The 144179-nt window shown below is 45.5% G+C and overlaps 2 protein-coding genes and 1 non-coding gene across 3 annotated transcripts; all 3 read right to left on the bottom strand.

Moving 5' to 3' along the window:
• Positions 1-25181: 25181 nt before the first annotated feature.
• On the bottom strand, positions 25182-50371 carry RPL13 (ribosomal protein L13). The gene is made up of 6 exons (XM_030204608.1): positions 50268-50371; positions 48318-48435; positions 46583-46724; positions 42554-42727; positions 37174-37230; positions 25182-25385 (listed from the first exon to the last, which is right to left on the bottom strand). The coding sequence occupies exons 2-6, from the start codon at positions 48419-48421 to the stop codon at positions 25227-25229; spliced, it is 636 nt and encodes a 211-aa protein (XP_030060468.1). The 5' UTR covers positions 48422-48435; positions 50268-50371; the 3' UTR covers positions 25182-25226.
• On the bottom strand, positions 48614-48693 carry LOC115471468. Its single transcript, XR_003942353.1, has one exon. It is a non-coding gene; the product is annotated as a small nucleolar RNA MBII-202 (small nucleolar RNA).
• A 5985-nt stretch (positions 50372-56356) lies between the features above and the next one.
• Positions 56357-132235, bottom strand: SPG7 (SPG7 matrix AAA peptidase subunit, paraplegin). The gene is made up of 17 exons (XM_030204607.1): positions 132010-132235; positions 118766-118868; positions 115829-115918; positions 103473-103714; positions 99229-99368; positions 97305-97407; positions 95117-95242; positions 90263-90425; positions 89914-90087; positions 89537-89661; positions 88394-88496; positions 87653-87763; positions 85141-85256; positions 79564-79720; positions 58754-58917; positions 57742-57819; positions 56357-57206 (listed from the first exon to the last, which is right to left on the bottom strand). Exons 1-17 carry the CDS (start codon positions 132100-132102, stop codon positions 56997-56999), a joined length of 2298 nt encoding a protein of 765 aa, XP_030060467.1. The 5' UTR covers positions 132103-132235; the 3' UTR covers positions 56357-56996.
• Positions 132236-144179: the final 11944 nt, after the last annotated feature.

Raw genomic sequence — 144179 nt, 5'->3', positions numbered from 1 at the left:
TTCTGAAGGTTGCACGTTGGTAACAAGCTTCTCACATCCTAGTTGCCAGGACCACAGCGCCCTCTCCTGGCCACAACTCCCACTCACTATATTCCTGGACAAAGTTTGTTTTGTGAGCTGCTAAAGACTCTGCTCCATGTCTAACTGCATTTCATAACAAGTCATTTGCCATTTGCTGGGCTCGATGGACCTTTGGTCTTTCCCAGTATGGCAATACTTATGTACTATCACACCAATTCTCCCCCTCCCCACCCACACAAACTGGGAGACCTCCCCCCCCTTTGTATATCTGGCCCACTTTTGAACTTCTTGGAAGCATAAAGCCACATGCTGATAGACGCAGGGGTGTAGCCAGACCTGTCATTTTGGGTGGGCCTTCCAACCCCACCCCCTTTTGTCTTGCATTTATCTCCCTCTCCTCTGCCCCCAGATCCAGCACTTCACCCCCCACCCCCGCAGCCTAGCAATACCTCCCTCTCTGGAAAAAAAAACATACCTTAATACTTTCAACAGCAGCAACAGCAGTGATGTACATCCACTGCCTGCACCAACCCTGCAGGCTTCCCTCTGCCACATCATGCAAGAGAGGAAACAGGAAGTGACATTGAGGGCGGGATGCGGCAAAGGGAAGACTGCATTGCTGCTGCAGCTTCTGCTGGGAAAGGTGCTAAGTTAGAACAAGAAGGGGGAGTGTTGCTGAGCTGTGGGCGGGGGGGAAATGCCTAGGGTGGAGGAGAGGGAGAGGGGAGTGAGGCAGCTGTTGCTGAACTGTTTTGGAGGCCAGTCAGCCAAGAATGGGTGGCCCTCTGCCCACCCAGGTCCACCTGTAGCTACGCCACTGACGTCTAAGAAGCAGACATAGCTTCAGGATTGCAATTACACCCATTAAAGTCCTTCTCACACGTCATGTCAGAGGTAGATTCCACCTACACACAATATGAAAATGTTGTTCATTGGTTAACAATCACGTAATATATCACCTGAACTTGTGAATGCACAAGGAGGTTTACATACTAATTAAATAAAAGAAAGGAACACCAGCATTCAGTAAGACTGAACCCAAAATAAAGAACTAAAATAGAAAAGAAAAACTAAAAGTGGAGGAGTGGCCTAGTGGTTAGGGTGGTGGACTTTGGTCCTGAGGAACTGAGTTGGATTCCCACTTCAGGCACAGGCAGCTCCTTGTGACTCTGGGCAAGTCACTTAACCCTCCATTGCCCCATGTAAGCCGCATTGAGCCTGCCATGAGTGGGAAAGCGCAGGGTACAAATGTAACAAAAATAAAATAGATACTATTGGAGATTCTACATGGAATGTTGCTACTATTGGAGATTCTACATGGAATGTTGCTATTCCACTAGCAACATTCCATGTAGAAGGCTGCGCAGGCTTCTGTTTCTGTGAGTCTGACGTCCTGCACGTATGTGCAAGACGTCAAACTCACAGAAGCAGAAGCCTGCGCGGCCACATTGGTGATCTGCAAGGGCCGACTTCTACATGGAATGTTGCTAGTGGAATAGCAACATTCCATGTAGAATCTCAAATAGTAGCAACAGTGGAGGAGTGGCCTAGTGGTTAGGGTGGTGGACTTTGGTCCTGAGGAACTGAGTTGGATTCCCACTTCAGGCACAGGCAGCCCATTGTGACTCTGGGCAAGTCACTTAACCCTCCATTGACCCATGTAAGCCGCATTGAGCCTGCCATGAGTGGGAAAGCGCAGGGTACAAATGTAACAAAAATAAAATAGATACTATTGGAGATTCTACATGGAATGTTGCTACTATTGGAGATTCTACATGGAATGTTGCTATTCCACTAGCAACATTCCATGCAGAAGCCTGCGCGGCCACATTGGTGATCTGCAAGGGCCGACTTCTACATGGAATGTTGCTAGTGGAATAGCAACATTCCATGTAGAATCTCAAATAGTAGCAACAGTGGAGGAGTGGCCTAGTGGTTAGGGTGGTGGACTTTGGTCCTGGGGAACTGAGTTTGATTCCCACTTCAGGCACAGGCAGCTCCTTGTGACTCTGGGCAAGTCACTTAACCCTCCATTGCCCCATGTAAGCCGCATTGAGCCTGCCATGAGTGGGAAAGCGCAGGGTACCAATGTAACAAAAATAAAATAGATACTATTGGAGATTCTACATGGAATGTTGCTATTCCACTAGCAACATTCCATGTAGAAGGCTGCGCAGGCTTCTGTTTCTGTGAGTCTGACGTGCAGGACGTCAGCAGAAGCCTGCGCGGCCACATTGGTGATCTGCAAGGGCCGACTTCTACATGGAATGTTGCTAGTGGAATAGTAGAATCTCAAATAGTAGCAACAGTGGAGGAGTGGCCTAGTGGTTAGGGTGGTGGACTTTGGACCTGGGGAACTGAGGAACTGAGTTCAATTCCCACTTCAGGCACAGGCAGCTCCTTGTGACTCTGGGCAAGTCACTTAACCCTCCATTGCCCCATGTAAGCCGCATTGAGCCTGTCATGAGTGGGAAAGCGCAGGGTACAAATGTAACAAAAATAAAATAGATACTATTGGAGATTCTACATGGAATGTTGCTACTATTGGAGATTCTACATGGAATGTTGCTATTCCACTAGCAACATTCCATGTAGAAGCCTGCGCGGCCACATTGGTGATCTGCAAAGGGCCGACTTCTAGTGGAATAGCAACATTCCATGTAGAATCTCAAGTAGTAGCAACAGTGGAGGAGTGGCCTAGTGGTTAGGGTGGTGGACTTTGGTCCTGGGGAATTGAGTTCGATTACCACTTCAGGCACAGGCAGCTCCTTGTGACTCTGGGCAAGTCACTTAACCCTCCATTGCCCCATGTAAGCCGCATTGAGCCTGCCATGAGTGGGAAAGCGCGGGGTACAAATGTAACAAAAATAAAATAGATACTATTGGAGGTTCTACATGGAATGTTGCTATTCCACTAGCAACATTCCATGTAGAAGGCTGCGCAGGCTTCTGTTTGTGTGAGTCTGACATCCTGCACGTATGTGCAGGACGTCAGACTCACAGAAGCAGAAGCCTGCACGGCCATATTGGTGATCTGCAAGGGCCGACTTCTACATGGAATGTTGCTAGTGGAATAGCAACATTCCATGTAGAATCTCAAATAGTAGCAACAGTGGAGGAGTGGCCTAGGTTAGGGTGGTGGACTTTGGTCCTGAGGAACTGAGTTCGATTCCCACTTCAGGCACAGGCAGCTCCTTGTGACTCTGGGCAAGTCACTTAACCCTCCATTGCCCCATGTAAGCCGCATTAAGCCTGCCATGAGTGGGAAAGCGCAGGGTACAAATGTAACAAAAATAAAATAGATACTATTGGAGATTCTACATGGAATGTTGCTACTATTGGAGATTCTACATGGAATGCTGCTATTCCACTAGCAACATTCCATGTAGAAGCCTGTGCGGCCACATTGGTGATCTGCAAGGGCCGACTTCTAGATGGAATGTTGCCACTATTGAGATTCTGTTGCTACTATTGGAGATTCTACATGGAATGTTGCTACTATTGAAGATTCTACATGGAATGTTGCTATTCCACTAGCAACATTCCATGTAGAAGCCTGTGCGGCCACATTGGTGATCTGCAAGGGCCGACTTCTACATGGAATAGCAACATTCCATGTAGAATCTCCAATAGTAGCAACAGTGGAGGAGTGGCCTAGTGGTTAGGGTGGTGGACTTTGGTCCTGAGGAACTGAGTTCAATTCCCACTTCAGGCACAGGCAGCTCCTTGTGACTCTGGGCAAGTCACTTAACCCTCCATTGCCCCATGTAAGCCGCATTGAGCCTGCCATGAGTGGGAAAGCGCGGGGTACAAATGTAACAAAAATAAAATAGATACTATTGGAGGTTCTACATGGAATGTTGCTATTCCACTAGCAACATTCCATGTAGAAGGCTGCGCAGGCTTCTGTTTGTGTGAGTCTGACATCCTGCACGTATGTGCAGGACGTCAGACTCACAGAAGCAGAAGCCTGCGCGGCCATATTGGTGATCTGCAAGGGCTGACTTCTACATGGAATGTTGCTAGTGGAATAGCAACATTCCATGTAGAATCTCAAATAGTAGCAACAGTGGAGGAGTGGCCTAGGTTAGGGTGGTGGACTTTGGTCCTGAGGAACTGAGTTCGATTCCCACTTCAGGCACAGGCAGCTCCTTGTGACTCTGGGCAAGTCACTTAACCCTCCATTGCCCCATGTAAGCCGCATTAAGCCTGCCATGAGTGGGAAAGCGCAGGGTACAAATGTAACAAAAATAAAATAGATACTATTGGAGATTCTACATGGAATGTTGCTACTATTGGAGATTCTACATGGAATGCTGCTATTCCACTAGCAACATTCCATGTAGAAGCCTGTGCGGCCACATTGGTGATCTGCAAGGGCCGACTTCTAGATGGAATGTTGCCACTATTGAGATTCTGTTGCTACTATTGGAGATTCTACATGGAATGTTGCTACTATTGAAGATTCTACATGGAATGTTGCTATTCCACTAGCAACATTCCATGTAGAAGCCTGTGCGGCCACATTGGTGATCTGCAAGGGCCGACTTCTACATGGAATAGCAACATTCCATGTAGAATCTCCAATAGTAGCAACAGTGGAGGAGTGGCCTAGTGGTTAGGGTGGTGGACTTTGGTCCTGAGGAACTGAGTTCAATTCCCACTTCAGGCACAGGCAGCTCCTTGTGACTCTGGGCAAGTCACTTAACCCTCCATTGCCCCATGTAAGCCGCATTGAGCCTGCTGTGAGTGGGAAAGCGCAGGGTACAAATGGAACAAAAATAAAATAGAATAGGGAAGATGAGAAAACTGACCCAGTTCAAGTGGCCCAGATCCAAAGCTTAACGTAGACCGAGGCTCCATAAACCTTTTGGAACAATGTTCAGAGGGAAGCATTGAGAAGGAATAGAATTATTTTGATAACCTGAGGGACAGAGAGATTAAAGTGACTCCCAGAGTCATACAGGCATTCAGTGAATGATAGGCTGGTTCCTGAGGTGATGCAGAGTCAATGACTGAGGTACAAAATACAGAGTGACTCCCCTAGGACTTACCCATTTGAACTTGGGTCCTCTCTTAGCTTAAAAGTCTGGTCAGTGCACCAAGAACAAGAGGGGTTAAGGGTTTTCTCTCATTTTGTGCCTGTGTGGGAAATACATTGTACGTATGACCCTACTAGCTTCCAAATTTCCCCTCATTCTCCTAGGACAAGCAGGATGCGTCAGCCACATGTAGGTGATGTCATCTGATGTCTCCCAATGGCTGGAGTACTCTCCTTTTTTTTAAGGTCTCTCTGAGCATGTGTATCTAGTACCCTTGCAAGGTAAGCCCAGGCATCCCAACTTCCTGTTTCAGTCTATTCTTTCCGCCATCTCAGGCACACGGATTTCTTTAATTTCCTGTATTTTACAACATTTTTTTTTTTGTAGCCTCTTAATTAAACTCTGGAATTCGTTGCCAGAGAATGTGGTGAAAGCAGTTAGCTTAACAGGGTTTTAAAAAGGTTTGGATAGCTTCCTGAGAGAAAAGTCCATAAACCATTATTATTTATTTATTAGGATTTATTTACCGCCTTTTTCAAGGAATTCACTCGAGGCAGTGTACAGTAAGAATAGATCAAACATGAGCAATAGGCAATTACAGCACTAAAAATATTCAAATAGCAATAAAAAGTATGGCATGGTATACTACTTACAATGTCAACACAATACATAATACAACATTTTAGAAGAGTTAGAAAGTAAGATGATTAATTTAAAGAAAGTTGCACATTTATTTATTTATTTTATTTATTGCATTTGTATCCCACATGTTCCCACCTATTTGCAGGCTCAATGTGGCTTACATAGTTTTATTATCATTGTCGTTCTAGGGTATCAGATACAGTTAGTATTGTGCCGAGATTAAGTAGGGAAGAGAGAAGAGGAAGGGAGTGATTAGGGTAGTTATAGAAGGTGGGTTTTCATAACTGAGTAGGTTGGTGAGGTGGATTAGTGAGGTTATCGGTTCTCGTTGTAGGCTTTGTTGAAGAGGTATGTCTTCAGGGCCTTGCGAAAGATGGTTATTTTGTTGATTGTTTTCAGGTCTGTAGGTAGTGCGTTCCATAACTGCGTGCTCATGTAAGAGAAGGTGGTGGCATGCATCAGCTTGTATTTGAGTCTTTTACAGCTGGGGAAGTGCAGGTCGAGAAATTTGCGGGATGAGCTTGTGGCGTTTCTGGGAGGTAGGTCCACGAGGTTTAGCACGTATATTGGGGCGTCTGCGTGAATGATTTTGTGTACAATCGTGCAGATCTTGAATGCAATTCGTTCCTTAAGTGGGAGCCAGTGAAGTTTCTCTCTTAAGGGTTTTGCACTTTCATATTTGGTTTTTCCAAATATGAGTCTGGCGGCAGTATTCTGGGCAGTTTGGAGTTTTTTGATAGTCTGTTCTTTGCAGCCAGCGTACAGTGCGTTGCAGTAGTCCAGATGACTTATTACCATTGACTGTACCAGGGTGCGGAAGATGTATCTCGGGAAGAACGGTTTTACTCTTTTGAGTTTCCTCATGGAGTAGAACATCTTTTTCATCGTGTTTTTCATGTGGGCATCAAGAGTGAGATTTCGATCAATGGTGACTCCAAGAATTTTCAAGTTTTGTGAGACAGGAAGAGAACAGTATGGTGTGATTATGGTGGAGACATTTTTTGTGTTATATTGTGAGGTGAGCACAAGACATTGTGTTTTTTCTGCCTTGAGTTTTAGTTGGAATGCATCTGCCCATATGTGCATTGTTTGGAGGCATTGGTTGACATGAGGTCAGAGATGGTTTAATATTATCTCAGCTAGGGTCGGAGTGGATAAACATGTCCTGCTGCAGTATGTGCAGCCCAAGTCACTCTTGTGTGTGAGAGTGAGACTAACAAGTTAGTTACTTATTAAAATGACTTGGGGAAAATCCACTGCTTATTTCTAGGATAAGCAGTATAAAATGTTTTGTACTTTTTTGGGATCTTGCCAGGTACTTGTGACCTGGATTGGAAACAGGATGCTGGGCTTGATGGATCTTCAGTCTGTCCCAGTATGGCACTGAAGACTGGAGGGTGGTAAGTACTACTGCTCTGACCGTGGGACTATCTCTACCCTGTTTCCCCAAAAGTAAGACATCTCCCGAAAATAAGACCTAGTAGAGATTTTCCTGAATTGGTAGATATAAGCCCTCCCCCGAAAGTAAGACCTAGCAAATTTTTGTTTGAAAGCAGGGCCGCCGAAAGCCGGACAAGGCCACCCCCGGGCCGCCCCCCCCCCCCCCCCACCCAAGGTCGCCAGGCCTCCCTCCACCCACCCTCCGTCACTCCCAGAACTAACCTTGAACGCCTTCTTTCACCTTCGCAGCAAGCAGCAGCAGGGCAGACCTCTCCTTCCTTCCGTGCCCCGCCCTCACGGACGTTACGTCAGGCGAGGGCGGGACACGGAAGGAAGGAGTGGCCTGCCCTGCTGCTGCTTGCTGCGAAGGTGAAAGGATGTGTTTAAGGTTAGTTCCGGGAGCGACAGAGGGCGGGCGGGCCAACCCCGATCCAACCCCGATGTTTCCCCGAAAAATAATACAGTCACAAAAAAGAGGGAAAACAGCATACAAAAGCAACCAAACAAACAGACAAAGTAAACACTGGGCCTTCAGGAATGAGAAAAATGCCCTATGACTGGTGCTGGGAGGTTGGATTTGGAAACAAAGCACAGTTCCCTGGTATGCAAAGAACAATAGTAGGAATATAACCTGATTGTTTATCATCTTTATCAACTAGCTAATTAGCTGACCTAGAAGAGCTCTTTGACCCCTGATGCAGGCGTTTGTACGCCGAAACACGGCCCGTGTCGGGTTTTCATCATAAATAAAGGACTGCATTTTTCTCATTCCTGAAGGCCCAGTGTTTACTTTGTCTGTTTGTTCCCCGAAAAATAAGACAGCCCCTGAAAATAAGACCTAGCACATTTTTGGGGGCAAAAATTAATATAAGACAGTGTCTTATTTTCGGGGAAACACGGTAGCCTCTCAGTGTGCCCAGTTGCACGCCAGCCATGGCTTATTGACACTTAAGAATGCTCTGTTTGCAGACTTCGGTTTACGGTTCAGTATCCCCTGTTGCAATTTTGGGTTAACCCCTCTCCTTGTTATCTATAGCCACCCCCATCTGTCTTACTATACTATGCTCTTATTGCATCCCAATCAAGTTGCAATCTGAGAGATCCTCTGTACCAAACTAGTTTGACACGGCTTCACTGATCCTTTCCAGTTCAATAAATCCCTTTCAGGATTACACCTGCTTCAGACCATGCCTGTTTTCTTTTTCTCCTACAACTATTGGGTCTCGTTCATCCTACCATATCACACTACGGGATGTAAAGATTGCCTAAGCACCATTGCTCCCGTTTCCTTTACATCCCTTGGCTCAGGAGTCACATACATGTGGCTAATGCATCCTGCTTGTCCTAGGAGAAAGCAAAGTTACTTACCTGTAACGGGAGTTCTCCATGAAAAGCAGGATAAATCAGCCACAAAACTCTCCTGCCTCCCCATGCGGCTAAACTGGGCCAAGCTCGGGACTGACTGAAGCAGGAAGTGGGGATGCCTAGGCTTGCCTTGCAAGGGTACTAGGTACACATGCTCAGAGGGACCTTTAAAAAAAAAAGGGTATTCTGAGTTACTGGAGAGTACTCCGTCCATTGGAAGCTGTCGGATGATGTCACCTACTTATCCTGACTTATCCTGCTGTCCACAGAGAACTTGCGTTACAAGTAAGTAACTTTGCTTTTTTTTCCTGACAAATTAAAACACCAAATTCCTGAACTGTCTGTTCTAGTACTTGGCAAACAGATTCCATCCTCTTTATCACAGAAGCTGGGGATGAGCCATACTATAATGAGCAATTAAATGGATTTTCAACACAGCTTGAAGCCCAGTTCCAAAAGCTTATTATTAACATGGCCAGGGAGGGTAAGGAGCCTTCACTGCTCTGAACCTGTGATACACTACTGCCACCTAATGGCTCTTGGTATATGGGCTTCATATGGTAATAAAGAACAAAATTACAGAGCATGTACATAAAAATGGATTAATGAGACATAGCCAACATGGATTTAGTGAAGGGAAATCTTGCCTCAGCAATCTACTACATTTCATTGAAGGGGTGAACAAACATGTGGATAAAGGTGAGCCAGTCGATATTGTGTATCTGGATTTTCAAAAGGCATTTGATAAAGTACCTCCTGATAGACTCCAGAAGAAATTGGAAAGTCGTAAGATAGGAGGTAGGGTTCTATTGTGTGCAGTGGCAGCTAAGAAAGCAAATAGAAGTATTAGGAAAAGAATGGAAAACAAAAATGAGAATGTTACAATGCCTTTGTATTGCTCCATGGTGCGACTGCACCTCAAATATTGTGTTCAATTCTGGTCACCGCACCTCAAAAAAAGATATAGTGGAATTAGAAAAGGTACAGAGAAGGACAACAAAAATGATAAAAGGGATGGGACAACTTCCTTATAAGGAAAAGCTAAAGCAGCCTGGAAAAGAAATGACTGAGGGGAGATACAATAGAGGTCTATAAAATGAGTGGAATGGAATGCGTGGATTTGTGAATCGCTTGTTTACTCTTTCCAAAAATACTAGGACTATGAGGGCATGCAATTAAGCTATTAAGTAGTAAATCTAAAACAAATGAGAGAAAATGTTGCTTCATGCAACTCTGGATTTGTTGCCAGAGAATGTGGTAAAAGCAGTTAGCTTAGCAGGGTTTAAAAAGATTTGGATAACTTCCTAAAAGAAAAGTACATAAGCCATTATTAAGATGAACTGGGGGGGGTGGGGGGGGGGAAAATCCGCTGCTTATTTCTAGGATAAGCAGCATAAAATGTATTGTACTGTTTTGGGATCTTGCCAGGTGCTTGTAACCTGGATTGACCATTGTTTGAAACAGGATACTGTGCTTGATGGACCTTCAGTCTGTCCCAGTATGGCAACACTTTCTCTTTTCTCTGTTCCTCTCAAGCTCCCCCTTCAGCCTCTTTTCTGTTTTCCGCAAGCTCCCTCTTCCAGCCTCTCTCCTCTCCTCTCTGTGCCCCTCAAATTCCCCAGCCTCTCTTCTTTTCCCTGCTTCTCTCAAGCTCCCACTTCCAACCTCTTTTCTCTGTTTTTTCTTGTATCATCCAATCTGTCTTCACCAGGCTGGAGCCAGTCTTAGGCTGCAGCCATTACACCTAACCCAAGCAGCAAAAGCTCATGGCCACTGCATCTCTTTCCTCACCACACCAGCTCCTGTCTCAGTTTTCTAATTTAGTAATTCCATTTGCTGCTTCTTCCTCCTATAACCTAGCACTGGAGTGCAACCAGCCCCAGGCTTCAGGAGGTGGTGGTATTACAGCTTTCGGCTATAAATTAGAAAACCAAGATCAAAAGGCTCTGACATGTAATTCCTCTCCTGCCATCATTGTCCTTCAGAGATCCTTCTTCCGTTGTTCTGTCACTGCCTTCCATCTTGATTCGCAAGAAGAAGCAGACAGATTCTATCATCAGAGATCCTTGAGGTAGGAATATTTTCATGGAGTTTCAGTCTAACCAAAAATCCAATTGCTCAACTGGGGCAGTTTATTGAGAGTTTTCAGTTACGATTATTGCTGTTGTTTATTAGGTTTGTGACATAGAGTTTATGGTTATGATTTCTTCTCTCTTAATATACGGTGTTTCCTGCAGGCAGAGCAAGGCAATGTACATTATAAATACAATAAAAAAGAAATGGAATACCAAATAAAACAGGAAAGTAATCAAGAAATGTTAAGAAGTCTCTTTTAAAAAAAAACTGCCTTTTTGTGGTACACAACCAAAACAGTTGATTGTCTGTTCTGGTGGTTTATGTGCTTTACTATCATTTTATTGACGTTCCTTTTCCTTTTTATTTTCTTTGTATCTTTTATTGTAAACCACCTTGATTAAACTACACACGAAGTCTGCATTTTCTCTATCCCTAGTGAGCTCACACTCTTAAGTTTTGCCCCTGGGTCTATGGAGGGTTAAGTGACTTGAAAGAAACAGCGAAGGTGGTCAAAGGAAAGAAGAATTGCCCAAATTGTCACCAACCAATGTTTATTGAGAAAAGACCCAACTTGCCCAAGGTGCATTTCAGTACCTCCAGCTATAACCTGCATCTACAATCATCACCACAAAAGTATCCTTCAGCTGTTTTATTGAAGATTAAATTACCTCTGATGCAGACAGATGCCGAAACTTGGCCAAGTTGGGTCTTCTCTCAGTAAACATTGATTAGTAATGATTTGGGCAGCTCTTCTTTCCTTTGACCATCTTCACTAGTTTTGTCCATTCACAGTCTGTGGAGGTTTATTCCTTCTTCTCTTGTTTGGGTTAAGTGACTTGCCCAGATCATAAGGAGCCACAGTGAGAATGAACCCAGTTCCCCCAATTCTCAGCCCACTGCAGGAACCATTAGGCTACTTTTCCATGCCACAAACAAAAATCAGAAACTTGAACAACAGTCATAAGAGCTGTTACACTTTTGCTGGCCAGAGTGCATTAAAAACTTCTGCCTCAATCATACATTATTTTGTTGGAATTTCATATACTATTGGGCTCATTTTTGAAAGAGAAGGGCGTCCATCTTTCGACATAAATCGTAAGATGGATGTCCTTCTCCCAGGGAAGTCTAAACCAGTATAATCGAAACCCAATTTAGAACGTCCCCAACTGCACTCCATCACAAGGAAGGCCAAAGTTCAAGGGGGCATGTCGGAGGCATAGCGAAGGCAGGACTTGGGCATGCCTGGATGTCCTCAACCCATAATCGAAAAAAACAAGGCCATCCCTGACGAGCACTTGGACATTTTCACCCGGACCTGTTTTTCTTACCACTAAGGGAAAGGGAAATGGGACTTGATATACCGCCTTTCTGAGGTTTTTGCAACTAACATTCAAAGCAGTTTACATATATTCAGGTACTTAGTTTGTACCAGGGGCAATGGAGGGTTAAGTGACTTGCCCTCTGTCATGACCGTGGGTTATCTGCTGGACAGAGATATACATACGGTTGGCGATTGGTTCATAATCTTCTTAGGATATTTTAGTGGTGTAATCATATATTTTTATTTATATATCTCTTGGTAATAATCAGTATTTTTGGTAGTACAAGTTGCATTTGCCATATTATATCTATAATTAATAATATATTTCCATTTGTGGCATTCTTCCTTTCATTGGTGGAGCCTGTCAACAGAGCCTAAGGGCCAATTAGGTACTTTCATATCCCTGAGCAAATGAGTCTAGAATAATTGCTATTTTGTGATTAGCTGATATAGAAGTACCTACAATACCCTATTGAATCACAACTAAAAATATTAGGAATTATGCTTGCTAAACACCTATCACGCACTGCCGCACAACCTGAGAAAGATCTACAAACTAACAAACTTCCGAATATCATTGAAGACCCATCTTTTTAACAAAGCATACCACAAAGAACGACAAATATAAACGCATGCGTCTCCTTTACCTTTACACAGACCTATTTTTATAATATCTGCTTGTTTTAAACTTCTACTATGTTACTCTAATTCTCCATGTAACAATAAGCAACTATGTTCCAATCCAATACCACCAAGAACGATACATTGTAAGCCACTTTGAGCCTGCAAAGAGGTGGGAAAATGTGGGATACAAATGCAATAAATAAATAAAAATCAGGTCTCAGCAATAACATCAAAGAGCTTCAAAACTCTATGGAAACTGAGAAGGATCAGCGACTATTTTTCCAATCATTCCTTCTTATAGTACAATCTTTGATATTGCCATAATTAGACTATTGTTACGCAGCATACGTAGGCTGCAAAGAAAACATGCTAAAATCACTGCAGCAAAACTAATGTTGAAAAAGCCAAAATATCATAGTGTAACATTACAAGCTCTGGAGTTACTGTGACTCCCAATCAAGGCTAGATTATTCTTTAAAACTAGCACTGTAATTTTCAAAAGACTATTTGGCATGTCTCCCGCTTACAAGCTAGACTTGATTGAATTATCACCAAGAAATGCAAATCCAGGAACCAGGAGTTTCCATTACTCCACTTGCAGAAACATCACCTATAAATCCATCTACACGGCTAGCTTTAGCTATCTGGGTTCCAAATGATGGAACTCAATTCCCAAGGTCATAAGAAGCATCAATAACTCCAGTTCAAAAAAGAACTATGGAATGCCCTGCCGACTGCCATCAAAACAATACACGACATAACAAACTTCCGAAAGTTATTAAATACCAGACAACGAAACCCATACCAGAACGGGACAAAACCGAACTCTCGACACTGGATTGCTTAACTGTACTTTGGCACTAATGAACTTTATCGTTATACCACTCTACTACTCATTCCAGTAATGAATTCTCTACACTTGATTGCTTAACTTTCCCTGTCACTCATGAACTCTATAGCGATACCACTCTATTTCTTATGCCAGAAATGAACTCGCTACACTTGATCGCTTAATCTACTCTGTCACTTAAGAACCATTTTGTATTTCTCAATCCGGAAATGGCAATCGCCATTACGGCATTATGTAAGCCCCATTGAGCCTGCAAATAGGTAGGAAAATGTGGGATACAAATGCAATAAATAAATAAACTAAAAACATATCTTTTCAAGCAAGTTTTATGGTTAATCATACATGCCACTAATGTTCCATACCACTTGAAATCAAATAACACTGTCATTTCTCCTGTCAATTGTAATGTTCCATACCGCTTGGAATCGAGAACCTTTTCTGGCTGTGTTTTGGTCACGCTATTCTTATAAAAAAAAACTCAGGCTACGTTAAAAAAGAAAAGGAATCTTTATTTCTCACTAGCAACAGCACAAGAAATATTATTGGCTCTTGGCATTAGTAGTTTCACAGAACAGAGTCTAACAATAGGAAGGAAAGTTTTATTCCTCGCTGTCATACAAAGGTCACAGAACAGAGAGAAAGAAGAAAAAGCAAGAAAGAAAAAGAATGAATGAATGAAAGAAAGATTCTTAGCTGTAAAGAATTAGTTCTTACAAGGGGGGAGGGGGGCCAGAACAACTCCCTGGAAATAGACTGTGGCAAGGATATGAAACTCTCCTGCCAGCTGGGCTATTTCAGAGTCTCTTCATCAATGCATCATACATCCAATTAGGATCTCCCATCCCCCATAATTCCACATTACTCATACATTTACTCATAGAAATATGTACACCATGTGCCTTTGTGTCTTAACACTGCCCTTAAGCTTCCCTTTGTCTCCTCCCAAAGTCTCAATGTTGATGTCCCATTGTAATATTCCTAATGATAATTCGATTATCTCGCATACCTTGTTCAATATAACCCATAACCAGGTTGTAACAAATGTATTTTCATTATTCTTATCTTATTGTAAGCCACACTGAGCCCGCAAAGAGGTGGGAAAATGTGGGATACAAATGCAAACAATAAATAAAATAAATAAATATACCCTTCCCACCACAAAGGACCACCTCATAACATAACATAACATAGTAGATGACGGCAGAAAAAGACCTGCATGGTCCATCCAGTCTGCCCAACAAGATAAATTCATATATCACCCAATCAGCAATCCTGCAAGTACATAAGAGACCTGTGATAGGGCCTTAGTGTCCTTGCCACACCTCTGCTCAGTAACAAACAGTTGGGATGTCATGACAATGGGGTGTCTTGTCAGTGTGTTTGTAACGACAGTTGGTTGGGATGTCATGGCAATGGTTTTGTCAGTTTGTGGTCAGCCAGAAATTCCTGTCTTGTAAACAGGGGCGTAGCCAGACTTCAGCGGGAGGGGGGTTCAGAGCCCGAGAGGGGGTGCATTTTAGCCCCCCCCCCCCCCGGCCATTGCTAAACCCCCACCACCAACAACAACTTTGACCCTTCCCCTGCCAACAACCCTCTCGACCCCCCTTCCCGCCGCCAACCCGCCAACCTTTGCTGGCGGGGGACCTCAACCCCCCGCCAGCCGAGTCGAGGTCCTCTTCTTCCCAATCCCGCGCAAGGCTTCGTTCTAGTCTGACGTCCTGCACGGGATTGGGAAGAAGAGGACCTCAGCTGGTGGGGGTTGGGGATTGGGAAGAAGAGGACCTCGGCTGGTGGGGGTTGGGGTCCCCCGCCAGCAAAGGTAGGCGATGGCGGGTTGGCAGCGGGAGGGGGGGGGGTCGAGAGGATCATCGGCAGGGGGGTCCAGGGGCAAATCTATGGGGGCCCAGGCCCCCGTGGCCCCATACTGGCTACACCACTGCTTGTGGAAACTCACAGAAACACACAGAAATAAGCAGACCCAAAAGTTAAGGCCAGAAAATTCCAGAACAAACTGAACTTTGTCTTCGGATATTAAATGAATGAACCAAACTTTGTTTTTGGATAATAAATGAATAAATAAATGAATACATACATCCAAATTGGTATTTTCAAAACTTGTATTGTAGATCCTTTCCTCTGCTGCATTCTACCCACAGGAAGTTGCAGAGAGGCAAGATGCAACAGAGGAAAGGCTCCGCCGGCCATCTCTCAGCACTCTGTCTTGATCTGATGCAGCATGTAGAGGGCTCAGCCAGGATGTAGGGGGGGGGGGGGGGATGAAGAGATACCAAACTGGCCAGTGGAAGGGGGGACAGAAAGAGCACATGATACCTACAACAAAGGCAGGAAGAAGAGAGAGGGCAAATGGTGGAACCAGGCTGCAGGAAGCAGAGGGAAAAGATAGAGAGAGTGGACCAGAGGAGAGAAGGGAACAGATGATGGACCAACAGAGGGAGTTTCTCTGTTCTGCAGAGAGGTACATGAATTGAGGTTGCAGGGTGGTAGACTTAGAAGTAATGTCAGGAAATTCTTTTTCAAAGAGAGAGTGGTTGATGTCTGGAATGCCCTCCTACGGAAGGAGGTGGGAAAAAAAGGCGACAGCATTTTAAAAAGGTGTGGGATGAACATAGAGGATCTCTAATTAGAAAATGAATGATATTAAAAACAGAAAAAAAGTGAATGGTTGCATGTGTGTTAAGATGGTAACTCCGGCTGTGAAGAACTAAGGCTGGTGCTCGGCAAGATTGTACAGTCGGGGTCCCGTCAGGGCCACCAAGAGGGTGGCAGGGGGAGCAAAACGCCCCAGGTCCAGCTTTCAAGTGGGGCCTGGTACCAGTGTCTGTCTCTCTCCTGCTCCTGTCGGGACCCTGGTGATCGTGTTAACAAGGTCCTGACACACAGGAGCTAGACAGAGACAGACCCTGGTGCTAGGCCCCCCCCTTGGAGGCCAAAGAAGAGCAGATGCACTGACACCGTGGGCAGCCACTGCACTGGCTGACATTAAACGTGATCTGCCTTTTGGATGCCCTGTCTTTTAAGGTCCTCTTGCAATTTTTCACAATCTTCTTGAAATTTAACAACTTTGAATAACTTTGAGTCATCAGCAAATGTAAATACCTCACTAGTTATTCCCATCTCTAGATCACTTACATTTAAAAGCAGTGGTCCCAGCACAGAACCCTAGGGAGCCCCACCATCTACCCTTTTCCATTGAGAATACTGACCATTTAACCCTAAGAGCAAATACTAAGAAGACTTCAAACAGCCCAGAACACTGCAGCCAGACTCATCTTCGGAAAACCAAAATACGAAAGTGCTAAACCCTTACGAGAGAAGCTGCACTGGCTCCCACTCAAGGAACGCATTACCTTTAAGATATGCACATTAGTCCACAAAATTATCCACGGTGAAGCTCCAGCCTACATGTCCGACTTAATAGACCTACCACCCAGGAACGCTAAAAGATCATCTCAAACTTTTCTTAACCTCCACTTCCCTAACTGCAAAGGCATAAAATACAAGACGCTGCACGCATCAACCTTTTCTTATTTAAGCACGCAATTCTGGAACATACTACCACGCAACTTGAAAACAATCCACGAACTAACCAACTTGCGCAAACTACTGAAGACTCATCTCTTCGATAAAATTTACTGCAAGGAGCAATACACATGAAGTCCACACTCACTATTCCAGAAATACACCAATACATTCTTTTCTGAACTCTCATCCCCCGTAATCTCATCACACTTAAACCTTCACTCACAGAAAATGTTATACCGAATGTTCTTTTGCTAAGGTTTTATCACCCTACCGATTTCCAGTTGTCTCTTTCCATTGTTCTTTTCCTTGACCTATTCCCTAATGACACCTTGACTTTGTCTCGCTTAACTTCTCACAATGGAATCCATAACTGATTGTAACAAACTGCATTTCCATTATTTACAATGTATTGTAAACCACACTGAGCCCGCAAATAGGTGGGAAAATGTGGGATACAAATGCAATAAAATAAATAAATAATCTCTGTTTTCTATCTTTTAACCAATTTTTAATCCACAATAGAACACTCTGATTTTCTCAGCAGCCTTTCCTATCAACCGGCTCACCTTTATCCCCATGTTTGTTCACCACTTCAAAGAAATGTAGTAGATTGGTGAGGCAAGATTTCCCTTCACTGAATCCATGTTGACTTTGTCTCATTAATCCACGTTTATGTATATGCTCTGTAATTTTGTTCTTGATAATAGTCTCTACCATTATTCCCGGCACCAACGTCAGACTCACCGGTCTATAATTTCTCAGATCATCTCTGGAACCTTTGTAAAAAAATTGGCATTACATTGGATACCCTCCGATCTTCCAGTACCATGCTTGATTTTAAAGATAAATTACATGTTACTAACAATAGCTCTGCAAGTTCATTTTTCAATTCTATCAGTACTCTGGTCCAGGCGATTTGCTACTCTTCAGTTTGTCAATTTGCCCCATTACATCTTCCAGGTTTATTTCAGATTCATCAGCATCAAATACCATTTCTGGCACCGGTGTCTCTCCCACATCATCCTCAGTGAAAACCAAAGCCAAGAATTAATTTAATCTCTTCGCTATGGCCTTGTCTTCCCTGAGATCCCCTTTTACCCCTCAATCATCTAGCAGTCCAACCGATTCTTTTACCGGCTTACTTCTAATATACATTTAAAAAAAAGATTTTGCTATGTTTTTTCCTCCAACGCAATCTTCTTTTCAAAGTCTCTCTTTGCCTTCCTGATCAGCGCTTTGCATTTGACTTGCCATTCCTTCTGCTGTTTATATTTTCAGTCAGATCCTTCTTCCATATTCTGAAGGTTTTTCTTTTAGCTCTAATAGCTTCCTTAAGCTCACTTTTTAATCATGCCACCTGTCGTTTGGCCTTCCTTCCTCCTGGTATTTTTGAATAGCATCCGTGTTCTATGCAAATTTTTGACCTTTGCAGCTGCTCCTCTTAAGTTTGTTTTTGACAATTCTCATTTTATCAGTCTCCTTTTTGTAAGTTAAATGCTAACATATTGGATTTCCTATGTGTATTTACTCCAGAGCCTGTATCAAATCTGATCATGTTACGATCAGTTATCAATTGCCCCCAGCATCAGATCATATACTCCACTAAGGACTAGGTCTAGAACTGTTCCCCCTCTTGATAGCTCCTGAATCAGCTGCTCCGTAAGGCAGTCCTTGATTTCAAGGAATATTACCTCCCTAGCATGCCGTTACAATTGCCCAGTCACTACTGAAATCACCCATTATTATTGGGTTCCCCATCTGTCTGTTCTCCCTGGCCAGGTGGACAGTAGTACAGTCCGATGGCTATCCTTTTCCCCTTTACACATGGAATTTATATACATAGGATTCCAAGATGTGTTTTGTGTCGTGCAAAATTTTTAGTCTACTCGATTCAAGGCCTTAATATATAATGCTACTTGGTATGGAAGTGTCCCAGTGGTTATCTTCCTTCCACCAGCTCTGATGCCTTTTCTATATATCTTGTCATTCAGTGAAACATATTCTAAATGCTCCCATTTTTAGGTCTTAGGCTTCTGGCATTTGCATACAGACATTTCAAACAATATTTGTTAATATTTACAACTTGTTCAGCAGTTGACAGTGATAATTTGCAATCTTGAAAATCTGTCTGCTCTCTACTTAAACACAGGGGGCTCATTTTCAAAACACTTCAAGTTACATAGTAATCTATTTAACTTTGTAAGTCTAAGTGCTTTGAAAATACACTGTTTGGTGGGTGGGGCGCATCGGCGATCCGCCCTGGGTGTCAGCCCCCCTAGGAACGCCACTGAGTAAGTCTAGCCCCGTCTTTGGCTGTTTTCAAGTCCAAGCTAAAAGCCCACCTCTTTGACGCTACTTTTGAGTCCTAACCACTGCTCACTTGCCTGTACCTTTTATCCCCTCCTCTTTAATTCCCCTTACCTCTTAGTTGGTCTGTCTGTTACCTGTCTTATTTAGATTGTAAGCTCTTTGAGCAGGGACAGTCTTTATGTGTATGGTGTACAGCGCTGCGTATGCCTTGTAGCGCTATAGAAATGATAAGTAGTAGTAATGAAACCTATCAGCATGCCTCATTCTTACCTGTTTTGGTAATATCTTTTATACACTCGTTCCAAACCATGCACTGTTGAGCGACTGTCAGCCTTCTCTGTTTAACGTGGAGCCCATCTTTGTGGAACAGACTTTTCCCCAGAATGTTGCCCAGTTCCTAACAAATCTAAAACCCTCCTCCCTGCACCATCGCCTCATCCACACATTGAGGCTTGAGCTCTTCCTATCTTTTGGGTCCTGTGTGTGGCACAGGGAACACTTCTGAAAATGCTACCCTATAGGTTCTAGATTTGAGCTTTCTACCCAAGAGCCTAAATTTGGCTTCCAGAACCTCCTTCCCACATTTTTCTGTCATTGGTACCCACATGTACCAAGACTAGCTCCACCCCCCCCCCCCCCCAGCACTGTCTAAAATCTTATCTAGGTGCCACACAAGGTCACCACCTTCCCACCACGGAGACAAGTGACAAAGCAATCCTCATGTCCACCAGCCACCCAGCAATCTACATGACCAATGATCAAATCTCCACCTACAACAGTCATCCTGCTTCCCTCAAATGCAGAAGCCCCAGAGACATCCTCAGTGCAAGAGAATTATTACCTCCTCTGGAGGGCAGGTCCTGGCTACAGGCTCAGTTCCTGTCTCTCCAGTGATACTCTTCATTCAGACCATTCTCCATAGCAGCTGAAGTTGCCAAACTGAAGCCCCCCCTCCCCCCCACTAACAAATACTAGGGGACATCAACTATATTATTGCCCTTTATTTGAGCTACAACTGGGATAGGTTGTCTGCACTGTTTTTATGCTAGGGATAGCTTCTTGGGGGGGGGGGGGGGGGGTGAGGGCTCTTCAGACCAAGATTCCCACTGGCACAGTTACCGTATTTTTCAGACTATAAGACGCACCTAGGTTTTAGAGGAGGTAAATAAGGAAAAAAAAAATTTTCCTTTTTCCCTCCTCTAAAACCTAGGTGCTCCCGTGCGTCTTGTCCGAATCCCTCCCTCCGAGTTCGGGATCGCCATCAGGGTTACCTACCCACCCCCCCCCCCCCCCCGGCCCTGTCATCACTTCTCCCCTTACTCATGCGATCTTCCCTGGTGGTCTAGTGACGTCGGGGGAGAAAAGAGCTCCCTCTTTCCTGCCCAGCGCGCTGCTCTCCATCCTCCTGTATGCATTGCTGCCTGACAGTCTCGGCGAGATTCAAAATGGCCACTGAGAATTGAAGTCTCGGCGGCCATTTTGAATCTTGCCGAGACCATCAGGCTGCATACAGGAGGATGGAGAGCAGCGCGCTGGGCAGGAAAGAGGGGGCTCTTTCCTGCCCCGACGTCACTAGACCACCAGGGAAGATCGCGTGAGTAGGGAGAAGTGGTGACAGGGCCGGGGGGGTGGGGGGAGGAGGTAACCCTAACGGCGATCCCGAACTCGGAGGGCGGGCGGCCTGCCAGCCAAATCTACCTTCGAACTATAAGACACCCCCCCCATTTTCCTCCCAAATTTGGGGGGAAAGTGCGTCTTATAGTCCGAAAAATACAGTACTTTTTTTTTTTTTTATAACAATGATCGACTCCTTTAATCAATGTGGTATGCAGATAATGTACATCACAGCACTGTGGCAGGACAGTTAAGAATAGCAACAGAGCACTGTTATGTTAACAGCAATCTAACCAACATTTAGGCATCCAAGCCAATGTTGCTATTCAAGGATATAGAGGATTGGTGTCAGCTAGTACAATAGATCAAATGTAGCAGCAATCACCAACCAGTCAAGAGAAAGGGATGAAGGGCCACAAAGCTTAAGCCAGAAGCAAATTAACATTTTTACTGGTGCAGTGGATTCAGCGATTAAGGAGATTGCTCATCATTAGTTAGGGCTGCAGATTCTCTAGACAGGCTGCTCTTTCTAGCATATTCCAGACAGCAGCTAAAGACCATACAAACTATACATTCTGCCCATCTACACCAATCCACCAATCTTTCTTCTCGTACAATCTTTCGTACTTGCCTCATGCTTTCCTAAATTCAAATGCCATCCTCATTTCCATCAACCTCCAATAGGAGCCATTCCATACATCCACCACCCTTTACATAGAGAAATATTGCCTTAGATTATGCCCGAGTTTACCCTTCTTCCCCTCCCCCACGGTTCATTCTCATCCAATAAGCCCCTTGTTCCAAAAGCTTCCTTTCAATTGAAGGAGGCCCAGTGCCTGTGCATTTACATTATGGCAGTACTTAAATGGATATAAGTGAGCTTTGAGCCCTAGATAGATCCTGTAGTTGGGCCACTTAAAAGACAAGGGACAGGAGATACGAGATGAGAAGCATTTAAATATCTCCATGGTATAAATGCACAGGCCTCTGAACTGAAAGGAAACTCTGGACAACTCAAGGCTTTTGTCAGTATTTAAGCTTATTAGTACACTAGTAAAAAAGGCCTGTTTCTGACACAAATGAAACGGGCGCTAGCAAGGTTTTCCTCGGAGTGTGTATGTTTGAGAGAGTGTGAGAGTGACTGTGTGTGAGAGTGAATGTGCGAGTGTGTGTGTGAGAATGAGAGTGTGTGCAAGTGCGTATGTGAGACAGTGTGAGTGTTTCACACAGATACAGTGTGTGCGAGTGTGAGACACAGACTCTCTGTGAGACTGAGTGTATGAGACCAAGAGTGTGAGTGTGCGACACAGAGTGTGAATGTGATACAGTGTGAGACAGAGTGTGCGAGAGTGAGAGAGAAAGACATTGACTGTGAGAGTGTGTGTGTGACAGAGATACCTCCCCCCCCCCCCCCCCCCCCTCTCTCTCTCTCTGGTGTCTGAGTGTTACTGTGCGGGACGCTGAGCTCTGGCTGTGCTTCAAGGAACTGACCAATCCTATTTAATAGAATGCACCTCCAACATTCTGAAGCCGAGAAACCTCGTGTGGTTGATCACTTCTGCTTGTGACGAACCCGGAAGTACGTGATGTCAATTCAGGAGATGGATACAGAGAGCAGGAATGCCTCAGCCATGTAGTCAGCTTCAGAATCTTGGAGTTGCCTTTTATTATATAGGAAAGGAACTGACCAATCCTATTTAATAGAATGCACCTCCAACATTCTGAAGCCGAGAAGCCTCGTGTGGTTGGTCACTTCTGCTTGTGACGAACCCGGAAGTACTTGATGTCAATTCAGGAGATGGATACAGAGAGCAGGAATGCCTCAGCCATGCAGTCAGCTTCAGAATGTTGGAGGTGCCTTTTATTATATAGGAAAGGACCTGACCAATCCTATTTAATAGAATGCACCTCCAACATTCTGAAGCCGAGAAACCTCGTGTGGTTGGTCACTTCTGCTTGTGACGAACCCGGAAGTACTTGATGTCAATTCAGGAGATGGATACCGAGAGCAGGAATGCCTCAGCCATGCAGTCAGCTTCAGAATGTTGGAGGTGCCTTTTATTATATAGGAAAGGACCTGACCAATCCTATTTAATAGAATGCACCTCCAACATTCTGAAGCCGAGAAACCTCGTGTGGTTGGTCACTTCTGCTTGTGACGAACCCGGAAGTACGTGATGTCAATTCAGGAGATGGATAGAGAGAGCGCGAATGCCTCAGCCATGCAATCAGCGTCAGAATGTTGGAGGTGCATTTTATTATATAGGATAAGTATTGCCACACTGGGACAGACCAAAGGTCCATCAAGCCCAGCATCCTGTTTCCAACAGTGGCCAGTCCAGGTCACAAATACCTGGCAAGATCCCAGAAAAGCTCAATACATTTTATGATGCTTATCCCAGAAATAAGCAGTGGATTTTCCCAAGTCAGTTTAATAATTGTCTATGGACTTTTCCTTTAGGAAGCCACCCAGACCCTTTTTAAACCCGCTAACCTAACCGCATTTACCACATTTGCTGACAACAAATTCCACAGTTTAATTACACGTCGAGTGAAGGAAAGTTTTCTCCAATTCGTATTAAATTTACTTCATTGTAGCTTCATCGCATGCCACCTAGCCCTAGACGTTTCAGCCTTTCCTCATAGAGAAGTCGTCCCATCCCCTTTATTACATTTAGGTAAAGCGGGCATCAAACCCTGCTGAGGTCCCACAGAAATAGGATAAAAAGTGCATATGTGGATTTTGCCGATTGACATTCTTAAATAGAACACAACTAGCACTGAATAGGTTTGTTTATTTTTACAATGTTGAAGTACTTTAAGTCTTAATTTTTTCAACAAAATAAACAGATTAAAACTGTTCTACCTTGGTTTTTGTTCTTGTGCAGGTGGTTTCGGGTCTGGTGGGTATGGGGGGAGGGGATGTGTTCTCTAAATAAAATGTGGTCACAGTTTCAGTATTGAATAATTGTACTTATTTGTGATTTTAATAAAATACAATTTTTTAGCACAAATTGGAAAAAAAAAACCTTATCTGCCAGCTGCCTAAGAAGCAATACTGATCATATATTGGTCAATCAGGGGTCTTCACTCCACCTAGGACAGTGGCTCTCAACCCAGTCCTCAGACACACCTAGCCAGTCAGGTTTTCAGGATACCCACAATGAACACATATGAGAGATTTGCATACAGTGAAGATAACGCATGCAAACCACTCTCATACATATCCACTGTGGATATCCCAAAAACCTTAACTGGCTTGTTGTGTACCAAGGACTGAGCTGAGAACCCCTGATCTAGGACAAGCATGTCCGCTTCAAGCATCACAGATCACAATTTCCAAGTCCTTCTAAAAGGTAGGACCAGTGAGGTCAGGGATTCACTGAATTCATGATACCCATCTCAAACAGGGCACCAGGAAAATTAGAACTTACCTGCTAATTTACTTTCCTTTAGTCCCTCTAGACCAACACCAATGGATTAGGGAGCATAGGGGTACCCAGCGGAGGTACACAGAAAGGCATAGGCTCTAACTGTGTTGATTGATCCAAGCCCAATGCAGTTTGCAAAATGGCAGCAGTTCCTGCTGAAACTAAAGTGGCTACCATTAACTGCTTCTCAGGCCACACAAGCATAGCCGAGTCCTCACAAGAAGAGCCCGGCTGAGGCACAGATTCAGGCGCCAAAGTCCCTGCTCCCATGGTCCAATGGCCTGCCAAATCAACAAACCTGTGCAACACTGAGCGTAGTACTTCAGTCGCCTGGGGAAAACTGAAAAAGGAAAGACACCCCTGGAGACCCAATGCTGATCGGCAACGCACAGGCTACAGGCAAGCCCCTCAGGCTCAAAGCTGCCTGTCTGCCACTGTCTGGCTGAGGCCCCAGAGGCAAAGGTATTTCCCCTAAAAAAAAAAAAGGGGGGGGGATGGAGAGAGGGATTTGGCTAACCAGGTAAGACACCCCCCCCCCCCCACACACACACACACACTAGGTAAGAGACTCCAACAGGCCTCAACCTCCACCCAGCAGCAGAAAGAAATTCAGAGGTGTTCTCTTTTCGTCTCAGTTTTTCTTATTTTTAAGATCCCCCCCCCCCCCCAAAGGAAAAAGAACAGCAACTGCCCCCAGGAAAAAAAAACAACCCACCCAAGCCAGGACTGCACAAGCTTACCACTGCTACCGTCTGCCGAGATTGAGAACAGACTGACTCAGCAGGAGACCTTATCTGAAACTCAGTAGTTGTCTCCACCTGCTGGTAGGACTGCATAACCCGTCTGTGCAAGCTGCTTTGCCTCGGTGTGCTCTCCTTGGTATAATTAAACCACTCACGCACTTGTCTTATATTCTCGCTTTTTATTGAAAGTTCCAAAAAACATTTTCACTTCTTCTTTTCCACATCCTGTTCTGCTGCCTCTTTGGCTCTCTTGGCTCGGATTCCAAAGAGACGGGCATTTGCACGAGCCATGCGTAGACTGGCAAAAGCCTTGAAGTTCTTCTCGTCCTCTGTGATTATGCGGGCTTTCTCCTTCTTGTACACCTGAGGAAACGGGATCAGAAGTGTTAGTTCCTTACGAAAAGGAGGGAAAGAGCTGGCAACACTGCTACATGGTACAGTAACATTCCTGCACAGGGGAGCTACCAAACACAAGAATCAAGAGCAAATAGTTACGAATGGTTTCATTCTGCAGCTGCATTAAATCTTGTTCAAGCACAGTAGCTTTAGGAGATGCAACGTTAAAATGGTTTGAGCAACTTTGTCAAGAACTAATACAAGGGTGTCTTAACAGGAGGAAACATTGGAAGAATGGGCCTTTACAGGGCTCATTGCCTGCCTTCTGTTCTGTGAATATTTGTCAGTGAATTGATTTGGTTCGTTTGAGGTTTTTGTTTTTTAATTCAAGAGCATGGTGCTTTGGTTATGTCTTACAATTATTTTTGTCCCCCTGCAGCTGGAGTCATTAGTTCATCACCTACCAGAAGGTTTGAACTGTGTAAAATAATTGGATGCTAGAGAACCATTTTAAAAAGCTGAACACTGGACATTTCTATTCTCTTGGTGGGATGTCAATGGATCTGCTCCTGCAGGAGACGCTCTCATACTGGGATAATTCAGGTTTGGTCAAATATTTAAAAAAAATTAGGGTTTAATCACGTCCTCTTATGCACCCTCTGGAAGATCAGGATGTGTACGTTTTTAGAAAAGCTTCTGAGACACTGAGAACCTGACATATTTGCACTTTTCCAAGAGAATAATATAAGGAGTTCTATATATCGTGGTTCTGTCCGTAATGACTGCTGCAATCTCCTACACCTGGGCTTACCCAAAAGAACAGCAAGAGTGCAGGTACTGCTAAACACAGCCACTAAGATGAAACTGAAAAGGAACAGATCAATAGAGCCACTCTTTTTTCATCACATTACACTAGCTTCCAACCGACTTTTTGTTCAGTGATTTTTAAAACTCATTCATAACAGTGGCCCAAATTATCTTTATTTACCAAAATACATCTTTCCACTTTAGATTTTTTTTTTGTCTGAGGGAAATTAGATCTAGTGTAACAAGGGAGCAAACTCTTATAAGTAAAGCACCCTCAATATGGAATGAGTTGTCTATGGAGAGTGAATATGTATGAGAATACTTCGGCATCGGAGGCAACATTCTCAACTGGTTTAAGGGGTTCCTAACTACACGCTCTTACCAAGTGACATCAAACTCGGTTACATCACCTACATGGACACCCGAATGTGGCGTTCCACAGGGATTCCCCCTCTCACCGACCATATTCAATCTAATGATGACTCCCCTTGGCCAGACTACTATCGAATCAAAACTTGAACCCACATATATATGCTGATGATGTAACGATCTTCATTCCATTCAAACAAGATCCAAGGGAAATCTCTAACGAAATCAAGCATAGCCGACACATTATGAACTCCTGGGCAGAAGCATTTCAGCTGAAACTTAACGCAGAAAAAACCCAATGCCTTGTACTCACCTCGCAATACAATAAGAATAAATTCACCACCATCAACACACCCAATCTAAACCTACCAGTTTCGGATACCCTAAAAATTCTAGGAGTCACTGAACCTAACACTTGAGAATCATGCTACAAACAACCAAGAAGATGTTCCACTCAATGTGGAAACTAAAAAGAATTAAACCATTTTTTCCAAGGTCTGTCTTCCGCAATCTGGTACAATCACTAGTACTCAGTCTCCTGGACTACTGTAATTCATTATACACTGGTTGCAAAGAGCAAATACTTTAAAAAAAACTCCAGACAGCCCAGAACACAGCGGCCAGATTAATATTTGGCAAACCAAAATATGAATGCGCGACACCACTACGAGAAAAACTACACTGGCTCCCACTTAAAGAACGCATCACGTTCAAACTTTGTACCCTAGTCCACAAGATCATCCATGGAGACACCCCAGCCTATATGTCAGACCTAATAGAACTACCCCACAGGAACGCAATAAAATCTTCTCGTACTTTCCTCAATCTTCAACCTCCCAATTGTAAAGGTCTGAAATACAAAGTGTTGCATGCGTCTACATTTTCCTATATGGGCACGCAGCTATGGAACGCACTACCACGCAACCTGAAAACGGTCCATGATCTGGCCAACTTCCGCAAACTACTGAAAACTTATTTCTTCGAAAAAATATATCACAAAGATCATCACGTGTAACTGTACAATCTTTATTATAGATAGTAATGTCTTATAACGACTTTTGTTGTGATACAACCATGTACTTCACCACCATATAACCCAAACCTTCTACAAACCAAATGTGCATTTTCTACTTTCTATTTCCAATATTCACAATGAATTGTAAGCCACATTGAGACTGCAATGAGGTGGGATAATGTGGAATACAAATGCAATAAATAAATAAATAAATTTGAAACACAAAACCTATAACATGGCTTTTTGATAAACTGTTACAAAAATTATGATGGTGGAATGTATTTATAATGGACATTTTGATATGTATTATTTAGGACTGAGTTTTAGCGTCAATTGTATTTCGATGTCTCATTAGATTTGTACACCATACAGTTGTTTAAACGAATTGTATTCATTTAAAATTAAAGTCTAGATAGAGCACTGGGATTTCTCAGCATGTAATGGTTTCAATGGGATCTTATACGAAGTGTAGAGGAAACAGACATTGTTTTAATTAGATAAATATTCTAAAAACGGGAGGAAGTAACGTCAGCTGCTGAGATGGCAGCCTGAACCATTGAGCTCTTGCTCTGTCTTTTTGTATGAGTGATTATTTCACTCCATCAGCAACTGTTTGGGGCTTCGCTTGCAACTATTTTAGTTGTCCAACTCTGCTATGTCCCAGAAGGTGAAAACTGGAGCTATTAAAGAGTTGCTGAGGCACTTTTGGTTAACAGAGGGAGATGAGATCTCGCGGCCATATGGCCTGTGTCCCCACCCCGGGTGACTAAGATTCTCCCTAACGATATCAACCATTACTTGGGTGTTCTGGAGCTACCCTCCCTGTCTGATACTCAGAGGACAGCTTTGAACGCTCTGGTGACACCCAATGAGGTTTTGGCATCTGGTAAGGCACGATGGTTGGATGGTCTCCCGGTCGAATTCTATAAAACCGTTGTGCCCGAACTGTCCTCTTTGTTGGCTTGCCTTATGAACAGGATCCAAGATGGGGTTCTCTGTTATCCCTAAAGAGGGCAAAGATGTGACAGATTGTCAATTCTATAAACCCATCTCTGTCCTGAATGGAGATGTCAAAATCTTAGCTAAAGTTTAGGTAGTGAGGCTTGGTGGCCCGTTACCAGATCTGATCCATCCCAACAAGGTGGGCTTTGTTTCCAAGAGGCAGGCAGCAGAAAACATTCAGAAGATTGTTGACTTAAGTTATATATCTATCTAGGAAAAATGCGCAACAGGCCTTTCTCTTGGGAATCGATGCTGAAAAGGCTTTGGACAGAGGTCACTGGGCCTTCCTGCATAAAACTCTGTGGGTGGGCTTGAGGGAGACCTTTTGTGGATGGGTGCAGACAGTGTATTCAGCTCCCCCCCCCCCCCCCCCAAAGTTTGTGTGCGAGTTAATGGGGGTAATTCCATCATGTTTTCACTGACACTGGGAACCAGGCAGGGGTGCCCATTGTTCCCCGCTGCTCTTTGCTTTTGTTATGGAGCCTTTAGCTACAGCTACATGCTCCAACCTTTCTATTCATGGATCCAGGTGGGGGGTAGGGAATAAAAGATTAGCTTGTTTGCTGATGATTTTCTGCTATCTTTGACATCTCCCGACTACCCTTCCTTGCTGCATTCTCCCAGATCTCAGTGTTTAAAATTAATGTTAGCAAGATAGAGGGACTTAACCTTACTCTGCCAGAGAATGTCCTACAATCCTTGTAGACTTCCTTTCCATTCCGTTGTGTTACCAAGAGCCTAAAATACTTGGCTGTTCAGTTGCTTCCTCATCACTCTCACCTTTATAAGGCCAATTACCCTAAGTTGATCTCCACTTTAACATGTGACCTAGCCCGGTGGAAAGATCTTTCACTTACTTGGTTTAGTAGAATAGCTACCATTAGAATGAACATTCTGCCCTGTTTACTATATTTGTTTCAAGTTCTACCCATAGCGATTCCAAAGGTGAAATTAGGCCTTACCTGCTAATTTTCTTTCCTCTAGACCCTCCAGACCGGTCAAGACGCTTGGGTTATGCATGCCTACCAGCAGAGGGAGACTGAGAACACTAACTTCAAACTGAGTACATATAACCTGTGCTAGCCCTCTATCTCCAGTATACACTTAGCAAAGCAGAGAAACAAATCACTGGAACAGTAACTCTGAAACTAATAAAACCCCTGTACCTGGAAACTAACAGTTAAACACCAACAGTGTGCTTAAACAGATGAAACGCCCAGGCGTCCCACTCTGCAGAATATTAGAGTCAAAGAAAGTTCTCCGACCATACTGAATATAAAATGAACAGACATAGCAGAACACGGCTCAAAATACTTCTGATAATTGACACGGCTGAAAAATACTTCTGATAAGAGACAGGGCGGGCTCTTGACCGGTCTGGAGGGTCTAGAGGAAAGAAAATTAGCAGGTAAGGCCTAATTTCACCTTCCTCAGCAACCCTCCAGACCGGTCAAGACGCTTGGGAAGTACCAAAGCAGTAGACACATTAAGGGTGGGACCCACGAAAAGCAGAAGACAACACAGCCGCTCCAAACCGAGCATCCTCTTTTGCCTGCACATCAATCCTATAATGCTTTACAAAAGAATGAATGGACGACCACGCCGCCGCCTTACAAATGTCCTGCGGAGGAATAAAACTACTTTCCGCCCAAGAGGCGGCTACCCCCCGAGTAGAGTGTGCCTTCAGTACCGAGGGAACTGGCCGACGCTTCAACAAATACGCCGAGGCAATAGTCTCCTTCAACCATCTAGCCAGAGTAGCCTTGGAAGCCGCTTCCCCCTTTCTGGGACCTCCAAACAAAATGAACAAACGATCCGACGCTCGGAAGTCCTGCGTTCTGCTCAAATACGACCGCAAAATGCGTCGAACATCCAACTTAGCCAGACGACGTTGAGAGAGATCACCAGACCTATCCCCCAACACTGGTAATGAGATCACCTGATTTACATGAAAGGAGGAGACCACCTTAGGAACAAACGAAGGAACTGTCCGCAAAGTCACTTTCTCCTTAGCCAAGGAGAGAAAAGGCTCTCTACAAGACAAAGCCTGTAGCTCCGAAATTCTACGCGCCGAAGTAATGGCCACCAGAAACACTGTCTTTAAAGTAAGATCTTTACACGAGATGGAAGCCAACGGTTCAAACGGAGGGCCTACCAGAGCCTCCAAGACCAAATTCAAATCCCAGGGCGGAACCGTCGGCCGACGAGGCGGACGAAGCAACTTGACAGCTTTCAAGAACCGCCCCACGTCCGGCGAAGCCGCCAAGGAAATCCCCTGAATCTTTCCACGGAAACAAGACAACGCTGAAACCTGCACTTTCAGGGAAGAGAGCGAGAGCCCCCTGTCAAGACCGTCCTGTAGGAACTCCAAAACTTCCGCGACCGAAACACGTAGAGGAACATAATCCCGCTCTTGACACCAGTTCTCAAAAATGCGCCACACCCACACATAAGCCAAAGAAGTAGACCTCTTACGAGAGCGCAACATGGTATCAATTACCCTGGCCGAAAAACCTTTCTTCCTTAATCTGAGCCTCTCAAGAGCCAGGCCGTAAGCGAGAATGGAGCAGGGTCGGCCATCTCGATCGGCCCCTGAACCAATCTCACCCTGGGCCCCAACGGAATCGGAGCCTGCACTAATAACCGAACCAGGTCTCCGTACCACGGACGTCGAGGCCAATTGGGCGCAATCAGAACCACTAGACCTGCATGGCGCCCGATCCGCTGCACCACGCGGCCCACCAGCGGCCACGGCGGAAATACATAGAGCAACTGTTGAGTCGGCCACGGGAGCACTAACGCGTCGATGCCCTCGGCCCGAGGATCTCTTCGACGACTGAAGAAGCGATCGACCTGAGCATTGTCGGCCGATGCCATGAGATCCAGCACCGGCCGACCCCATTCCAACACCAGACGATTGAACACTGAGGGATGGAGGGACCACTCCCCGGGGTCTAACGTGTGCCTGCTTAGAAAATCCGCGCTCACGTTGTCCACCCCTGCCACGTGTCCCGCCGAGAGACCCTGAAGATGAGCTTCTGCCCACAACATTAACTCCGCCGCCTCCACAGCTAACGCTTGGCTCTTCGTTCCCCCCTGCCAATTTACATATGCGACGGCCGTGGCATTGTCGGAAAGAACCCTGACTGCCTTGCCTTCTAACAGGCTGTGAAAGGACCGAAGAGCCAACCGAATTGCTCGAGTCTCCAGGCGATTGATGGACCAAGATGCTTCCTCCAACGTCCAACGTCCCTGGGCTACCTGACCCAGGCAATGCGCTCCCCAGCCCGAGAGACTCGCATCCGTGGTCAGCACCGTCCAATTGGGAGCGTCCAGCGACATGCCCTTCGCTAGATTCGGCGAGTGGAGCCACCAGCGAAGGCTGCAACGGGCAACCCCCGACAGAGGGAAACTCTCCTCCAGGTCCTGAGACTGAGGGGACCAACGAGACAACAAGGCTCTCTGTAATTCTCTCATATGGGCCCTGGCCCAAGGAACCACCTCTATTGTTGCTGCCATCAGCCCCAACACCTGAAGATACGCCCGCGCCGAAGGCGCCCTCTGCGCTCGGAGCCGACGGATCTGTTCTTGCAGCTTGGAGATGCGAGGAGCTGTCAAAAACACCCGGCCCTTCTTCGTGTCGAAGCGAACTCCCAGATACTCCAGGGACTGGGAAGGCACCAGGTGACACTTTGCCAGATTGACCACCCAACCGAGCGACTGCAAGAAGGTCACCACACGGCCGGTGGCCTCCTCGCTCTCTGACCTTGATTTGGCCCGAATCAACCAGTCGTCCAGATACGGATGAACCAAAATGCCCTGCAAGCGCAGCGCCGCTGCCACCACCACCATCACCTTGGAGAAGGTGCGAGGCGCAGTCGCCAGACCGAAAGGAAGCGCACAAAACTGAAAATGTCTCCCTAAGACCACAAAGCGAAGAAAACGCTGGTGCGCCTCTAGAATGGGAATGTGTAAGTAAGCCTCTGTCAGATCTAGAGACGTCAGAAACTCTCCTTCTTGCACCGCTACAATAACTGAGCGCAATGTCTCCATCCGAAAGGAGGGAACCTTTAGAGCTGCATTGACCTTCTTGAGGTCTAAAATGGGCCGGAAGGCACCCTCTTCCTTCTTGGGCACCACGAAGTAAATGGAGTAACAGCCCGTACCTCTTTCTAACCTGGGAACAGGTACCACCGCCCCTAAACCGATTAGACGTGACAGAGTGGTCCGTACTGCTCTTGCCTTGTATCTTGAATGACAGGGAGACACGAGAAAGAAATCGGAGAGGGGACTGTCGAATTCTAGGGCGTACCCGTCTCGCACTATCTGTAGGACCCACTGGTCCGACGTGATCTGGACCCACCTCTGGTAAAACAAGCGCAAGCGAGCCCCCACGCGAACCAGAGGCTGGGTCCCCAAACCATCATTGAGACACACGGGACGTACCGGACGCTCCCGAAAAGGAGCCTCGCCCCCCGCGACGGCCACCTCGAAAGGGCTGGGTTCTCTGGAAAAACCGACCCCTAGTCCCCCCAGAAGACCTACCGGGCCGATAACGCCGAGCCTCCTGAAAACGCCCCCGCCCTGCTGCCCCCTTAGACACCTTGGGACGAAGCTCAGGAAGCCGAGGGGCCTTAGCATCACCAAGACCCTTCACCAACTTATCCAATTCCTCCCCGAAAAGCAGAGAGCCCCTAAAAGGGAGGGAACAAAGTTTAGTCTTGGAGGCGGCATCGGCCACCCAGCCCCGCAACCACAGGGCCCGCCTAGCCGCCACCGCAAAGGTCATGTTCTTAGCAGAGGCCCTCAACAAATCGTACAGCGCATCCGCCAAGAACGACGACCCCATCTCCAACTTGGCCAGATCTTGAACAAGAGAAGCCCTATCCGCCTGCGGGCTATCCAGGAGCCTCTCCGCCCAGCGAAAACAGGCCCGAGCCACCAGACCTCCACAAACAGACGCTTGTAGCGCCAAGGCAGACAGATCAAAACTCCGCTTTAGAAAGGTCTCCAATTTCCTATCCTGAGGGTCCCTCAACGCGGCCCCCCCATCCACTGGAATAGCAGTAGCCTTAGTCACTGCCGTCACCACGGCATCCACCGTCGGGGGCCTGAGAGACTCTCTGTCCTCCTGAGGAATAGGATAGAGCTTGGTCATAGCCCGAGCCACCTTACACTGAGCCTCCGGCGAATGCCACTCCTGCGTGATCATATCTCTCAAGTCCGCATTCATAGGGAAAGAACGAGAGAGCCGCCTGATCCCCTTAACCAAAGGATCCACCTGCTTCCCATCCCCAATGGGAGCCGCCGCAGGATCAAACCTTAAAGTGGCGGACACCTGCTCAATGAGGTCAGATAATTCATCCCTGTGAAAAATCCTAACCACAGAGGGGTCTTCCCCAGGCAAAGACAGGTCCCCATCCTGCCCTGCAACCGACCCCTCCTCCTCTTCCAGGGGGCTAAAATCACCCTCAGAATCCGGAGGGGAAAAGACCTCTACATCTTCAGAGCACTCCACTCGAGGTCTTTTAGCGGTAGCCCCCCCCCAATCTGGGACTAAGGGACTCCGCACCCGATGGGCCCGCCTTCCAAGCCTGAAACAAACTCCAAACAAACTCTGGAGGGAACCCCATGCTGCCCGAGGCCTCCCCCCCAGCGGGACTCGAAATCGGGAGAGACTGAGGCCCCACGACCGTCTCAGCGCCCAAAAGGCCCGAATCCAAGATGGCGGCGGTTCCCGCCAAAATCGGAACCGCCGCTGAAGCGCCAAACTGAGCCGCAGTAACCTCCTGCGATCCCGCCGAAGGAACCTCCGCTGCTAACACCGGTGGCGCGGGGGATAGGGCCTTGGGCTCTCCACAGAACCGGCAGGGACCGCCAGCCGCGTCTACACCCCGACGCGCACACAGCCGGCAACGAAGCAACTTCCCTGACATACTCGCGCCTCAGAAAACAGCTGATTACAACAACCGGCGAACAGCAAATAAAAGAAAAAACACTCACCGGCGCTTAATTACAGGCTCAGCTCTCCCAGACCAGCTGAACACCTCCAGAAACACCGGAGTGCAGCTCCTGCAGCTCTCCACCACGAGGTGTGCTTTTTTTTTTTTTTACAACTTTATTTGAGCCCTGCTGCTATTATCTGTATGGCACTCAAGGCTGCAGGATTAACACTGCAGCCGAGGCACAACGCTGCCCAAAACGGGAGAGCCAGTCGGGGGGAGGGACCCGGCCACCCGGGTGTGACACCCCAGAGGGGACAATGGCAGGCCCCACCGGACCTACCAACCCCTTGCACACCACAGCTATTCCAGGCACAGGGATTAACACTGCTCTTTCATCAATCTATCCCCAGAAACCAACTGAAGATTAACTAATCTCACAACCAGGACCTAAATCCTACCAGACCGGACAAGCTGCACAGGCTGCATGTCTACCCTCTGCTGAGACTGAGAAAATACTGGAGATAGAGGGCTAGCACAGGTTATATGTACTCAGTTTGAAGTTAGTGTTCTCAGTCTCCCTCTGCTGGTAGGCATGCATAACCCAAGCGTCTTGACCGGTCTGGAGGGTTGCTGAGGAAATCTGTTTTGGACTCTGTCCAGTCTTCAGGCCTCGTTTTGCAAGAAGGGTACTTGTACAGAGACCTCCAGAAGGGAGGGCTTAGGGTTCTCAAACTCTGGTTCTACTACCATGCTGCTCAAGTTCAGGCTGCAGTCGAATGGTATCAAATCATTCTTATCAATATGTACTCATAATTAACAGCAGGTGTGCATATGCTTTGGCTGCCCAGGTGATATGGTAAGCTTAGAGCAGATGTTCCACCCATGATTCTACATACCGTCAAACTCTGGGATATGATGTATGGTAGACGGGACTTCCAACTCTCTAGATTTACACCCATTTGTAATAACCCTCTGTTTCCTCCTGATCTGGATTCCTTAGTATATACTGCTTGGCAGGCCCTCTGGTCTGTCTTGCTGGGGGCAGCTGTATGATCATTTTTTGGCTTTTGAGACATTGGCCTATGATTATAATTTCCCACCTGCTCATTTTTATGCCTAAATGCAGTTGAAGAATCTTTTAATGACTAAATGCTACAGGGAATACACTTTTTGAGAGAATGTCTGAAGGCTTTCGTTCAACAAAGTTTTTGGTTAGCACTGTTTATGCTTACCTCCGGGATTTGTTACCAGCTCCTGTTGAACACAGGCACACAGGAGAGTGAATTAAACATTACTATTCTCCCAGAAGTTCTGGAAAAGTTAATCCTTAACAAAAATTGCTACAGCATCCCATGTAAAAGAAAATAATGTTAAGACGCCAGATCATCTCAGCAAATGGTTTCCACAGTCCAGTCCAGCGAGCTGGAGGTGATGTGGTCAGCAAGGTATACTGAGCCATAGATGGTGGACATGCCCTAAAACACGCTTTTTTTTTTTTAAGTCTATTCCATTTCGGATTAAGTAGCGTACTGGCTTGCAGATCCCTTGGGATCCTGGGATTTTCACGCTCAATCAAGATATTCATGGATTCCGTTAAGAGATATATTGCACTTATTCACCATTTTCTCCATGTGACTTAAGCTGACTCTTGCAGCTTGTTGGAAGGACTCTGGTATTCCTTCTTTGAACCTTTGGAGAGTGAAACGTCATTATATTTAAACTATGGAGAGACGTGCTGCCATCCATCGGAAGACTAAATCTCACTGGAAGTATATTTGGGGACCTCTTGAAGGATGTGGACTCTTTGTAACTGACGAGCAACTTCCCATGCTTTCCCTTTGCCTGTTTTATGTGACTCCAACTTACTGATTTAGAATAAGGACAGTTCCCTCTCTTGGTTTTTGTTTTTCCTTTTGTCCTTATTTTGAGCTCTGGTTTATACGCTTATAAAAATGGAAGTATTTGTTGTTGTTACCTTGGGGTAAGTTATCACAATTGGAATTTTTATGCCTGTTTGCTTTTTGATGTATCTGTATGGTGCAAACGTTAATAAAAATACTTCATATTACAGTTAACAAATAATTCTGAAAATCAACAAATGACTTTCTGACAGAAGGGGCAGAACAAAGCAGTGTTGCTAAACAGCAGGTAGAGCACAACAAATGCAAGCCTGTCCCTGGGGGGAAATGTGAAGAAAATAAAAATGAGGTTTTAATGAATTTGTACTGCAACAGCCCAAACTCCATCCTTTTATGCGAAAAAAATAAGAGCTATAGAGTTCAAACTTTTTCAGACTACTTATGGACCCATGACATGTTGGATCTACTACTTTAATCACCTTTAACTAGACACCGTCACATATGTTTCAATCTCCGTAGTGCCCAGGACTCTCCATGTACTTCAACCCAGGGCCATAAAGCGAGGAATTCACCACCCCTTCAACATTTTCTGGAAACCCATAAAGTGTTTTAGTTCCTCAGAACCTCCAGCTCCTGCTACATTACCCTTATTTGAAGTAAGGGCACCAATAATGATGGCAGGAAGGGAGGTGCACTAAATACGCTTGAGCGTATGGAACTGATAACCTGCAAGGGAGAAGGCATTATACAGAGACACCACATACACATTTCCCCCACATGGAGTCGGACAGCAAGAAAGCAAGACAGAAGAGACTTACATTCCTGACAGGCATAACGGGTCCCACCAACTGTGTTGCCAGCTTCAGCTCTTCTGCCTAGAAACAGAAAGGAAATTACATTATGATCATATTGATTTCAACTTCTGTAGGTCACTGCAATAAACACAATCTGTGGAGGAACAAGCAGTTTGCACCTCTATGACCTAACCTGGGTCCAAGCTTCAAAGATGTGTGAATTCTGAACTTTCAGGTTAGACTTCACTAACCTCTCCCTTCCACAAGTCACTGAAGCTCCATTTACTCAAGTCACACAGCCGATGACTCTAACCCAACACACTCAAACCAGACCCAAACAAAATGCCAACATCTACAATTAGATCCAAATTGTCAGCTTCCAATTTCAAATAAACCTTGGGAGACCAAAACCCAGAGATACTGGTACACATCTGACCAAAGATGACAGGAAAATTTTTTTTTTTTTTTTTAAAGAGGGGAACAGATTTTTGGATTTAGTTTGTGTCTTTCAGTAGAAGCTCAAGATGAATTACATTCAGGTATTTCCTGTCCCAGGAGGACTTAAGGGGCCCTTTCACTAAGGCTTAGCTGACGCTATGTGCCACATGGCTCAGAAGCATAAAAGTAGGAGATGCAGAGTGCTAAGTTTTTTCTTAAAGGGCCATTAAGTGTGTAACTGAGGCAACCTGCTGGGATTTGAACCTTAGGTTCCCCTAGTAGTCTGCCCACTGCTAGGCTTCTCTTCCTCAATCTGCAGCCAGAGTAACAGGAACTCAGTATTGCACGTTTATGGAATTCAGCTTGTTGCAGCAGATTCCTGGGCCACTGCTGTTGGGAATATCCTGCTTTTTACGAGCAAGAATTTTTACTTCTCTCTTCAACTCCTTTTCTATTTCTGCCTCCATATTTACTGTCAATTCTCTATAACCTTTGATATGTCTTGTTGGGCAGACTGGATGGACCATGCAGGTCTTTTTCTGCCATCATCTACTATGTTACTATATCTTCTGTTAAACCAAACGCAAGACTGGGGCTTGAATTTAAGCTTCAATAATGCCATCTGAAAGATTTTCAGACCTTCGAGAACTATTATTCTAGACTGTGCTAGGATAAGACAGTTAGGTTTTACATTGACCATATGTTATTTTAGCTTGTTGACTTTGAACTCTAGCTACAGGCAGCTTATTTTGGCTGTGAGAACATAATGCTTTATATTTTTAGCTTATGAATGACTTGAGCACACTAAAAATGTATTTTTTTTTTTTAGGAAGGGTTGTTAAAAAGAAATAGAAAAACAGAACAAAACTATTACCACCTTGAGCTTATTTGGAAAGGTGGGTATGTATATACTTAATTAATCATTCCTAGAATGACAACATCCCAAGAGCAGATCTATGTACTCTCAAAAGCAGTCTGGGTTCCTTTTACTAAGATGGACTAACAGATATGAAGCCCATTTTATTCCTAAGAGGTTCTTAGCATTTAGAACACACTAAATCCATTAGCACACTTTGGAGAACTCAATAAAAAGATCTCAGAACATACAAGAATCCAGTTTTATCCAGGGCCAATGTATTTATTTATTTAGATTTTGCTCACACCTTTTTCAGTAGTAGCTCAAGGTGAGTTACATTCAGGTACTCTGGATATTTCTCTGTCCCAGGAGGGCTCACAATCTACGTTTGTACCTGAGGCAATGGAGGGTTAAGTGACTTGCCTAAGATCACAAGGAGCAGCAGTGGGATTTGAACCGGCCACCTCTGGATTGCAAGATCAGTGCTCTAACCACTAGGCCACTCCTCCACTTGTTATTCTTTAGGGTTCTACATGGAATCTTGTCACTCTTTAGGATTCCAGAATCTTGATATTCTTTGGGTTCTACATGGAATGTTGCTACACTTTGAAATTCTGCATGGAATCTTTATTTATTTAGATTTTGCTCACACCTTTTTCAGTAGTAGCTCAAGGTGAGTTACATTCAGGTACTCTGGATATTTCTCTGTCCCAGGAGGGCTCACAATCTAAGTTTGTACCTGAGGCAATGGAGGGTTAAGTGACTTGCCTAAAATCACAAGGAGCAGCAGTGGGATTTGAACTGGCCATCTCTGGATTGCAAGACCAGTGCTCTAACCACTAGGCCACTCCTCCACTTGTTATTCTTTAGGGTTCTACATGGAATCTTGTCACTCTTTAGGATTCCAGAATCTTGATATTCTTTGGGTTCTACATGGAATGTTGCTACACTTTGAAATTCTGCATGGAATCTTTATTTATTTAGATTTTGCTCACACCTTTTTCAGTAGTAGCTCAAGGTGAGTTACATTCAGGTACTCTGGATATTTCTCTGTCCCAGGAGGGCTCACAATCTAAGTTTGTACCTGAGGCAATGGAGGGTTAAATGACTTTGCCCAAGATCACAAGGAGCAGCAGTGGGATTTGAACCTCTGGATTGCAAGACCAGTGCTCTAACCACTAGGCCACTACTCCACTAGTAGCAACATTCCATGTAGAATCTCCAATAGTAGCAGCATTCCATATAATTATTTATTTAGATTTTGCTCACACCTTTTTCAGTAGTAGCTGGATATTTCTCTGTCCCAGGAGGGCTCACAATGGAACTACCTGCAGATGCTTTTTCACAAGATACGAAAGGGTCTCTGCTGGAGTCTTTCAAGTATCAACCTCTTTTCTATTTTGGTCTTATTCCCACAGCATCTCTCTCTTTCCCTAATTTTCCTAAACTTTTCCAACCCAACAAATGTGCAGTTATTAGCCACTTCTAGCCCCCTCTGCAGCTCTTCACCTGTCAGCAGTAGAGAAGAAAAGTTTAAAGCTCCTCACATGATACCTTCACGATTCAGTGCAACTAAATACCCAACATGTTTTCCTAGTCCTGGCAAGCTACGTGTTCCATAGACCACAGTAACCTCTTCTCACTATTATATGTTGGAAATATTTTACAGAGCTGTATATGAAACAGTACAAGTTTCTCAGAGAACACAACATGCTAGTCTTTCTACTTAGAAACTAAGAGAAATGCTCAAGATGATGAAAAACTTGCTAATTTTTTGGAACTCTTACTGCCCCTTCCGGTGGAGGAGTTGGCTAATGTGCTTTTCTCTTTGTTAAATTTATAATTTTTTTATCCCTTTTCCTTTAACTTCTAATTGTAATTTGAAATTTAGAAAAGGAGCTTGACCCCACAGAGCTAGGCCTCCTTTTGGTGGTGTTGGATCTAGGTCAATTAATTAAAATACCAGAAATTTCAGCAATATCAGAGTTGAAAAAAGGTCAATTTTGTATTCTTCACTGGGCATATTTTATGGTAAAATTAGTTCTTAACTGATAAATTTTCTTTCCATTAGTCCCAACAGATCAATCCAGAGACGAAGAGACGAATGGGTTATGTCCCTCTACCAGCAGAGGGAGATAGAGAGAACCTCAGAGGTATGCTATATGTGGTCCTGTGCATCCATCTTAACCTCAGTATTGTCGATACCAAAGCAATGGAAGAATACTAGTAAATCCACTCCTGCCTCTATGAAGCCCATGTAGGCTCTTCCTCCACTGCTCCTGTGGGAGGGAAACATCCGAAGTGGAAACTGAAGCCTGATACTTGCCATTCATTTTAAAAGAACCTACAACAAAGGGCATTGGACTCTTGGGATATGATGACGCAGCTCAAAGATATTCCACACATAATAGGAGGAGCTGATTAAAGAGAATGTGTGTATAGAATACTACACAGAGCATACTTTACCCAAGTCCAACTGTATAAATCAGGGGGAATTGAAACAACTATGTGTTTGAAATGTAATAACTCTGAGAACTCATTGTATCATGCACTGTGGGATTGTGTACTAATACAACGCTATTGGAGGCAAATAGTTACTTATCTTACAGGGGTGGTGGGTAGTAGAAGAGACATGAACCCACTACAACTAGTGTTAGATATGAAGGAGCCACAAAGGAGATTAAATGCTGATAAAACACTGTTGTGTCGAAAACTTTATCTGGTAGCAAGAAAATGTATCATGCAACATTGGACTGTAGCCAATCCACCGACCTTCTGGCACTGGCGCAATAAGGTGCATCAATTGCTGGTTTGGGAGGCAAAGGAGGCCAAAGGACATTGTAAAAGGAAAACTCGATTCTTTAAAATATGGGGATGCTACTTAGATAAGATGACACAGAAAGGACGTAGTCTTATTGTTATTACTTTATAATCATATACTATACGCTGACAGAAGTGGGTTTTGGCATATAGGGGTTACTGGGAGGGCTGACGGGAGGGGGGAGGGAGATGAGGAGGAGGGGATTAGGGGAGGGAGAGATAAGGGTTAAGGAATGGAAATATGTAGATTAAGTAGAAGGGGGAACCACATCACTTTAGGGGATCTTAACAGTACATTTTGGAATAAGAGCAAATGATGTGGAACTCAATTGTATGTAACCTGTGAAAGTAAATGTTTGTTAATATGTAGTTATATCTAAAATAAAAATTGTTGAAACGTAAAAAGAACCTACAACATCCAAATTCAACAAAGGGTGGGCCTCTGGATTGATCTGTTGGGACTAATGGAAAGAAAATGATCAGGTAAAAACTAATTTTACCTTCCATAGTGGGCAGGAAAACACTCGTGCATGCGCAGTAGGAGCGTGGCACGCACTCTTAAAAGTTATAGCTTTTCAAGCTCCAGGCCAGGCAACGCAGACCGTGTTACCCACATGTGAGAATCATTGGCCTGCTTGTTCTCAGAGACATTTGATACCGTGTGCAGACAGAAAATTTTTGTGGGAACGATGTTTCTTTGTCATCATGGAAGCAATGTTGGGAAAAAGCACACTCTTTTGAAAGATTGCATGCTAGACAGCACATTAAAAAAAAACCCTAGCCTTTGACCTCTTAATGTAGATAAGACGTCACCTGAAAGGAGAGCATTTGGTTGAGTTGGCCCAAGGTGACAAGTTTACAGTCGGGAGTCAAAACTCCGTCTCCCCATTGCCGTCTAATCTTTTAGCCTTTCTGTGAAGCCAATTATATGCTGTAGAAGTTGTAACGGTTAAAATTCCAGAGGAACAGCAGAACATTCATGGTCCCACAAAAAAAATATATATAATTTGTCACACAATCAGAATCAAAGTAGCATTCTCTTCAGACTGCCCATAGTGTATGTACTATTACCTTGGAATTTACTTTATATCTTCTGCAGAGGTTTACCTGGAGTTACTAAGCTGGTGATTGTAACTCTGCAAAAGCGTCACTTTTTGCAGAACATAACTACTGCTTATGCAAGAATCACATGCAAGGAGAAAACAATCTCCCAAGTTACAACAAAACAAAACAAAACACAAAAACAAACCCAAGGATAGCCTTGTCACTAGAGGGTCTGCAAATACTCACAGAGCTGTCTCCTTTCTTGGGAGCAGAGGCCTTCCTTGGGAAGAGGATAAGTTTGGAGCGATACTCCTTCAGTCTCTGTACATTAGCCTGCAGGGACTCTGTTGACTTGTTACGCCGACGGGGGTCCACCGAGATACCAATTGTCCGTGCAATCCTCTTATTGATGCCGGCCATCTAAAGACCAGAGAAAGACAACATTCTATTATTATGTTACATTATAGTTCATTCTTCTTAATGAATCTAATAACTGTAATTCTGTTAACTATGTAAGCCACATTGTACCTAATTCCGTGGGAAAGTGCGGGGTACAAATGTAATAATAAATAAATAAACACAGGTCTAGCTATTGCCCCAAACATAGCAATGATAAGACAACCAAAACATAGCTCAAATCACAGGCTTCTGGGAAGCTACAATAAAATGTCACCATTCTGAATGGACGCATATTCTATCCTCTTATTAACCTTTTCAGTCACCATCCCACCACCTCCCTCTTCTCCTTTATACCCAAGCTAGCCCTGTTCCATGTGAGTACTTAAATGGATCAATGAGGTGGCACAGACTAATGCAACTTTCTACTGAATTCTATCAACCTTAAAAAAGGACCTAAAGCAGCTTTACTGTAAGGCCTGGGGCGAGTGGTGGCTACGACTGTCTCCCCCCCCAACATACTCCCTCGCCTCCTTCTCCAGAATAGCTTATATTTTCTTCCAACACAATGTGGCTCTCAGTGAGTCTGAGCCATGTGGCAACCAAACTCCCATGCTAGTCTCACCAGCGGTGAATTTAAGTATTAGCCACACAGTATCAAATAAACAGAACCGCTGTTCCTGAGCCTCCATAGAAGTTTTGTAGGGAGGCAACTTGGATGGGATGGGGACATGACTATGGAGGCTAAATGATGGCAGATGTAGGTGGGTATTGAGATCCACAGGAATTGGGATGGGAGGAGAGGGCATGAAAGTGTGTGAACAGAAAAAAGGCAAGATAGGGGAGGAGAAAGTGAGAATGAGGAGGAACAGATTATATTAGCTATACAAGATGGTCTGGGTACCTGAAAAGCCAGGCTAACCCCACACCTTGCCCAGGGCGCTGGCAGACAGTCCTGGCTCTCACAATGAAGTATTTTTACCAAGTGGTCCCCTCACTGACCTAAAGACCTTTACCTCAAAAAATATATATATATAATATATAAATAAAACATAAAATACAATCATAGCAAGATTCCAACACTTCTAGTAAAGAAGTTTCTCCCTAGAACTTCAAATCCCTCATCTGGGCATAACCAATCATGCAATGCAGCTCTCCAACTTTCGAGTAGCAACATTTAATCATAAATTGGTTGAACATCAGGTTACAGCAGAGGTTGGATAAATACCAAGCACTTGTGAACAGAGTCTAGGAAGAAGAGCAGCAGAGAGAGAGTGATGAACTGGTATTGCAAGTTGACAAGCACAATCCACTTTTCTATCTATTAAATTACCAAGTGGCTACATTTTACCCATCACACTACTGCAGATAAACTCTCAATCTGGCCTTAGGCCAGATTGTACAATTTTGTATATCATCTGCATGCATGAAAGTTATAAAACCCATCAGAATGAATCATCTTTTCCAAAGAGAAAAAGGTTAAAAAGGAGAGATGACAAGGTTAGGGGGGGGGGGGGGGGGTCCTTCTGGAACCCCCACAGTCCATCAATTCAGAATCCACTTTCTTCCCAAATGTTCTCTTAAGAAGGAATTAGTCCAACCAACTCCAATTGTGCACATCATGTGAACAATGTGTCGGGGTCCCCAACAAATCTAAAGCATTATCAGAACTGATTCAATTTTATCCAAAACTCCAATTCTACCCTGGAACATCCTAAATCCTCCTGTTCAATATCTAAGGCTTCTATTCTTCTGTAACGACGACAGACAAGGCAGGTTAGCTAGTCTTAGAATTAGAACTCTTAGCAACGTGTAAAGCTCTCTTTAAAAATCAGAGCGGTGCTGAAGTTTCCTTCCCTCTGATCTTTTTATATACGTCAGTAGGAATGGAATTTATTAAACAGGTAGTGAAACAATTTCAGTTAAGGATAAAAGGATCAAATGCACCCCTTAGACTGGCCAATATTTCTTACATGAGATTAACTGAGCAAAGCCATTTTGGCAAAATATTCTGCCAGTATCTGCTGCTCTCCACCCCTCTAATCAAACATCCCCTTTGCTGCGTTTGCTGTTATCTCAATGGTTAAATTAAAATGACAATTAACATTTTGAAAGGCACTGGTGGACTGTCAGGTAGAAAGCAGGCAACATCGCTGAAGATGCCAAGTACATAAGTACATAAGTAGTGCCATACTGGGAAAGACCAAAGGTCCATCTAGCCCAGCATCCTGTCACCGACAGTGGCCAATCCGTTGCTTTTTAATGTATTTATAAATGACCTAGAGATGGGAATAACTAGTGAGGTAATTAAATTCGCCGATGACACAAAATTATTCAGGGTCGTCAAGTCGCAGGAGGAATGTGAACGATTACAGGAGGACCTTGCGAGACTGGGAGAATGGGCGTGCAAGTGGCAGATGAAGTTCAATGTTGACAAGTGCAAAGTGATGCATGTGGGTAAGAGGAACCCGAATTATAGCTACGTCTTGCAAGGTTCCGCGTTAGGAGTTACGGATCAAGAAAGGGATCTGGGTGTCGTCGTCGATGATACGCTGAAACCTTATGCTCAGTGTGCTGCTGCGGCTAGGAAAGCGAATAGAATGTTGGGTGTTATTAGGAAGGGTATGGAGTCCAGGTGTGCGGATGTTATAATGCCGTTGTATCGCTCCATGGTGCGACCGCACCTGGAGTATTGTGTTCAGTACTGGTCTCCGTATCTCAAAAAAGATATAGTAGAATTGGAAAAGGTACAGCGAAGGGCGACGAAAATGATAGTGGGGATGGGACGACTTTCCTACGAAGAGAGGCTGAGAAGGCTAGGGCTTTTCAGCTTGGAGAAGAGACGGCTGAGGGGAGATATGATAGAAGTGTATAAAATAATGAGTGGAATGGATCGGGTGGATGTGAAGCGACTGTTCACGCTATCCAAAAATACTAGGACTAGAGGGCATGAGTTGAAGCTACAGTGTGGTAAATTTAAAACGAATCGGAGAAAATTTTTCTTCACCCAACGTGTAATTAGACTCTGGAATTCGTTGCCGGAGAACGTGGTACGGGCGGTTAGCTTGACGGAGTTTAAAAAGGGGTTAGATAGATTCCTAAAGGACAAGTCCATAGACCGCTATTAAATGGACTTGGAAAAATTCCGCATTTTTAGGTATAACTTGTCTGGAATGTTTTTACGTTTGGGGAGCGTGCCAGGTGCCCTTGACCTGGATTGGCCACTGTTGGTGACAGGATGCTGGGCTAGATGGACCTTTGGTCTTTCCCAGTATGGCACTACTTATGTACTTATGTACAATTTTATAAATAAACATTTTCTTTCAGAGCCTCCCTGTACCCCACTGCAATTTATAACCCTTTATGGAACATTACAATGCTGGTATCACCACCAACCCTAAAAGAATCAGGAACAGCTGCTTTACAACATCATAAGAATATGTGAATATATTCAAGCACCACAGACCCAGGAAAGAGCAGATCACCCTAGGCAAGAGTTACATGAAACTCCTGCCAGCAACGGCTCACACATTACCAGCATATCATATCCCATCCACACTTTCTTTTGGTTGCTTTTTGCCTGCTCCTCCTTTCTCTCTCACAAATGGCTCTTCCAGCGGCAGGGGGCTACCCAGCCTCTCCCACTCACCATCAGCATACATGCAAGTGAGATTTTGGGGGGTTGCTGGAATGCTGCAGTAATGTACAAAGGCTTATCTAAGACTCATGCACACCACCTTCCATACAGAGTCCACACGGCTCTCTGGAGCTGGACATGCAGAATGGCACACGAGCATCATGTTCTCCAGTATCACTGCACTGGGATGCGTTTAGAGTCCACCACAGCTGTAGGTTTATTCTGAGCATTTCCTCACTCACCTTCAGCTCTTCCAGGCTGAATCCTCGGCCAGCACGAACTTTGGTGTGGTATCTGAAAGTGGGACACCTCACTATTGGTCGGACGGGCCCTGAAACTGGGCGAGGTGCGATCAGACGAGCCTTTGCATGCCGTGCCTTCCGCCTGACCACAGAAATAGACAAGTTAAGACACCAAGTGGCCCTATTCCTTCACAAACACCTGTGTTGCTGCAATAACCATCACCTAATCCTCATAGCCCCTACCTTCCTGTGGCAGCTCAGGGGCAGATTCTGCATCATGAATTAAAATTCTGTAACATATCTGCATGCATTTGAATTATTCTGCATATTTAATGTAAAACTTTATTCCAATCTTACTCATCTTAATTTGGGGTTTCTGTTTTCTGGCATGGGAGAGGAAAGAAGATAGGTTGAATGCTGTTTCCATTTTGTTTTGTATTTCTGTTCAGATTCATAGTTGACCATATGACTATTGATTCAATTGCTTCAGTTTCCTGCGGATAGCAGGTAGGAAGATGTTACGATGTGGGGGAGGGGGGGAGAATAAGGGAAGGTTAAGTAGGTGCCCCTTCTCTGGTTTTACCCTTGATCCCTATCCCCAGCAATCCATCTTCCCCCCAATCCTAACCCTGAACCTACATACACAGATGCTGATCCCCCCTACCACCAATTCCCCCAAGGATCCCAACAAGCTGCTCTTTGTTGCACAATCCCCTCCAGATATTGAGCCAGCAGCATAAGCCAGGCTTTCCAAATGGGGTCATGCACACATTTGAACTACATAGGTACGTTATGATGATACACCTCAGCAGGGCTGCAGATATCGCGGAATAAAAAAAAATTATTAAGTGCCTCAACACTGAATCTTTGTCACCCGGGCCCGTTGTCAGCTATGAACTTTACGCTTCAAATCCTGCACTTGGTCCCTCTCAGCAGAGGAGAATGCAGTCCAAAACACCACTGTTCACCTCATACTGCTGACCCAACTGACTAGGAAAACAAGGAAAATTGGCTAGTGAATGGGTGAGGGAAATTGCAAATGCTGACCTGCCACTACATCTAAGTCTACAGGCAATGGCCAACTTCGCAATAAGGGTGCAATCCATCTACTCTTCCCACAGCAGCAGAATACTGGGAGCCATGCTTATAGAGTCCAGACTTCTAAATCAAGCAGGCTCAGAAGAAAAATACCTTCCAAGGGCTTTTAGAAAGAGGATGCTATTATGGAATATACAGATAAGGCGAATAAACACACAAAACCTTGGTCACGAGCGCTGGGTAACCTCAACTGAACAGATCAACAGCCAGCGATTAGAAAATATGCAAAAGAGGAGTCAGCGAGCTCCAAAGCATCATCATTGCCCGACTGCAAGATCTGGAAAAATCCTGTAAATCTCTGTCTAGCTGTGTGCAGCTTCTCTGAAGAACTACCCTGCTACTCACTGTTCTGTACTTCTCCCCACACAAATATAAGAAAGGAAATTCAATTACACAAAGGCATACTTTCATAGCAATCTATGAAAATGAGCACCACCTGAGGGCAGGAAGGATGGGGATAAAATGTGTCTTAGATAAGGTAAAACTATATAGGTTGTTGTGCTGATTATTCTGTAATTTAATTTTTTTTAATTACAAAAACACAATAATCCCAGCAATACCAAAATAGGCTATTTATCAATACGTTACACAAGTACTAACCATACGAAGAGAAAATGTTAGTTTTTGGTGCCCTCACCTGCGGATCTTTCGGGCAGGCTGGTTGAACCAGGTAGCGACTCGTCTCTGCCAGTCTTTATGGAAGTGGGGTTTCAAGATCATGCCATTTCGACTGGGGGCCATGGTGGCTTATTTCCCTGAAACACACATAGGAAGAATAGGAAAAGTTCCCAAAAGTTATTTTAAAATTTCCAGAAACGCTAAAGAGGTGTAGTATGAAACTATACAACAAAATCAAAATTTCTAGGAGAAATGAGAACAAATGAAAATGGAAAAGGGAGCAAAACATCTAATGCCTTACAAAAACAGCTTCCCTCAAGATCTACAGTCATCAGCTGGAAAAGGGTTCAAAGTGAATCATCACAGTGATACAGAGATTCCGGAGACATTGTCATCATCTGACTGTAGCTTGTGCAGCTGGGATGTACCTTTAGCAGTACAGACAGAACTAAATCATCTACTACAATGGCACCAGAGCAACAAAAATGTCTTTACAGAATGTGCCCTCACAATATAATCACAAATTAATATTTGCATACAGTTCTGTCAGTACCCTCCAGGGGATATACACAACTATAATACATACAGCTTAGCAGGGTTTAAAAAAAGGTTTGGATAGCATCCTGAAAGAAAAGTGCATAAGCCATCTTTGGCCTTTGGGAAAATCCACTGCTTATTTCTAGGATAAGCAGCATAAAATGTATTGTACTTTTTTGGGATCTTGTCAGCTGACCCGGATTGGCCGCTGTTGGAAACAAGATACTTATAATATCTGCTTGTTATATTATTATCACGTTCTATCATTATCTTGTTACCCATGATTCTTCTGTAACACAATATCTATTTTCTAATATATCTTCACCATTCATGACGTACTGTAAGCCACATTGAGCCTGCAAAAAGGTGGGAAAATGTGGGATACAAATGCAATAAATAAATAAATACTGAGCTTGATGGACCTTCGTTCGGTCTGTCCCCAGTATGGCAACACTTATGTTCTTAATTCTCTCCCAATATGTAAACATACCCTATATATAAATATGGGATCCCTTTTCATGCCTTCTCCTACTGTTCAATATAGAAGCCATTGTAGAAACACATATAGTTCCCTCCCAGTATGTGTGGCAGGGGCGTAGCCAGACACCCAAGTTTGGGTGGGCAGAAAGAACTCCACCTTCTCCCTCTCTCTCGCCTGCATGCCATATGGTCTTTCAAACATCCCCTCTCCCCCCCCCCCGTATACCTTTTAAATAGCAGATTTTCACCGGCAGCAAACAGTTGTTGGGAATATTTGGCTGGTGGGGCTTGGGGTCCCTGCCAGCCACATTCAAGGTGTGCTGCCACTTGGTGGGCCTGAACCCACCCCAGCCCACCCTTGGCTACGCCACTGATGTGTGGAGTATAAAAATAATGCTGGTAAAATATGCACATGTCACCCCCCACCACCACCACCACCAACGTACTCCTACTGTGTACAGTATAAATTCAATACAGATGCGCCCCCCCCCCCCCCTTTATACCCAGGATAAGTCCCTGTGTGAATATAATCACAGGAGCCAATGGGTGCTAAACACCAACTGCACCATCAGGAAAAGATCATTTGTATTATAACCAAGTCAAGTTTGATTATAGAATCTGTTTGTATGAACATAAAGGGAGGGTTCTGTTGTATCACCGAGATACAACAGATACAGCCTCTGCGTCCTCCGATACGAGGCCAGCGCACACCTGTCACTACAGCCCGTCTACTCTCACCAGGCCACAGCGCTGCAGCTCCCAGGTGTCCACCGCCGCCACCACCCCTAGCCACGGCCGCTCCAGACCAAGTAAACAGCACCAGCCAACGCCATCTCCAGCGCTTCGCATAGCGACACCTTCCGCGCGTCCAGCCCCATCGATTGAGGGGGACACAGTGCACAACCCAGGCAGGATGGCCACGGATTCTGCCGAAAGAAACGACACACCTTACCTTTCCGGGAGAAAATGGCCGAAAGGAAAGGAAAGAGGCCGTGTCCGGCCGGAGGATTCTGGGATCTGAATGGCTCTAGCCTATCAGAGGCTGCGATACTAGCAGACCAATCGCGAAAGAGACGGAGACGTTCTGTCTACGGAAGCGTGCCTACTGGCCTCAATTGAAGAAAACAGAAGACCGGGTTTCCCTATGTAGTCCATTATATGGGCTGAAGCCAGTAGGCGGAGCTGTAGTTCACCCAAAATAACAGAAAACGCTGTTGAAAACAATAGCAAAAGGTTATTAAAAATTAATGGGTGGTCCATCTGTAAAGAGTGTAAAGCTGTTCCAGGTGGATAGGCAGTGCCTTAAAAGGTGGATGACAAAATATTTTGGTTTTTTGTCACTTATTTGAAAGTTCCACATATAAATATTATGAAATAAAAATTGAATATAAAAACAGCAAGCTTGACAACAGGAGACGGTATGAGAATACCTACTCACTATACGGATTGAAGCCAGTAGGCGTAGCTTGCTGGCAGTAGGTGGAGTCACAAGTAAACCCCAAACAAAAAAACGACAGTAAAAGATTATTAGAAATAAGGGACTGCCTATACGTGGTCCATCTGTAAAAAGGCAAAAACTGTTCCAGTTGAATAGGCAGTGCTTTAAAAGATGGAGGACAATACAGTACCACATTGCCAAATTTCAGTGAGGATATCCTGTGTACTGATGGGTTCATCTTAAGTGTTGTTGTAATCTGCCTTGGGAAGCCTGGTGTTATAACGATTGGAAGTAAAATTAAACTCTCCTTTTATTGGGGCACATGGAACCACATCTTCACCTCATCTCTTTTGTACAAATGGGATTATTCTGTTTTGAGCATGTTTCAAAGACAAGTTTTCATAAGTCAAAATAATAAAAATAAACATTTTCTTTCATGCACATCTCTCATTTGTTTAACTAAATGGGTTTATAAGCCCCTAATGCAGTCCATCCTCGTGATGCTTATACTATGCCAAAATTGGAAATACAGTGAGACAGAATAATATTACTACTACTTGACATTTCTAAAGCCCTACTAGGGTTACGCAGCGCTGTAAAATTTAACATAGAAGGACAGTCCCTGCTCAAATGAGCTTACAATCTAAAGGACAAATGTACAGTCAGTCAAATAGGGGCAGTCTAGATTTCCTGAAAGGTATAAAGGTTAGGTGCCGAAAGCAACATTGAAGAGGTGGGCTTTGAGCAAGGATTTTCAGTAACATCCCAAAACTTACTACTACTACTACTACTACTTAACATTTCTAGAGCGCTACTAGGGTTACGCAGCGCTGTACAATTTAACAAAGAGAGACAGTCCCTGCTCAAAGAGCTTACAATCTAAAGGACAAGTGAACAGTCGGTCCGATCGGGGCAGTCAAATTGGGGCAGTCTGGATTTACTGAACGGTAAGAGTTAGGTGCCGAACGCAGCATTGAAGAGGTGGGCTTTAAGCAAAGACTTGAAGATGGGCAGGGAGGGGGCTTGGCGTAAGGGTTCAGGAAGGTTGTTCCAAGCATAGGGTGAGGCGAGGCAGAATGAGCGGAGCCTGGAGTTGGCGGTGGTGGAGAAGGGTACTGAGAGGAGGGATTTATCCTGTGAACGGAGGTTACGGGCGGGAACGTAAGGGGAGATGAGGGTAGAGAGGTAGTGAGGGGCAGCAGACTGAGTGCATTTGTAGGTAAGAAGGAGTTTTTGTGTTTGCATTTGGGTAATAACTGAGAAAATGCTGTTGAAAACTAACTTGAAGAAGAAATAAATATCACAGAACTGGAAAATGTTTTATTTTTGTTACATTTGTACCCTGTGCTTTCCCACTCATGGCAGGCTCAATGTGGCTTTCATATTGTATACAGGTACTTATTTGTACCTGGGACAATGGAGGGTTAAGTGACTTGCCCAGGGTGACAAGGAACTGCCTGTGCCTGAGGTGGGAATTGAACTAAGTTCCCCAGGACCAAAGTCCACCACCCTAACCACTAGGCCACTCCTCCACTCCATGTGTTGGCACATTTGGACTGCCTCTGGACTTCTGATGGCAGATAGCCCAGCCCTCATTATTTACCATCTTTTCTTTTAAATAGTAGTAATAAACAATATTAAGTGCAGTAATATATCACTGTGTTCCACAAAAGGTGCAAGTTCCCACAAACTATCTTTCCCTTTTGATCTAGGCAAAGGAAAAGATTTTAAATGCTGCTAGGTTTCAACCCGTCATGTTTAATGTGGGATATAACCAGTGCGTTATTTCCAGCAAAAAAGGTGCCGGTACTCAAATGCCAGGCCACCCTTCAGAGATGGGGGTGATCGCTGAGGGGACCCCCCCCCCCCCCCCCACACACACACACACACACAATTGCCAGGCCCCCTGCAACCAGTCACAGAATCTATGACAAGCAGAATTGATGTGTAGAGCCTGAGCTCTTTCATTAAAACTTGGGGACCATGGGTCAATTTTAGCAATGGAAAAGGTGCTGGTACTCAATACCTCCTCAAAAAAAGCCCTTGCTATAACTGCCATAAGTAAAGATAGAAACTCTGAATGTTGACCACTTGATTCTCATGATAGAAACAGAGAAATATGATGGCAGATAAAGGCCAAATGGCCCATTCACTCTGCCCATCCTCTGTAACCTCCAACTCTTCCTTTTCCTAAGCGATCCCACATGCTTCTCCCATGCCTTTTTAAATTCTGACACAGTCCTCAACTCCACAACCTCCACCAGGCCATTCAATGCTTCCACCACCCTTTCTGTGAAATAATACTTTCTTATACTCCTAAGCCTCTTCCCTCTTAACCGCATCGTATGTCTGTTTTAGTGGCCCTTTATCAGGAGAAAATAATCTCTGCACAAATATAATACATGCTGGGATATCCCTAACCAACCCCCTCCAAATGACACACTGATTACAATTTAACAAATTATTACTCTACCTATGAAAATTTATTCCATTATTATACTTCCTCTATGTACATCCGTATGCTGCACAAGCTGGCATGTTTGAAAATATGTGAGATTAAATAAAAACGCTAATAAAGAAGAAGAATGCAGCAGCTCATAGGTTTGTTTGCTTGCTTTTGACAGCTTCATGGGGAAGGGAAAACAGGCTTCAACTTTTTGATGTCATGCTGTCTCCTGTTCTCAATCAAAGCTCCTTGGGGTTCCAGGAAGTTGGAGAAGTTCCCAATCTATAAAAAAAAAAAAAAAAAGTCTAAATGAGACTTGGGGGAGGGGGGATTAAAACTTTGGCAGCTTTCAAAGATACTTAAACTTTCTCAAGTCCAACACACTGAAATCAGTAAATAATGGGAATTCAAACTGTTTATTTTTCAACTATGCAACAGTAGGAACGTCAATCCATTTCAACTCTTCAACATGGAAATGCAAATCTTTTAAAAACCACAATCCTTCTGGTATTCCCCAGGGGAACGCCTATATTAACCTTCCTTGTATTTATGTACAGAGGGTTTTCAGCAGCAGGACAATGTACACATTTTTTACATGACTGCTGTCCACACCTATTCCAGAGAAGTGTCCCAAAGGCTGTGCTCCTCTCACTTTTGCAGGGTCAGACCCTCCATGGTCTGACCTCCCCTCCGGGGTGACCGTTACATTGGCTCACCCCAGCCCTGTGATGGGCACTCCCTGGCTCCAATCCCACAATCGCAGGCTGGGTCTCTCCTTTGCCCACCCGTAGCTCTCCTCAGTCACAGTTGTCGCTTTGCTGAGCCACACCTCCACTTTACAGTCAGTGGTTTGTTTTTTTTCTTCTCCTATTTGGGATTCCCCTTTACTCCTCCAAGTCAGTGTCAGGGGACAATTAGAAAACCAAAGTGCAAACACTCCTCTTTATCTTTCTAATACCCTCCCCTCTTCAGTATTTCTCTGCATTTTATTCCAAAACTACTCCCCTTGGGCTGGGCTTCCTCCCACCCAGGGGCCTCCTAGTGACTCTCCACAGGGACTTACTCTACAAGTAAACCCAACCTAACAAAGGATTACACTCTCCCCAGCTGCCAATCCCTTGCTTCATTTCTTTGAAGGTGTGAATAAAGGTGAGTTGGTTCATGCAGTGTATCTAGATTTTCACAAAGCTTTTGAGAAAGTTCATGAGACTCCTGAGAAAATTAGAGTGTCATGGGATAGGAGGAAAGGTTCTGGTGTGGATTAGGAATTGGTAGCGTTAAAGTCAGGTCTCTCAATGGAGGAGGGTGAACAGTGGAGTGCCACAGGGATCAGTACTGGGACCGCTATTTAACATATCTCTATATATAAAAGGCACCTCCAATGTTCTAAATTTGTAGTTGCAAGATCGCATGTGCCTGCCCCGCCCCCAAGTCACAACGTGATGACATTGAGGGCAGAGCAATGACACTCAACACATCGGATTGTCATTGGGTAATCTGTTTCCACTCCCCAATGCAGCCATCATTCCCATACACTCAAAAGCAACCAAAATCGGCGCTGGACCCCATCCCCCTGCCCACAATCCCCCTCAACCACCCTCCCGCAGCCACTCCCTCACCGTTCTCCACCGCCCTCCCTCTCCTCTCCGACTCCGGCCATGGTGCACGACGATTACTATACACGAGCAAGGAAGCCCATTGGTTAATCTCTGTTTCCACTCCCCCAACAGTCGTCATTCCCATACACTCAAAACCAAGAACACTGACATATTTTTTTTCTTCCAAGGAGACTCAGCAGCACAACGAGTCACTTTCTGTGCAGCACAGAGAAACGAGGAACGTCGCTGAAAGGACAAAACTATTTGGATGCCCATGCTCCTGCTCCCGCTATGTGCAGCCACCCTAAGAAACAACCACCCACACAAAACTAGCCCCTGACTCGACGTCTGCACCCCCCCCCCCCCCCCCCGAAAACCAGACAAATACAAATGGAGATAAAAACAGCAAGCAGGGAGGGTCCCAAGTACTTACAGGAGCTTCAAAAGACACACTCCCCCAACCAGAAGCAAACACAGCTATCCACAACACACATTAACAACTACACAGGCAGGTACCCAAAACTATTCAATATTGTTAAAACACATGCAGACTGTGAAACATTGCTGGAAGACTAGGCATCCAAATGGCAGAAGAAATTTAATGTGTAACAAATGCAAGGTGAAGCACATTGGAAAGAATAATCAAATCCTTAGCAATGTTACCTGATGCTAGGGTCCACCTTGGGGGTCAGCACTCAAGAAAAAGATCTAGGTGTCGTAGATAATATACTGAAATTTTCTGCGCACTGTGTGGCAGAACCAGCAACCAAAAGAAGCAAACAGGATGTTAGGAATTATTAGGAAAGGGATGGATAGTAAGACCAAAAATGCCTTTGGACTGCTCCATGGGGCAACCACACCTTGAGCGTTGTGTTCTGTTCTTGTTGCCCTATCTCAAAAAAGATACAGTGGAATTAGAAAGGGCTCAAAGAAGAGCGACTAAAATGATAAAGGTGATGAACTCCTCTTGTATTAGGAAAGGCTAGAATTTAGGGCTCTTCAGCTTGGAAACAAGACAGATGAGGGGAGATATGATTGAGGTCTACAAAATCCTGAGTAGTGTAGAACAAGTAGAAATAAATCACTTTTTGACTCATTTCAAAAGAATAACACAGGACACTCAAGGAAGTTACACACAAATACTTTTAAAACAAATAGTAAGAAATATTTTTTCACTCAACGAAGAGTTAAGCTCTGAATTCTGCCAGTGGATGTGATAACAGCAGGTAGTGTATCTGGATTTCAAAAAGGTTTGGACAAATTCCTGGAGGAAAAGTCCACAGTCTGCTACTGAGACAGACATAGGGAAGCAACTGCTGGCCCTGGTAGCTGTAGCATGGAATGTTGCCACAATTTGTGTTTCTGCCAAGTACTTATGACCTGGCTTGGCCTTTGTTGGAAAGGGGATACTGGGCTAGATGACCATTGATCTGACCCAGTATGATACTCTTATGTTCTTATAAATGCTGTTACCTAAACAGGACCTCCTGGCTATATGTCTTCCTGCCATTCCATCAGCTTCACTGTATCTGATAATCTGTCATGTCAACAAGCAGAAACCAGTTTTGCAAAGTCTTTAATATTTACAATCAGAACAACAGTGCAGAATTATACAGAGAAGTCTTACAAGTGGTCTATAAATATACTGACACAGTGCTAACTGCAGTCACTGCAATCTTCTCATATCATGTTGACTACGAATGGTGGGGGTTACTCCTGCCAGTGTTGACTCGGGCTAATCCAAAACTCTGCAAGTTTCCTTTACACAGTCCTGTAACAAACCTTAATCCAGGCCTGAATGATCCTGCACCTCTCATGGATATACCAGGGCAATACCTTTATCATGCGATTGCTGATGCTGTCGTGAACTTTGAAATGTCTGAAGATTTTGAGAGAACATTTGTGCAGTTTTAAGTTGTACACTGTCAGTTTAAAGGATGTTTACTAACAAATCTGTATGAAACATGGCAGAGGTCCCCACTCAATCACTAACAACATGGATGATTGTGCCCCTGCTCCTTTTACTCAGCACTTCAAAATCATTTATTACAACAGGCTCAAAGCAGCTGGGACAGGCAGCTAGAGGCAGGATCGGTCTTCAGAGATTATTTGTTCTCCAGAAGCAGCGTGACCACAGAACATTAGCTTGTTGCTGCCCCTCAGCATTTGATGCAACTACCACTTAACCCCCTTATCAGATCAGGAAGGTCTGAGGTTGGGTATTCCTTCCTCCTCTTGGGATCTGGCCTGCGGCGGTGGCTCCTCATCCCCTGTGTCCTGCTTGTCTTTTTCAGCCTCAATCCAGCTCTGAGGAGCAATTCCTTTCTTTGGCCCATGGGGAGGTGGCCCGATCAAGTTTTCAATGTCCTCATAGTTAATTACCTCTCTCTCCAGCAGTGCAGCTGCCAGCTAGAAACAGCAAGAAATGATTAGAAATAGTTTAGGGCTTTGTAAAGGTAGCTACTGAAAACTGATTAGAGGAAGGTAGAGAGATTCCTCAACAGTGTCTGCATTACATTTCAAAATAAAAAGAAATTCAGTCACTTGTATAGGGAACCCCTCCACACATTCATATTGTATCAGTTCATTTTCAGGAACATCAAATGGATGATGGCATCTGCATAGGAAAAGGCTGCTCTCCCCACACTTCACCCCACCACCATTGCCAGGTGTACATAAAACATTCTTAATGGGACATGCCTCAAATGCAGGACCCAGCTGTTCTCCTTGCACCAAAACCATCGCCTCCTCAGCATTGATTGTGGACATGGGTTATTCAACAGCACAACGCCCAGGAAAGACAGCATCCCCACAATCAGAGCAGTGCCAGAAGAGCTCTAGGATTTGATCTCTGGAGGTACTAGCTGCACTGCAATGTGTGCTGAAATCTAGTATCACTATTACAACCATATGGGATACCAGAATACACAAGGACAGCTCATACCATTTGCAGCTTGTCCCGGTTATCCAAGAGCAGGTTCTCTGTCTGCTTGTAGGCTGCAGCCACCAAACGTTTTGCTTCCTATAAAAAGAAATGAAGGAAGTTAGTATAGACAGAGACCTGGATTTGTTCACTCAGTTCACAATTGCAATTGTTCTACCACCCAAACAAGGCCAGCCAAACTAAGCAGTTTACAATCATAAAAAAACACAGTACAATTTACATAAAAATCATAACGCACATTCTTGCAACAGAGAACATACCATGCCCCCCCCCCCCCCCCCAGGAAAAGATAAGCTTTTATAGCTTCCTAAACTTGAGGCTAAGCTCTGATGTGCCCATAGCGGTAATGCATTCCAAAGTTCACGTCTCATTGCCCAAAAAATTATGACGGGCAGTTGTGTCTTCTGCAAATAATGCATGGAAGGAATCTCCAAAAAATATGGTGAGATGGTACATGCCACTGTGTCAACTAATTAAGCTGGCTTAACAAGTCATAAGACAGGTCAATACTGAGCTCTTAAAAGTGAATCCATGCAGAAATCAGTAGCTAGTGCAACTCAGTCAAAAGCAGAGCAGCACTGGCTCAATTACTACCCATCAACACGTGTGCATCCACATTTTATATCAGCTGTGATTTCCTTACAGAAGACCCAGATACAACGCATTACAGCAATATGTTACACCAAAAGTTAAAGATGGCAGTAATCACAAACTTAGAATGGGGTTGAAAACGTTCACTAATACAAAGTATAATAAATACCCACATCCAAAAAGTTGTTTTGTCAGACTATCACTATCAGGCCTCCCACTCAGTCACCTCTCCCCTCTCCAATCGGTTCAAAACTCTGCTGCCCGTCTCGTCTTCCGCCAGGGTCGCTTTACTCGTACTACCCCTCTCCTCAAGTCGCTTCACTGGCTCCCTATCCGTTTTCGCATCCTGTTCAAACTTCTTCTACTAACCTATAAATGTACTCACTCTGCTGCTCCCCAGGCTCCTTCTGCTGTTACTTACATGATCCATGAGTGACTGTAGGCCTTGACTGAAAGGACGTCGTCCTACACCAACACCCTCATGCGAGTCTGGGAAGGATACCTGCCCAATGCTAGGTATCATGCCATATTGCTTGACCATGGAATAGGCCACCTGGGTGACCTTGCGCAGGTCATCCTGTGCTCCTGGAAGAGAGAAGTCCTGCAGTCATTATATAGCCAGCCCCTGAATATACTTGCCTACTCAAGGACACCTCCAATGGATAAACAATCAAGCCTATGCTAGTCAATGCAGGGTTCAAGAAGCTATTACCTTCTTTACTTTAATGGTACCCGTGGGAAGTGATAAAGCTCAACTCAGGGACACTACGTTCAGTGACTCAACAAAACACACAAACCTGTTAAATCCTTTTCCTCCTTATTTTGCAGCACACATTCCTGCTTAAGCCTCAGAGGCATCAAGCCCTATATCAATGGAGACCTTAGAAGAACTGCCCGCTGGTTAGAGTAGCAGGCTGAGAATTAAGTCAGTGCTCAAATCTCACAGGCACTCTTTGTGAACTTGGTTGAGTCTGGAAAACGGAGCATTCAAATGGCAGATTCATTTTTTTTTTTTTTTGTTTCAATAATTTTTATTGTTAAACAACAGAATAAACATTACTTCCTTAATTCACAGTAGACATTTGACTATTTCTTCTTTGATACACAATTCTATACTTCTCTCACTTTACACCTTCTCTTTTGTCCATCAACTGTAAATCTATAATTGAACATTGACAAACTTTAATTTTTCATTTCCCCCCCCCCCACCCCTACCCCTCCCCCCCCACCCCCCCATCAAGCGCCTATTACTAACTCACTTGGGTCATTGCTCTAATATGTGTCCAGAGTTCATCTTGCCTGTTATAAATTCCCAACCGTTTATCAGTTAATTTCTCCATCTCCTCAATTAGAGAAAGTTTTAGAGTCCAGTCTTCCTCTGTTGGTGCCGCTTGCTGTTTCCACAACCGAGCAATGACACTCTTTGCAGCTGTCAAGCACATCCTCTTCAAACGTCTTTGCCATTTGACTCCTCGTCTGTTCCCCAGGCCCAGCAGGCACCATTGAGGCTCACACAAAAAGTTTTTGCCTGTATGGGCAGTTATCTTTGCCGTTATAGATTGCCAATACATTTGTAATTTCCCACAGGACCACCAGATATGCAAGAAAGTTCCCACATCTGTTGTACATCTCCAACAATACTGGGAGGCCCCTGGAAACATCATATGTAGTCTATATGGGGTAAAATACCATCTCGAGAGTACCTTGAAGGCATTTTCTTTCAATAACACGCATGTTGATGCTTTATTGACCTCCGAGATAATGGCCTTCCATTCATGAACTGTCAATTCCTTTTCCAAATCTCTTTCCCATTTAATCATATATAGACATTTTTCAAAACTCCCTCCCCTTATAAATTTATATAACCGGGATATAACTCCCTTCATTGTTCCCAGTGAGCCCCACATGTTTTCTAAGACTTCATAGTCCTCTGGATCGTTTCTCAACCATCCTTGTGTGTAAATGTAATGTTGAACCTGTAAGTAGAAGAATCTGTCCCTGTCCATAACCCCATAGTCTTCCTTGAGTTCTGTGAACAATCTCATTTTCCCATCTTCCAATAAATCTCGAAACCTCAATATGCCCCTCTCAGCCCACCTCTTTGCTACCGGATTTCCCAACCCCACTCTAAAAGTAGGTTCCCCTTGAATATACGCGTATGTAGATGTTTTTCTAGTTTTCCAGAAGCGTGTCCTAAGGGAACCCCATAGTGCCAACAAGTGCCCAACAAACGGATTGGTAGTAAGCCTGCCAATAGTAGGATAAGCAGAAGATGCCCATATTACTGACTGCAGGCTGTGCTGCTGCACCATCTCCTGATCCATGTGTGCCACCACCGACCATTTCTCCTGACCCCACAGGGATATAAGTTTCATTTGTGCTGCCCAGTAATACCATTCGAGGTTAGGAACCCCTCTCCCACCCAACTCTGTCGAACGCCAGAGCAGCTTCCTGCTAAGCCTGGGGGCCTTGCCTCCCCAAACAAACTTCACTATAGCCTGTTGTAGGGTTCTCAGTTCCCTCCCAGGGATTGCTACCGGTAATGTTTGAAACAAGAACAAAAGTCTGGGCAATACGTTCATCCTAATCGATGCTATCCTGCCCCACCATGACAACCACTTTCCCGTCCAACCCTCCATGTCTTTGCGTATTTGCCGGAATAACGGTATATAATTTAGCTGATATATCTGAGAAATCTGAGCTGGTATTTGGACTCCTAAATATTTAATTTTATCCCTCCTTAATTTAAAAGGAAAGTTTCGAGAGAGCTCCTCCATCCTAGGTTGTGCTATGGATACCCCAATCATGTCAGATTTATCATAGTTTATCTGAAAACCCGAGAGCCTACCAAACTCCTTCAGTTCTGCCATCAATATAGGAAGATGCAGCCCCGGGTTATTTACAAAAAATAAGACATCATCAGCAAATAATGCCAATTTGTGTTCAGAGCCACCTATCATTATTCCTGGAATGTCAACCGATTCACGCACCCTCTGAGCTAAGGGCTCGATCGAGAGTGCGAACAGTAACGGTGACAGCGGACACCCCTGTCTGGTACCCCGTTCAATCTGGAAAACAGATGTATACCCCCCATTTACTTTGATTCTTGCCACTGGTTTCTCATATAGTCGTTGTATCCATCCTATCAAACCCTGGCCAAACCCTAGATGTTCTAGAACTTCCCATAAATAAGGCCAGTCCACCCTGTCAAACGCTTTATCTGCGTCCGTACTCAAAAGGGCCACTGGAATCCCCCTCTGTTGGGCTACCCACATCACATGTAAGGTGCGTCTAATATTATCCGCTACCTGCCGCCCCATGACAAACCCTGATTGATCAGTATGAATCAATGAAGGCAGGACCTTTCCTAACCGATCAGCAACTACTTTAGATAAAATCTTAATATCTAGATTTATTAGTGATATGGGGCGATAGGAGGCACATACCGCCGGGTCTCTACCTGGTTTCAAAAGCACGGAGATCCCCGCTTCATGCATACTCCCCGGCAATGATTGGCCAGCCAGGCATGCATTCCCAACCCTCAACAACATGGGCCCCACCTCCCCTACAAAAGTCTTATAAAACCGAGCAGAATACCCATCCAGGCCGGGCGCCTTCCCTCCCTGGAGACCCTTAATCACCCTTTGGATCTCTTCAAGGCGAAATGGGGCCTCTAACTGATTGCGTTCCAAACTTGATAACCTTGGGAGATGCAGCTTTCCTAAACCCCTCCTGATTTCTTCCCCCCCTGCCCCCCTCTCACTGCTGTATAACTTCTGATAAAATTTCTCAAACTGATCCCTGATTTCTCCATCTCTATAGTACATCTTATCGCCCGCCCCTTTTATTTTTGTTATTGTGTGGCTCCTTTGTCTCTGCCTCAAAAGATGAGCCAACATCCGTCCAGATTTGTTTCCAAATTCATAAAACTTCTGTTGGAGTCTTGTATGTAAAAACTCCACGTGTTCCACCTGCAGTTTCTCTAATTCTGCTCTACACTGTCTTAATTCTTTCAGGACTATCCCAGAGCCTCCCTCTTGGTGACAACATTCTAATTTCACTAATCGTGCCCGGAGGTCCAACTCCCTCTTCTCTCGTAGCCTCTTTTTCCGGGCTCCCCATTTGATGAAGTGACCCCTCACCACTGCCTTTAGGGCATCCCACAATGTGCCATCCAAAACCTCGCCAGTGTCATTCACCAACATATAATTCTGAATGACCCGGCGAATGTCATCCCGCACCCCACTATCCCCAAGAATCAATTCGTTTAATCTCCAAAAGAGTTGGCGCCTTTCCTCAGTCAGACCTTTGAGCTCAAGCTCCACGGGGGCATGGTCAGAGGTGGAAATGGACCCAACATGTGAATCAACCACCTGATCCCACAACTGGCGGCTACACCATACCATATCGATTCTTGTGTAAGTATTCTGAGCATGAGAAAAGAAGGTATAGGACCGCTGGCCTGGGTGTCTCAGCCTCCATACATCTACTAAGTCTAAATCAGAGACAAGTGATTTTAACTGTGTACAGTGTGCTGGGGACTTATCCATCAGCCCCTTTGAATGATCCATTAATGTCATGCTAGTATTAAAGTCCCCACCCAGGACCATCCCCCCTTTCTGGAACTGGGAGAGCTCCTTATGAATCCGAGTAAAAAATTCTCCTTGTCCTGAGTTGGGGGCGTATATATTTACTATGGTCACCTCCTTGCCATACAGCTGACCCCTAATCGCCAGGCACCTTCCCAAAGTATCCCTATATGTTTCTTCTATGACCAGTGGGATGTGTCTACGGATGTATATCACTAATCCTCCCACCTTGCCCCCTCTAGCATCACAGTGTGAGATACAGTCGCTGTACCCCCTATGTTTAAGTAGGTGTAAATCCCTCTTCTGAATGTGTGTTTCCTGCAATAATATAATATCCCACTTAAGTTTCTGCAATTCTCTATGTATCAAATTTCTCTTCTGTGGAGAGTTCATACCATTAACATTCCATGACCCAATGTGAAGACCCTTGATCCCCTTCCCTCCCCCCCCTCTCCCCCCCTGCTGGGCTGAGCCATTACCCGCCAGCCGCTAGTAATGAGGAAATCACTCCCCGCCGGAGCTCATCGCCCTCTTCCCCCCAACAACATTTCCCGGTCCCCTCCCCCCATATTTCACAGATTTTACTGAGTTCCCAGAACCCTTTCCAACAATAAATAGACATCCTGTAACAACTCCAGAACAATCCCCCCAACTGCATAACATCTTTTTCTTAACAAAACCCCATGAAACCTTTGAGGTAACTGAAATCCTGAGTATCTCTCGTGTCCATTCAAGGTACTTTCTCCTCTGTTGATAGCTGTGAAGTATTCTCTCTTCGTGGGCGCACTTTATGCCAGGATGACTCTTTTTTTATCTTTGCTGTTACACTTGATCTCCCCTCCGCAGCTGCCGGAGGCAGATTTGTATATCCCAGCTCTGTAAGTACCTTCCAAGCCTCTCCCAGCGTAACCACTCGTCTGGTGATACCTTCCGCTGTAAACTGGAGGCCAAAAGGGAAGATCCATCTATATCTGAAATTAGACTGCTGGAGATATGTGGTTAAGTCTTTGAATTCTCTACGCCTCTGAAGAGTGCCCAGCGCTAAGTCTTGAAACACCAGAATTTTTTTATTGTCCCAGAGTAACTCCCCCTGGGATCTGGCTTTCTTCCAGATCTTGTCTTTGATAGTATAGTCTTTAAAGCATACAACAATGTCCCTGGGTTGCTGGTCTCTCCTGGGCCCCAGACTTCGATGTACCCGATCAAATCTTATTTCAGACTCCTCCATATTAGTCTGCCCCTCAGAATTTATATCCAATATTCTGGCACAAATTTCCCGAATCACCTGTGCACAGTCTTTATTCTGGTCCGTTTCCGGGACCCCTTTGAATCTCAAATTATTCCTTCTGGAGCGATTTTCCAGATCTTCCACCTCTAATTGCAATTTTGCTTTTTCAGCTTGCACGATCGTGAGAGCAGTACGCAGGCCCTCCATTTCTCCCTCCACGTGCTCCAGCCCTTCTTCCACCTGCTCCACCCGTCCTCCAATCTCTCTCACCTCTTTTTGGATATCTGTGACCGCCTCACGGATAGTTTTCCGAACCGCCGACATTTCAGCCTTTAAGGCTTTAAACCACCTCGCTACCTCTTGTTTAGTCAGCTCGGTATCACTTTCTAGTTGATCTGTTGGGTCCTCCGTTTCGGAGCCAGAATCCGCGGCGGCCATTTTGTTGTGAGCTTTCTGCTGGGAGCGGCTCGTGTTCGCCGCCTCGTTTTTCTGTGCCGCGGCGAACTTGAATTTTTCCAGCCGCTTTCGTGTCGCCATTACTTCTCTATATCTTTCACCTCAAAACCACCAATCTCGGGGGTTAGGGAACCAGGAAATAGCGCTTATTTCTTCACTGCCCCGACGGAGCTCTGGATTCAGGCTTCCATCTCCGACGGTGACGTCACCTCCTCCCACTCGGCAGATTCATTTTTATATGGTTAAGTGCAAAGTGATGCCCTTAGGAAAGAATAATCCAAATTAGTTATATAATGCTAGGTTCTGTTGGTGGGGCTGCAAATATGAATACCTAGAATATGTGGAGTCAGTGCTGGTAATGCATAATACTAAGAAAACCATAATCTACGGCCAGTAAATGTGAATTTTAGACACAGCCAATAGTTTTACTGCAAGCCTGTGATTTGCCCTTTTCCACTTAACTATGGCTGCTAAAACGCCGAGCTGCCATTTTGAACATGCTCAGCTAAAGAAACAATGAGAGTAGTAAGTGTTGTATTTGCGGATTTTAAAAGAAAGTATTTTGTGAGTTTTTGTTAATACTTTGCCTTTATTCATTTTGCAGCATCTGAAAAATTTTCTCCCCCTGAAGGAGCAGCAGGGTCCCACGAAATGGTGGCCAGCATCGGGATGAATGATATAGCTGCTATGATATGCTACACTTGAGTTAAGTAGCTGGTTTTTGAGAATTGTAAGAAAGCATATATAACAAAATATAAAAATATTAAGTGAAGATATCGGAAGAGGTTTTTTTTTTATGCATTGATTGATGCAGCAGGTTTATTGAAAGATTTTTTTTTTGTAAAAAATTGAAAGGACCTGCATTATCCGAGACCTTTTCCTCCCTGGCTTATGATTCTATTTTGTATTTGAGTGTGAACAGGAAGTCTAGCTAATGATAGAGCTGAACATCATCTCTCCCTACATTCCTCCCTGGGAACTCCGTTCACCGGGTAAATCTCTCTTATCTGCACCCTTCTCCTCCACTGCTAACTCCAGACTTCGTTCCTTTTATCTTGCTGCACCATATGCCTGAAATAGACTTCCTGAGCCAGTACATCAAGCTCCATCTCTGGCCGTCTTCAAATCTAAGCTAAAAGCCCACCTTTTTGATGCTGCTTTTAACTCCTAACCCTTATTCACTTGTTCAGAACCCTTATTTTATCATCCTCACTTTAATATTCCCTTATCGCTTGTTTGTCCTGTTTGTCTGTCCTAATTAGATTATAAGCTCTGTCGAGCAGGGACTGTCTCTTCAAGTTCAAATGTACAGCGCTGCGTACGTCTAGTAGCGCTTTAGAAATAAGTAGTAGTAGTAGTACTCTTTGGGATTCCGTACGGAATGTTGCTACTCTTTGGGATTCCGGAATCTTGCTACCCTTTGTCCTTATCCCTTATGTGTGCTGTTTGTCTGTCCTAATTAGATTGTACGCTCTGTCGAGCGGGGGCTGTCTCTTCATGTTCAAATATACAGCGCTGCGTACGTCTAGTAGCGCTATAGAAATGATAAGTAGTAGTACTAGTCTTTGGCATTCCGGAATCTTTGCTACTCTTTGGGATTCCGGAATCTTGCTACTCTTTGTCCTTATTCTTTGTTTGTCCTGCTTGTCTGTCCTAATTAGATTGTAAGCTCTGTCGAGCAGGGACTTTCTCTTCATGTTCAAATGTACAGCGCTGCGTATGTCTAGTAGCGCTTTAGAAATAAGTAGTAGTAGTAGTTATAGTGAAGTGAGAGTTTGATAGGGCTTCTGAAATTCACATTCGCCGGTGATATTTAACAAAGCCAAAGACTACATTTTCCACCATGCTGTATATTATAAATGAATCTGGTACTTTTCCTGGATACAAAATGAATTGAACTAAGACTGAACTGAAGCCATTAAACATTTACCGTAAAAAGGAAATCAGTTCTATTCTGGGTTTATCCCGCTACAATCTAAGCAGTTAAAGATACCGATAGCCCTACTATATTATTTATCGAAATGTTTACTAAAAAGATAAGTCTTTAAAACTTTATTAAATTGTAAATAACCAGAAAGCGATCAAATTTGTTCAGGTATAGAATTCCACAACTTTCTAGCTTGCTAAATAAAAGAGCCATCAAGAACTTTCTTGTAATGAACTTTTTTAACAGATGGAAACCCCAGTAAAAAAGAGTAGAATAGAAATGAGAATTCTTCCAAAAAGCTGGATAATTTACTTCTTGCTACACTATCCTCATTTGGGTTCCAGGGCTCTGTCCTCTCCTGGTTCTCCTCTTATCTCTCCCACCGTACCTTCAGAGTACATTCTCATGGTTCTTCCTCCACCCCCATCCTGCTCTCTGTTGGAGTTCCTCAGGGATCTGTCCTTGGACCCCTTCTTTTTTCAATCTACACCTCTTCCCTGGGCTCCCTGATCTCATCCCATGGTTTCCAATATCATCTTTATGCTGACGACACCCAGCTCTATCTCTCCACACCAGACATCACTGCAGAAACCCAGGCCAAAGTATCGGCCTGCTTATCCGACATTGCTGCCTGGATGTCCAACCGCCACCTGAAACTGAACATGTCCAAGACCGAGCTTATCGTCTTTCCACCAAAACCCACTTCTCCTCTTCCTCCACTTTCTATCTCAGTTGATAACACCCTCATCCTCCCCGTCTCATCTGCCCGCAACCTCGGAGTCATCTTTGACTCCTCTCTCTCCTTCTCTGCGCATATCCAACAGATAGCCAAGACCAGTCGCTTCTTCCTCTTTAACATCAGCAAAATGGAGCAATTAGACCTTACCTGCTAATTTGCTTTCCTTTAATCCCTCCGGACCGGCCCAGGATTGGACTGATGGGTTGTGCACGCCTACCAGCAGGTGGAGACTGAGAAAAAACTCTGACTCTAGCGAGCCAATAGGAGCCCTGGTCATGTGACCCTAGCCTCAGTATTTTCATAACAAAGCAGAAAGAACAAACAGTCTGTGCCTCAAGGAATTCAAGCAGCCAGCGAGCACTAGTAAGTACGTGCTCTTATTATAATGGCTCACCGAGTACCCTAACCAGAGCATCGGTATGGCCAGATTATCCTGGCTCACCACGTACTCTAACCAGAGCAGCGGTATGGCCTTATCACAATGGCTCACCGAAAACCTTAACCAGAGAATCGGTATGGCCTTATCACAGTGGCTCACCGAATACCCTAACCAGAGCATCGGTATGGCCCAATCATTGTGGCTCACCACGTACTCTAACCAGAGCAGCGGTATGGCCTGCATAGAAAATGCATCATCTTTTTTTTTTTTTTTTCTTTTTAAACTTGCAAACAAAACAGCTCTGCAACCAACAATTGAACATAGAAACTTAGACAGAAATATAGAACACGGGAGGGGCCTGGGCCGGTCCGGAGGGATTAAAGGAAAGCAAATTAGCAGGTAAGGTCTAATTGCTCCTTCCTTAGCATCCCTCCGGACCGGCCCAGGATTGGACTGATGGGACGTAACAAAGCAGTAGTCCTATGGGAGGGACCCCAGCAGACCCGCTGAAATCACTCACGACGCAAAAATCGCCTCCTGCCGACACTGCACATCAAGCCTGTAATGCTTAGAAAACGAATGGAGAGAGGACCAAGTTGCTGCCTTACAAATCTCCGCTGGTGGAACCAATGAACACTCGGCCCAGGACGCCGCTTGCCCTCTAGTTGAATGAGCTTTAACAGAGTTCGGGACAGCTTTACCTGCCAAAAGGTAGGCTGACCCTATCATCTCCTTGATCCACCTAGATAATGTGGGCTTAGAAGCCGCCAGCCCCTTACGGTGACCGGCCAACAGTAGAAAAAGACGGTCCGTGCGTCGAAAATCTTCCGTAACTGCGAGATACCGCTTAAGCACTCTTTTAACATCCAGAGTATGTAACTGTCGCTGTTCCTGCGTCCCTGAGGCCGATCCCAAAACAGGAAGAAACACTGACTGGGACAGATGAAAACGGGATACCACTTTAGGCAAAAAGGAGGGAACCGGATGAATAACCACACGCTCCTTGGAAAACTGCAGAAAAGGAGATCTGCATGAAAAAGCTTGCAACTCTGAGACTCTCCGAGCCGATGCAATAGCCACCAAAAACACTGTCTTAAGCGTTAGATCCTTCAAAGAACATGCTTGCAAAGGTTCAAAGGTGGTTTCGTGAGAGTCGAAAGAACCAGATTAAGATCCCAAGATGGAAAGACTGATCTTACCGGAGGACGAAGAAGGCTGACTCCCTTTAAAAAACGAGCCACTTCCGGAAGACAGGAGAAAGATTTACCTCGAATCCGACCTCTAAAGCAGGAAAGAGCTGCCGCTTGCACCTTAAGAGAAGAAAGAGACAGCCCTTTATCCAACCCTCGCTGTAGAAAATCCAACATCTGAGGCACAGATGCTCGAAACGGAAGGATGTCAGCCTCTGCACACCAGGCCTCAAAAATTCTCCAAGTACGAATATAGTTTAGCGAAGTGGAACGTCGACGAGACCTAAGCATGGTGGAAATCACCGGTCCTGAAAAACCCCGTTTAGCTAAACGGGCTCGTTCAAGAGCCAAGCCGTAAGACAAAATCGACCCGGATCTGGATGTGGAACTGGTCCTTGAACCAGCAAAGTCCTGTGAACTGGGAGCTGAAGAGGAGGCGCCACCAATAGCCGCTGTAGATCCGCGTACCAAGGACGCCGCGGCCAATCCGGTGCTACCAAATTACCGGTCTTCCGTGATCTTCGATCATCTGTAGGAGACGGCCTATTAGCGGCCACGGAGGGAACGCGTAAAGAAGGTCGGAGGGCCACTGTTGCAAGAGAGCGTCTACCCCTGCCGCTCTTACCTCCTTTCGACGACTGAAGAAACGAGGGACTTTCGTGTTGAGATTGGATGCAAACAGATCTAGAACTGGAGTGCCCCAGCGCTCCACTATCAACCGAAACGCCTGATCGCTGAGCGACCACTCCCCGGGATCGAGAGTGTGGCGACTGAGAAAGTCGGCTTGAACGTTTTCCACTCTGGCCACATGCGATGCTGAAATGGCCGAGAGGTGAATCTCCGCCCAGGCGAGGAGACTCTCCGCCTCCCGACACAATAGACGACATTTCGTTCCCCCCTGACGGTTGACATAGGCCACTGCCGAGGCATTGTCCGACAGAACTCTGACCGCTTTGCCTATTAGTAGAGGCCTGAAGTGCTGCAGGGCCAACCGGATCGCTCTGGTCTCCAACAAATTGATTGATTGAACTGCTTCCAGTTGAGACCAAAGACCCTGGGCCCACTGCCCCAGGCAATGCGCTCCCCAGCCTCGGAGACTGGCATCTGTTGTTAACGGTATCCAGCGAGGAGATTCCAAAGGCATGCCTACTGTGAGATTCTTCATCCGCAGCCACCAAAACAGCGAGCTGCGCTCTCTGTTGCGGAGAGGCAGACGCTTCCATAGTGACTCCCTCTGAGCGGACCAACGCGATAGAAGAGACCACTGAAGAGGCCTCATATGGAGTCTGGCCCAGGGTACTACTTCTATGGTGGCTGCCATGGATCTGAGAATCTGAAGATAATCTCGAGCACACGGACGCTGCTGTTGAAGAAAGGCCCGAATCTGAGACTGCAGTTTTAGAATCCTGGCTTGCGGTAGAAACACTCGGCCTTGTGTCGTGTCGAACGTGACGCCCAAATACTCCAGAGATTGAGAAGGAACCAACCGACTCTTTGACACATTTACTACCCAACCTAGAGACTGCAAGAACTGCATCACTCGTTCTGTGACACGACAACTCTCGTGATAAGACTTTGCTCTGATTAACCAGTCGTCTAGATATGGATGAACCAGAATCCCTTCCTTCCGGAGGGCCGCAGCCACCACGACCATAACTTTGGTGAAAGTGCGGGGAGCCGTCGCCAAACCGAAGGGCAGAGCACGAAACTGGTAATGCTGCCCTAGAATTGCAAAGCGCAAGAACTTGTGGTGAGCCGGACGAATGGGAATATGCAAATAAGCCTCTGTGAGATCCAAGGCTGTCAAATACTCTCCCTGGCGCACTGCGACTATGACTGATCGCAGGGTCTCCATCCGAAAACTTGTGACTCTGAGAGCGCGATTGACCGGCTTGAGGTCCAAGATAGGGCGAAAAGAGTCTTCCTTCTTGGGAACTACAAAATAAATGGAATACCGGCCTTGCCTGTACTCGGAAGGAGGGACTGGACAGATAGCGTGAAGATCTAACAGCCTCTGTAGAGTCTCCCGAACCGCCCTCACCTTGAGAGGAGAACGACAGGGAGACTCCAGAAAGGCGTCTGCAATAGGCCTTGTGAACTCTAAGGCATAACCGTCTCGTATAACTTCCAAGACCCACTGATCTGAAGTTATGTGGGCCCACCTCTGATAGAACTGAGAAAGACGAGCTCCGACAGGCACCAGAGGAGAGGCCCTCGCCCCTTCATTGGGAAGGACGGGTCTGTGATCTAAAACCTGGAGAGGAGAAACTCGCTCCTCTGCGAGTACCCCGAAAGGACTGTGTCCTATTGTAGAACCGAGATTTATGAGGTTGAAACCCCGACCAGTCTGAAATCTACGGAAACCTCTACCTGGACCTCTACCAGAGAAGGAACCTCGACCGGACAGGCGGGGTCTATCTTGCGGCAATCGAGGAACTTTAGCATCTCCTAAGGAATTAACCAACTTATCCAATTCTTCCCCAAACAAAAAGGACCCCTTAAATGGAAACTTGCTCAATTTGGATTTGGAGGCCGCATCCGCCGACCAACCTTTCAACCACAGCGACCGGCGAGCAGCGACTCCCAACGCCAAAGACTTAGAAGATGCTCGCAACAAATCATATAAGGCATCCGCCAGAAACGCCGCTCCCGTTTCAATCCTAGCCACCTCTAGATCAATAGCTTGAAGATCATCCGAAGTCCTGTCCAGAACTCTCTCTGCCCACCTAAAACAGGCCCTAGCCACTAAGGACCCACAAATGGCAGCCTGTACTGCCAAGGAAGAGACATCAAAACTATTCTTGAGCAGAGAATCCAGGCGTCTGTCCTGAACATCCCTAAGAGCTGTTCCGCCATCTACGGGGACTGTATTCCGCTTATTCACCGCCGACACCACGGCATCCACGACCGGCACCTTAAGCAAAGACTTATCCACTTCAGGAACCGGATAGAGACGAGACATAGATCTGGACTGCCGGAAAACCGCATCTGGGGACTCCCATTGCGCTTTAATAACATCCCAAATATCCTGGTGCATAGGAAAAGTCTTGGTAGCAGACCTAGAGCCTTTAATCAAGAAATCGACCTTACGGACTGCCGAAGCTGGCTGTAAATCTTCAAAGTTCAAAGTAGAAGACACCATAGAAATTAGCTCCTGCAAATCATCCTTATGGAAAACTCTGGCTACAGCAGGATCTTCTCCCTGAGCAAAAGAAGTAGCCTCAGGATCTGGAGAAGAAGATTCCTCCCAGATATGTTCCGCCAGATCTTCCTCTTCTTCTAAGAAGGGCATTTCCTGCTCATGAACTGACTCCAAATGCTCCCGCCAATCCCCCTCCCTAGATCTCTTAGAGGGAGGGGGAGCAGCCATACTCAAAGGCCCTGGCTCAGCTGAAGAATCCCCTTTCTGCAGCAAAAAAGCCTGATACATCTGGAGCACAAACTCAGGAGGAAAACCCCCCTGCCTGAGTAGGCCCAGCCTGCATCAGTGCTCCTGCAGAAAAAACATCCAACGGAGGTACCGAAAGCCCTGCAGGCTGCGAGGGAGAAGGAGAGGGCGAATTCAAAATGGCCGCCGTTCGCGCCAAAACCGGCGTTCCGGAGTCCGGGGGCGCGCCTGACCCTTCTGCAACCACGGGATCAGAGCGCGCCGGTGAAGAGACCGAACCAGCTGACTGAACCGCTGCCGGCAAAACCGGACCCGACGCTCCCGCTAGCGCTGTACAATACTTACAAGCGCCTGAAGATGAAACACCCCGACGCTGACAAACGGAGCAGCGCTTAAGTTTTTCCGACATCGCTGACGCGCGCGTGCACGCGCGTGCGCGCGCGTACCCAATTCGCGCCGAAACTGTACTTTTTTTTTTTTTTTTTTTTTAAACAGCACTTCAATTAACAACACGAATCCCCCGAAAACAAATAGAAAAGGGAGCCAGGCCAGGCAAAGAAAAAACTGTGCTCTTTATGGTTCCCTGCTGTGGAAACGCTAATCATCCACACCACACACACTTGACAGTAACAGAGCTGCCTGCTCGTTTAATCAAAGGGGACTGAAGAGGTCCGTGGCAGTGAAACAAATTTAGCTTCTTTTTACATCTGGCTGCCTCTCCCAAAGGTAAAATCCCCTTGCTAATCAAAGGGCAACCCTTCCCTTTGAAATTGAATTAAATAATAAGGGAGGTGGGGAGGAACAAGGGGGGAGGGACCCGGGACACCCGAGTTTTCACCCCTGAGGCTGAAAGTCAACCAAACTGAAAAGAACACCTAACAAGCCTCAAAGAATTCCTGTGGCACAGAATAAAGGCAGACTAAAGCCATCAATAAAGAAAAAGCTGAAAGCAATATAGAGAGACTAATGGGCTCACTCCTACCTGCTGGGAGACTGAGAAATACTGGGGCTAGGGTCACATGACCAGGGCTCCTATTGGCTCGCTAGAGTCAGAGTTTTTTTCTCAGTCTCCACCTGCTGGTAGGCGTGCACAACCCATCAGTCCAATCCTGGGCCGGTCCGGAGGGATGCTAAGGAATCGCCCTTTCCTCTCTGAGCACACCACCCGAACTCTCATCCACTCTCTCATTACCTCTCGCCTTGACTACTGCAACCTACTCCTCACTGGCCTCCCACTTAACCATCTATCCCCCCTTCAGCCCGTTCAGAACTCTGCTGCACGTCTTATCTTCCGCCTAGACCGATATGCTCATATCACCCCTCTCCTCAAGTCACTTCACTGGCTTCCGATCAGGTACCGCATACAGTTCAAGCTTCTCCTACTAACCTACAAATGCACTCAATCTGCAGCCTCTCATTACCTCTCTACCCTTATCTCCCCTTATGCTCCTACTCGTAACCTCTGCTCACAGGACAAATCCCTCCTCTCAGTACCCTTCTCCACCACCGCCAACTCCAGACTCCGCCCTTTCTGCCTCGCCTCTCCCTATGTGTGGAATAAACTTTCTGAGCCCATATGCAAAGCCCCCTCCCTGCCCATCTTCAAATCCTTGCTCAAAGCCCACCTCTTCAATGTCGCTTTCGGCACCTAACCATTGTACCTCTATCCAGGAAATCTAGACTGCCTTAATCCTGATTGACTGCACTTTTTGTCCTTTAGATTGTAAGCTCCTTTGAGCAGGGACAGTCCTTTGTTAATTGTACAGCGCTGCGCAACCCTGGTAGCGCTTTAGAAATGTTAAATAGTAGTAGTAGTAGCTGTGGAAGAAAAGGAGAACAGTTCCCCTGTAAGATTTGAAATAAAGTACAAGGAGACTTAAAATCAATTTTTGAAGTAACTGGTAGCCAGTGCAGGCTTTTAAGTAGAGGTGTCACATGATCATATCCGGAAACGATCACAGATCATTTTAGCTGTAATATTTTATTTTGCAGCAACTGCAACTTCTTAACAAACCTTAAATTTAATCCAACATAGAGGACACTAATAGTCCAGTTGAGACAAAACAATGATCTATACCAGCATACGAACGTGCTCTGGAAAAAAAGACCAATCTTATTCTCAATTATTGCAATTTTAACAATATCTTTTTACTCAAATAATTGATTTGAAATTCCATCGTTAATTGATTACCTAAAACAATCCCCAAAACCTTAAGAGTATTTTTCAAACGACATTGCTCTCATGAAGCAATTGTAACGCTGCAAGAGACTAAAAACACATCATTACAAAAATACAGTCATTTTCTTAGCTGCGTTAAGCTTTAACAGATGTTGATTAGACCAAGAATGAATTAAAGATATGCAGTCAGAAATAGAGGTCTGAAGTTTCAAAACATTTGATGTTACACAGCCGGAATCCCTAGCACCAGGGGTGGCCCTATAATGATGCCAACTGTGGTGGAGGCCTCAGGCGGCACTTGTCAGTGAGTGGCATCACCAGCAGAGGAAGAGCTCTACAAATATGCAGAGGGTAGAAGCTAGAGACGCTGTACATGCAGCACTGTTGCTCTCTCCTTGCTGCCAGCTGGCCTCAGGTCCTCCAAGTGCTCATCTCCCTGGCTGCCTCAGACAAACTGGAAGTGCTGACCCAGTACCGCAAAACGAAGGAACTGCTGCTGATGGAGGCCCCAAATTGGAATATGAAGGTACGCTTCCTTGAGATCGAGAGAGGTGAGAAACTTGCCCTCCCACACGAAGGCAATGACGGACCTGAGGGTTTCCATCCGAAAGTGCATAGCCCGCAGGCACTTGTTGACACTCTTGAGGTCCAGAATGGCCCGGACCGTGCCTCTCTTCTTGGGGACCACAAAATAGATGGAGTACCTCCCCTGTCCGCGCTCGTCGAGCGGCACAGGCACAATGGCCTGAAGAGACAGTAACACCTGAACAGTGGACTTGACTTGTGCCTCTCGGACAGAACCTTCGACACGGAGACTGTAAGAAGAGAGGAGCGACCAGGCGGCAGAATTCTAACTGGTAACCGTCGCGCAGGATGTCCAGCACCCACTGATCTGAGGTGATGGAGGCCCACGCATCCTGGAACCCCTGAAGACATCCCCCTATCGGACTCAAAGGCCTGTTTCAGGGCCTGCTCCAATTTCCTATCCTGAAGGTCCTTTAAGACCACCCCACCTTCCACAGGCAAGGTCGTCTTTTTGGTGACCGCTGTCACCAAAGAATCCACCTTAGGAAAGCCCAAATTCTTCCTTCCCTCCGGAATCAAAGGGTAGAGACAGGCCATGGCTCTCCCCACTCGCAGACCCACCTTGGGGGTATTCCACTCTGCAGAGATTAAATCCTGAATATCTGGATGCATCGGGAACACCTTAGAGGGACCCCTAAGCCCCCACATGGGACCAGACTGTTAGGAACCTGAAGAATCCCCCCCCCCCCCCCCCCCAAGGTTCAGATATGGAGAGAGCCGATAAGGACTACAAAATCAATGCACCCAATTCATCTTTTTGAAAAAGCTGGAGAATCCGAGGGGAGCTCCCCCTCCTCTAAAGGCTCCAGGACCGAAGGGCCCCCCTGATGAAGCAGACTCTGCGTCTGACCCCGGAGAAACGGGTGAATAACCCTTCAAAGGGTCATCCAACAGGATAGGCCAAAGTCTCTTGGGAGAAGGAGGGGCTGAGTCCGACTCCGCACCCCCCAGGACCCCTGGAGTAGGCAGAGCAGCGCCCCCCTGCTTCAATAAAAATGCCTGGTGCATTAACAAGACAAATTCAGGGGAAAAAGGCATACCCTGATCAGGTAAGCCCCCTGCTGCGACTGCCCCTTTCTCTGCCACCGGCAGTGCACGTTCCCTGACCGCAGAGGACAAAATGGCCGAAGTTCCCGCCTCCGCCACAGATGAGTCGCCAAGAGATCCTCCCAGGGACCCAGAGCGCTGATCCAGGCCCATTATCCCCAGAGAAAGACCACAAGGATCTCCTCCTCCACTCGGGGACACCAGTCTGCACACCGTGCAGCAACCCGAGGAGCGGCTACCCCCACAGGAGAAGCAGCGCTTCACCACCTCAGCGGGGACAGACATGCCGCCGCACCAAAAAACCCCCGGTCAGAGGCCCGACTCGCAAGAGCTCCCTCTTCTTAATTTTTTATTTTACTTTTGGTGCTAGTGTTTAATAGAAAAAAAGGCGTGCTGCGGGAACCGCGCGACCATTACCACAGCCCGCTAACAGATCCCCAACTCACCCACCTGGATCCTGAAACAGGGTGTGCACCCCCTCAACTCTCCAACCTCCCCAGCCAGAACCGACACCGCCGGACTGGAGAAGGTTCTGATACGGCCAGAAAAATGTGTCTCTTTTGTTGTTGATTGCTGCACAGACACTGCCATAAGAGAGGCTCAAGGAGGGAAATAAAGGGAAGAAAGGCTCCAGGCGGGAGCAAGGCAGGGATCCAGCACCACCAGGTATGTCTAAATTTCCACAGGTGTGAGTCAACTGGGAACCAGTCACCAACCGGACCAGGAGAAACCAACTGGAACACAGAGAGAAACGAAGTATGTCCATCCACCTGCTGGAGATAGAAGATACTGAGGAACTGGGTGGCTAAGCACGTGGCTAGGTAGTAGTGCTCAATTCTGGATTTTCTATCTCTACCTGCTGGTCGATGGACATAACTACCCACTTGTCCTGGAATAGTGGGGATAGAACGTAATGGAAGAAGATGTTTAAGTTTGATAAGATTCGTGAGCCATTTGTAATTTGGTGTAATCATAGTAACAGTAACGTTAAAGCTACATGATATCTCTTTTTTTTGGGGGTGGGGGGGAATATGCAGCTGGGGTGCTTTTCAGTTCAATGTTATATACCTTTGACACATTATTTTACTTAACTTTATCTCAGCAGTTTTTCCTTTGTACATATATATTCTTTCAGTAAGCATGGTAGATTTAGTTTGGACTTACTTTATAACATCTTCTGTTAGATAAGTACATAAGTAATGCCACACTGGGAAAAGACCAAGGGTCCATCGAGCCCAGCATCCTGTCCACGACAGCGGCCAATCCAGATGATACCTTATATCTGTTAATTGTTACATTGTGATATCTTAAAATGCCAATAAAATATAAGTTAAAATCAATTAAATGCTGATGTACAATACCCCGTTGAATGTGTTATGTTAAAGGGGCATTTGCTAGCTATAAATCCCCTTTCACTCCTCACTAGCTGAAATCACAGATTTGATCAAAGCGTGTTTCTCCACCATGGATTTGTGGGCAAGGGCGTTTCAGTTTAAGCTAAAGAAAAAACTCAATGTCTTGTTCTCTCGTCCCTCCATACCAAATTCTCTGCAAGCACCCTTGTCATCAAAGACCAGACTCTTCCTATTTCGAAGACCCTAAGGCTTCTAGGCATTGAGCTGGACCCTCACCTACAACTGGACCTGCATGTGCGAGCGGTCACCAAGAGGATGTTCTATGCAATGTGGAGGCTGCGGCGTATACGGTTCTGTCTCACCAGAGAGCTCTTCCGCACTCTTGTCCACTGGCTTGTCCTGTCTCACCTAGACTACTGCAGTGGGATATATGCGGGCTGCCAGGAGCACCTACTGAGAAAGTTCCAGACTGCCCAGAACACCGCTGCGAGACTCATCTTGGGAAAATCGCGCTTGGTTCCTGCGCAGCCTCTGCGTCTCAACCTACACTGGCTACCAGTACAAGAATGCATCGCTTTCAAGATCTGCACGTTTAACACAAAATAAATTTAACGGATTGGCACCGGAATATATGGTCCCTTTGATTGATCTACCTCCGAGAAACGCCACAAAGACAGCTCGCTCCTTTCTTCAACTACATTACCCATCTTGCAGGGGAGTCAAATACAAGCTTCTTTTTGCCTCATCCTTCCACTACTCTAGTCCGAAGATTTGGAATGCTCTACCTTTGCCTTTAAAATCGCAAGCTGATCACCATCTTTTCAATAAGTTGTTGAAAACGTTCCTCTTCGAAAAAACATACTCTATCAGTAACTCTGCTGTTTAGTCCTGTATCCTGCTGCTAATGTGTCCACATTATTCATCTATAGCTTTCATGTACTGTACTTTTTTTTTTTTTTAATGGTTTAACTTTTTTATTGATGTCACATCCACAACATTCAATCATCAATAACAATCACCAATTTTATATCTCTAAAGTCCATAACAAAACTTTTTGCTAAAGTAACATCAAACTTTTACATAGTCTTCCCCCCCCCCTTTTTTTTAATAATTTATGTAAGCCACATTGCGCCTGCATTTGTGGGAAAATGTGGGGTAGAAATGATGAACCATAAATAAGTAAAATAAGAGAGCTTCTACTGCGTCTCCCTGGGAGCAAAGAGCATTAATCCTTGCTACTTTTTGGATCCTGCCAGATTCTTGTGACCTGGATTGGACACTGTTGGAAACAGGCTACTGAGCTTGATGGACCTTTAGTCTGACCCAGTATGGCAGTTCTTTAACTCACTTAGTCCTCCAGTGCTTCAGATACAGACAGTAAAGCCCTCTAAGAACAGAGAACTACCTGGCATACCTTGAACTACTACTGAAAAGGGCAGGCTTCTACATGGAATGCTGCTAGCGGAATAGCAACATTAACATTCCATGTAGAATCTCAAATAGTAGCAACAGAATCTCCAATAGTAGCAACATTCCATTTAGAATCATTCCTATGTGTCCTATCTGTCTGTCCTACCCTTATCCCTTATTTGTCCTCTCTGTCTGTCCTGATTTAGATTGTAAGCTCTTTTGAGCAGGGACTGTCTTTTCTTCATGTTCAATTGTGAAGCGCTGCGTACGACTGGTAGCGCTATAGAAATGGTTTATAGTAGTAGTAGAAGCCTGCTCTTGCAGATCAGCAACGCGGCCGTGTAGGCTTCTGTTTCTGTGAGGACGTCAGACTCACAGAAACAGAAACCTGCGCGGCCGCGTTGCTGATCTGCAAGGGCAGGCTTCTACATGGAATGCTGCTAGCGGAATAGCAACATTAACATTCCATGTAGAATCTCAAATAGTAGCAACAGAATCTCCAATAGTAGCAACATTCCATTTAGAATCATTCCTATGTGTCCTATCTGTCTGTCCTACCCTTATCCCTTATTGGTCCTGTCTGTCCTGATTTAGATTGTAAGCTCTTTTGAGCAGGGACTGTCTTTCTTCATGTTCAATTGTAAAGCGCTGCGTACGACTGGTAGCGCTATAGAAGTGATTTCTAGTAGTTCTAGTAGTAGTGAAAAGGCATGAACCAAATCCAGATAAACAGGCTGGCCTCTGCCAAATAGACTGTACCTGTGGTGATCTTGTTAAAGGTGATGGACTCTGCCACACGACCCCCCAGGGCCATGCACATCCTCTGGAAGAGCTGCTCCTTGGTATACATGTATTGGTCCCGTGGAAGAATCTGAGCAAAGCCCAGTGCAGCATTAGTCCGAGGAGCTATGGATACCTGTAAATACAACACACGTACTTATAGGAGAAACAGTGGGGATCTCTGTAAATCTGGACTGGGTGGAAGAAGAGACTTTCAATTATTAATCAGACACAGGTGCCTACAGGGAAGTGCAGAACATTATCAGTGAAAGACCAGAATCTGAACACATAAAAAGTCTCCAGACTAGGTGGAACATAAACAAGGGTCCCCCCTTCTTATTATTATTAGCATTTGTACAGCGCTACCAGACGCACGCAGCGCTGAACACCTGACACAAAGAGAGACAGTCCCTGCTCAAAAGAGCTTTCAATCTTAATAGCACAGACAGACAAGACAGTTACGGGTGAGGGAAGTAATGGGTGAGAAGGAAGGAAGGGACAAGGGGAGGGCAATTGAGTAGTGGCTAGGAGCTAAAAGCATCAGTGAAAAGGTGGAAATTTCTTCGAGGATATCTTGGTTCTTACAAACTAGAAACTTCAGGCTACATTCAGCTGGTGTGGAAATGAAATAAACACAGTGTCTTTGGCACTCTATGCACATAAACGACCTGATGCAACTGCAGCGTAACAAAGCCATGGTTCAGCAGAGAATTCACATTATGGCTCAGGCCTCACATGCAGACAAAATGGCTGTCCAGCCTAAGTCCTATAGTCAGAATTAACACAGGGCTTTGCAGTCTGAGTTTGTTCAGGTTAGGTTCTGCAATGTACATAAAATCCCATACACTCCATAATACTTTTGACCAATAGCTTAGTCCATTTGTGGCACCCAGCAAACAGTATTTTCATGTTAATCTCTGTTCACTGAACTACATTTTCTTTCTGTAATTATTGTCGTCATACTTACCAATTCTAACCTAGGCTTCCTTGGTTGGTGGAGAGTGGACAACTGGTCTAGCGGTTAGTGCAGCAGCCTGAGAACCTGGGCAACCAGGTTCTATTCCACTGCAGCTCCTTGTGACTTTGGCCAAGTCACTTAGGGGTCTCATGTGCTACTTTTTGTGTATACCCTACTTTGATTTGTACCTATGCTCTTCAGGGCACAGACCGTATAAGTCTGCCCAGCACTATCCCCGCCTCCCACCACCTTTTGCTAAGCCACGGTAAAAGGTGCCCTACAGTATTGTGGGCACGTGTTTTTGGCACACTAAGCATTTTTTTTTTAAATAAAAATCGCAGCTTAAATGGCTGTGCGCTACAATTAAAAGAAGTGCACGGCTATTTACTGCCTGAGCCCTTACCGTCACCCACTGACCTACTGGTAAGGGCTCATGTGCGGTACTCATGCAGCACGTGCCAATTACTGCCAGAAATGCCCCCCCAAAAAAGATAGAAAATAGGTAGCAAGATAGCACACACCAACTTCGAAACTACCACCGAGTGGGCACGCTAACCAGGCAATAGTGTCGATTTGGTGCGCGATACACGCACAGTAGCCCTACCACTGTTTTGTAAAAGGGACCCTTAACCCTCCATTGCCATGGGTACAAAATAAGTACCTGTATATAATTTGTGCACTGCTTAGATTATAACCACAGAAGGGTGATATATCAAATCCCATCCCCTTTCTCTTTCCCTTGTGTAGTCTATTTTTTTTTACCTTATTTTAATTGTAAACCATTTAGATTTCTTATGTAATCTAACACTTGCATTCTGCCAACTTCCCCTTGAAATTTAAAGTGGATCATATCTAATCAGAGAGCAAGGGCATACCCTAGGAATTACAAAAAAAATAAAAATAAGTAAATATAAACTTGACCAAATATTTATAAAAATGAACTCTCCCGGTTCCGAAAGGGCACCCAAAAAGGGCAACTCTACCTTCGATCCCCCCGCTTCCCCACTAGGCGCGCGAACGCGTTCCTGGGAGCGTCTTTTCACGCCCTTGCCATCCGAGGCCATAGCCACGTGGAGACCGTTCGAGGAACCCCCTGCCCGCTAGTAAAAGGTAAAAATTACCTGCTTCTTGCTCCGAGCAGCGACGACTTGTTCCAGTGAGCAGCTGCAAATGGACGTCCTTTTTGAACGTTAAAAAAAATTTATTTTTTTTTTTAAACGGAGCCAGCGGGAGGGGGGAGAAAAGGAGGGAACTGGCACCACCAGGTTTGCACTTGCTCACGAAAAGGCCTCAACCCCAGGTACTCAACAAAACCTAAACAATTAGGCTTGGAGACCTAGCCAGACCTGCTGCTGTGTGACCACACACCTGCTGAGATAGAGAACATACTGAGGAGTTTCCGGCAGCACATGACCACATATAGGGAGGCAAAAGGATTGCTCTCTATCTCCACCTGCTGGTGGATGGACACAACCCTCCAGTCTATGGATTGATCGGCTTGATGATAGGGAATGACAAAATAAAAAGATTTTAAAGATTTTAGTTCAAAGGGTAATGAATTCCATAAATCAACTAATTGGAAATTCAAAGAGCTCTCAAGGATCCTCTTAAAGCGTACCCGTTTGACGGAAGGAAAATAAAGTCTTCTTAGACCTAAATGGTCTAATCAATTTTGGAAAAGAGAAAAGCTCTGCCTAATATTCAGGATCAGATCTTTCAATTTTTTTTAAATACAACCCAATTTAAAAAGAATCTTAGCTTCAACTGGTACTCAATGTAGTTTGATCAGCAACGGTGAGACACTATCTTATTTCTTCAACCCAAAGAGAAGTTTCACTGCTACATTTTGCAGAGTTTCGAGTTTCAATCTGAATCTGTTATACCAGAATATAAGGAATTACAATAATCAAGGTGTGAAATAAAAGCTTGCACCAATACTTGAAAATGTTCTTCTAGAAACAGTGAATAAATGATTAGTGATATGTGAAATGTTAATTTTATTTTAATTTAAAATTTTATAGTCCGCTACAACTAAGCAGATTACACACGTATAAAAACTAACACAAATAAAACTTTTCTTACATCAATCAAGACAAAATCAGCCCTGTGCTTGCACAAATAAAATGCGTGAATTGGGAAGAAGAAAAGGGGAAGGGAGTTGATGTTCTAGTCCACTTGGACACAAGACCTGCCTAGAAGCCAGCTCAGTGCAGTGAAGTAGTAGATTAATGCAGCATTTTCCAAAGGTAAATCTATGTGCTAGCAACAACCCAGTGAAAATTCACTGCAGGATAGTTGATCCCTGACCCTAGCGTTCTCCCCCCCACCCCACTCAGCACTCTTTCTTGTTCTCACCCTCTACTTGTGCAGCGCTGGGTGTTCACATCCTTACTTCCTGGCCATCCCGCTACTACCTTCAGAGCATGTGGCTGTGAATCAAATAGGGCTGTACCGAATATTCATATTTAATTTGGACCCAAATACGTTATTAGTATTTGGCCAGATAGCGATTTAAATTTGAATATGAATAATCCGGAGCTCTACTGTGCTAAATCCTATTGAAATAAACACTTGAGCTCCAACTTCACGTTGCTTCTTTTAGTTATGTAAAAGCTCAATGCCCTTTATTCGTATTCGGCCAAATAGTATTTTCATTATTTGTATTCGGCCGAACAGTAAAATATGCTATTCAGTACAGCTCTAGTCTGAGCACATATGTAGCTTTGACAGTGAAAACTCTCTAACAGTGCCCCCTGGCAACCAAAGGCAGAACAGCACAGGCAGAGAACCAGCAGCCAACAGAAACTAGCAGGAACTCACCAAACTACTACTATTTAACATTTCTAAAGCGCTACACAATTTAACATAGAGGACAGTCCCTGCTCAAAGAGCTTACAATCTAAAGAACAAGTGAACAGTCAGTCCGATAGGGGTAGTCAAATTGGGGCAGTCTGGATTTCCTGAGAGGTGAGAGTTAGGTGCCGAAGGCAGCATTGAAGAGGTGGGCTTTGAGCAAAGACTTGAAGATGGGCAGGGAGGGGGCTTGGCGTAAGGGCTCAGGAAGGTTGTTCCAGGCATAGGGTGAGGCGAGGCAGAATGAGCGGAGCCTGGAGTTGGCAGTGGTGGAGAAGGGTACCGAGAGGAGGGATTTGTCCTGTAACGGAGGTTTCGGGCTAGAACGTAAGGGGAGATGAGGGTAGAGAGGTAGTGAGGGGCAGCAGACTGAGTGCATTTGTAGGTAAGAAGGAGAAGCTTGAATTGAATGCGGTATCTGATTGGAAGCCAGTGAAGTGACCGGAGTATATCGGTTCTGGCAGAATATAAGATGTGCAGCAGAGTTCTGGACAGATGGAAGGGGGGATAGATGGCAGAAGGGTTTATGCTAATATACGAACAGATATCAAAACCATGAGGCCTATCTAGTTTGCTCTGTGCTTGTCCTATGCTTTCTTGTAGTGAAGGGCTTTATCTGTAAGGAATTTGCTGCCAGAATATGTAGGTCAAAGCTAGTGATACAGTTGAGTTTTAAAAAGGTTTGAGCAACTTTCTGGAAGACCCATCAAACAATTTTTTCAGAACAAGACTTGAGAGCCTCCGCCTCTTATTTCTGTGAGTAAACAATATAAAATACAGACTTTCCTGCTAACATCTATAAGGTACAATATGCAAGTGATCTAGATTGGCCACTGTCACAAAAATATGGAGTTTAAGGAATTATTAGTCTGACCCAGCATAGCAATTACTTTGCTCCTGGGGGAGGGGGGGGGGGGGGGGGGAAGAAGGAACTTCCTCTCATTTTTACCCCTTTTGCACTATGGACCACAGGAATCCCATCCAGATCTCCTGAATGGCAGTGCACAGCTGTCACGCTTCACACGAAACACTGGATAGTGAGCCCTTGGGTTACTGCCGAGGGCGGCAGCAGCAGGAGGAACACCCACCGGAACAGAAGCCACAGCAGAGAGCAGGAACATAGTCCACAAACCCAGCAGAACCGTGGGCAGGCAAAATAAAGTCAAGGTCCAGGCAAAGGTTCAAAGGCAGGCGGCAAGCAAAGTCCAGGTCCAGGCAAAAGGTTCAAAGGCAGGCGGCAAGCAAAGTCAAAGTCCAGGTCCAGGCAAAAGGTTCAAAGGCAGGCGGCAAGCAAAGTCAAAGTCCAGGTCCAGGCAAAAGGTTCAAAGGCAGAAACTGAAAGTAGCAAGGGAAGCACAGCAACAAACAATCACAGAAGAAACACCTCTGAGGACCTCTGCTGCAAGGCAAACTAGGGAAGCTTCCAGGTGGTTAATAAAGGCCAACAGCCAGGGAGTTCACCAGGTACGGAAACAGCTTAGTTCCAAAAAGTCTCGAGACCAACTGGCAGGCTAGAAAATCCGGACCGGACCGACATGACTTCTGGAACCGGGAAAACCACAGACATTCCATTGCAACCACCAGGGGGCGAGATGAATGAGAGCATGATACCGGGGCAGAGTCATAACAACAGCATCGTCACTAAGCTGTCAGCTTGGCCCTCCCTATCAATATTACAATATCTGATTTCATGCAGGAGTATGGAATAAATCACAGGGGTGTCAGTTGGGGACAGGTCTGTTTACCTTCAAGACTGCTTCTGTGTGCTCCAGTAGCCATCCAACCAACGCATGTCCCGACTCATGGAACGCCACGACCCTGCGCTCCTCCTTGGACATTATTTTGCTTTTTTTAGCTGTGCCTGTAATATGCAAAATGGACAATAAATCTATGGAGCTGCTGTGGGGAGCCTCTAAAGACTTAAAATTAGGCTGCATAAGTTGGTCCCCATCCCCGCAGACTCTATCCCCGTCCACAGAAGCCTCAAACAGTTGATTTTATACTCCCTCCCTCCTTCTGAATCCATGTCCATTGCTATTTTGGTGAAAAGCTGGAGAGTAAGTATGGGACTGAATCTTCTCTGTTCAGGCAATGTTCTTATCTCAGATGTATTCTCATATTATTTTGATCTCATCTGAGCTTAAATTTTTATGCTATTTTGTAACTTTATCCTATATAATAATTCTCACCTCTAACGTTCCATTCGTCTTGCTGGCTAAGACCGTGGCTCCTCGGTCTGCTAGGCTCCATAGCTCAGGCTATTCTGCGCATGCGTGCCCCCCCCCCCCCCCCAGCGGACGTCATGTAGAATGCCAGAGACGGAGGAGGAGGGGTGAAAGGGGCGGAGGCGGAGCGTCACACAGAAACAGAAGCGTAGAGGGGCAGAATAGCCAAGGCACTGCCCACCCCTGTGAAAAACACGCAGGTGTCATCTCTGACACAACTTCTCTCCCTCAGAAGCTCCCGCCAGCCATGCCGAAAACAGGAAGTCGCCTCAGAGGAGAGCACTGCGTTCTGGACACCGAAGAATTGAAAAAGTAACATCAGAGAAGGGCGGAATTCCCAGCAGAGTGAACGAGCCTCTCAACTACCTCCTCCTTATGTCGAATAGGGTCTCTCTATAGTCGATGACCTGTTACAACCTAATTTATTACTAAGGAACCTTCTTGCAATACCATAATGTATTCTTCTTTACCATGTGTGTATGCACATGGTATATACATATACCATGATCTGTTCCATATATATGATGTTCCATGTATGTATGCACCATGTGTGTTACCATGTATGCACCTTAATGCAACACCATTTGTAATTCTGTTACCTGGAAATGGCAACCACCATTATGGCAAATGTAAGCCACATTGAGCCTGCAAATAGGTGGGAGAACGCGAGATACAAATGCTACAAATAAATAAAGTACCGCCTCCTCCTGACCTCCCGGCAATACAGCGTTACAGAGGGTGTCCGGAAGAAGAAGCGAGAGACACCTGCGCAAGAGAACAGCCGGTGGCATGGCGCGGTGCCTGCTGTCTGTGCAAGTTTCTACATGACACTTTCGTGCCCTTGGTGGCCATGTTGTGCAGCGACAAGGCGGAAAGGCTCGCCTGCAAGAACCACCTCAGCTTCAATTCAGAAGGTGCATGTGGAGGGAGAGAGACCCTGAAACTGGGAGGGAGGGTGGGAGGGAGAGAGACCAACAGACCGGGAGGGAGACAGATAGACCCTGAAACTGGGAGGGAGGGAGGGGCCCCTGGCACACTCTCTCTCTCTCCCACACACACACGCACCCAGTCTCACTCTCTGTCACACACACACACTCGCACCCAGTTTCTCTCACTCTGTCATACACACTCGCACATTCACTCTCTCACAGAGTCACTCTCAAACATAAACACTCTGAGGAAAACCTTGCTAGCGCCCGTTTCATTTGTTTCAGAAACGGGCCTTTTTTTACTAGTTTTATATATTACTGAGTTTGTATTCTTCTGCCTTCAACTTACTTTAAGTGGAGAATAAACTATCCAAATTAAATTAAGCTTTCACTGTTTTTACTGGACTTACAGCAATCTGATAGTGAAGGGTTTGTTTTGTGGTATGTTCTTCTAATGAGCAGCATGTATGCTGCTGTTCTTCAGGATAAAGTGAGCTACAAATCTAAATATATTTCACGTCATGTATCCTAACAGTGGTGTGCTTGTGATTTGTACCTTAGTTTTCTCAGCGCTAAATTAAGACCACAAAAAATGAAGAGCATGGTCAAGCAGTCCTCCAGAGGAAGAGCACAGGGGGAGGGCCCCGGCCACCCGGGTGTGACACCCCACAGGGAATAAGAAGCCCCTTAGGACTTACACCCTGTAATAGAGATCCAAGTGTGGGTTCTCTAACATTTACAACCCAACCTAGAAACCCCAAACGGGCCTACCAGACTGAGTACACTGCATACACTGCACACATCTACCCTCTGCTGAGACTGAGAAAATACTGGTTAGTAGAAGGTTTGCACAGGCTACTTGTATAAGAAGTTTTAGTGTTCTCAGTCTCCCTCTGCTGGTAGGAGTGCATAACCCAAGCGTCTTGAACGGTCTGGAGAATTGCTGAGGAAAGCCATGATTACCCCACTCCCTGAAGAGCCTTTAGTCTGTGTGGAAACTGTCAGAAGGGTTAATGTGACTTGCCCAAGGCCACAGAGGACATGAACTCAGGAGCAGCCAGCCCATCCAATTACCAAGATGAATCCGTCCATGTACAGCTTACCTGCAATAACTCGCTCCACCGCATACTCAAAGCTCAAAGTATCGATAGATTTGTGGCCCTCCCTGGCAGCATGTAAAGCAGCTTCATTACAGATGTTAGCAATGTCTGCCCCTGCAGAGAAAAACCAGGATCAGGGTTACAGATGGACTCTCACAAACAGTTAAAAGGAAAAAGCAGTCAAGCTCACTCTTCCTCTATTAGTAATGCCAGATAAGGGATGACGTCATTAAACTGTCAAAGGAAACCCTTCCATAGAGTTTCTGGTTTCAAAATACTAAGCACAAAGCCTGCCTTAAGAGGATCATTCTCACAATGGAAGCATCACTTCTTCTGAGTCCAAGGCTGCAGGGACAAGTGGGAGGTGGTCAAGAAAACACTCATAATTAGAGGGGAAGTGTCAAGAACAAAAGGTCACTCAGAAGCAGCAAACTGTCCTGTCCTAAATGTTAAGCAACAGGGAAAACCAGAAACAATACATCTTTAATGGAAGAGGGATTGAGCATGGCTTGATAATTTCTCAGTTCTCTATTATGAGGAATAAGTAGCATTTTAACTGTGAAAATAATGAAAAGATTCAGGACTGCAAAACACTACCAGATGCACAGTCCCAAGACCCATAGAACAGACAGGCACCAACAGAGTCACCCAAGCCTACAGTCCGGAAGAAAGAAGTCAGCCCACAAACCAAAAACCCTGCACTGGGAGACAGCCACACAACGGATGTCAACCTTCTTCTCATACCGCTAAATCCTGGTGTAAGCTCTGCAAGCCGCTGTGAATAAGCACCACTGGGTTGTGTCAGCTTCAGACTCTTCAAGTGTTGTTCAAAGATCTCACTTCTCTCCTAGAACGAATATGAGAAACATGTCACACAAGGAGGGACTTTCCTGTGCTCACACAGATGAGCTCATTGTCTTCACCACCACATCCTCTCACTCTGCTGCAGCTGAGTACATAGTTTGATTAGCTGCAGTGCACTGCTCGGATAAAAGCAACAGCAGTCCCAGATGCTGCAGTATTTAGTGTGCACAACTTTATAAACAATAAATCCTAACAATATGAAAGAGCAGAACAGAAAGTGCCGAGTAGGGAGACTGCAGGGCTTGTACACAGAAAGCAAATGCCAAGAGAACAAGTCCAAGTACAACAGAAGGCAAGTCTTAGCATAACAATTTGGAAATATATTGTAACTTTTACAGAAACTCTTTCCATTCTTGTGGTAGAGAACCAGTGAGAGAAAACAAAACTAACTTGTTTAAAAAGCCACAATCTACTGGAGGTTAAGCTTGCATGGCTGACAGCTGGGAGACAGTTTTAACTAAAGCAATGTAGCTGGACAGTGCTTATGTGCTAGGTGTCATCAGGGCATCTGGTGTTGCACTGGGAATAAGATGAGACAGTCTGAATGGTACTAATAGTCCTTACCTGCCATTCGTCATATTCTATGACATAAATAGAAAGAGTTAGGAGGTTGCAGTATTGCAAACAGCCTGCTCCTCACTCCCTCAAGAGCTGAGGCAAGGAGAGGTGAAAGGACAAAAAAGGAAGCACAGTCTTAATGATATTTCAGGCCATTGAGTAACCACTTAGTACCAAGAGGCTGCAATGTCCCAGACACCAAACGGATCAGAGCCAACAGGTCCATGTTCGGGCAACAGCCTCTCTAGCCCTTTTTGGGGGGGAGGGGGGAAGGGGGAGTATTTGGATTAAGTATGGTTTCTTGTGTTCAACCCAGCATGGTGACTTGAATATGGGGCTGATAACAGCCCAGCTGCCTGTTCAGAGGACAGCTTTGCAATATGGACCTAACTGCGGACTTGATAGACCAGGGTGTTCAATTTCTACCATCATCTAGACCATTACGCTAGTACACTGTGCTCCTACCTGCAGAGTGGGGAGATCAATAAAGATGTGTCTGTCAAGCCTTCCTGGTCTCATCAGAGCATTATCCAAGATATCAGCACGGTTGGTGGAGGCCAGTACAATGACATGGTCCGTAGTCCCCATCCCTGCAGGGATCACAGGAACAATATTACGATCACAGCAACTGGAGTAGGCATAGAATGGCTGGAACCTCCTCCCTTCATATCAAGGGAAGAGTTAAGCAGGGCAGAGACAGAGAAATATCATGCCCTTGACCTCAGCATCTCACCCTTGGCTCTATGAGCACACAACCCAAAGCAGGACCTGAAGATTGGCATGCATGCAGCACAGCCAGAATGCAAGAAGAGCAGAAAGTAGCTATCACTGTAAGTATTCACCATCCATTTCTACCAGCAGTTGATTCAGTGTCTGCTCCTCCTCGGTATTAGAGAAGCCAGATATGTTCGTAGACCGTTTCTTGCCTACAGCATCAATCTCATCAATGTAGACAATGCACGGGGCCCGAGCTCGGGCTTCTTTGAAAAGGCTCCTCACCCGTGCAGCTCCAAGGCCTGGAAAAGAATAGCACTGAATGTTACTTCCAAGGTAAACTAGGTTAAATCTGTAAACTCTCTGTAATCCCACCGACACACACAAAGCAACCAGACATCTCTCTTGTGTTATTTCTAGTTGTTCCAGTAGGAGACTGATGGAGTTAGGAAGGAGAGGATGTAGGGTCCTACATACCTCCTATCACCTCCACAAATTCGGAGCCAGCCATGGCCAGGAATGGAACCTGAGCTTCTGTAGCCACTGCCTTCGCTAACAAAGTCTTTCCACAGCCTGGCGGTCCCAGCAACAGTGCTCCTTTAGGGACTCTGGCACCAAGCTGGAGATAGCGCTCTGGGCTCTGGAAACGGAAGAGAACAAACCTTGAGACATATGGAATTATGAGCTGGTATTTACATAGGGCTACACAAGCTGTCCCCCCTTCACCAAAATAGCAGTGGACAAGGATTCAGAAGGATTACTCTTTCCAGAGCCAGATTAAGACGCAGACAAACTAGGCACATGCCTGGGGCCCAAACTTTTAGGGGGAATCCTGTCAGATGGTAATTCTAGGCTCCTGAGCCTTTACCACAACTGCCTTGACACTGTGGGAGTCTTATGCTGTTCACTGCCACCCGAACAGGCAAAAGAAACTTTTGGTGATATGGGAGCCTTCACATAAGGATACACCATAGGGTGGCACCTTAGATCGTCAGAGATGGGGAAGCGGTAGAGGGTTGGAGGAGCTTCAGCTAATATTAAGATAGCCTGAGGTCATAAGAGTCCAGACCTCTGGTTATTGTTATTGGTTTCAGCTGTGGTATCCTGTATACTCCTTGTGAGAATGTTTATGGGGGGCAGGGGATTATGACTATCTTATATTGAGGTTCTATTGTTTACTTGGTTATTTGCAATAAAAAATGTATTTCAAATTAAAAAAATATTTTCTAATAACTGTCTCAAAGTCAGAATGAGGGCTTAAGTATCTGTTTAGCTCTCTACAGCTCTCCACCCTCCCCCTTCTAGTGCAAAGACTGTGGTAGGATCCAACCAATGGAAAGGCTCCTAAAATCACAGGCAGTAGGGACTGAGGTACAGGCAAGGAGGTTAGATTGAGAACAGGAGACAGCATAATGTCAAAAAGCTGATGCCAGCTCATCCCCATAAAGCCATCATCCCCGTACGCTCAAAACAAAGCAAACAAACCTAACAGATACTGCATCCAAGTTATCGTTCTTTATTGTTGGTTAACGTTTTTATTTGATCTCACTTATATTTTCAAACATGCCGGCTTGTGCAGCATACGGATGTACACAGAAGTAGTATCGGTTAAGAGTACTAAATTTGTTCTAAATTGTAATTAGTGTGTCATTTGGAGGGGCTGGTTATAGGGACTCCCTAGCATCCTAATAGGCGTTGTATTTGTGTATAGATAGGGATACTGGATTCGATATACTGCCTGTGGTTACAATTAAAACGGTTTACATTTGATATACAGGTACTTATTTTGTACCTGGACAATGGAGGGTTAAGTGACTTGCTCACAAGGAGCTACAGTTTTCACCTAGTCAAGAGCCACAAAACCAGACATCCTATATAATAAAAGGCACCTCCAACATTCTGAAGCTGACTGCATGGCTGAGGCATTCCTGCTCTCTGTATCCATCTCCTGAATTGACATCAAGTACTTCCGGGTTCGTCACAAGCAGAAGTGACCAACCACACGAGGTTTCTCGGCTTCAGAATGTTGGAGGTGCATTCTATTAAATAGGATTGGTCAGTTCCTTTCCTATATAATAAAAGGCAACTCCAAGATTCTGAAGCTGACTGCATGGCTGAGGCATTCCTGCTCTCTGTATCCATCTCCTGAATTGACATCACGTACTTCCGGGTTCGTCACAAGCAGAAGTGATCAACCACACGAGGTTTCTCGGCTTCAGAATGTTGGAGGTGCATTCTATTAAATAGGATTGGTCAGTTCCTTGAAGCACAGCCAGAGCTCAGCGTCCTGCACAGTAACACTCAGACACCAGAGAGAGGGGGGGGGGGGGCATCTCTGTCACACACACTCACTTTTTCTACCAAATTTCTAGTTTTATGCAAATCCAGTTTCTACATTCTCAGGCAATTACACTCAATCCATAGATTTTTTTTTTTTTTAACACAGTTACACTTAATTCTCTTGCACTGTCTTTATTGATAAAAAGGCTGCAGTCTTTACAAAGTAAGGCCATTAAACTTAACTGTCACGCAAGAAAGTTTGCCCACGTCTATCTCCTGTTTCAAAATTTTCATTGGCTCCCAATAGAACAACGAATCATGTTTAAACTTCTTACACTTGTTTTCAAGGCTCACAGAACTGGTTTTCCAGACTATCTTTCTGTTCTCACAATTCCATATTCACTGCTACAACTTCTCCGTTCGATAAATAACCATCAACTTGTACTTCCCCATCCAACTTGAAAGTGCTTGCTGTCGTGTATTATTCTTTCCAGTTCCTGCGCAATGAAATTTGCTTCCTTTACTCCTAAGGTCTGAATTATCTTTTAAGAACTTTCAAAAAAAGCCTTGAAAACCTGGCTGTTTAAACAGGCATTTCAATAATAAGCACAGAATATTCGTAGGTATCATATGCAAGTTTTTCCCTTCCTGTCCCCGTCTCTATCCCAGATTCTTTGCTATTCTTCCCTCCCCCCATCCGTTTTTAGTTTTCCCGAGTGCTTGTTACCGCTGAATGATATTGCCTTTCCTGTCAATATATTGTAGTTCTTTTCTGAATTTTTACTTTGGTTTTAGTTTTGTAAATTGCCCAGATCTGCAACAAGTGTAAATAAACTATTCTATAGAACAGGGTAGAAAAATGAGCACAAAATACAGAGTTCATTAGTGCTGTTTCTACTAGCTACAATCATTTTTTAAGCTGTTTTAGTGATATTCAATTTTATTTCATGATATTTATATCCAGATATGGGAAACTCAAATAAATACAAAATAAAATGGCACCGCCTATCCACCTGGAACAGCTTTAGACTTTTCTTTACAGTTGGAACACGCATAGGCAGTCTGTTACTTTTTTAAGCAGCTTTTGCTATTGTTTTCAATAGCATTTGCCATTATTGAGGGTGAACTAAAACGGTGGCAAGCTCTGCCTTACTTGCTTCAGCCTCATGCCCCCTCCTGTTCTCAATCTAACCTCCTTGAGTACTGGTGCTGTGGGGGAACTGAGCTCTGCATAGGACCTTGGAGTAAGTGAATGTCTTGGCAGGATAAGAAGTGCTAAAAATGTAAGAGGAATGGGAGGGGAGTGTGAGGGGGCTACTGCAAGCTTAAGTGTACGTGTCTTTCAGAAAAGTGACTGTGTTGAAAATTTTCAGCTAGGGGGCAGAACTCCACTGGTACAAATGTACTTGTGCACGTACTAAGTGAGGAGGAATTTTCTACCCAGACAAATTTAGACAGCTACCTATCAACTGGGCAAATTAATCTGAAAACTATCCTAATACTGAATCCACTCAGTCTATGCTAAATATATTTTGTTTCTTCCATTTGTGAACCTTTTCCCACATGTAAAATTTTGTAAATTTATACCTCAGATGCACTGCTCCTAAACCGCAATCTTTGGGGCACTCCACCCTTGGCATTTCTGGTTTGTACTAGAGACAATGGAGAGAGAAAATGATTTGCCCAACTACCCTGGATTCTCAGCCCATTACTGTAGAGCAGCCAAGTTACCCATTTCCAGGAGGGGAAACACTTTGGTTGGTCTGGTTGTTGAACTTACATCCCAGTTCAGCGGGCTATTTTTTTTTTTTAGTCTCTGATTCTACCTACTGAAATGAACATTACAGCTCCCATAATGCATAAAGTTGTCAGAAATCTAGAAGTGGCCTAAAATCTCCCTGCTGCAACTAGTTAACTTCGCAGTTCTCCAGCTCTGTTGAAACCTAGACTCCATGCTTTTACTGTTTGGGGCTCTTGCCAGGTACTTGTGACCTGGATTGGCCACTGTTGGAAACAGGATACTGGGCTTAATGAACCTTCAGTCTGTCCCAGTATGGCAACGCTTATGCTCACTCCCAAACAAACTATTACTGCCTCTGTACCCACAGCTAGGCTCGGTACTTTTCCCTGCTACTTGGGGGAGGGTGGGGGTTGATAGGGAGTAGAGAATGACACGGGGATGGGGACAGAGACAAAACTTTGTCCCTGTGTCATTTTCTGCTTTGAAGCCCATTAACGAACTGGACTTTTATGTTTAAGTGATGCAGACAACGATATTTTGATTTTTTGGAAAAACAAGCAAACATGCTGACCACAATTAGCAAAATTGCATGGGGAATCCTGTGCATTCCTGCTACCAGCACATTTTCTAAGAAGACAAATTGCTCGTTTTTAGTATTGTTTTCTATTGGTGATTTATAAACTACAGTTGCACAGCATATTTTTCCTTTTTATACTTTAATAAAAGATTTAAATATAAAATCATAAGTATTCGAGGCTTCTGCAGATGAGGACAGAGCCCATGGGGATGGGGCAGGAACGGAGACAGAACCCATGGGGACGAGGACAAACTTTGTCCCTTTGCCATTCTCTAATAGAGAGCCCACAAATATATGTTTGCCTAGGACCTAACAGTGTTAATCTGGCCCTGCTTTTTTTTTTCTTATATATACATACAGTGCTGTTGCCATTTTTTCCCAGAGTGCAATAGGCAGCTTAAATATAGTTTTAGGTTTTGTTAACAGTCCATTTGGGTTAACATGGGCCTATAATGCCCAAATGATCTTTTAAAATGGTCTTCTAACGCCCAATCTGATTCCAACATCTGCCACAGGTCTGTGGAACACTACATGGGGACACCAAGAACACATAAATATCCCCTTCTGCGTCAGTTCCAGGCCACTCATCTGACACAGGGAGACAATGAAAATGCACACCTGGAGCAGAATCTGCTATCCCAACTATAACCTACAGTGGTTCAGAGGAGGGCTTATTTCTTGTACAACTTGTACAGTGTTTCTCTATTAATATTCACCACATTTGTGGTTTTACCTTCAGATAGTCCACAAATTCCTTGACCTCCATTTTGGCTTCATGCATCCCAGCCACATCCTTGAAGCTGATCCCTTTACCAGATTTCCCATCTACAACTGTGAAACGAGCCATCTTCAACTGGTTCTGTGGGAAGAAAGAACAGTGAACCATGGGAGACGCTACTTCAAGGAAGAAACGTCCCTGGTGCCATGACAGATCTATTGTGTTCCCAAAACATAAGTTCAGCTCTTGTACAAGGAACTACTACAGGGATGCACAGAAAACATGAGCAGATAAGAATCACAAGATCCGGCTAGTCTATCCATTCTTCATACACAGGAATTGAAAAAAAGGCTCAACTACACTACTTGCCTCAGGGAAGCTCAACAGCTAAGACAACAAAACTAGCAAACATTCTCACCACTGCTGACAGGAAATGTGTTTGGGGGAGGGGGGTGGGTAGTCTTGGGCCCATACACTTCTACGGCAAGTGAGTTTGGAACACATTTTTTCAACTTCAACTGATAAAATACTGAACAGGCTATTCAATCTCAGATTTTACCCTCATGTGTAAAAGATCATCTGTGATTATTCCAAGCTTTCTTCAATCATGTTACTTTTGCCTCAAACACCAACTCTTGAAGTATTCAACGCATCCATCTTTTTGTGAAGAAATATTTCATTACATTCGCTCATCTATAACTGGATTTGCAAATGGTAGAGAACTTTGGTAAGGTGACTTTTATGCAAGATTTCAAGAAGATACATTTTAGGCACAGGACCTTCCAAAGTAGATGGAGAGCTCAAACTTACAAAAGAAACAAACTAGAACATGCTATAAAAAGGAGCAAGTTAGTATACAGTTAGGCATATTTTCAAAGCACTTAGCCTTCCAAAGTTCCATAGGTTTCTATGGCACTTTGGAAGGCTAAGTGCTTTGAAAATATGCCTCAGTATAACCATCAGTCTACTGATCACTACATCAGATCCTCCTCATTCAATGACCACCAAATCCATTGTGGAACTCAACTGCTAAAGTGTCAAATCCAATAGCCACTGTGTCAATCACTCAAACTCAATGGCAATCGTGCAGATTACTCCAAAGTCAATGTACATCATGCTGTCCAAATCATCTACCACAGTAATCTCAAACTCAATGACATCAACTCCAATTTATACATCTATCATATTTGATTACATACTTCTTCCAATGAGACTGAAGCAAGGTACGATAAAAAGAATAAAATATACACAAAGCCACGACATCCCAAGAGTCCATCAATCCCTCTAAACAACCCTCCGAATTCTTAAACCCCCCCACCTCAAATTCACCAAACTATCATTTTCCAAATCCCCAACATACAATTCTCACCTACTATACTAGGCAGATGATCGCCAAAACAGTGTTCCGTAAATTCAGACCCAAAGTCAACAGCTACCTTGATTATGGCTAAACACCTAATATATTGATCAAACCAAATTCAATGGCAACTATGCAAATTATATCAAAAACAAGAAGACAACAAAGAAAGGCAACGTATGTATATCACAGTTGCAGCTTCAGACAAGTGAGCCTTTCGTGAAGAGCACTTTATCAAAACACGGAAAATGGACAATCCAGAGATTTAGTAGTAGTGGTGCCATGCTGAAGACCTAGGTTTAAAGGTCTTCAGTCAGGTCTTCCATTTGTCAGATAGGCTGGGAATGTTGTCAGTGCAGTGTTCCCAACAGCTGTTGGAAGAAATGTCCACCTTAATGGATATCTACTAGCTAGTCTTAGGTTACATGCACATCAGAGACCGCAGAGGTCTCTGCAGGATGACTGCCATTGTAATGGTTGGTCCATGCAGGGTATTATAAAACAAAGAGAAAAAAAGAAAAAGAAAAAAAAAACTCTGGTTGGCTGTTAATGAAGGCCCATTGTGCCAGATCCTGGCAATGGTTCTGACGGAGCTGGAAGCCCCAAGAGAGAGGAAACTCCTGCATAAAAAACTTAATTAGAAGAAATAAAAAAGGGGGGGGGGGGGAAAGATGACCGGTTAGGAGATCTGCTAGGACAGAACTTAAAGAATGTCCAGGATATGAAGGGAAGACTGGCTGCAGGTTCTCCAGCTGAGCAGCTCCCTTACTGCACACTAGGGTAAAAGGAACCAGAATCTGGGGCATCCCAGCTCCAAGATACACACAATCCAGATACACAACTTACAAAGGCACTAAAGCCACCTTCTCTTCCTGCCATCCCAGCCAAACGGAAGATGTACCACAGAATGGCTACTCCCACAGCTGCCATTCCCAGGGCGTAGAGAGCACTGGAAGGCAAAACAAAAGCAAAGAGGTTACCATTTATGACCTTGGTTGTAACAAACAGACCAAAAAAAATTTTTTTTTTCAATGTAAAATCCCGAGACCTACCATATTTTAAAAATTATACATCCCATCTAAAAGAATAGCGAGTCTCTGCCCTCAGAGCTGTGTCTGTCTTCACCCCAATCTCTCATGAAGGAAAAAGACTGAAGAAATAAGAAATTTGGACTTACCTGATAATTTTCTTTCCTAGAGTCCCTCCAGACCAGTCCAGACATGTGGGTTTACTCTCCTACCTGCAGATGGAGACTAAGAACCACTGCTTTAATTACATCACTTATGGGTCTGTACAGTCCATAGCTAATCAATATTTACACAGCAAAACAAATATAACAACAGGGCACTGGAATACCTCAACTGAGACTCTCTGGACTGATCTGGTAAGACTCAAGGAAAGCAAACTAGCAGGTAACAACAAAAATTTTACTTTTTTTTATTCACCAGTAAAGCCCAGAATGAATGGGATGTACCAAAGCACCCCTCATATACTGGGCGAGATCCTGAGACTTCTGCTCTAAGTACTCCTGTTCCAAAAGTGGCATCTTGCCTCGTCAGCACTTCCAAGCCAATAATGCTTAGCAAAAGAGAGCAAGGAAGATCACACTGCAGCTTTACAGATGTCTGCAAAAAAAAAGTTTGCAAAAAAAAAGTTTGCATCCCAAAGGAAGAACAGGGTACAAGTCACTACTCCATCTATTTTCTGAAAGGAAAGGCGGTTTTCATCTCATTCTGGATCTGAAGAGAGTAAACGTGGTCCTATGTATTCTGCCCTTCTGTACAGAAATGCTGTGATCAGTGATTGCTGCAGTGCATAAAAGGAATTTGTGGTATTCTGGAGGTAACATAGTAACATAATAGATGATGGCAGAAAAAGACCTGCACGGTCCATCCAGTCTGCCCAACAGGATAACTCATGTGTGCTACTTTTTGTATATACCCTACTTTGATTTGTACCTGTGCTCTTCAGGGCACAGACCGTATAAGTCTGCCTAGCACTATCCCCGCCTCCCAACCACCAGCCCCGCCTCCGGCACAGACCGTATAAGTCTGCCCAGCACTATCCCCGCCTCCCAACCACCAGCCCTGCCTCCCACCACTGGCTCTGGCACAGAGAGTAAAAGAAGAGTTTTGTAAAACTGACCAGTAAATTAGTGCAGCAAATAAATAAATTATATACATGATTATAGGCTTCGCTGGATTTGTTCATTGAGAATATTTTATGCCACATGAATTGTATTTGAATACCTTCAGGTAAATGTCTGTACAACCTATTTTATGATTTGAAATTTAATGATTAAATTACTGTTTACACACATTACTAGGTGTCAAATCTATATAATGTACCTGTACATATGATTTGGTCTTAATGTCTCAATTGTTTGATTTTTATATTTCATGCTTTTCACTGTATTCATGTTTTTTATATTGAGGTGTTCCTATGAGTACAATTTTAACATGTTTTATTGCGTTTTACATAAAATCAATGTACCTTATGGTTTTTATGGATTTTGTTATATTTTTGTTTATGTAGACTCCTCCTGACGTAGGCTATTCAGCCAAAACACAGCCTGTGTCAAGTCATTTAGAAGAGATTGTTCCAAAACGACACGTACTCATTAAAGTGTTAGTGGACATGCCGTTTGTTGTCGCCACTGCTTTTTGTGCTTTATATTGCAATGCGGAGTATTTTTCTGCGTTTTGTCTGGCTCACCTCCACCACCAAACTATAGAATCTTTAAAGGAATTCAGAGCTCCATAAATCGTACTTTCCAAAGAAACCAGTGCGTTTGTAGGACACAGGGATCCGGTCCTTCCCGTCGATCTTCAACTCGTCTTCTGCTGCTCGCAGCTTCTCTTCAAACTTGTCAATGTTGGCTACTTGCATTCTATACATTAGAGCCAGTCTCTGTGAGCAAGAAACACCCCGGGTCAAAATCAGAAACACCACAAGAAACCCTGAATCCTATTCAATTTATAATCAAACAATTAGTAAACTACAATTCTCAGTGTGTATAAACTTATCTAATGGTCACAGAAGCCAGGGTTTAATGGCAGCAGAAATACGGTAAGATTAGTGCTTACAGGCTAATTCTCTCTCTTCTGAGTCCTTCCAGACTCACAGCTTCTGTGCTCCTGATAGGACAACATTTAAAGCAATTTAGGAGAGCAGGAGAGGTTCTGGCCCGCTTAAATCGCCTGGGACCACCCAACCCATTGAATATCAGCTCTGACTGGCCCAAAACAAATGTAGGCAGGTCAGCAGCAGTAGCAGTTAGGCCAGGTGCTGGCACCTGCAAAAGCTACGCAGGCAAATTTAAGACAGCTCAAAATCTGCAAAAACTTTAAAATCCCTTCCAGGCCCTCTGATCCCCCCCCCCCCCCCCCCCCAAATCATGAAAAAGCAGGCCCCTCTGTATCCCAGTCCCCCTCAAACACATCCCCTGCAACAGCAATCCCCCCCCCCCCCAAACCACCCACTTTAGACCCTCCCCAGGCCTACCTAGGGTACTTGAGTAATACTGTGATGCTACCACAAGAGGTCAGGGCAGTCATTTTGTGGAAGCCACTGCTAGGGGCAAGAGCGTGTGGAGTTGGTTCTTAATAGAGAGTTGCACGGGGACAGAAATCCTACCCATCCCCGCCCGTCCCTGCTGGAATCTTACCCGTCCCCACCCATCCCCGCTGGAATCTTACCCGTCCCCACCCATCCCCGCAAAAATTTAAACCATCCCAACCCGTCCCCACCCGTCCCCGCAAGAATTTAACCCATCCCCACCCATCCCCGTAAGAATTTAATAGTACATAAAAGAAAGTTCCAGTCAGCTCCCTTTCTGGATTTGAGCCACAGCACTGTAGGCAAGGACGGACCGGAAGTTGGAACTTGGAACACTCTGGTGCGCACATGTAAGATTTGTCTCTGATTCACTGGGATTGTGTGCTGAGAGGCCACCACATGCACGCGCCAGTAGGTCAGGTGACATCTGATTCTCGTGCCTGTGTCAGAGCTGAGGTCTGTGCACCAGCCTGGGAGCAAAGAGGATTAATAGTAACATAGTAAGTGACAGCAAATAGACCTGAACGGTCCATCCACTCTGCCCAATAGTCACACTCATGATCAATTCATCATTAAATCAACGAGTGTGATATTATATACTTGATTATGGTCTTTCTTTCGTGTTTCTGGAACAAAGACCACAGAACTCTATCTGGCCCCATCCTTATGTTCCAACTGCTGGAGTTGCCATCGAAGCCCACTCCAGCCTATTCATGTTCTAATTTGTGGGACACAGACCGTAAAAGTCTGTCCAGCACTGTCCTCATGTTCCAGCCACTGAAGTTGCTGTCTAAGCCCTTTCCAGCCCATCCTACACCAGATTGCCATGTATGAGACACAGACCATACAAGTCTGCCAGGTATCAGCTCTAGTTCATCACAGCCAGAGTCGCCATATAAGTGTCACTTGACATATCCACACACATGCAGCCATTTAAGGTTAGCTTTTATATAACTTCCATTTTCTAATTAGAGATCCTCTGTGTTCATCCCACGCCTTTTTGAATTCCGTCATAATGGAAGACTTTCCACATTTATGCTGTTAAAGCAAGGAAGAAGAGGAGGAGGAGACAGCACTCAAATAAATTGGTATTCGGTAGATGAGAGGCTGGTGCAGGTGCAGCTTACACTTCCACGGGAAGCCCACAGAACTGGTTCCATCCCCGTGGGAACCCCGCAGGAACTGCCTCCGTCCCCGTGGGAACCCCGCAGAACTGCTTCCATCCCCACAGGAACCCCGCAGGAACTGCCTCCGTCCCCGCAGGAATCCCGCGGGTTCCGCGGGATTCCCGCGGGGACGGAAGCCGTGCAGCTCTCTAGTTCTTAACCCCCACCACCCCACCAGGGACAGCCTACAGTGATGGTGGGACGAGAAGGGGGTGGGGGGATCAGAAGAGGCCTGCAAGGGATTTTATTTTTTAACATTACATTTTTTGAAAGTTATAAAATACATTAGAACAGTTTAAAAAAAAGGTTTGCATAATTTCATAAAAGAAAAGTCCATAAGCCATTATTAAAATGGACTTGGGAAAATCCACTGCTTCTTTCTAGGATAAGCAGCATAAAATCTGTTTTATTCTTTCGGGATCCTGCCAGGTACTTGTGGACCTGCATTAGCCATTGCTAGAAACAGGATAGTGGGCTTGATGGACTTCGGTCTGTCCCTGTATGGCAACACTTATATTCTTGTAAGCTTGCTTACATCACTGGGGAGGTCATTTGCATCAACTTCAGTTTCTGATGGCTGGAGAGATTATGACCTGCACAACCTACCCAGACATCATCTTGAAATGCTGCTTTCATATTAGCTCAGTATCACTTACATGGATGAGACTACTATGGTGGAGATTTTTTTTTTTTTTTTGTTACATTTGTACCCCGCACTTTCCCACTCATGGCAGGCTCAATGTGGCTTACATGGGGCAATGGAGGGATAAGTGACTTGCCCAGAGTCACAAGGAGCTGCCTGTGCCTGAAGTGGGAATCGAACTCCGTTCCTCAGGACCAAATTCCACCACCCTAACCACTAGGCCACTCCTCCACTGTTGCTACTATTTGAGATTCTACATGGAATGTTGCTATTCCACTAGCAACATTCCATGTAGAAGTCGGCCCTTGCAAATCACCAATGTGGCCGCGCAGGCTTCTGCTTCTGTGAGTCCGACGTCCTGCACGTGCGTGCAGGACGTCAGACTCACAGAAACAGAAGCCTGCGCAGCCTTCTACATGGAATGTTGCTAGTGGAATAGCAACATTCCATGTAGAATCTCCAATAGTAGCAACATTCCATGTAGAATCTCCAATAGTATCTATTTTATTTTTGTTACATTTGTACCCTGCGCTTTCCCACTCATGGCAGGCTCAATGCGGCTTACATGGGGCAATGGAGGGTTAAGTGACTTGCCCAGAGTCACAAGGAGCTGCCTGTGCCTGAAGTGAGAATCGAACTCAGTTCCTCAGGACCAAATTCCACCACCCTAACCACTAGGCCACTCCTCCACTGTTGCTACTATTTGAGATTCTACATGGAATGTTGCTATTCCACTAGCAACATTCCATGTAGAAGTCGGCCCTTGCAAATCACCAATGTGGCCGCGCAGGCTTCTGCTTCTGTGAGTCTGACGTCCTGCACGTGCGTGCAGGACGTCAGACTCACAGAAACAGAAGCCTGCGCAGCCTTCTACATGGAATGTTGCTAGTGGAATAGCAACATTCCATGTAGAATCTCCAATAGTAGCAACATTCCATGTAGAATCTCCAATAGTATCTATTTTATTTTTGTTACATTTGTACCCTGCGCTTTCCCACTCATGGCAGGCTCAATGCGGCTTACATGGGGCAATGGAGGGTTAAGTGACTTGCCCAGAGTCACAAGGAGCTGCCTGTGCCTGAAGTGAGAATCGAACTCAGTTCCCCAGGACCAAAATCCACCACCCTAACCACTAGGCCACTCCTGCCAAAATGCTTAAAACAAATAAAGAAACTGGTGAGAACACTATTCGTTGATTAGGGGTCTTCCTCATTGTCAAAACTACCAAACGTGCACCAATTTTTATCAAGGTAAGCTCCTCTCAATTTTTTTTAAGCTAAAATGGTGTCAAGTTTTTAAGTCAAAAAGTGTGCACTCCCCATCCCCTCCAGTGCCGGTTCACTTTTGATCCCCTTCCCATTCCCGCCGTCATACAACTTCTTTGTCCCAATCCCCGCGTATTCCCATGGGTTTCCCCATTGTTCCCATCCCTATGCACACCTCCAGCCTGGAGGGACAATGAGGAAGCAGGCATTCTAAAACATTCTAAAAGATGTAAACAGAAGAAAAAGGCATCATGTCTGCTGGATACAAACCCAAACTAGCAGAAATGAAGATGCTAAACAGGATAACCACATTACAAAATTCAACATTCCCTAAGCAGGTCCCAGAGGCACACTTACTATCATCCAAAAACAAACCACTCACTGGTCGCCCAAATATAACAGCTCCAGGGTGCAGGTAGATTTCTACAACATCACTTTCTGGGACCACTTGAACCCGCTGCACCTCACCCTTGGCCAGCATTTCATTCACAAAGTCACTCCAAGAGATGTTCCCACCGCTGCTACTAAGGGAATTGAGCAGACTCATCACCACAGCAATGATAAAGAGAGTGCGCAGACGCTCCCGGTACATCTGGTCTTCCCGCTCCTTACGCTTCTTTTCTTCTGCAAGAGAAAAATGTGACAAAAAAAAAAGGGAAACCGTTTTAGAAAGAGCACTATCAACGTCCCAGGTAACCTTCTTTCCCCAAGTTTTAAACTTCAACTTTCTGCCACAACCTGTAGGCATGGCTCAACTTAATCTTCATCACCATAGTGAAGTAGGAACTAATCCTGTAGTCAGGACCTACCCAAGGGCACAATATCCTCTCGCACCAAGGATGAGTCTCCAGGAACATCAAGCATCAAAAGAGCTGGGTGGCTGGTGAACGTGAGGATCGCCTGGTCAATTGCCCGCCTGGTGTGAAGGTGGCAGACCTCATGCATCACCCAGATAGGATTTTAGATAGTTCTGGGGAGGTCATTTGCATCAACTTCAGTTTCTGATGGCTGGAGTCCATGAGAGATTATGATCTGCCCAACCTATCCAGACCTCATCTTGAAATGCTGCTTTCATATTAGCTCAGTATCACTTACATGGATGAGACTACTATGGTGGGAATCGAACTCAGTTCCTCAGTTCCCCAGGACCAGAGTCCACCACCCTAACCACTAGGCCACTCCTCCACTGTTGCTACTAATTGAGATTCTAACATGGAATGTTGCTATTCCACTAGAAGTCGGCCCTTGCAGATCACCAATGTGGCCGCGCAGGCTTCTGCTTCTGTGAGTCTGACGTCCTGCGCATACGTGCAGGACGTCAGACTCACAGAAACAGAAGCCTGCGCAGCCTTCTACATGGAATGTTGCTAGTGGAATAGCAACAATCCATGTAGAATCTCCAATAGTAGCAACATTCCATGTAGAATCTCCAATAGTATCTATTTTATTTTTGCTACATTTGTACCCTGCGCTTTCCCACTCATGGCAGGCTCAATGCGGCTTACATGGGGCAATGGAGGGTTAAGTGACTTGCACAGAGTCACAAGGAGCTGCCTGTGCCTGAAGTGGGAATCGAACTCAGTTCCTCAGTTCCCCAGGACCGAAGTCCACCACCCTAACCACTAGGCCACTCCTCCACTGTTGCTACTATTTGAGATTCTACATGGAATGTTGCTATTCCACTAGCAACATTCCATGTAGAAGTCGGCCCTTGCAGATCACCAATGTGGCCGCGCAGGCTTCTACATGGAATGTTGCTAGTGGAATAGCAACATTCCATGTAGAATCTCCAATAGTAGCAACATTCCATGTAGAATCTCCAATAGTAGCAACAGAATCTCCAATAGAAGCAACATTCCATGTAGAATCTCAAAGAGTAGCAACATTCCATGTAGAATCTCCAATAGTAGAAACAGAATCTCCAATAGAAGCAACATTCCATGTAGAATCTCAAAGAGTAGCAACATTCCATGTAGAATCTCCAATAGTAGCAACATTCCATGTAGAATCTCCAATAGTATCTATTTTATTTTTGCTACATTTGTACCCTGCGCTTTCCCACTCATGGCAGGCTCAATGCGGCCAATGGAGGGTTAAGTGACTTGGGGAGGTGCCTGCTGTCTTGATACATGTGGGTACAAATGACATAGGAAGATGTGGGAGGGAGGTTCTGAAAGCCAAATTTAGTCTCTTAGATAGAAAGCTGAAATCCAGGGTAACAATTTCAGAAATGTTTTCTGTTCCTCATGCAGGACCCAAGAGGCAGGCAGAGCTCCAAAGTCTCAATGTATGGTTGAGACGATGGTGCAGGGATGAGGGATTTAGATTTGTTAGAAAATGGGGAGCCTATTCCCAAAGGATGGACTCCATCTTAGCTGGGATGGAACCAGGCTGCTGGAACTAACATCTAAAAAGAAGATGGAGCAGCTTTTAAACTAACAGTCATCCAGGGGCGCACGGTTTGGTCAGGAGTATCCTTGAAGAATACTATTTAAACAGGACATTTAGAGAATCCCGATAAAGAAGTTTCAAAAATGATGAAAGAAAGCTAGGAGTGTACAAGGGGAGAACAGAGTAAAGGACATGCATTATCCCCGTCAACTTCTAAGCAGTTTTTAGACGCAAGGAATAAACACAATTTAGTCTGTATACAAATCTTAGAAGCCTAAAAAAACAAGAGAAGAGTCAGAGTATATAAGCATTAAATGAAGACGTACATATAATAGGGTCATTCCATGCCAAGTGGTCTAAAATTTAAAAAAAGTTCCCACCATCATGTTCTCCAATTTTGTTCAAATTTTATCTGTTGCGCGAGTCAGGTGTTAAATGAAGTTTCCCAAAATTTGAGGTCTCTAACTGCAATAGTTGTAGATCTAGACCCCTTTTTCTGAAAGGTTGTCAGTCCATGAGTGCGAGACATTTACCAAAATGCCATTTTTGGGAACTAATAAAATCCAAACACATTTATAAGAATGGCTAAAAAATTCAGATCCTGTACAGTTTTTGATGCTAATTCCGATGAAATACATTTTAACATTATGGATGCAAAATCCAGTCAAACAAGTTGGTCGCGACTCATCGGAACATATTTGGACCAATATTCAGACCGCAACAACTTCCATGCAAACAAAGATACGGACTTGAAATTTTGAACAAGCATTATTTTTGTTCTGGACATAATACTGCCAGATTTGCAACTAACCAGCATCTATAACCGCCCTGCAGGATCTCTTCAAAGTTGGCACTGTCAGCGCAAATGGTAAAATGTACCAAAGTTCAAAGTCAATTATTAAAAAAGAGTCTGCCTGAATCAGCTTGTGAACAGTATCATCTGAAAGAGAAAATTGTGCTGTACAACACTGATATGTTTTTGTTTTGCAATGCCACCATTAAGTACTCCATTCTCTGGCAACGAATTCCAGAGTTTAATTACACATTGAGTGAAGAAAAATTTTCTCCGATTCGTTTTAAATTTACTACTTTGTAGCTTCATCGCGTGCCCCCTAGTCCTAATATTTTTGGAAAGAGTAAACAAGTGATTCACATCTACCCGTTCCACTCCACTTATTATTTTATAGATCTATATCATATCTCCCTTTAGCCATCATTTCTCCAAGCTGAACAGCTCTAGGCGCTTTAGCCTTTCCTGATAGGGAAGTCATCCCATCCCCTTTATCATTTTTGTCGCCCTTCTCTGTACCTTTTCTAATTCCACTATATCTTTTTTGAGATGCGGTGACCAGAATTGAACATAATATTCGAGGTGTGGTCGCACAATGGAGCAATACAAAGGCATTATAACGTCATCAGTTTTCTTCTCCATTCCTTTTCTAATAATACCTAACATTCTATTTGCTCTCTGAGCAGAGGGTTTCAACATATCAACGATGACGCCTAGATCCCTTTCCTGGTTGGTGACTCCCGATGTGGAACTTTGCATTATGTAGCTATAATTTGTGTTCCCCTTTCTCACATGCATCACTTTGCACTTGCTCACATTAAACATTTTATCTGCCATTTAGATGCCCAGTCTCATAAGGTCCTCTTGTAATTTTTCACAATCCTCTTGCGATTTAACAACTCTGAATAACTTTGTGTCATCAGCAAATTTAATTACCTCATTAGTTACTCCCATCTCTAGATCATTTATAAACATGTTATGAAGCAGTGGTCCCAGCACATACCCCTGGGAAACACCACTAACTACCCTTCTCCATTGAGAATACTGACCATTTAACCCTACTCTCTGTTTTCTATCTTTTAACCAGTTTTTAATCCACAATAGAACACTACCTCCTATCCCATGACTCTCCAATTTCCTCTGGAGTCTTTCATGAGGTAGTCAAAAATCTTTTGAAAATCCAGATACACAATACTGACCTTTATCCACGTTTTTTCACCCCTTCAAAAGAAATGTAATAGATTTCCCTTCACTAACTCCATGTTGGCTTTTTCTCATTAATCCATGCTTTTGAATATGCTCTGTGATTTTGTTCTTTATAATAGTCTCTACCATTTTGCCTGGCATTGCCAGGCTCACCGGTCTATAATTTCCTGTATCTCCTCTGGAACCTTTTTTTAAAACAAAATTGGCATTACATTGGCCACCCTCCATGCTTGATTTTAGAGATAAATTTACATGTTACTAACAATAGTTCTGCAAGTTCATTTTTCAATTCTATCAGTACTCTGGGATGAATACCATCCGCACCAGGAGATTTGCTACTGTTCAGTTTGTCAAACTGAGACATTGCATCCTCCATGTTTATAGAGATTTCATTCAGTTTCTCTGACTCATCAGCTTCGAATACCATTCCTGACACCAGTATTTCTCCCAAATCTTCCTCAGTGAAGACCGAAGGAAATAATTAATTTAATGTCTCCGCTATGGCTTTGTCTTCGCTGATTGCCCCTTTTCCCCCTCGGTCATCTAGTGGTCCAACCGATTCTTTTGCCGGCTTCTTACTTTTAATATACCTTTAAAAAAAAAAGCTTTACTATGTGTTTTTGCCTCCAACACAATTTTTTTTTCCAAAGTCCCTCTTTGCCTTCCTTATCAGCGCTTTGCATTGGACTTGCCATTCCTTATGCTGTTTTCTATTGATTTCAGTCAGATCCTTCTTTTAGCTCTAACAGTTTCCTTCACCTCACTTTTTAACCATGTCGGCTGTCGTTTGGTCTTCCTTCCTCTTTTTTTAATACATAGAATAAATTTGGCCTGCGCTTCCAGGATGGTATTTTGAACAGCATCCACGCCTGATAAACATTTTTGACCCTCACAGCTGGTTCTCTAAGGTTCCCCCCCCCCCCCCCCCCCACACACACACACTATTCTTCTTATAATATCACAGTCTCATTTTTGAAAGTTAAATGCTAATATTGGATGATCATTGTTATCAAGCAGCCCCAGCACCACTATCTCCTGAATCAGATCATGCACTCTAATAAGAACTATGTCTAGAATTTTTCCTTCTCTTCTTGGCTCCTGTACCAGCTGCTCCATAAAGCAGTCCTTGATTTTGTCAAGGAATTTAACCTCCCTAGCATGCCCTGATGTGAATAAGCTAGAGGGCTAAACTGGATAGGAAACTGCTTGAGCGACAGAGGGTGGTGGTAAACGGAATCCACTTGGAGGAAAGGAAGGCGAGTAGTGGAGTGCCTCAGGGATCAGTGCTGGGGCCAATATATTTGTGAGAGATATTACTGAAGGATTAGAAAGAAAGGTTTGCCTTTGTAAACAATTATTGAGAGGTTCCATAAGGGTGACTAAGTTAAACTTTAATGCCAAGAAGTGCAGAGTGATGCACTTAGGGTGCAGAAACCCAAAAGAGATACTGGACAGGAGGGGAGAGATTGTCCTTTAGATTGTAAGCTCCTTTGAGCAGGGACTGTCCTTCTATGTTAAATTGTACAGCGCTGCGTAACCCTAGTAGCGCTTTAGAAATGTTAAGTAGTAGTAGTAGTCACGGTATCTGAGGATCTGAAGGTTAAGAAACAATGAGACAAGAAGGTGGTCAGAAGGATGCCGGGCTGCATAGAAAGGGGTATAACCAGTAGAAGAAAGGAGGTGTTAATGCCCCTCTACAAGTTGTTAGTGAGGCCCCACTTGGAATAGTGTGTCAGTTTTGGAGGCAATATCTTGCTAAGGATATAAAAAGATTTGAAGTGGTGCAAATAACCTGAACATGTATATCCTGGAGGAAAGGAGAAGCAGAGGTGATATGATGCAGGCGTTCAAATATTTGAAAGGTATTAATCTGCAAACAAAACTTTTCCATCAAGGTGTGGTATACAAAGCGAATGCTACATACCTGTAGAAGGTATTCTCCGAGGACAGCAGGCTGATTGTTCTCACTGATGGGTGACGTCCACGGCAGCCCCTCCAATCGGAAACTTCACTAGCAAAGTCCTTTGCTAGCCCTCGCGCGCCCGCGCGCACCGCGCATGCGCGGCCGTCTTCCCGCCCGAAACCGGCTCGAGCCGGCCAGTCCAGTATGTAGCAAGACAATACACTTCAAGGGAAGACACAACTCCAAAGGGGAGGCGGGCGGGTTTGTGAGAACAATCAGCCTGCTGTCCTCGGAGAATACCTTCTACAGGTATGTAGCATTCGCTTTCTCCGAGGACAAGCAGGCTGCTTGTTCTCACTGATGGGGTATCCCTAGCCCCCAGGCTCACTCAAAACAACAACATTGGTCAATTGGGCCTCGCAACGGCGAGGACATAACTGAGATTGACCTAAAAAATTTACCAACTAACTGAGAGTGTAGCCTGGAACAGAACAAACAGGGCCCTCGGGGGGTGGAGTTGGATCCTAAAGCCCAAACAGGTTCTGAAGAACTGACTGCCCGAACCGACTGTCACGTCGGGTATCCTGCTGCAGGCAGTAATGAGATGTGAATGTGTGGACAGATGACCACGTCGCAGCTTTGCAAATTTCCTCCATGGTGGCTGACTTCAAGTGGGCTACCGACGCTGCCATGGCTCTAACATTATGAGCCGTGACATGACCCTCAAGAGCCAGCCCAGCCTGGGCGTAAGTGAAGGAAATGCAATCTGCTAGCCAATTGGATATGGTGCGTTTCCCTACAGCCACTCCCCTCTTGTTGGGATCAAAAGAAACAAACAATTGGGCGGACTGTCTGTGGGGCTGTGTCCGCTCCAGATAGAAGGCCAATGCTCTCTTGCAGTCCAATGTGTGCAGCTGACGTTCAGCAGGGCAGGAATGAGGACGGGGAAAGAATGTTGGCAAGACAATTGACTGGTTCAGATGGAACTCCGACACAACCTTTGGCAGAAACTTAGGGTGAGTGCGGAGGACTACTCTGTTGTGATGAAATTTGGTGTAAGGGGCCTGGGCTACCAGGGCCTGAAGCTCACTGACTCTACGAGCCGAGGTAACTGCCACCAAGAAAATGACCTTCCAGGTCAAGTACTTCGGATGGCAGGAATTCAGTGGCTCGAAAGGAGGTTTCATCAGCTGGGTGAGAACGACATTGAGATCCCATGACACTGTAGGAGGCTTGACAGGGGGCTTTGACAAAAGCAAACCTCTCATGAAGCGAACAACTAAAGGCTGTCCTGAGATCGGCTTACCTTCCACTTGGTAATGGTATGCACTGATTGCACTAAGGTGAACCCTTACGGAGTTGGTCTTCAGACCAGACTCAGACAAGTGGAGAAGGTATTCAAGCAGGGTCTGTGTAGGACAAGAGCGAGGATCTAGGGCCTTGCTGTCACACCAGACGGCAAACCTCCTCCAATGAAAGAAGTAACTTCTCTTAGTGGAGTCTTTCCTGGAAGCAAGCAAGATGCGGGAGACACCCTCTGGCAGACCCAAAGAGGCAAAGTCTACGCCCTCAACATCCAGGCCGTGAGAGCCAGGGACTGGAGGTTGGGATGCAGAAGAGCCCCTTCGTCCTGCGTGATGAGGGTCGGAAAACACTCCAATCTCCACGGTTCTTCGGAGGATAACTCCAGAAGAAGAGGGAACCAGATCTGACGCGGCCAAAAGGGAGCAATCAGAATCATGGTGCCTCGGTCTTGCTTGAGTTTCAACAAAGTCTTCCCCACCAGAGGAATGGGAGGATAAGCATACAGCAGACCTTCCCCCCAATCCAGGAGGAAGGCATCCGACGCCAGTCTGCCGTGGGCCTGAAGCCTGGAACAGAACTGAGGGACCTTGTGGTTCACTTGAGATGCGAAGAGATCCACCAGGGGGGTGCCCCACGCCTGGAAGATCTGTCGCACCACACGGGAATTGAGCGACCACTCGTGAGGTTGCATAATCCTGCTCAACCTGTCGGCCAGACTGTTGTTTACGCCTGCCAGATATGTGGCTTGGAGCACCATGCCTTGACGGCGAGCCCAGAGCCACATGCTGACGGCTTCCTGACACAGGGGGCGAGATCCGGTGCCCCCCTGCTTGTTGACATAGTACATGGCAACCTGATTGTCTGTCTGAATTTGGATAATTTGATGGGACAGCCGATCTCTGAAAGCCTTCAGAGCGTTCCAGATCGCTCGCAACTCCAGAAGATTGATCTGTAGATCGCTTTCTTGGAGGGACCACCTTCCTTGGGTGTGAAGCCCATCGACATGAGCTCCCCATCCCAGGAGAGACGCATCCGTGGTCAGCACTTTTGAGGCTGAGGAATTTGGAAGGGACGTCCCAGAGTCAAATTGGAGCAAATCGTCCACCAATACAGGGATTCGAGAAAACTCGTGGACAGGTGGATCACGTCCTCTAGACCCCCGGCGGCCTGATACCACTGGGAGGCTAGGGTCCATTGAGCAGATCTCATGTGAAGGCGGGCCATGGGAGTCACATGAACTGTGGAAGCCATGTGGCCCAGCAATCTCAACATCTGCCGAGCTGTGATCTGCTGGGACGCTCGCACCCGCGAGACGAGGGACAACAAGTTGTTGGCCCTCGCCTCTGGGAGATAGGCGCGAGCCGTCCGAGAATCCAGCAGGGCTCCGATGAATTCGAGTTTCTGCACTGGGAGAAGATGGGACTTTGGGTAATTTATCACAAACCCCAGTAGCTCCAGGAGGCGAATAGTCATCTGCATGGACTGCAGGGCTCCTGCCTCGGATGTGTTCTTCACCAGCCAATCGTCGAGATATGGGAACACGTGCACTCCCAGCCTGCGAAGCGCCGCTGCTACCACAGCTAGGCACTTTGTGAACACCCTGGGCGCAGAGGCGAGCCCAAAGGGTAGCACACAGTACTGGAAGTGGCGTGCGCCCAGCTGAAATCGCAGATACTGTCTGTGAGCTGGCAGTATCGGGATGTGTGTGTAGGCATCCTTCAAGTCCAGAGAGCATAGCCAATCGTTTTGCTGAATCATGGGGAGAAGGGTGCCCAGGGAAAGCATCCTGAACTTTTCTTTACGAGATATTTGTTCAGGGCCCTTAGGTCTAGGATGGGACGCATCCCCCCTGTTTTCTTTTCCACAAGGAAGTACCTGGAATAGAACCCCAGCCCTTCTTGCCCGGATGGCACGGGCTCGACCGCATTGGCGCTGAGAAGGGCGGAGAGTTCCTCTGCAAGTACCTGCTTGTGCTGGAAGCTGTAGGACTGAGCTCCCGGTGGACAATTTGGAGGTTGAGAGGCCAAATTGAGGGTGTATCCTTGCCGGACTATTTGGAGAACCCACTGATCGGAGGTTATGAGAGGCCACCTTTGGTGAAAAGCTTTCAACCTCCCTCCGACAGGCAGGTCGCCCGGCACTGACACTTGGATGTCGGCTATGCTCTGCTGGAGCCAGTCAAAAGCTCGCCCCTTGCTTTTGCTGGGGAGCCGCGGGGCCTTGCTGATTCGCACGCTGCTGACGAGAGCGAGCGCGCTGGGGCTTAGCCTGGGCCGCAGGCTGTCGGGAAGGAGGATTGTACCTACGCTTGCCAGAAGTATAGGGAACAGTCTTCCTTCCCCCGAAAAATCGTCTACCTGTAGAGGTAGAAGCTGAAGGCTGCCGGCGGGCGAACTTGTCGAATGCGGTGTCCCGCTGGTGGAGAGACTCTACCACCTGCTCGACTTTTTCGCCAAAAATGTTATCCGCACGGCAAGGCAAGTCCGTAATCCGCTGCTGGATTCTATTCTCCAGGTCGGCGGCACGCAGCCATGAGAGCCTGCGCATCACCACACCTTGAGCAGCGGCCCTGGACGCAACATCAAAAGTGTCATAAACTCCTCTGGCCAGGAATTTTCTGCACGCCTTCAGCTGCCTGACCACCTCCTGAAAAGGCTTGGCTTGCTCAGGGGGAAGAGCATCAACCAAGCCCGCCAACTGCCGCACATTATTCCGCATGTGTATGCTCGTGTAGAGCTGGTAAGACTGGATCTTGGACACGAGCATAGAGGAATGGTAGGCCTTCCTCCCAAAGGAGTCTAAGGTTCTAGCGTCCTTGCCCGGGGGCGCCGAAGCATGTTCCCTAGAACTCTTAGCCTTCTTTAGGGCCAAATCCACAACTCCAGAGTCATGAGGCAACTGAGTGCGCATCAGCTCTGGGTCCCCATGGATCCGGTACTGGGACTCGATCTTCTTGGGAATGTGGGGATTAGTTAATGGCTTGGTCCAGTTCGCAAGCAATGTCTTCTTCAGGACATGGTGCAAGGGAACAGTGGACGCTTCCTTAGGTGGAGAAGGATAGTCCAGGAGCTCAAACATTTCAGCCCTGGGCTCGTCCTCCACAACCACCGGGAAGGGGATGGCCGTAGACATCTCCCGGACAAAGGAGGCAAAAGACAGACTCTCGGGAGGAGAAAGCTGTCTCTCAGGAGAGGGAGTGGGATCAGACGGAAGACCCTCAGACTCCTCGTCAGAGAAATATCTGGGATCTTCCTCTTCCTCCCACGAGGCCTCACCCTCGGTGTCAGACACAAGTTCACGGACCTGTGTCTGCAACCTCGCCCTGCTCGACTCCGTGGAACCCCGTCCACGATGGGGGCGTCGAGAGGTAGACTCCCTCGCCCGCATCGGCGAAGCTCCCTCCGCCGACGTAGTCGGGGAGCCTTCCTGGGAGGTGGCCGCGGTCGGTACCGCACGCGGTACCGACGTCGGGGACCTCAACCTGGGCGATGGGCCAGCCGGCGCCACGCTCGACGGTACCGGTGGCGCAAGCACCGCCGGTACCGGAGGGGTAGGGCGCAACAGCTCTCCCAGAATCTCTGGGAGAACGGCCCGGAGGCTCTCGTTTAGAGCGGCTGCAGAGAAAGGCTGAGAGGTCGATGCAGGCGTCGACGTCAGTACCTGTTCCGGGCGTGGAGGCTGTTCCGGGCTGTCCAGAGCGGAGCGCATCGACACCTCCTGAACAGAGGGTGAGCGGTCCTCTCGGTGCCGATGCCTGCTGGGTGCCGAATCCCTCGGCGACCCAGAGCTCTCGGTGCCGACACGGGGAGGAGACCGGTGTCGATGCTTCTTCGATTTCTTCCGAAGCATGTCACCGGAGCTCCCCGGCACCGACGAGGAGGACGTCGAATCCATCCGTCGCTTCCTCGGGGCCGAGACTGAAGAAGGTCGATCTCGGGGGGGCTGTACCGCAGGAGCCCTCAGGGTAGGCGGAGACCCACCCGAGGGCTCACCGCCACCAGCAGGGGAATGGACAGCCCTCACCTGCACTCCACCCGATGCACCACCGTCCGACGACATCAGCAGACGAGGTCCTGGTACCACCGACGTCGATGCAGCTATCCGATGTCTCGGCGCCGATGCAGAGGCCCGATGCCTCGATGCACTCGATGCAGGGGCGGCCGAGGAAGATGGTCTGGACGCTGACGACGTCGATGCACTCGAAGATCCCGGTGCCGATGCCGACGAAGAGCCCGAGAACAACACGTTCCACTGGGCTAGTCTCGCTACCTGAGTCCGCCTTTGAAGCAGGGAACACAGACTGCAGTTCTGAGGGCGGTGCTCGGCCCCCAGACACTGAAGACACGACGAGTGTCGATCAGTGAGCGAGATAACCCGGGCGCACTGGGTGCACTTCTTGAAGCCGCTGGAAGGCTTCGATGTCATGGGCGGAAAAATCACGCCGGCGAAATCAAAAGCCGAAATGGCGAAATTTGAAGCACCAAATTTAGAGGGAGAAAAATCTCGACCGAGGCCGAAAAAAAGGCCTACCCCGACGACGAAAGAAAACTTACCGGGGCAAAAAAGCTGGAAGTACGGGGAGGATTTACACGAAACCCGGCGGGGGGTTTCCGGAGCACTTCCCGACTAGGACAAAGCTTTCCCGAAGGAAAAAAACACGTTCAAAACAAATTGGACGCGCGAGGTCGACTTTCCGGGGCTCGACACGGCGAAAACACGACCGTACCGAGTGCGGACAAAAGAAGACTGGCCGGCTCGAGCCGGTTTCGGGCGGGAAGACGGCCGCGCATGCGCGGTGCGCGCGGGCGCGCGAGGGCTAGCAAAGGACTTTGCTAGTGAAGTTTCCGATTGGAGGGGCTGCCGTGGACGTCACCCATCAGTGAGAACAAGCAGCCTGCTTGTCCTCGGAGAAATAAAGTATCACATACAATAAGTCTGTCTGTGTGTGTATGTGTGTCTCTCATGTCTCCAGGATCAAACCCCAAGGCACTAACCATTAGGTTTCTCCTCCTCATTTACTGTTTTCAATATTCAGAGGGGGTCTGCAGACAGAAAACCTAATGTCATGTGCATCAACAGTTATTAATGGGCTGCTCATTGAGCAGCAGGTGTATGTCACGGGCTGAACAAGAAGCAATCATACCCTCATCCTCCTCAGGTGACTTCCCTTTGGAACCTTCATTTTTATTACTTCTCCACCGAGATCTGGACGAACTAAAAAAGTCAGTACCACCTATTAAAAAAACAAACAAAAAGAAAGGAAATGAAATCAGAATTCCCAAGCACAATAAGCTAGTTTCAAATATTTATTTTATGCTCACATATTAATGCTTTGTAATACGTTTAAATTAACAATAAATAATGACAAACATAGAAATTGTATTTAAAATATAAAGTGTATGGCTAAATTTTCTCTCTTTTACTCCCCTGTTTACTAAGCTGCATTAGCGACCGCCTTGTGCTAATGCCATCATAGCCCATTTCACTTTGAATGGGCTGTGTGGACATTGCCACATGGCTTACTAAACAGGGGATTACTCTGGCTGTCCCATCTTGAACAAATGGCTTGTTATCCCTGCCTACCAGCAGATGGTGGAAGAGACACTGATCTATTCCAGCCAGGGGCGTAGCTACGGGTGGGCCGCCAGCTCCCATTGCCGGCCACTGCTGCTTTTCCTGATGAGCAGCAGGGCCGGCGCTACAAAAAGAAGAAGCGCTCAACTGACTGAGCTGAGCGCCAACGCTAAGACTCGACGAGAAAAAATGTTTAAAAAAAAAAAACGCGGCACCGCAGGCAGCCTCGAAGCATTGGCTGCTGGCTCCGCCCGTCTCTTACGTCACTGCCCTCAATTTCTGTTACAGTACTGATGTACTGTTCACATGGCCAACAGAAGACGCTGGTCTGGGGAGTATTCTGGAAATATATGCAAGCACTTTAAGTACTATTCTGTTCAATATGTTGCATTACTTTGATTCCCTGCAGTGCATTCAGTGTGTATAATACCATCAGTAACAGAGGTACTTGGGGAGGCAGCTAGTAGACAGTGAAGGGGTTTATCTCTGCTGTGTTCAAAAGAGCGCTTACTGTCCCTTAAAAAAAAAAAAAAAAGAGTGGTGCTCATACAGAAGGAATAGGGTTCCCTTTTAAGCTGCACTAAACATCCAGTACCTGATTAAAATTCAGAATAACTAATCAGCAACAAGTAGAGAAAGCATGCAGAGTATGGTTCATGGAATTCTTTCCAACTTCACTGTGAGCGTTTATGCATATGTGTGTGTATCTGTAAGAAGTACTCACACCATCTTGGTCCTTAGAGGGATCATTGGCCGTCTGCCCAAGAACTTGCCTGGGCCTGAACTGAAGTGTGGCCTCAACCTGGGAGGCAATTGTTTGTTCTTGCAGGCATAGGCAGCATCGATGGCCACCTCAATCCAACACACAATGGAGGTCTTGGACTCCACACGGCCCTTCCAAGAACGATGAACGAGAACAAGAAGGTGATTCAAGAGCTGAAACTCATTTGTCTCCCACACATACCTGAGCAGAACTCTGCAGCTTGTGTAGGATTGAATCTACAGAGCCTGAATCCTCCTCTACAAATGAGGGCAGACAAGACTCCTGGTTCACTTGGAAAGAGGAGGTCACCTTGAAGGGACGGGGAGGGGGAAGGAGATATACACTGAATCTTCCAAGGAGAGACAGGGGTCCCTAAAATACAGCACCTGAAGCTCTGACGCCCTCCTGGCCAATTAAGCTGCCAACAGGAACAGTTTTTGAGTGAGTGACTTAAATAGAAACTGACCTCAGAGACTCAAAAGGAGCTCCTGCAAGGACATTCAACACAAGATTCAAATTCCAAGAGGCAAAAGACTGATGCACAGGGAGACCTAAGTGAGCGGCGCTTTCAAAAAAGAGTACTCCTGAGTGGCTAGGGAAAGACCCAAGAAATACAACCCAGAAAGAAGAGGGCCCCCAGCTGAACCTTAAGAGAGTTCAGCACTAGCCCCTGATCAAACCCCTGCTGCAGAAAGCTAAGAACGTCAGGAATCTGGGCTTTCCAAGGAGAAAGGAGGTGCTGACTGCACCAACTCTCAAACGCCTTCCAAACCCAGACATAAACCAGGGAGCTGGAAGACTTACAGGCCTTGATTAAGGTAGAAAGGCAATAAAATTAAAACATGCAGGTTTGTTTTTTCACAAGCTGCCTAGAACTGCAGGGAAGCCTGGGGGAAAGACCCCAAAAGCGGTGCATGAGGGAAAGGGATGGATATGTGCACCCCATGCGGCAAGGGCGCTACACGGACCAAGCCAAGTGCATCACCAAACTAACATCTGCTAGAAATAGAAAGTACTGGCGCTTCCCATTGAACTCCAGCACCCTTATACCAGTGATGTCACGAGAAAAGATTCATTTCTCTACCTCCACCTGCTGGTTGTCAGGATAACGACCCAATTTTCTGGATTATATAGCCCAGATGCTAAGAAAATGCCATTTAACCAGAGAATTTTATGCAGCAGCCCTAGTCCTCACATGCATTCTCCTGCACCCCAGCCCACCAATGTATACATGCACTCACAGCAGCAGCAATGAAAACTGCCATTACATATACACAAAAACACACTGCCCCACAGAAAAAGACAAAGGTGCCTGCTTACTAAGCCACGCTGTAGGCATGCTAGTGTGCACTAATGCTAGACACACCCATATATTTCTATGGGTGTGTCTAGCGTTAGCGCGTGCTAATTTTTTTGCACGCACTAAAAATGCTAGTGCACCTTAGTAAACAAGGTGGCAGTGCAAGCTCCAGGTACACATGCTAACCAGCAGAGAACATTTGCAGCAGTAGGTTCAAGTATCCCTCAAAATGGCCCGTTAAATTTTTTAAAAAGGAGCAAAAATACAAATTTACCTAAGTCAGTATAACTCATTGAGAAACAAAAATATTAAAGACCATATAGTCAAAAATAGAATAATATTTTACAATATTTAATTGAAGGTAAGATGATTATTTCAACTGAAAAGTAAACTGTCCAACACTCATACTTTTAGACAAAAAAACAACAACAAAAAAAACATACCCAAAATCTTCCACAGACTAACTGGGTCCTGGAGTAAATACTGTTTAATTAGCAGCCCACCACATCCTTTAAATGTAGGAGAAAGCTGTTTTGACAGCAGGTTCTGTGAAAACAAGACCAAACAAAGTACATTTGGAAGACAGTGGATTTAGCTTACTTACAAATTCTTTAAACCTATGGTCCTTTTTTTTTTTAACTATTATTATTTTAAAAGACAACGGTAGCGAACATGGGTCATCTTAATCTAGTTAACAATTCCAAAATTCTTTCCAGTCTGTCTACTGCTGACATTTAAAGATTTTTTTTCCCCCATCTTCTCTCTGCATTATATTACCTGAAACACTGATAGGAAGAGTGCCCAAAGCACAGCAAAACATCTCACAGGATTACATACACCCAGGTCTTACTGGAAAATGCATTTAAATTCATCCGCTTCAAGAGTTTATCCTTAGGAGGGCAAAGGGGGAGTTGAGTTTAACCAAGACCTTCCTTGAAATGTGCTATGGTTGGAGGATGGGGGGAGTCTCTAGATTATATAAAGCTCGCCTCTTATCAGAAACCTATCATGTATTATTTGCTAAGGTGGGAAAAATATTGGGCGTTTCGTATAACTATGCGCAATGGGAGAAGATGTTTAAATCTTACTCAAGGTATCACTACTACTACTTAACATTTCTAAAGCGCTACTAGGGTTACGCAGCGCTGTACAATTTAACAAAGAGAGACAGTCCCTGCTCAAAGAGCTTACAATCTAATAGACAAGTGAACGGTCGGTCCAATGGGGGCAGTCAAATTGGGGCAGTCTGGATTCACTGAACGGTAAGGGTTAGGTGCCGAACGCAGCATTGAAGAGGTGGGCTTTAAGCAAAGACAAGTATAGCAAGTATAGGACAGTTGAGCCATTGTGACATCACTGATGAGGTTGGCTCTTAGGCATTGGTGGAATGAGGCATTATGACATCACAATCTCAGCTCTGGTTAAATCACTGCTATATGTAATACTACTACTTAACATTTCTAGAGCGCTACTAGGGTTACGCAGCGCTGTACAATTTAACAAAAAGAGACAGTCCCTGCTCTAAGAGCTTACAATCTAATAGACAAGTGAACGGTCGGTCCAATGGGGGCAGTCAAATTGGGGCAGTCTGGATTCACTGAACGGTAAGGGTTAGGTGCCGAACGCAGCATTGAAGAGGTGGGCTTTAAGCAAAGACAAGTATAGCAAGTATAGGACAGTTGAGCCATTGTGACATCACTGATGAGGTTGGCTCTTAGGCATTGGTGGAATGAGGCATTATGACATCACAATCTCAGCTCTGGTTAAATCACTGCTATATGTAATACTACTACTTAACATTTCTAGAGCGCTACTAGGGTTACGCAGCGCTGTACAATTTAACAAAAAGAGACAGTCCCTGCTCTAAGAGCTTACAATCTAATAGACAAGTGAACGGTCGGTCCAATGGGGGCAGTCTGGATTCACTGAACGGTAAGGGTTAGGTGCCGAACGCAGCATTGAAGAGGTGGGCTTTAAGCAAAGACTTAAAGACGGGCAGGGAGGGGGCTTGGCGTAAGGGTTCAGGAAGGTTGTTCCAAGCATAGGGTGAGGCGAGGCAGAATAATTATAAGATACTTCATTGCTGGTACTAATACCCCCCAACGTTTGGCTGGACTCTGCTCTATGCTGGCGCAATTGTGGGTTAGTGGGGGACATGTGCCATATTTGGTGGACTTGCCCTCAAGCTCAAACATTCTGGACTAATGTTTTGAAATTTGTTTTAAGCTCAACCAAGATCTCCTATCCCATGAAAATGGAACATTGTCTCCTGCATGTTAAGCCACAGGGAGTGAAATCTCCTAGTCATCAACTGGTCACTCAAGTGTGTGTAGCCAGTAAACTGGCTGTAGCAGCAGTGTGGAAACAGCCTACTATACCTGGACTTCGTGTAGTTTTGCACAAATTGGACTACCTTCACTTGATGTCTAAGTTAACAGCACTATGAAGTGGATGCATTTTGGCTTATCTTCGTACATGGGACCCTTATGTTCTTTGGTCCTCACACCCTGATCCTCTAGTGCTTGATTCTTGATTAGAGTATGGGCGGAGGGGTGGGTGTAAGGAGAAAGCACATGAGTTCAGAGATTCTTATTTGTACCTTTTTTTTTGTGTTGTTGATGAAAATGTTGCTGTGCATGTGTATTTTGTGTTATCTCCTTAATAAACTCAATACAAAAATAAAACTACAATTAATTTAAATGGCATTGAAGTTAGATTACTCAAATTAAACTTGGAGGTTATTTTAGAAGGGTTAAGAACTATTGATAGACTAAGGGGATGTACCCAAGCAGAACTCACTGGGTGGGGGAAGACGAGGCCCCTTGAATGATACCTCTACAGTAGCCTGAATTAATTCAGGTCAACAAATCCAGTTTATAATGCTTCACAAAGGAATGGAGCAAAGACCAAGTCAACGCCTTGCAGATTGCCTCCGGGTAGACTGCTCAGGCCTCTGCACACGAGGTCACATGCAATCAGCCTGGCATAGCATAAGACCATAAGCCTTGCCATACTGGGCCAGATTGAAACTCCATCAAGTCCAGTATCCTGTTTCCAAAAGTGGCCAATCAGGTCACAAGTACCTCGCTAGATCCCAAAAGAGAAACAGATTTTATGCTACTTATCCTAGAAATAAGATTAACTTGGGAAAATCCACTGCTTAATGGTTTCTGGACTTTTCTGTAATTAGTCAAACCTTTTTTAAACCATGCTAAGCTATGCTTTTACCACATTCTCTGGAAATTAATTCCAGAGTTTTATTATCAGTCTTTATTTACCACCTTATTGAAGGAATTCACTCAGTAAGAACAAATCAAACATAAGCAATAAAATTACAGAAGATAGGAAAGAGAGTAAGACGAGTTAGAAAATAAGTTAACTAGTTTAAATAAAGTTGCATATGAGGTCAGAGAAATGGTTAAACACTATCTCAGCTAGGGCAGGAGTGGACAAACAAGTGCAGCCCGTATCACTTCTTGTGTGAGTGAGACTAAAAAGTTAATTAATTCTTCCATTAAAGGCCTGGTTGAAGAGCCAAGCTTTAACCTGCTTCCTGATGTAGAGATAGTCTTGTATTAAGCAAAGCCTTTCAGGGAGAGCATTCCAGAGTGTGGGGCCTACACCTGTGGGGGCCACTCAAGAGAAGGCTCACGTGCTGGTATCACATCGTGTAATGTCTTTTGGAGACAGTGTGGTTAGTGATAGTCCTCAAGGGAACCTCAGTATCCTTGGAGGTGTATAGAGGATCATCCTATTCTTCAGGTCCTCGGGAAAGAGGAACCTGAACTATAGCTACGCAATGCAAGGTTCCACATTAGGAGTCATCAATAGGTGTCATCATTGATGTTGAAACCTTCTGCCCAATGTGCGGCAGCAGCTAAGAAAGCAAATAGAATGTTAGGTATTATTAGGAAAGGCACGGAAAACAAAAAATGAGGATATTATAATGCCTTTGTATTGCTCCATGGTGCGACCGAACTTCGAATATTGTGTGCAATTCTGGTCACCACATCTCAAAAAAGATATAGTGGAATTACAAAAGGTACAGAGAAGGGCAACAAAAATGATAAAGGGGACGGGATGGCTTCCCTATGAGGAAAGGCTAAAGAGAGGCTCTTCAGCTTGGAGAAAAGACGGCTGAAGGGAGATATGATAGATGACTATAAAATAATAAGTGGAGTGGATAGATGTAAATCACTTGTTTACTCTTCCCAAAAACACTAGGACTAAGGGGCATGCGATGAAGTTACAAAGGTAAAATTATGTATCATACCTGATAATTTTCTTTCCATTAATCATAGCTGATCAATCCATAGACTGGTGGGTTGTGTCCATCTACCAGCAGGTGGAGATAGAGAGCAAACTTTGCCTCCCTATATGTGGTCACGTGCTGCCGGAAACTCCTCAGTATGTCGATATCAAAGCTCCATCCGCAGGACTCAGCACTTAGAGAATTACACCCACAAAGGGACACTCTGCCCAGCTCACCACTGCCGAAACGGGGGAGGGGAATTAACCCAGCTCATCCCCACACAAGTGGGGGAGGGGAATCCGTCCAGCTCATCCCCGCGGAGCGGGGGAGGGACACCACCCCGCCGATGCGGGGGGATCTGGCTTATCCTGCAACCGCAACCGCGGGAGGAGCTGACTGACCCTAACACCGCCGAAGCGGGAGGGGTACAAAGCTGCCCTACAGCCGCACGAAGCGGGAGGGAGTGCCGGCAGAATTTAAGTCTCAATCCAGCCCCGTAAAACGGAGGGGAGAGGAATGCAGCAGCTCACTGTAACACAAACTCGTCTCAACTCTTGAAGAATCCAAGTGAAAAAACTTGAACACGAAGTCCTCCTGAAGTAACTGAAGATTAAACTTGAACCTAAAATTCAACCAGAATATAAACAGTACAGATATCTGGGAGGGGCTATGGATTGATCAGCTATGATTAATGGAAAGAAAATTATCAGGTATGATACATAATTTTACCTTCCATATCATCATGCTGATCAATCCATAGACTGGTGGGATGTACCGAAGCAGTACTCACCCAGGGCGGGACATAGAAATCCCTGACCGCAACACTGAAGCTCCAAACCGGGCCTCCGCCCGAGCAGCCACAGTCAAGCGGTAATGCTTGGAGAATGTACGGGCCGATGCCCAAGTTGCCGCCTTGCATATCTCTGCCAAGGAGACGGACCCGGCCTCTGCCATCGAGGCCGCCTGAGCTCTAGTGGAATGAGCCTTCAGCTGGATAGGCGGCACCTTCCCCGCGGCCACATAAGCCGCTGCAATGGCTTCCTTGACCCATCTTGCCACTGTAGGCTTAGCAGCCTGCAGACCCTTACGAGGACCTGCAAACAGGACAAACAGATGATCCGATTTCCAGAAATCATTGGTCACCTCCAAGTATCTGATGATAACTCGTCTCACATCCAGATATTTGAGAGCAGAGTATTCCTCTGGGTAGTCCTCCCTACGAAAGGAAGGGAGACAGAGCTGCTGATTCATATGGAAGCGAGAAACAATCTTGGGCAGGAAGGAAGGCACTGTGCGAATAGTCACTCCTGCCTCAGTGAACTGCAGAAAAGGCTCTCGACATGAGAGTGCCTGGAGCTCGGAAACTCTTCTGGCTGAAGTGATAGCCACCAAAAAGACTGCTTTCAACGTCAGGTCTTTCAGAGATGCCCTCGACAAGGGTTCAAAAGGCGGCTTCTGTAACGCTCTTAGCACCAGGTTGAGATTCCACGCAGGCACCACTGAGTGCAGAGGAGGGCACAGGTGATTAACTCCCTTGAGAAAACGCACCACATCTGGCTGCGAAGCCAGGGAAGCACCCTTCAGGCGGCACCTGAAGCAAGCCAGAGCCGCTACCTGGACTTTAAGGGAACTGAGCGACAGGCCTTTCTCCAGACCTTCTTGCAGGAACGCCAACACTGAAGAAATTGGAGCAGTGAAGGGAGAAAGTGAGCCTGCTTCACACCACGCTGCAAAGGTACACCAAACCCTGGCGTAAGCCGTAGAAGTAGAGCGCTTCCTCGCTCTCAGCATAGTGGCGATGACCTTGTCTGAGAAGCCCTTCTTTCTCAGCCGCTGCCGCTCAATAGCCAGGCCGTAAGACCAAAGGGGGAGGGATCCTCCATCACCACGGGACCCTGATGCAACAGGCCCTGCTCCACTGGCAGCCGCAGAGGATCGTCGACTGAGAGCCTGATCAAGTCCGCATACCAGGGACGTCTGGGCCAATCCGGACCCACCAGGATTATCCGGCCCGGATGCTTTGCCACCCGGTCTAGCACCCTGCCCAACATGGGCCAGGGCGGGAACACATAGAGAAGCTCTTGTGTCGGCCACTGTTGGAGAAGAGCATCTACTCCCAGGAATCAAGGGTCCCGTCCTCTGCTGAAAAAGCGCGGCACTTGGCAATTGGCCGATGACGCCATCAGATCTAGGCTCGGCTGGCCCCAGCGCTTCGTGATGTCCAAGAACGCCTGAGCAGATAGCTGCCACTCTCCGGGCTCCAAAGTATGGCGACTGAGAAAGTCCGCCTTGACATTCATGACTCCGGCAATGTGGGCCGCTGACAGCTGTTCCAGGTTCGCTTCCGCCCACTGGCATAGATTCATGGCCTCCTTGGCTAGAGGGGCGCTCTTGGTACCTCCCTGGCGGTTGACATAGGCCACAGCCGTGGCATTGTCCAACAGGACCCGTACAGGCTTCATCGCCAGTACCGGGATGAACTCCCAAAGCGCCAACCGAATGGCTCTGAGGTCCAGGAGGTTGATAGACCACTTTGCCTCTGCAGGAGACCAGAGCCCCTGCGCTGTCCTTCCCAAGCAGTGGGCTCCCCAGCCCAACAAAGAGGCGTCCGTCGTGACGACAATCCACTCCGGGGTCACCAGAGGCATTCCTGCAGACAACTTGTCTGTCTGCGTCCACCAGCTCAGCGCCTTGCGCACTGCTGGGTCCAAGGGAAGGCGCACAGCATAATCCTCCGACATCGGAGTCCAGCGCTGCAGCAGAGAGTGTTGTAGTGGTCTCATATGAGCCCTGGCCCAGGGCACTACTTCCATCGTGGCCGTCATAGAGCCCAACAGCTGCACATAGTCCCAAGCCCGAAGAGGAGAGGCTACTAGGAACAGGTCCACCTGAGCCTGAAGCTTGACAATCCGATTGTCTGGCAGGAAACCTCTGCCCACTTGGGTGTCGAATCGAACTCCCAGATACTCCAGGGACTGAGTTGGGCGCAGCTGGCTTTTCTCCCAGTTGATGATCCACCCCAGGGAGCTCAAAAGAGCAACCACCCGGTTCACAGCTTTGCCGCACTCTGCATAAGAGGGGGCTCGGATCAACCAGTCGTCCAGATAAGGATGGACTTGTACTCCTTCCTTCCTCAGGAAGGCCGCGATGACCACCATTACTTTGGAGAAGGTCCGCGGGGCAGTAGCCAAACCGAACGGGAGGGCTCTGAACTGGAAGTGTCGGCCCAGGACTGCAAAACGCAGAAAACGTTGATGAGGAGGCCAGATGGGAATATGCAAGTACGCTTCCTTGATGTCCAAGGATGCCAGGTACTCCCCTGCCTTCACTGCCGCTATAACAGAGCAGAGAGTCTCCATGCGAAAGTGCCGAACTTTCAAGGCCCGATTGACCCCTTTGAGGTCGAGGATAGGCCGTACAGAACCTCCTTTCTTTGGTACCACAAAGTAAATGGAGTAACGCCCCTTGCCAAGCTGATTTTCTGGCACCGGAACGACTGCACCCAGGCGGATCAGGTTGTCCAAGGTCTGCTGCACTGCCACAGCTTTGACCGGAGACTTGCAGGGAGAGAGTACAAACCCGTCTCTTAAGGGTCGGCAGAACTCTAGCTTGTAGCCGTCTCTGATGACTTCCAGCACCCAAGCGTCTGAAGTTATTGTGGTCCACTCGCCCAGAAACGAAGACAGCCGTCCTCCAATCTGCACTGGGGCGTGGACCAAGGCCACGTCCTTGGGTCCGAAACCCTGGGGGAGGACCGGAGGGAGCACCTCCGGGACGGCAGTCTCTGCGAAAGGAATGCTGCTTGGGGGAGAAGTTCCTCTTGAAGGAAGAGAGGGCAGAAGAGCCCGACCTGCCCGGGCGGTACCGACGGGCTTCCTGAAACCGTCCTCTGAATGTACCGGGGAGAGTACTAGCCCGAGCCCTGACCTCTGGTAACTTCTTGCCCTTAGACGTGCCGAGATCGGTCACGATTTTGTCCAGCTCGACCCCAAAGAGCAGCTTGCCTTTAAAAGGCAATCTAGCCAGGCGGGATTTAGAGGCGTGGTCAGCAGACCAATGCTTCAGCCAAAGCCACCGCCGCGCAGAGATTGTCTGAGCCATGCCCTTAGCTGAGGCCCTCAAGACATCATACAGCAAGTCTGCCAAATAGGCTAAGCCCGATTCCAGAGCCGGCCAATCAGCCCTCAAGGAATGATCCGAGGGGGAAGCCCGCTGCACCATAGTCAGGCACGCCCTGGCCACATAGGAGCCGCAAACTGAGGCCTGCAAACTTAAAGCAGCCGCCTCAAAGGACGACCTTAAGGCCGCCTCCAATCTTCTGTCTTGGGCGTCCTTTAGGGCCATGCCACCTTCCACCGGCAATGCCGTTTTCGTAGTCACCGCAGTGATTAAAGAATCCACTGTAGGCCACAGATAGGCCTCACGTTCACTTTCAGGCAAAGGATAGAGGCGGGACATAGCCCTAGCCACTTTAAGGCTCGCTTCCGGGACATCCCATTGAGCCGAAATTAAGGTGTGCATGGCGTCATGCACGTGGAAGGTTCTAGGCGGGCGCTTCGTCCCCAGCATAATGGCAGAGCCAACAGGGGCTGAGGGAGAGACGTCCTCCGGAGAGGAAATCTTCAAAATGCCCATGGCCTGCACTAACAGGTTGGGCAAATCCTCTGAGCTAAAGAGCCGCGCTGCAGAGGGGTCATCCGCTCCATCCGAGCGGGGATCCGTCTCCTCCAAGGAATCCGCAAAGGACCGTTGGGAGAACTCAGATACGCTGCCCTCATCTACATCGGAGGAGACAAAGTCCTCCAAGGCCTGGGAATCAACCCGAGGGCGTTTACCTCCGGGGGCCTCAACCTCTTTACCAGACGAGGGAGCAGGGGCAGCGTTTTGCATAAGGAAGGCCTGATGCAGCAGCAAAACAAACTCGGGGGAGAAACCCCCCAGACTGTGCACTTCCGCAGCCTGGGCTACAGCCCTAGACGCACCCTCAACCGGCGCTCGCAAGAGCGGGGGAGATACATGCTGCGCATCCAAGATGGTGTCCGGCGCGACACTCCACGAAGGAGCCACGCGGGAAGAACGGCGCTTAACTTTAGCCGCTTTTGTGCCGTCGCCCAAATTAAGGGCGTTCATGGCATTAATGTCTCCTACCTCAAGGGCGGCCCAAGAAGAAGCCGTCCGAGCCGCGTGGCCGGCCAAGATGGCGGAGGCGAGCAGCGGGGGATGGGCGTTTATGGCGGGAAAAACCGCCACACCTGAGGAAGGACCGGGACACTCATCGGTCACGAAACTGTCACCCAACAAGGGCGAATCAGACTTCAAGACCCCCGCATCCCCTCTAGAAGCGCCCAAGCAATCCGGGGAGCGACTCTTTGCGCCCTCGCCCTCCGACGCCATAGGCCACGTGGAGATCAATCGGGGAACCCCCTGCCCGCTATAAAAAGGTAAAAATTACCTGCTTTCCGCTCCGAGCTGTAACGACCTGGTGTCCCAGTGAGTAGCTGCAATAAACGTTTAAATAAACGTCGAAATAAACGCCTTTAAGGACGTTCAAAAATTTTTTTATTTTTTTTTTTTTAAACGGAGCCAGCGGGAGGGGGGAGAAAAGGAGGGACCTGGCGCCACCAGGTTTGCACTTGCTCAAGAATAGCCCTCAACCCCAGGCACTCAACAAAACCTAAAAATTAGGCTTGGAGGCCTAGCCAGAGCTGCTGCTGTGTGTGACCACCACCTGCTGAGATAGAGAACATACTGAGGAGTTTCCGGCAGCACATGACCACATATAGGGAGGCAAAAGTTTGCTCTCTATCTCCACCTGCTGGTAGATGGACACAACCCACCAGTCTATGGATTGATCAGCTTGATGATATGGAAGTAGTAAATTTAAAATGAGTCAGAGAAAATATTTCTTCACTAAATGTGTAATTCAACTCTGGAATTCTTTGCCAGACAATGTGTTAAAAGCAGTTAGCTTAGCGGGGTTTAAAAATATTTGGATAGCTTCCTAAAAGTCCATAAGCCAGTGGTTCCCAAACCTGATCCTGGAGATACCCCAGCCAATCAGGTTTTTGCAATATCCACAATGAATATTTATGAAAGACATCTGCATGCGGTGGAGGAAGTACATGCAAATATCTCTCATTAATATTCATTATGGATATCCCAAAAACCTGACTGGCTAAAGTGTCTCCAGGATCAGGTTTGGGAACCACTGCCAAAAGCCATTATTAAAATGGACTTGGGGAAAATCCACTGCCTATTTCTAGGATAAGCTGCATAAAATGTATTGTACTGTTTTGAGATCTTGCCAGGTGCTTGTAACCTGAATTGGCCACTGTTGGAAACAGGATGCTGGGCTTGATGGATCTTCGGTTTGTCCCAGTATGGCAATACTTCTGTACTTAAGATCAGACATAAGAGTTTTAAATTTAACTCTGTATTGTACTGGTAGCCAGTGAAGTTTTTGCAAAAATGGTGCGATGCAGTCACGTCGCTTGCAACCTTCTATTAGTCTTGCTGTAGCATTCTGAATCAACTGTAGCTGGTGCAGGCCCTTCGTAGTCAGACCGTTGTAGAGTGCATTACAGTAATCCAGTCTTTGTTACCATGGCATGCACAACTAAGATAAGATTTACCTTCTCGATGTAAGGAGAGAGACAGCGCAGCTGTCGCAAATAGAAGCAGCAGCTCTTGAATGTTGCTTGGATTTGTGAAATCAGAGTAAGTGTTGAATCTAACTGTATTCCAAGTTCCTGACTTGTGATGGGGGGTGGGGGGTCATACTTCCCAAGAGATTTTGATGTCAGGTATGTATCCACTTGTGTTAGGGACTCAGAGAAGCTTGGTTTTACTTGGGTTCAGGCAAAGTTTGCAGTGCTTAGCCCATTCTTGAATTGATGTTAGATAGGTAATCAGTTATTGTGTGCTGAAAGTAAGTTAGGTTCAATGGGTATGAGTAGCTGCACATCATCCGCATAGATGTAGAACTGAGTGTCCGTTGACTGAATCAGCTCACTAGTGGCAGATATTGAACAGCATAGATGACAGTAACAATCCTTGAGTAATATTACAAACACATATTAAGTGAAGAAATATTTTCTCTGATTTGTTTTAAATGTACTACTTAGTAGCTTCATCGTGTGCTCCTTAGTCCTCGTATTTTTGGAAAAAGTAAGCAAGCGATTCACTTCTACCCGTTCCACTATCGTATCTCCCCCTCAGCTGTCTCTTCTCCAATCTGAGGAGCCCTTGCTGCTTTAGTATTTCCTTGCGGCACCATGGAGTAATACAAATGCATTCTAATACTCTTTGGGCCCTGCTTACTAAGCCGTGCTGGTGTTTTTATGGGCGACTTGGTATTTAGCACGTGCTAATCATTAGAATGCGCTAAAAACTTGCTGCACCATATGCTTGGAATAGACTTCCTGAGCCGGTACGTCAAGCTCCATCTCTGGCAGTCTTCAAATCTAAGCTAAAAGCCCACCTTTTTGATGCTGCTTTTAATTCCTAACCCTTACTCACTTGTTCAGAACCCTTATTTTATCATCCTCATTTTAATATTCCCTTATCTCTTGTTTGTCCTGTTTGTCTGTCCTAATTAGATTGTAAGCTCTGTCGAGCAGGGACTGTCTCTTCAAGTGTACAGCTCTGCGTACGTCTAGTAGCACTTTAGAAATTATAAGTAGTAACAGTAGTGCTTGGGATTCTGGAATGTTGCTACTCTTTGGGATTCCGGAATCTTGCTGCTCTTTGGGATTCTGTGTGGAATCTTGCTACTCTGGGATTCTGTGTGGAATCTTGCTACTCTTTGACCTTATCCCTTATGTGTGCTGTTTGTCTGTCCTAATTAGATTGTAAGCTCTGTCGAGCAGGGACTGTCTCTTCAAGTGTACAGCTCTGCGTACGTCTAGTAGCGCTTTAGAAATTATAAGTAGTAACAGTAGTGCTTGGGATTCCGGTATGTTGCTACTCTTTGGGATTCCGGAATCTTGCTGCTCTTTGGGATTCCGGAATCTTGCTGCTCTTTGGAGTTCTTCGTGGAATGTTGCTACTCTTTGGAGTTCTGTGTGGAATCTTGCTACTTTGTCCTTATCCCTTATTTGTCCTGATTAGATTGTAAGCTTTGTCGAGCTGGGACTGTCTCTTCATGTTCAAGTGTACAGCGCTGCGTACGTCTAGTAGCGCTATAGAAATTATAAGTAGTAACAGTAGTGCTTGGGATTCTGGAATCTTGCTGCTCTTTGGGATTCTGGAATCTTGCTGCTCTTTGGGATTCCGGAATCTTGCTGCTCTTTGGGATTCTTCGTGGAATGTTGCTACTCTTTGGAATTCTGAGTGGAATCTTGCTACTTTGTCCTTATCCCTTATTTGTCCTGATTAGATTGTAAGCTTTGTCGAGCTGGGACTGTCTCTTCATGTTCAAGTGTACAGCGCTGCGTACGTCTAGTAGCGCTATAGAAATTATAAGTAGTAACAGTAGTGCTTGGGATTCTGGAATGTTGCTACTCTTTGGGATTCCAGAATCTTGCTGCTCTTTGGGATTCCGGAATCTTGCTGCTCTTTGGAGTTCTTCGTGGAATATTGCTACTCTTTGGAATTCTGTGTGGAATCTTGTTACTTTGTCCTTATCCCTTATTTGTCCTGTTTGTCCCAATTAGATTGTAAGCTCTGTCGAGCAGGGACTGTGTCTTCATGTTCAAGTGTACAGCACTGCGTACGTCCAGTAGCGCTATAGAAATGATAAGTAGTAGTAGTCTTTGGGATTCTGGAATCTTGCTACTCTTTGGGATTCCGCACGGAATGTTGCTACTTTTTGGGATTCCGGAATCTTGCTACTCTTTTGGATTCCGCATGGAATCTTGCTACTTTTTGGGATTCCGGAATCTTGCTACTCTTTGTCCTTATCCCTTATGTGTGCTGTTTGTCTGTCCTGATTAGATTGTAAGCTCTGTCGAGCAGGGACTGTCTCTTCATGTTCAAGTGTACAGCACTGCGTACGTCTAGTAGCGCTATAGAAATGATAAGTAGTAGTAGTAGTCTTTGGGATTCTGGAATCTTGCTACTCTTTGGGATTCCGCATGGAATGTTGCTACTCTTTGGGATTCCGGAATCTTTCTACTCTTTGTCCTTATCTCTTATTTGTTCTGTTTCTCTGTCCTAATTAGATTGTAAGCTCTGTCGAGCAGGGACTGTGTCTTCATGTTCAAGTGTACAGCACTGCGTACATCTAGTAGCGCTATAGAAATGAGCAGTAGTAGTCAAATTCACGTAGCTCGTAGACATACAGAATTAAACGGTGATCTACAATCAATATGTATACAGACACCATTACTAACACTTATATGTCAGGCAAAAGCACCTTGACGTACTGTGGCGGCCTGACAAGGGTTAATACTCCCTGTCTCCACGCGAAGAAACAACCGTTAAACGTTTTCCTACCTGCAGACCAGCCCCCCGGCTTAGGCGGCGGAGCCAAGGCCGGGAAAGCGGCAGCCCACGGCCTGCGGCCCGAAGGGCGACCAGAAGCGACATCCAACTCCTTCTATTCCCCGGCCGGGGCCCAGGGAGCGCAGGAAGCAGCAGATTCGCACCACCCACCACCAAGGTCCTTAACCCCTCCCCCCTGGGTCACCGCGGAGGGGGAGGGAGGGGCAGAGGCACAGTGAAAGCCTGATGGACTCCCAGCAGCCAACGGGCCTAAAAGGCGGGATTATAAGACGTAGTAGGAGGCGGAAGCGGAAGAACACATTTAGGTTTCTCAACCCAACCTTCTTGTTCGTAGTCCCACTGCCAGCGTTTCAAGCAGGTTAGGATGCATCAACGTACCTCAAGGAGGTTTAATAGACAGGAGTGGAAGTGAGCCTATCTAGTCCATTGGAAGCGAGGAAGCCAATTTGGATTGTCTGAGTTTCCCCTTCCCAGCGCAGCCGTCATCCTCATTTACTCAAAACAAAGCAAGCAAACCTATGAGCTGTTGCAAGGAGGTTTAATAGACAGGAGTGGAAGTATGCCAATCTCTGTTTCCACTCCTCCACGCAGCCGTCATCCAGTACACTCAAAACAAAGCAAGCAAACCTAGGAGCTGTTGCAAGGAGGTTTAATAGACAGGAGTGGAAGTATGCCAATCTCTGTTTCCACTCCTCAACGCAGCCGTCATCCTGAACACTCAAAACAAAGCAAGCAAACCTATGAGCTGTTGCAAGGAGGTTTAATAGACAGGAGTGGAAGTATGCCAATCTCTGTTTCCACTCCTCCACGCAGCCGTCATCCAGTACACGCAAACAAAGCAAGCAAACCTATGAGCTGTTGCAAGGAGGTTTAATAGACAGGAGTGGAAGTATGCCAATCTCTGTTTCCACTCCTCCACGCAGCCGTCATCCAGTACACTCAAAACAAAGCAAGCAAACCTATGAGCTGTTGCAAGGAGGTTTAATAGACAGGAGTGGACGTGAGCCTAATCTCTGTTTCCACTCCTCCACGCAGCCGTCATCCAGTACACTCAAAACAAAGCAAGCAAACCTATGAGCTGCTGCAAGGAGGTTTAATAGACAGGAGTGGAAGTATGCCAATCTCTGTTTCCACTCCTCCACGCAGCCGTCATCCAGTACACTCAAAACAAAGCAAGCAAACCTATGAGCTGTTGCAAGGAGGTTTAATAGACAGGAGTGGAAGTATGCCAATCTCTGTTTCCACTCCTCCACGCAGCCGTCATCCAGTACACGCAAACAAAGCAAGCAAACCTATGAGCTGTTGCAAGGAGGTTTAATAGACAGGAGTGGAAGTATGCCAATCTCTGTTTCCACTCCTCCACGCAGCCGTCATCCAGTACACTCAAAACAAAGCAAGCAAACCTATGAGCTGTTGCAAGGAGGTTTAATAGACAGGAGTGGAAGTATGCCAATCTCTGTTTCCACTCCTCAACGCAGCCGTCATCCTGAACACTCAAAACAAAGCAAGCAAACCTATGAGCTGTTGCAAGGAGGTTTAATAGACAGGAGTGGAAGTAAGACAATCTCTGTTTCCACTCCTCCACGCAGCCGTCATCCAGTACACTCAAAACAAAGCAAGCAAACCTATGAGCTGTTGCAAGGAGGTTTAATAGACAGGAGTGGAAGTATGCCAATCTCTGTTTCCACTCCTCCACGCAGCCGTCATCCAGTACACTCAAAACAAAGCAAGCAAACCTATGAGCTGTTGCAAGGAGGTTTAATAGACAGGAGTGGAAGTATGCCAATCTCTGTTTCCACTCCTCAACGCAGCCGTCATCCTGAACACTCAAAACAAAGCAAGCAAACCTATGAGCTGTTGCAAGGAGGTTTAATAGACAGGAGTGGAAGTATGCCAATCTCTGTTTCCACTCCTCCACGCAGCCGTCATCCAGTACACTCAAAACAAAGCAAGCAAACCTATGAGCTGTTGCAAGGAGGTTTAATAGACAGGAGTGGAAGTATGCCAATCTCTGTTTCCACTCCTCAACGCAGCCGTCATCCTGAACACTCAAAACAAAGCAAGCAAACCTATGAGCTGTTGCAAGGAGGTTTAATAGACAGGAGTGGAAGTATGCCAATCTCTGTTTCCACTCCTCCACGCAGCCGTCATCCAGTACACTCAAAACAAAGCAAGCAAACCTATGAGCTGTTGCAAGGAGGTTTAATAGACAGGAGTGGAAGTATGCCAATCTCTGTTTCCACTCCTCCACGCAGCCGTCATCCAGTACACGCAAACAAAGCAAGCAAACCTATGAGCTGTTGCAAGGAGGTTTAATAGACAGGAGTGGACGTGAGCCTAATCTCTGTTTCCACTCCTCCACGCAGCCGTCATCCAGTACACTCAAAACAAAGCAACCAAACCTATGAGCTGTTGCAAGGAGGTTTAATAGACAGGAGTGGAAGTAAGACAATCTCTGTTTCCACTCCTCCACGCAGCCGTCATCCAGTACACTCAAAACAAAGCAAGCAAACCTATGAGCTGTTGCAAGGAGGTTTAATAGACAGGAGTGGAAGTATGCCAATCTCTGTTTCCACTCCTCCACGCAGCCGTCATCCAGTACACTCAAAACAAAGCAAGCAAACCTATGAGCTGTTGCAAGGAGGTTTAATAGACAGGAGTGGAAGTATGCCAATCTCTGTTTCTGTTGGAATGTAATTGTATTTTTACATGCATTGCCTGTCACCTATTATTTCTCTGTGATTACTCTGTGACCTCTGATGTGAATTACTTAGAGAGGTCACACAGCTATGCAACTTCCTGTGGGGGTTAGACACATCAGATGCAGCACATGGAGCACATGGAGCTCATGATCTCTCCTAACCTGAGAGGATCTATGGTGGTGTGAGCATCCATTACCATCTAAGCACATGGAAGGAGCTGATAAGACAAATGTATAGTAATATGTACAGTGGGGGAAATAAGTATTTGATCCCTTGCTGATTTTGTAAGTTTGCCCACTGACAAAGACATGAGCAGCCCATAATTGAAGGGTAGGTTATTGGTAACAGTGAGAGATAGCACATCACAAATTAAATCCGGAAAATCACATTGTGGAAAGTATATGAATTTATTTGCATTCTGCAGAGGGAAATAAGTATTTGATCCCCCACCAACCAGTAAGAGATCTGGCCCCTACAGACCAGGTAGATGCTCCAAATCAACTCGTTACCTGCATGACAGACAGCTGTCGGCAATGGTCATCTGTATGAAAGACACCTGTCCACAGACTCAGTGAATCAGTCAGACTCTAACCTCTACAAAATGGCCAAGAGCAAGGAGCTGTCTAAGGATGTCAGGGACAAGATCATACACCTGCACAAGGCTGGAATGGGCTACAAAACCATCAGTAAGACGCTGGGCGAGAAGGAGACAACTGTTGGTGCCATAGTAAGAAAATGGAAGAAGTACAAAATGACTGTCAATCGACAAAGATCTGGGGCTCCACGCAAAATCTCACCTCGTGGGGTATCCTTGATCATGAGGAAGGTTAGAAATCAGCCTACAACTACAAGGGGGGAACTTGTCAATGATCTCAAGGCAGCTGGGACCACTGTCACCACGAAAACCATTGGTAACACATTACGACATAACGGATTGCAATCCTGCAGTGCCCGCAAGGTCCCCCTGCTCCGGAAGGCACATGTGACGGCCCGTCTGAAGTTTGCCAGTGAACACCTGGATGATGCCGAGAGTGATTGGGAGAAGGTGCTGTGGTCAGATGAGACAAAAATTGAGCTCTTTGGCATGAACTCAACTCGCCGTGTTTGGAGGAAGAGAAATGCTGCCTATGACCCAAAGAACACCGTCCCCACTGTCAAGCATGGAGGTGGAAATGTTATGTTTTGGGGGTGTTTCTCTGCTAAGGGCACAGGACTACTTCACCGCATCAATGGGAGAATGGATGGGGCCATGTACCGTACAATTCTGAGTGACAACCTCCTTCCCTCCGCCAGGGCCTTAAAAATGGGTCGTGGCTGGGTCTTCCAGCACGACAATGACCCAAAACATACAGCCAAGGCAACAAAGGAGTGGCTCAGGAAGAAGCACATTAGGGTCATGGAGTGGCCTAGCCAGTCACCAGACCTTAATCCCATTGAAAACTTATGGAGGGAGCTGAAGCTGCGAGTTGCCAAGCGACAGCCCAGAACTCTTAATGATTTAGAGATGATCTGCAAAGAGGAGTGGACCAAAATTCCTCCTGACATGTGTGCAAACCTCATCATCAACTACAGAAGACGTCTGACCGCTGTGCTTGCCAACAAGGGTTTTGCCACCAAGTATTAGGTCTTGTTTGCCAGAGGGATTAAATACTTATTTCCCTCTGCAGAATGCAAATAAATTCATATACTTTCCACAATGTGATTTTCCGGATTTAATTTGTGATGTGCTATCTCTCACTGTTACCAATAACCTACCCTTCAATTATGGGCTGCTCATGTCTTTGTCAGTGGGCAAACTTACAAAATCAGCAAGGGATCAAATACTTATTTCCCCCACTGTATATATAAGCCTGTCTGATTATAATCTAACTACAAACTGTGAGTAAACAGATGTTTTGTTACTTCAACTTTAAAGTGACTCAGCAGTGAATTATTCAGGGGTGAATGAGAGAGAGATGAAGAAAGAAATTAACATTTCTAAAGCTGAAGCTGTGTGTACTAAATCTGCTAATTATTTACTACAAATAATCCAACAAAAGGGTTATGGGCCCAGGGCTCAGGAATTGAAAAAGAAGAGAAATATTACCAGGCAGAAAAAAAGGCCACATTTTTCTCTTAAGTTTTAAAGGAAAGATTCAGTCTGTCTCTCTCTCCCCCCACACAGCAGACAGAAGGCTAAGAAAATGGCTGAGGGAAGAAATTCACCATTTTTCTATTCTCTCAAGGTGCCTAGATTAACTGAGTTTAATTATCAGCAGTGGGAACTAAGATTCATATGTCTCCTTCGAGCAAAAGGATTACATATATGCTTAGACCAAGACAGAACAGCTGAAAATATGGCTGAATGGGACAATGCAAACTATTATGTGAAGTGCATGCTTTTGGAAGCTCTCTCAGAGAAACAAGCCATATTAGTGGAGGGAAAAGATACACCAAAGGACATTTTATATAAACTGAGAACTATGTATGCAACTACATATGCAAAGCAGCAACCAATTTGGTTGGCAGAGTTGAATGAAACCAAATTAAGGGATAAAGTAAATGTAATGATCACATTATGCATCTTATGTCTTCATTTCAAAAGTTAGAACTTTCAGGAATTCCCATGTGTGATGCATTGAAAAGAGCATTTCTTTTTACCTCACTATCAAAGAAGTTTGATGTTTTTAGGTCTGTAAATGAGGCCATTGAAGGGCAATCTTTTGAACAGACAACATCAAAACTAAGGCAGGAATGCATAATAAATGATTCTGAGGAGATGTGTTCTCAAAGTCAGTCAGAGAGAAATGAAACAAATTTCTTGGCAAAGAACAGAGGAAGGCGGAGCTATGGGAAAACTCCACCCAAGGGCAAGCTGATTTGCTACTCATGTGGAAAGGAGGGACATGTATCTAAATGGTGTAAGGAAACACAAAACACTCCCTCTAGCTCACCTAAGCCAATGGAACTAAAGAATTTTCAAACCAGGAAATGTATGAAGGACAAAGATAAACACAAGGGCTTTCTAATGGCAGAAAAATCTTTGACTATGGTAAATAATAATTCAAATGAAAGTACTTGGATTTTGGATTCAGGGAGCACATGCCATTTAACCAATTGTAAGGATTTCTTTCAGGAAATGTGTCCAGAGGAAGGTATTCTTAAAACTGCAAACGCAGGGACTGCTAAGATCCAAGCAAAAGGTATTGGATTCTTAAAATGCAAAGTGTCTAATGAAGTTAAAGAAATTCCTGTAAGTGATGTCTTGTATATTCCCCAAGCAGTTTGTAATATGCTTAGTGTATCTACATTAGATAAGAAGGGATTTGCGATTCATTTTGAAAACAGTAAGTGCACAATCTCTAAAAATGATGAAGTGTATGCTGAAGCTTTTATGCATAATGATGTTTATAAACTGAGCATTTCAGGTGAAGCCTCACATATGGCGCAAGTAAGGAAGAATGATGGTAAATGTAGTCTGGAAATCTGGCACCGCCGCCTGGGACATCGTGATTCTAAGGTGATCCAGGATCTTTACAGTAAGCAACTAGCCACCGGCATTCAGATAAGTGCAGATGCTGGTAAAATGGAGAAATGCATAGACTGTGTTACTCAAAAAGGTGTGAGACCCTCATTTCCTGCATACACAGGAAATAGGAGTAATAAAGTACTGGACTTAATACACAGTGACTTATGTGGACCGTTTAATATCCCATCATTGGGAAATAACAGATTTGTGCTAATATTCTTGGATGATTTCTCTAGATATTGTGTGGCCTATTTGCTGAAAGAAAAAAGTCAAGTCACAGACATGCTGAAGAAATATGTAGCCATGGTGAGCAATAAATTTGAAAGAAAACCAAAGGTTCTTCAGACCGACAATGGTGGTGAGTTCACTTCACAAAGCATGCGCACATTTCTAGAACAAGAAGGCATTCAGCATATCACAACAGTAGCTTATACACCAGAGCAAAATTCTGTTGCAGAGAGAAAATTTAGGTCAATTGTGGAAATGACCAGATGTATGCTGTCAGATAGCAATCTCCCTAAAAGACTATGGGGGGAAGCCATTCTCACAGCAGTGTACCTACAAAACAGAATGCCAACTAAAGGCGCTCAGCGCACACCACATGAGACATGGCATGGTAGGAAGCCAAACCTGTCACACATAAGAACATTTGGAAGTACAGCATATGCTCATATACCAAAGCAAAGAAGGCATAAGCTGGATTCCACAACAGAAAGGGGCATTTTAGTTGGCTATGCTCCAGGACACAAAGGATATAGAATTTTGAATCTGAAAACTGGCATTGTTGGCATAAGACATGTTACATATTTTGATGAAAACAAAAGGGTTGATAAAGGCTGGATTATCCCAGATGAGCCTTATCATCCAGAATATGAAACTAGAACCATAATAGACATGCCAGTGTATATAAATGCCATACCAAGGCAGATGTCTGAAAGCAACTCATCTGTATCTAACGAGGAACAGGCAGAGGAAACAGACACAGAAAGGATCATTGAAGAAGACAGTACAGTTGGAGAAGGGGAATCAATTGGAGAAGGACTCTCAGATTTAGAGGATGCAGAAAGGTCGGACCAACCTGTTGTCAGACGCTCATCCAGGGAAAACAAAGGTGTTCCACCCCCAAGACTGTCTTACCTAACAAAGTCAGCAGAAGCTCAAGAGCCCTTAACATGGGATGAGATTGAGAAAATGTCAGCAGAAGAAGCTGCTGAATGGCATAAAGCTGCACAAGAAGAAATTGATGCATTGGATAAAAATAATACTTGGATTCTTACAAAATTACCTCCTGGCAAGAAAGCTATAGGATGCAAATGGGTATTCAAGTTAAAAAGGAATGCACAAGGAAAAGTGGAAAGGTATAAAGCCAGATTAGTCGCAAAGGGATATCTTCAAAAATATGGAGAAGATTTTGATGAAGTGTTTGCACCTGTAGTGAAACACACGACAATCAGAACACTTCTGAGCATTGCAGTCTCAAAAGGCATGCAAGTCAAACACATTGATGTGAAAACAGCGTTTCTTCACGGAGATATAACTGAAGACTTGTACATGGAACAACCAACAGGTTTCATAAATACAAAACAAAGACAGCTAGTGTGTAAATTAAACAAAGGTCTTTATGGATTAAAGCAAAGTGCAGAATGTTGGAATGACAAATTGCAAGAAATATTGACAAATTTAGGATTTAAGCAAGGTGAAGCAGATAAATGCTTGTACACTAGGTGCACAAATGGACAATATGCATACATTTTAGCTTTTGTTGATGATCTGCTCATTGCAAGCAAAAGTGAGCAAGAGTACAAGGACATTGTAAAGTGTTTAAACCTCAATGTTGAGATAAAAGAACTTGGTAATGTGTCATACTATCTTGGTATAGAAATTGAGAAACAAAATGATGGTTCTTATCTTCTAAGCCAGAAGCAGAAAATAAATGAGCTTATTGAAAGTTTAGGTATGCAAGATGCCCAAGTTGTAAGCACTCCCATGATCACTGATTTTCTGAAGGATGAAACAGTAAGAGAACCTTTACCAGATAACATCCAATATAGATCAGCCATAGGTAAGCTTTTATATCTAGCTACCACATACAGGGCTGATATAGCAAATGCAGTAGGAATTTTGAGCAGAAGGGTCAGCTCACCTACCAAATCAGATTGGACTGCAGTTAAAAGGATGGTAAGGTATTTAAAGGGTACCATTGATTGTAAATTAAAGATTTCAGCCAATAGTAATCCAAAACTAACATGTTACTGTGATTCAGATTGGGCAGGGGATCATTCTGATTATAAATCCACAAGTGGATATGTGTTTATGTATGGAAATGTACAAATTTCATGGGCCAGTCATAAACAAAGTATTGTGAGTCTGTCTTCTACAGAAGCTGAATATGTGGCTGTATCGGAAGCGTGCAGAGAACTGATATGGATTGAAAAACTTTTGCTGGATTTTGGAATAGCTGAAAAGAGACCAATCCAGATAATGGAAGATAATCAGAGCTGCATCCGACTGTCACAGAATGACAAGGTTCAGTCACGCACCAAGCACATCGCAACGAAATACCACAACGTGCGAGAGTTGGCGAAAGAAGGGGTCATCAGTCTACACTATTGTCACACCAGTGAGATGACAGCTGACATCATGACCAAACCGTTACCCAGAGAACATTTTGTGAATCTGCGTATAAAGCTTGGACTTTGTATGAATAAATAATTGCATGACAGTTATGCATGAGAAGGGGTTTGTTGGAATGTAATTGTATTTTTACATGCATTGCCTGTCACCTATTATTTCTCTGTGATTACTCTGTGACCTCTGATGTGAATTACTTAGAGAGGTCACACAGCTATGCAACTTCCTGTGGGGGTTAGACACATCAGATGCAGCACATGGAGCACATGGAGCTCATGATCTCTCCTAACCTGAGAGGATCTATGGTGGTGTGAGCATCCATTACCATCTAAGCACATGGAAGGAGCTGATAAGACAAATGTATAGTAATATGTATATATAAGCCTGTCTGATTATAATCTAACTACAAACTGTGAGTAAACAGATGTTTTGTTACTTCAACTTTAAAGTGACTCAGCAGTGAATTATTCAGGGGTGAATGAGAGAGAGATGAAGAAAGAAATTAACATTTCTAAAGCTGAAGCTGTGTGTACTAAAATCTGCTAATTATTTACTACAAATAATCCAACAGTTTCCACTCCTCAACGCAGCCGTCATCCTGAACACTCAAAACAAAGCAAGCAAACCTATGAGCTGTTGCAAGGAGGTTTAATAGACAGGAGTGGAAGTATGCCAATCTCTGTTTCCACTCCTCCACGCAGCCGTCATCCAGTACACTCAAAACAAAGCAAGCAAACCTATGAGCTGTTGCAAGGAGGTTTAATAGACAGGAGTGGAAGTATGCCAATCTCTGTTTCCACTCCTCCACGCAGCCGTCATCCAGTACACGCAAACAAAGCAAGCAAACCTATGAGCTGTTGCAAGGAGGTTTAATAGACAGGAGTGGACGTGAGCCTAATCTCTGTTTCCACTCCTCCACGCAGCCGTCATCCAGTACACTCAAAACAAAGCAACCAAACCTATGAGCTGTTGCAAGGAGGTTTAATAGACAGGAGTGGAAGTAAGACAATCTCTGTTTCCACTCCTCCACGCAGCCGTCATCCAGTACACTCAAAACAAAGCAAGCAAACCTATGAGCTGTTGCAAGGAGGTTTAATAGACAGGAGTGGAAGTATGCCAATCTCTGTTTCCACTCCTCCACGCAGCCGTCATCCAGTACACTCAAAACAAAGCAAGCAAACCTATGAGCTGTTGCAAGGAGGTTTAATAGACAGGAGTGGAAGTATGCCAATCTCTGTTTCCACTCCTCAACGCAGCCGTCATCCTGAACACTCAAAACAAAGCAAGCAAACCTATGAGCTGTTGCAAGGAGGTTTAATAGACAGGAGTGGAAGTATGCCAATCTCTGTTTCCACTCCTCCACGCAGCCGTCATCCAGTACACTCAAAACAAAGCAAGCAAACCTATGAGCTGTTGCAAGGAGGTTTAATAGACAGGAGTGGAAGTATGCCAATCTCTGTTTCCACTCCTCCACGCAGCCGTCATCCAGTACACGCAAACAAAGCAAGCAAACCTATGAGCTGTTGCAAGGAGGTTTAATAGACAGGAGTGGACGTGAGCCTAATCTCTGTTTCCACTCCTCCACGCAGCCGTCATCCAGTACACTCAAAACAAAGCAACCAAACCTATGAGCTGTTGCAAGGAGGTTTAATAGACAGGAGTGGAAGTAAGCCAATCTCTGTTTCCACTCCTCCACGCTGCCGTCATCCAGTACACTCAAAACAAAGCAAGCAAACCTATGAGCTGTTGCAAGGAGGTTTAATAGACAGGAGTGGAAGTATGCCAATCTCTGTTTCCACTCCTCCACGCAGCCGTCATCCAGTACACTCAAAACATAGCAAGCAAACCTATGAGCTGTTGCAAGGAGGTTTAATAGACAGGAGTGGAAGTATGCCAATCTCTGTTTCCACTCCTCCACGCAGCCGTCATCCAGTACACGCAAACAAAGCAAGCAAACCTATGAGCTGTTGCAAGGAGGTTTAATAGACAGGAGTGGACGTGAGCCTAATCTCTGTTTCCACTCCTCCACGCAGCCGTCATCCAGTACACTCAAAGCAAAGCAAGCAAACCTATGAGCTGCTGCAAGGAGGTTTAATAGACAGAAGTGGAAGTATGCCAATCTCTGTTTCCACTCCTCCACGCAGCCGTCATCCAGTACACTCAAAACATAGCAAGCAAACCTATGAGCTGTTGCAAGGAGGTTTAATAGACAGGAGTGGAAGTATGCCAATCTCTGTTTCCACTCCTCCACGCAGCCGTCATCCAGTACACGCAAACATAGCAAGCAAACCTATGAGCTGCTTGCAAGGAGGTTTAATAGACAGGAGTGGAAGTATGCCAATCTCTGTTTCCACTCCTCCACGCAGCCGTCACCCAGTACACTCAAAGCAAAGCAAGCAAACCTATGAGCTGCTGCAAGGAGGTTTAATAGACAGGAGTGGAAGTATGCCAATCTCTGTTTCCACTCCTCCATGCAGCCGTCATCCAGTACACTCAAAACCAAGCAAACCTATGAGCTGCTGCATCCACTTTGTCGGTCCATCTGTAACAAGTCTAAAGCTGTTTCAGTTGGATAGGCAATTCCTTAAAAGGTGGAGGGCAATCGTTTTTGGTTTATTTTACATACTAGACAGCTTTTTTATTTATTTGAAAGCTTCCCATATCTACTATAATAAAACTCACCCTCAACGTTCTGAGGACACTGATGTCAGTGAAGCCAAGCCCTGACTTCCTTCAAAAAGGTTCGAAGGTTCGTGGTGGTGAAGCCACCAAAATCACTCCGGGCCCCGCCGTCGAGGGCGGAGCAATGGCAGAACAACTAAGGGGTTGGCAGGGAGGGAGGCGGGGGTGGGTAAGAAATCGCTCCGGGCCCCGCCCTCGCGTCAAACGTCATGACGTTGGGGGCAGAGCAATGGCAGAACAACGAAGGGGTTGGCCAGGGAGGGGGGTGTTGGCGACGAAAACCTTGCTAGCGCCCGTTTCATTTGCTCAGAAACAGGCCTCTTTTACTAGTTTAGATATAAATATGAAATAACAATTGAATATCACTAAAGCAGCTTAAAAAAGTTTATAGCTGCTAGAAACAGCAATTTTCAACTCTGTATTTTGTGCTCATTTTTCTACACTCAAAACTAAATATATACACTATTTACAATACAGATGGCCAAATTTCAGTGAGGATATCCTGTTTCCTGATGGGTTTGTGAGGAAGGCCTGAATATATTGCTTTTTCATTTAACACTAGTAAAGAAGCCCCGTTTGTGATGCAAATGAAACGGGGGCTAGCAAGGTTTTCTTCAGAGTGTGCATGTGGGAGTGTG

Source organism: Microcaecilia unicolor, chromosome 5, assembly GCF_901765095.1.
Source record: "Microcaecilia unicolor chromosome 5, aMicUni1.1, whole genome shotgun sequence".
Classification (NCBI taxonomy): Eukaryota; Metazoa; Chordata; class Amphibia; order Gymnophiona; family Siphonopidae; genus Microcaecilia; species Microcaecilia unicolor.
The sequence above is the reverse complement of the archived record's forward strand: the minus strand, read 5'-3'. Positions and strand labels throughout refer to the sequence as shown.

Excerpts from the sequence above, each read along its gene's own strand:
- RPL13 (XM_030204608.1), bottom strand. The coding sequence starts at position 48,421 with ATGGCCCCCAGTCGAAATGGCATGATCTTGAAACCCCACTTCCATAAA. Across the intron at positions 46,725-48,317 it reads CCTGCCCGAAAGATCCGCAG|GCGGAAGGCACGGCATGCAA; the intron begins GTGAGGGCACCA and ends TTCTGTGGTCAG. Across the intron at positions 37,231-42,553 it reads CCAAGAAAGGAGACAGCTCT|GCAGAAGAGCTGAAGCTGGC; the intron begins GTGAGTATTTGC and ends TTCTGTTTCTAG.
- SPG7 (XM_030204607.1), bottom strand. The coding sequence starts at position 132,102 with ATGTCGCTTCTGGTCGCCCTTCGGGCCGCAGGCCGTGGGCTGCCGCTT. Across the intron at positions 90,426-95,116 it reads AATTTGTGGACTATCTGAAG|AGCCCAGAGCGCTATCTCCA; the intron begins GTAAAACCACAA and ends TTCCGTTTCCAG. Across the intron at positions 58,918-79,563 it reads CTTTAACAAGATCACCACAG|GAGCACAGGATGACCTGCGC; the intron begins GTACAGTCTATT and ends TCTCTCTTCCAG.